Source organism: Schistocerca cancellata, chromosome 9 (assembly GCF_023864275.1).
Source record: "Schistocerca cancellata isolate TAMUIC-IGC-003103 chromosome 9, iqSchCanc2.1, whole genome shotgun sequence".
NCBI classification, from domain to species: domain Eukaryota; kingdom Metazoa; phylum Arthropoda; class Insecta; order Orthoptera; family Acrididae; genus Schistocerca; species Schistocerca cancellata.
Window position 1 is genome coordinate 176,228,854 of NC_064634.1, and position 144,179 is coordinate 176,373,032.

At 40.9% G+C, this 144,179-nt stretch overlaps 1 pseudogene; it reads right to left on the reverse strand.

Moving 5' to 3' along the window:
• Positions 1 to 77,004: 77,004 nt before the first annotated feature.
• Positions 77,005 to 77,122, reverse strand: LOC126102286 (5S ribosomal RNA; annotated as a pseudogene).
• Positions 77,123 to 144,179: the final 67,057 nt, after the last annotated feature.

Genomic DNA, 144,179 nt, shown 5'->3' on the forward strand with positions numbered 1-144,179 from the left:
GTGTTTGTCTACTCTTGTGTATTTGTGTTTTTCCTGTTTTTGTGTGTTTAGCTAATAAGAGTTATGTTGTAGAATTTTTCTAATAATATGTTAATTTCTTTGTAAACATTATTAATTCTGTTCTGTTTCAATGCTCATGTGTGAAATTAATCTTTCGAAAACTATTCTCATTCTTTTATGTATTTACTTATGTCATAATTCCTGTAACTCTGATGTATATGTCTATTTCTAATCTTTGGTAAAGCCTGTGTTACTACAAATGTTATCTGTACTGTTATGTTCTTTAATGATGTATTTTGTACCTTTGTAATTGTATTCTTATATTGTAAATTTATAATTGTATAGACACCAGTTCTTCAAATTAAGTATCATTTCACTGCCCACGTTTCTGTTGGTCATAGTATATCGACAATATGTGAGAAGTAGGGACTGTTAGTGTTTGCACATGTGTTAATAATTCAGCAAGGGACTGGATAACAGCATTGCTGGTTCTGAACACATTTCCAAAAACTTTGTAAGTGCACAAGTGGTGGTTTATGGACTTGCTATATTCTCTGCAAGCCTCTTTGATGGTGATTGTGCACCTGCACAGTCGCAACAGATGACTGCTGGCCGTCTCTACAAGGACTACAGTGGTTCTGCACCTTTGATGACCCGCCAATACCATTATTTCTACAAGGACTGCAGTGGGTCTGCACCTTTGATGACCCACCAATACCATACTCTCTACCAAGGCTGCAGTGGATCTGCTCTGTGATGACCTACCTACCAATATTCTTCAAAACTTCGACTGACTCTGCTGTGGGTATGCTCTGTTGTGGCCCATTACCTGTCTGCATGTCAAGAGTCAGCACTGTCTTTCCGTTGGAAGGACAACACTACTTCTTCAAGACTGCATGGAAATCCACTACTTCAGTGTGCATTTTCTTTTACTGCTCAGACTTTGAGGAAAAAAAAAACACTGCAATTTTACTGTGATGAATGATCAGGACTGTCTTTATGGACTGTGAGAAAATTTTAGCTTTTGACCAACATTGTATCAAGAAGTGTGTGCATTTGATTTCTTTGTTATCGTAATTATGATTATGAAAATTTTTTTCAGATCTGTATAGGCCAGTGCCCAAAACAATTTGTAAAATTTTTTGTGGGGAGCATGGGGGCTATGTAAGTAGGCTATTTAGGTTTTTATATTGGTAACGCCACGTAGCGCTCTGTATGAAAATCACTGGCTGTGCTGTGGCTGGTTTGCATTGTTGTCTGCCATTGTAGTGTTGGGCAGCGGCAGCTGGATGTGAACAGCGCATAGCGTTGCGCAGTTGGGGGTGAGCCGCCAGCAGTGGTGGATGTGGGGAGAGAAATGGCGGAGTTTTGAAATTTGTAAGACTGGATGTCATGAACTGCTATATATATAATGACTTTTGAACACTATTAAGGTAAATATATTGTTTGTTCTCTATCACAATCTTTCATTTGCTAACTATGCCTATCAGTAGTTAGTGCCTTCAGTAGTTTGAATCTTTATTTAGCTGGCAGTAGTGGCACTTGCTGTATTGCAGTAGTTTGAGTAACGAAGATTTTTGTGAGGTAAGTGATTTGTGAAAGGTATAGGTTAATGTTAGTCAGAGCAATTCTTTTGTAGGGATTTTTGAAAGTCAGATTGCGTTGAGCTAAAAATATAGTGTGTCAGTATAAGCACAGTCATGTATAATTTTTTCTAAGGGGACGTTTCACATGGCAGACCATTCGTACTATTGAGGACCGATGCCGAGAACATCAAAGGCACATGAGACTGCAACAGCCCAGTAAGTCGGCAATTGCTGAGCATTGCCTGTCGGAACTCTACAGCATGGATTATGACCAAAGCAAAGTCCTAACACAGACTTCCAAATACTGGGACCGTGTCATCAAAGAAGCCATAGAGATCAGAGTAAGGGAGCCACAACTAAATCGTGACAGCGGTTACAACCTTAGAAAGGCGTGGGAACCCACGATCGTCCGAATTAAGAAGAAAAATGGATATTTCCCAGAGTGTACCGACTTCGGGGGAGGAGGGAAAGCCCGCATCTCGTGGTTGTGCGGAAGCGTTCTCGCTTCCCACGCCCGGGTTCCCGGGTTCGATTCCCGGCGGGGTCAGGGATTTTCTCTGCCTCGTGATGGCTGGGTGTTGTGTGCTGTCCTTAGGTTAGTTAGGTTTAAGTAGTTCTAAGTTCTAGGGGACTGATGACCGTAGCAGTTAAGTCCCATAGTGCTCAGAGCCACTTGAACCATTTTTTTTGGAGGAGGGAAGAATTAACGAGAGCGGTGCCGGCAGACCCCGCTGAACGAGAAGACCTAGGACGCAGCGCCCAGACGGCGGGAGAACGGACGCTGCACCTGGACCGCGCGTGGGCCGCGGACCGCACCGACTCATAGGAAGCGCCTGACGGAGGAGTGGGAGGGGGATTGTCCTATATATACACATGGCGCCGACCCACCGCCGGTCAGTACATCAGCGCACCTGATGATGGCATCATGGTCGACTGCCGAAATTTTGTGTCCTACGCACACACATACCAGGCTGTTCACCCGAGATTTATGTCGTCATAAAATACGGCTGGAGAAATTGCAGAATCACATTACTTAGCAGTTCTTTAATAGTGCTAAATTTTCAAAAATTTTCACCCATTACTTCATCCCCATAGCGTTAAATAATGAAAAGTGCCGAAACACGTGTTTCTTTATTTCTGACAGAAAAAATAAATATCAGTTTTCGTAGGTCTAGCTTCAAAATTGCCTCAGTAGCAACATTTTTCAAAATAAAACCTCGCCCCATATTCCACCCCCTTAAAATTGGAATTTCGAAAAATCCCTTCTTAAACGACGCCTACTGTCAATTTTCTATCCTTAGCAATCTGGACTGGGTGATGATGAGTCAGTCAGTCAGTCACTCCTGACATTGCCTTTACTAGTATATAAACTTTACGGATAGGTTCAGACTTTGCACGAAGGTAGGTAAATCGTAAAATTCAAAAGAACCATTTTTATCAAATAATCTTTATTCGTTGTTGAGATTCGATGGTTTAGATTCGAGCTAAATGAAGCATGTAAAAAAAGTTACATTGTTCTCCGTTGTTTTTGAATCACTGCACTTCTATACTTCAAACTTGTATTAGTCGGTTCAAAGTTTGCACGAAAGTAGATAAGTGGATGAACTTACCCCGAATTATTTTTATGGTTCAAATGGCTCTGAGCACCATGGAACTTAACATCTGGGGTCATCAGTCCCCTAGAACTTAGAACTACTTAAACATAACTGACCTAAGGATATCACACACATCCATGCCCGAGGCAGAATTCGAACCTGCGGCCGTAGCAGTGTCGCGGTTCCGGCCTGAAGTGCCTAGAACCGCATGACCACCGCGGCCGGCAATTATTTTTATCCAGTAATCTTGATCAGCTGTCGAGATACGATGCCTTACAGTCGAGCTAGAGGTTTTTGAAGCGTGCCACTTATATTCTTTAAACTTGTACGATTCGGTTCAAACTTTGCTGAAGGTACATAAAAAATGTTTCATTGTGACTTGATCCATTTGTCTAATTTTCTTTATCCGTTGTCGAGATGGTTTTAAGGCAAGCTAAACGTTGACGTAAAATTCATTCTTATGTGAACTGAATGCGAGGAAATCGTGCAAACTGAATCAAATAAATAAGGAATGCATTCTTAGACTGAAATTGAAAACTTGCTTTCAGAAATGTAGCTTTATGAGGATTTTACCTGCAAAAAACACGTTTTTTGTGAGTTCTGTGAAGCATGCCTTTTCTACGTTTCAGACTTGCGAATCGGTTCAAATTTTATATGGTCTTGCTTTCTTGTGAAAGCTTTACCCGTTACCATGAAATAAGGAACACGGTCCGAAGGCAATACAAATTTCTACACCAGATCAGTCATCGCCCGAGTCAACAAAACTCTACAATCTATTATGGTGTAATATTAAAAGTATGGCAGTGTAAAAGTTGGGGACCAGAATGAAAAATCCTCCTATCATATCACAAGAAGGTTAATGTATCCCAGGCAGCGTTAAGGGTATAAAAGCAGGGAACTAGCTTTTCGACTTACCCGGCAGCTTCAAAGACAATTGAATCAAAATATTTTGACATATGCGTGCGTTTTTACGAGTTAGCTTTACTTCCGAGGGGCAATGAGATCTCTTAGCTGCAAGGTGTTGGCGCACCTGCATGTTGCAATTTATACGCTACAGTCCCTCCTCCTGTGCCCAAAATCCGAAGGAACATACATTTAATAATAAGTAAAAACGTTTTTCTGAGGGGATAAAATTTCTGGAAGTGGATATGTTCCTAGGAATGTTAAAACAATTTCTCCCTCTTTTATCCCCGAAACCACTCTCTGTTACATGTATCGTGAAGAGTGTAAGAACAAGTAGAACCAAATGTAAGTGCTTCTAGAAGGATATTTCCCAGTAGGAAATATCCGAGTGGGAGTGCATCTATAATGGGAAGTATCCCAGAATTGGGATGCATACGTCCTAAGCTTTAATGACACGTTATGTCGTATCGCACAACCTGACAAATACGATGTTTGATGACATGATGGCACGTGCCATGCTATATGATATGACAACATGTATCGTGTTACTTTACTGGACACGATGCTTTGTATTACGTGACATGCGTACTAACAATTAAAAAACCGCGAAAAAGTCATTATGTTTTGAAGCTGCCAGATACGTCGAAAAACCAGTTTGCTTTTTTTACAGCCCTAACTCTGCCCAGGACATATTAGCCTTTTTTTTACTGTGTCAGGAGTCTTTTCATTCTGGTCATTTACTGTTCCAAGACTGTCCTACACAGCCCAGGAGTTTGCGTTCATTGGACTATTATTTATGAATGACGCGATGTTTAAACGTGCTAGTATGCTTAACACACCGCTGCCTCCTTTCTGGGAACCAGGGTGATGCAAAACTTTGTATTTTATTGTGACTCGTAACGGAAATTTTTCTACACCCTATAAAGATTAACTATTTTAAACCGCAGCAAAAAAAAAAAAAAAAAAATAGAGCGTTGTGTGTGTGTGTGTGTGTGTGTGTGTGTGTGTCTGGCCTCGCTTTTGAGGGGTAATCATAAAGCTACCGTTATCATTTCTAAAGAATAACATAGGTATGTGGAGTCCTGGTACACACTGAAATAGCCGCGCCACAGTACCATACCGTTGCACGCCGTCAGTACTGTACTCGTACGTTAAGGGCACCTCCAATGAAAGCACATAATATCCAAAATTAGTATACTGATTCAAACTGTCGGATGATTAAATAATTATACGACTGTTATTGGCAAACACCTTGCCATGTGCTAAAGAAACAGCATACTCGGTGTCCCACCTACTGTTGCTACCAAATATATTTCCGAAATGAAACAAAGTGTGGAGAATGCAACTGGCTAGGGATACACCTATGTCAGGGGCTGATAATGGGCAGGAATGCATAATCCATACAAGTAAATAAACATCGCTTTCAACACAAAGTTCGATTTTTTAATAACGCGGCCTATCACGGGGGTGGAATGACTGGCCGAACCGGGATTGAACACCATTCACGACGCAAATAAATTTTAAATACGATTTATCACAATACGCACGTTCCTTGACAATGTCAAATTACCAGTGCAAATGAGTAACGTCAGCTGAAAATGAAGAGAATAAGTTTAGGCTCCGACACCTCAGGGTGATCGCTTCGCGTCACAGGTTAGGCTGGTCAAGTAATGCAGGCAACATCTCACTCTAAAATATACATATTAAACGCCCTTGAAATGCATACAGTAACAATTGATCAACTGACATGCTACACACCGAAATTCATCTACATCTGTATGGATACTCCATATACCACACGTAAGTGCCTGGCAGAGGGTTCATCGAAACACCTTGACAATAATTCTCTATTATTCCCATCTCGAACAGAGCGCGGAATTCTTTACAAGAATCTATTTCCTGTAAAAACAAATTTCAATGCTATCAACCACAGAGAATTTTAATAACGCGAACAAGATACACACTGTAAATCAATTATCAACAAGTTCAGAAGCCAAAATGGATACGCACAAAAATTAGTATCAGAGATGTCCAAAATTTGGCGGGCGCACGTGCACTCAAACAATAACTGGAACCCTCACTTCAAATTACTTAAAGAGTTTGACAGGCAGTTTATAAACATACTTGAAATTGATTTAAAACGCGAGCAATTTTAATAATTACAGATGCGCTCACACTGAAAATAGAGGGCACAGCCTAAATTAGCCTAAGACTCTAGAGCAATAAGTAAATAAGGAACGAATGAGTGTCCAAGCAACCAATAGAATAAATATCTTGATTCAAATTTAGATCAAGTTATTTAACAAATGGACTAAATCTAAACACGGCTTGCACGCACATGCGCTTGATAATATTAACAACACTTGAGTCCTACAGTACCCCGAGTTGCTGTGCCAAGTGAGGATGATAGCTCCCGTCAACCCTCGCAGAAAGGGCGCGGAATTTATTCACCTAGTTTTTACAAGTCACGTTGATCGGACAGTCCCTTTATGAACCACATAATTTAAAGGGGAACTGTTAAAAAAGAAAGAAGAAAAATTAAAGTAACAATGACGGAATCCAGAAATACATTTCTAGGGAGTCTGAGTTGCATTTCGTATAAATCTAACAATTTAAAACCTACTTGTCCGGTACCGGAAAACCAAACTTATACCAATGAGTAACAGGAGGATCCTAATACACAGAACTATCGGTTAAAGCCACTTAAAGAACTGGTCACACAGCGAACTTTCTTGCCCCAAGAGCACAGCGTGCGACAAAACGAGGTTAATCACAAGCAAAGTTCCAAAATGTATTCAGCTATTATAAGTATCCGACAAGCTGCTAGAGAACGCAAATGGTCATCGGTATGAGGGCCGCTTTCCCCCAGTGGCATGAAATGAAATGATCGTATGGTACTGACGGGCGGGAGTCCCTACCTAGTGACGCAAGTCTTTTCAGTGGACGCAACATTGGACGACTTGAGTGTCGATGACAGGGACAACACAACATCCAGTTCCCGGGCGGAGAAAATCTCCAAGTCCCAGAATCCAACACAGGATTGCAGGATGGCAGCCAGACGTGAGGAGGATTCATCTAAGGGGGCGGACTTCCCCAGTAGCATTAGGGCGAGGAACGCTTTCAATTCTATCACTGGATTTCTCGTGAGTTTTGAGGAGAACAATGTCCGCAACATTAAATTTTACTGACTTTACTCTCTGATCGTGTGTTTTAATTCGTGCCTCAGCACGTTTTATCATTTTCTATCGAGCCACCTTTCTTTGTGTGACATGTCTAAGTCTTGTAGTGGTGGAACATTAGTCAAATCTTCTGTACAGTTTTTGGTTTTTTACCAAACATAATTTCAATTGGAGTGAACCCTTTACTCTCATGTGAAGCGGAGTTCATGATTCCTTCAATTTCATACTTGCCCAACGCCCTATAATTGCCACGGCAGTATTTCCTAAAATACCTACCCAGTTCACGCATGTAGTGTTCTGAAGGTTTATTTTGAGAATGCTGTGGCGATATATGAGTAACTTCTGCACCCTTTTCTTTCATTCCTTCATTCCATACCTCAGATATAAATTGTGATCAAGTGTCAGATAGTATTGTTTTCGGTTTCCCGATTTTCTCAAAATAACCAACCAATTTACTGAATACTAGAAGCTTTTCGTAAAGGCTACAATTTTACAAATTTGGGAAACGTATGTAGCACCACCACAATATAAGTAAGATTTCCAGTAACGTTTGTTAAGGCCCATAAACGCCTGTTGTCAAAATTGTTAGGTTGTCTTTAGGTTGTATGCTTTGCATTGGACAATGGCTAGTCCCATTTGGTACTTTTACCTTCTGACATTCATCACAAGTTCGTACTCTCTCGGTTACTTTTCCTGTCATATTAATAATCGTTACTGACTCTGCTATCTTATCAACACACTTCTTTTGTCCGCAATGACCATATGCCAAATGAAAATAGACAATCACTTCGCGTAGTATTTGGATGGACAACGTACTCGCCAGTTTTCCTTACTTTCATCTTTTCGCAAATACAACACACCATCATACACCTTGTAATATTTCCTTAACTTTTCTCCTTCTTTGTTTCTAGCATCGAGTTTAGTTTCCACTAACTTTAAGCACTCGTCTACCGGTTGATATCGGCGTATGTTCTTAGATATATCTTCCACCTCCCTTTCCCCTTCAACATTTTTGAAATACATTACTTTGAACGTCTTTTGTGTATATCTGCAACACAGTTGTCTACACCTCTTACATAACAAATTTCGTAATCAAGTATCTGTATGTATATCGCCCACATCGTCAGTCTGTCATCAAAAATGTTAAGTCCTTATGATCTGTGTGCACTATCACCTTGCGTCCCCATAAAAAACCTTTAAATCTTTCAAACCCCCAAACAACAGACAACGCCTGTTTTTCTGAAGCAGTATATTATGCACATATCTCGTCAAAGTTCTACTCGCGGATGATATGGAACGACATTCTTTACTTCCTCCTACCTCTATTTCCTGAAAAATATGAACTGCGATGCCATAATCGCATGTATCCGTGCCACTATGAAAGGGTAATGATAAATCATGATGGTGTAAAATTCGGCCCTTTATAAGTTCCTGTTTTAATTTGTCGAAAACTGACTGACACTTATCCGTCCATACAATTGCACTATTTTTCTTCAATCAATTACTTAAAACTGGATCATTGAAAGCTTGTCCTTTTACATATTTGCGAAAGAAATTACATAAGCCAAAAAATCACTTCAGCTGTTTTTTCGTCTTTCGTGGTTGGCAATCTCCAATCATTTCTAATTTCCGCAGGTCTTTCGTTATTCCCGTAGTCGTTACAATATGACGTAAGAAATCTAATTTTTTACAAAATCACATTTCTTGATTTTTAACGTCATTCCACCTCGTCTCAATGCATGAAAAGTTTCTTTCAGCAACTCACAGGGCCCATGATGGTGTAGCTACCAATAAGTTCAAAAATGGTTCAAATGGCTCTGAGCACTATGGGACTTAACATCTGTGGTCATCAGTCCCCTAGAACTTAGAACTACTTAAATTTAACTAACCTAAGGATATCACACACATCCATGCCCGAGGCAGGATTCGAAGCTGCGACCGTAGCGGTCACGCGGTTCAAGACTGAAGCGCCTATAACCGCACGGCCACACCGGCCGGCCTACCAATAAGTCATCAACATAAATTGTTATTCTACTCGCTAACTCTTTTTCTAACACTCCATCCAATGCTCGGACGAACACGGATACAGATGTGTTTAATCCAAAGGCAATGACTTTATATTGATATCACTTTCCCGCAAAAAGAAATGCTGTCAGTTTCCTTGATTTTGGTTCCAACGGAATTTACCAATATCTAGCCGTCAAATCAAGACTTGTATTTCACACCATAAAATTTCTGAAGCACATCATCCAAACATTCTGGCCCAACAGTCTCACGCTTCGCTACCTTATTTAAATCGCGCGCGTCTGTCACAATTCTCACTCACCCATCTTTCATATTGACCAGAACAAGTGTTTTATTGTACTGACTCCTAGATCTTTCAATTATTCCGCGTTCTTTCATTCGATTTATTTCTCTCTGTACTGTTTCCTTCCTAGCTAACAGAATTTGATAGATTGGTCCGAAAAATGGTTCATGCTATATAGTTTCGATTTCATATTCAAAGTCGTGTACAAAACCAGGCTTCTCTGAAAATACTTCTTTATCACTGGCTGAAATATTTAAGAATTCCCTTTTCTGTTCTAATGATGTTCGCAAAACTTTTTCTACTATGGCTTTCATTTCGTCATCAGATTGGTAAAATTGATTCAAGTTTCTAACTTGATTGCGCTCAGCTACGTAACCCAGACCTGCACACATTGGTAACTTCAGTAGTCGTAAATTAACTTCAATCCTTTCACCAATTTCCACTACTTCATCAAAATACAAATTTATCTTCTCATCTCCCACTGAACAAATTATTTCCTTCCTATCATAGTCAATAATTACTTTACACTTAGCCATCCAATCCATACCTACAATTATTTCAGTACTTAGCTGAGGAACCACTAGGAAGTTGTGTTCAAACAACACATTTTTTATAACCATTTGTAACAACACCTGAGATTTTATTGGTTTACTGCAACTATCAGTAGCACCTATTATCTTCACGCCCTCAACTGGCATTTCGACTATTTCACGTTCGTTCCTACTATGCTCATAAAATGACTGGGAACACTCACTAATCTACCACTATCGATTAATATATGAGATTCCACACCATGTATGTTTATCGGAATCATTATTTGTTCAAATCGTCTCGACTCATCACCTCTATCTTCAATAATAAACCCTGCTCCTCTTCCAGATCATTCCACAGAATACCATCTGGCTCAAACATTTTATCCGGTGGTTTCTTCTGCCTCTTACTATTACCTTCTTCCGTTTGAAACAAAACATGTTTTATTTCCGGAGTATATGTTGCATCGTCAAGCTCGCTTACTTCATCTGAACACAATGCTTCTGCCGTAACTTGGTACACATTGGAATCTTCCGTTTCGCTCTCTAATCTCACCCAGTTATCAGAACAAACATACCCTTGTCCCATAACACAGTTTGCGGCTGTCTTTTCTAATCCGCTGACTTCGTCGAGTTCGGGAATGGCATCAACAAACAAACTATTATTACGCACTTCACGTGCCCCATGTTCTTTATTATATTCACATTTCTCATCAACATTATCTACTTTACGTAACATCTCTTTCAAATTACTTGCCCCTATCGTATCACAAACAAAATACTCATCTTCATTACTCATCACTTCATTACTTTCCGTAAAATATACGCTATTTACTTCCTTCCATTCCTCCAAACCATCCTACATATTACTTAACTGCGTCATCAATTATTTATTCCCAATTATTTCAACTTCATATACCGAGACAATTAGCTTACTCGCTACCGGAAGATACGCTAAACTCGGTGCAGCGGTATTGTACTCGCACGAGTAGCCAGCCACACCAACAACATTTGTAATTTCGCTTGCTAATACATCCGATTTTACCAGCGTCCGAATCGTGACATTTCTGCAACATTTTTCATTCTCGCTATTTCCATTGTACACTTGACCTTGTTTAAGATCTTTACTAGTTTCGCTTCTCTTTGCGTCGTCATTGTTGCGGCACCAATACTGCCTCTGAAGCCTGCGGGGTCTCACAAAGCGATCGGCAGCAGTAGGGCCCGCTACTGTTGCGGACTCCCGTTTTCTACTCTATCATTGCCGTGGTGGTTACAATTGTAATCTCCCCTACCACGGCCAAAACCTCTTCCGGCGCGTCTTCTTCTATCTATATCTGCCGATCTCACATTGTAATCAATATTTAAGTTTCCGTTTTGACTTTGATTATTTTGACCTCGTCGATCGTTGTTGTTGTTGTTGTTGTTGTTGTTGTTGTTGTGGTCCTCAGTCCTGAGACTGGTTTGATGCAGCTCTCCATGCTGCTCTATCCTGTGCAAGCTTCTTCATCTCCCAGTACCTACTGCAGCCTACACCCTTGTGAATCTGCTTAGTGTATTCATCTCTTGGTCTCCCTCTACAATTTTTACCCTCCACGCTACCCTCCAATACTAAATTGGTGATCCCTCGATGCCTCAGAACATGTCCTACCAACCGATCCCTTCTTCTGGTCAAGTTGTGCCACAAACTCCTCCCCAATTCTATTCAATACCTCCTCATTAGTTATGTGATCTACCCATCTAATCTTCAGCATTCTACTGTAGCACCACATTTAGAAAGCTTCTATTCTCTTCTTGTCCAAACTATTTACCGTCCATGTTTCACGTCCATACATGGCTACACTCCATACAAATACCTTCTGAAATGACTTCCTCACACTTAAATCTATACTCGATGTTAACAAATTTCTCTTCTTCAGAAACGCTTTCCTTGCCATTGCCAGTCTACATTTTATATCCTCTCTACTTCGACCATCATCAGTTATTTTGCTCCCCAAATAGCAAAACTCCTTTACTACTTGAAGTGTCTCATTTCCTAATCTAATACCCTCAACATCACCCGACTTAATTCGACTACATTCCATTACCCTCGTTTTGCTTTTGTTGATGTTCATCTTATATTCTCCCTTCAAGACATTGTCCATTCCGTTCAACTGCTCTTCCAAGTCCTTTGCTGTCTCCGACAGAATTACAACGTCATCGGCGAACCTCAAAGTTTTTATTTCTTCTCCATGGATTTTAATTCCTACTCCTAATTTTTCTTTTGTTTCCTTTACTGCTTGCTCAATATACAGATTGAATAACATCGTGGAGAGGCTACAACCCTGTCTCATTCCCTTTCCAACCACTGCTTCCCTTTCATGTCCCCCGATTCTTATAACTGCCATCTGCTTTCTGTACAAATCGTAAATAGCCTTTCGCTCCCTGTGTTTTACCCCTGCCACCTTCAGAATTTGAAAGAAAGTATTCCAGTCAATATTGTCAAAAGCTTTCTCTAAGTCTACAAATGCTAGAAGCGGAGGTTTGCCTTTCCTTAATCTTTCTTCTAAGATAAGTCGTGGGGTAAGTATTACTTCACGTGTTCCAACATTTCTACGGAATCCAATCTGATCTTCCCCAGGGTCGGTTTTTACCAGTTTTTCCATTCCTCTGTAAAGAATTCGCGTTAGTATTTTGCAGCTGTGACTTATTAAACCGATAGTTCGGTAATTTTCACATCTGTCAACATCTGCTTTCTTTGGGATTGGAATTATTATATTCTTCTTGAAGTCTGAGTGAAATTCGCCTGTCTCATACATCTTGCTCACCAGACGGTAGAGTTTTGTTAGGACTGGCTCTCCCAAGGCTGTCAGTAGTTCCAATGGAATGTTATCTACTCCCGGGACCTTGTTTCAACTTAGGTCTTTCAGTGCTCTGTCGAACTCTTCACGCAGTATCATCCATTTCATAATCATCTACCTCCTCTTCCATTTCCATAATATTGTCCTCAAGAACATCGCCCCTGTATAGACCCTCTATTTGCTCCTTCCACCTTCCTACTTTCCCTTCTTTGCTTAGAACTGGGTTTCCATCTGAGCTCTTGATATTCATGCTAGTGGTTCTCTTTTCTCCAAAGGTCTCTTTAACTTTCCTGTAGGCAGTATCTATCTTACCCCTAGTGAGATAAGCCTCTACATCCTTACATTTGTCCTCTAGCCATCCCTGCTTAGCCATTTTGCACTTCCTGTTGATCTCATTTTTGAGACATTTTATTCCTTTTTGCCTGCTTCACTTACTGCATTTTTGTATTTTCTCCTTTCATCAATTAAATTCAGTATGTCTTCTGTTACCCAAGGATTTCTACTAGCCCTCGCCTCTTTACCTAGTTGATCCTCTGCTGCCTTCACTATTTCATTCCTCAAAGCTACCCATTCTTCTTCTACTTTATTTCTTTCCCCCATTCCTATCAATTGTTCCCTTATGCTCGCCCTGAAACTCTGTACAATCTCTGGTTCTTTCAGTTTATCCAGGTCCCATCTCCTTAAATTCCAAACTTTTTGCAGTTTCTTCAGTTTTAATCTACAGTTCATAACTAATAGATTGTGGTCTGAGTTCACGTCTGCCCCTGGAAATGTCCTTAAATTTAAAATCTGGTTCCTAAATCTCTGTCTTACCATTGTATAATCTATCTGATACCTTATAGTATCTCCATAGTTCTTTCATGTACACAACCTTCTTTCATGATTATTGAACCAAGTGTTAGCTATGATTAAGTTATGCTCTGTGCAAAATCCTACCAGGCGGCTTCCTCTTGCATTTCTTAGCCCCGATCCATATTCACCTACTATGTTTCCTTCTCTCCCTTTTGCTACTGTCGAATTCCAGTCACCCACGACTATTAAATGTTCGTCTCCCTTCACTACCTGAATAATTTCTTTTATCTCATCATACATTTCATCAATTTCTTCATCATCTACAGAGCTAGTTGGCATATAAACTTGTACTACTGTAGTAGGTGTGGGCTTCGTGTCTATCTTGGCCACAATAATGCGTTCACTATGCTGTTTGTAGTAGCTTACCCGCACTCCTATTTTTTATTCATTATTAAAGCTACTCCTGCATTACCCCTATTTGATTATGTATTTATAACCCTGTATTCATCTGACCAAAAGTCTTGTTCCTCCTGCCACCGAACTTCACTAATTCCCACTATATCTAACTTTAACCTATCCATTTCCCATTTTAAATTTTCTAACCTATCTGCCCGATTAAGGGATCTTACATTCTTCGCTCCGATCCGTAGAACGCCAGTTTTCTTCCTCCTGATAACGACGTCCTCTTGAGTAGTTCCCGCCCGGAGATCCGAATGGGGGACTATTTTACCTCCGAAATATTTTACTCGAGAGGACGCCACCATCATTTAATCATACAGTAAAGCTTCATGCTCTCGGGAAAAATTACGGATGTAGTTTCCCCTTGCTTCGTCGATCGTAATAGTTACTATTTACGTTCTGATTATAGCTGCTGTTTTGGAGATTGTACTGGTGATTTTCGTCGTCACGGTATAATACATCTAGATCAAATACCTTTTTCAAAAACGCTGTTTTGCTACAGTCACCAATTACGTAGCCGCGGACACTATGTGGCAATTTGCCGCGCAGTATGCCCAAAATTCTCTTTTTGGTTGCGTCCTTTTACGTGCTCGATCTTTTTACACGTATCCTCGCAATAACTTTTCATATTTGAGTCTCTGATGGCACGGTACGGAGGCGCATTCGTAAATTCCGTATTTAATTCCTCCTGTTTAGTGGTTGACCAGTATTCGTCGTCAAATTGTTTTAAGAATTCGTCAGGGCGCGAACTGCCCAACTATCTGCGCCACCACTCATTCGTGTCCTTGCAATCCTGACTTGAATTTCTTGTGGCAATTCTTTTGGAATTAATGACTTACATTTCTCCATGAACGTGACAGGATTACTACCACCTTTCGGATCAAATTTTTCAATCTCACTGCTTATTTTGCTCTGACATACCCGTCCTAAAACGTACGTGGCGGTTAGATTTCTTGCGTTCTCTAGATTTGTAATACGCTCATTCCTCTCACCCACACCTTTGTCTTTTATTTCAGAAAAGTTGTCATTAACATGTTTCTAACGCCTGAACTTTGACCTTAATACTCACAATTTGGCCGTTCAATGAGTCCACCGAATTTTTAAAGTCAGGACAGACTGTTGCTATTTCGGGATTTACCTTTTTGTATACATTTTCATTGATCTCGTCCGTTCTCACACCGATATCATGTTTTAGTTGATTACCGATGTGTCCACATTTTTCATCTACTAAGTCGCCCAATTGTTGTTGCATGTTGTCTTTCATTCTTTTCATTTCGTCCGCAAAAATGTTTTGTCACATCTTTCCTGTCATTGCTAAATTTAGTATCTAGGTCACTTATTTCATTTCGCAAGGTTTTGTTTGAAATTTCTATTTCACCTCTCACAGCATTTATTTCCTCTTCTACAGAACTTATCTCACTACGAGGTGCATTCAAGTTCTAAGGCCTCCAATTTTTTTTTCTAATTAACTACTCACCCGAAATCGATGAAACTGGTGTTACTTCTCGACGTAATCGCCCTGCAGACGTACACATTTTTCACAACGCTGACGCCATGATTCCATGGCAGCGGCGAAGGTTTCTTTAGGAGTCTGTTTTGACCACTGGAAAATCGCTGAGGCAATAGCAGTACGGCTGGTGAATGTGCGGCCAGGGAGAGTGTCTTTCATTGTTGGAAAAAGACAAAAGTCACTAGGAGCCAGGTCAGGTGAGTAGGGAGCATGAGGAATCACTTCAAAGTTGGTATCACGAAGAAACTGTTGCGTAATGTTAGCTCGATGTGCGGGTGCGTTGTCTTGGTGAAACAGCACACGTGCAGCCCTTCCCGGTCGTTTTTGTTGCAGTGCAGGAAGGAATTTGTTCTTCAAAACATTTTCGTAGGATGCACCTGTTACCATAGTGCCCTTTGGAACGCAATGGGTAAGGATTACGCCCTCGCTGTCCCAGAAGATGGACACCATCATTTTTTCAGCACTGGCGGTTACCCGAAATTTTTTTGGTGACGGTGAATCTGTGTGCTTCCATTGAGCTGACTGGCGCTTTGTTTCTGGATTGAAAAATGGCATCCACGTCTCATCCATTGTCACAACCGACGAAAAGAAATTCCCATTCATGCTGTCATTGCGCGTCAACATTGCTTGGCAACATGCCACACGGGCAGCCGTGTGGTCCATTGTCAGCATTCGTGGCACCCACCTGGATGACACTTTTCGCATTTTCAGGTCGTCATGCGGGATTGAGTACACAGAACCCACAGAAATGCCAACTCAGGAGGTGATCTGTTCAACAGTCATTCGGCGATCCCCCAAAACAATTCTCTCCACTATCTCGATCATGTCGTCAGACCGGCTTGTGCGAGCCCGAGGTTGTTTTGGTTTGTTGTCACATGATGTTCTGCCTTCATTAAACTGTCGCACCCACGAACGCACTTTCGACACATCCATATCTCCATCACCACATGTCTCCTTTTCACACCACGCAAATTCAGAAAACGAATGACGGCACGCTGTTCAAGTAAGGAAAACGTCGCCATTTTAAGTATTTAAAACAGTTCTCATTCTCGCCGCTGGCGGTAAAATTCCATCTGACGTACGATGCTGCCATCTCTGGGACGTATTGACAATGAACGCGGCCTCATTTTAAAACAATGCGCATGTTTCTATCTCCTTCCAGTCCGGAGAAAAAAAATCGGAGGCCTTAGTACTTGAATGCACCTCGTACTTACGGTCTTCACCACGGAGCTAATCTCACTACTTACTGAATTCATAATTTCGCTTTTACAGAGATAATGTCACCGCTTATGGAATTTCTTATTTCGCTTTTCACAGAGCTAATCTCACTGCTTATTTGCTCACTCATTTTCTAAATCATTTGGATTAAACCATTCATACTAAATACCGGCAAATTACTACCCCGCTCCATTGTCTGTTTCGTTTTTATCTTATATCACTTTTATATCCTGTCATTCATTTCCAAATTATCATTAATATCTGCAAATATACCTTGCTTTACCTTTGTATTATTTAAACATTCAGTTCCTCCAGTATTGTTTAGTTTGTCGTCAATATCTGAAACATTGTCGAACATATGTATGCTCGTATCGATACATTGTAACACTAATGTTGCTTGCATTGTTGTACCTGAAATTTTCTCGCTATTATTCATTGAAAATAACTGCTGCTAATTTTGCAGGGCTTAGGACAGTCATAATTTTGATGCACTGTCCTGCCACTGAGAGCCACGTCTAATGCTCCTACCGCTCCGGCCAATTAGGCTTTTCTATATATACACTGAAAGCCTCTATGAGGGGGAAGATTTGTCTGAAGTGATAGAAGAAGAAACAGGAGTTCATTTAGAAGAGATAGGCGATCCAGTATTAGAATCAGAATTTAAAAGAGCATTGCAGGACGTAAGGTCCAGTAAGGCAGAAGGGATAGATAACATTCCACCAGAATATCTAAAATCAATGGGGAAAGTGGCAACAGAAGGACTGTTCACGACCAGGAACGAAGTGCTCATATTAAAAATGGTGATAGGCAAGGATTTAGCCTTTCGCCACTACTGTTCAATCTTTAGATTGATAGAAATAAAATAAAGGTTCAGCAGCGGAATTAAAATTCAAGGTGGAAGGATATGAATGATACTATTCGCTGATGACATCGCTATCCTGAGTGAAAGTCAAAAAGAATTACATGGTCTGCTTGACAGAATAAACAGTCTAATGAGTACACAGTGTGGACTGAGAGTAAATCGAAGAAAGACGAAGGTAATGAGAAGTAGTAGAAAGGAGAACAGCGAGAATCTTAATATCAAAATTTATGTTCACGAAATAGATGAAGTTATGGAATTCTGCTACCTAGGCAGTAAAGTAATCAATGACGGACGGAGGAAGGAGGAAATCAAAAGCAGACTAGCTATGGCAAGAAAGGCATTCCTGGCCAAGAGAAGGCTACTAATATCAAATATCAGCCTTAATTTGAGGAAGAAATTTCTGAGAATGTACGTCTGGAGTACTGCATTGTATGGTCGTGAAACATGGACTGTGAGAAAATCGGAACAGAAGAGAATCTAATCAATTGAGATGTGATGCTACAGGCAAATGTTGAAAATTAGGTGGACTGAAATGGTAAGGAATGAGGAGGTTCTACGCAGAATCAGAGAGAAAAGGAATTTGTGCAAAACACTGATAACGAGAAGGGACAGAATGATAGGACATCGGTTAAGACATGAGGGAATGACTTCCATGGTACTAGAGGAAGCTGTAGAGAGCAAAAAACTGTAGAGGAAGATAGAGATTGGTATACTTCCAGCAAAAAATTGATGATGTAGGTTGCAAGTGCTACTCTGAGATGAAGAGGTTAGCACAGGGGAGGAATTCGTGGCGGGCCGCATCAAACCAGTCAGACGCTGTTGACAAAAAAAAAAAAAAAAAAAAAAAAAAAATTCCCGTTTCCTAAAGTCCTTAATCAGTGGGGAAGAGGTATCTACTCCGAAGAATAATGCAAAACGGAGAGAAGTTCAAAAAATTCAAATGGCTCTGAACACTATGGGACTTAACATTTATGGTCATCAGTCCCCTAGAACTTAGAACTACTAAAACCTAACAAACCTAAGGACATCACACAACACCCAGTCATCCCGAGACAGAGAAAATCCCTGACCCCGCCGGGAATCGAACCCGGGAACCCGGGCGCGGTAAGCGAGAACGCTACCGCACGACCACGAGCTGCGGTAAAAGTAGATGAAGTTATAACAGGATAGCCATTGCTGAGTACTTCAGCAATGACGATTAGAAACAAATTATGGTAAATTTTATATATTATTATTACGTAAACTAAGTTTTTAAATAACAGTAGTTGGTGGAAAACCTGGAAAAAACTTTTAAACTATTTCATCAATGAAAATAACCAATGGCCGCCAGTTCCTAACAAGAACAAGAATGTTTAAATTGAAACTGTACTTTATACTCGTAAGCAATCTTACGTAAGAATGGTTATTGGCGCCATGATGTAGGAACTGTACCTAACACACACTTTCAAGTACTGCACATCACACATGTCACAGTAGTCACACAATAATCAAACAGCAAACACATGCAATATATTATATTAATTTTCAAACATCAATGAAAGTAAGATTGTTTACTGGCTGTGGACAGAAACTTTTTGTTACGTTACTCACCTTAACACTGATTGTCGTAATCGTAGCAAGCAGAAAGATTATTCGAATTTACTCAATGGTAAGAACTGTCATTTATCTAGCAGTTACTCTGATATTTCTTTGTAATAAAAGTTTTAGATTATGCTGTGGTGGCCGTGCGGTTCTAGGCGCTTCAGTCCGGAACCGCGGGACTGCTACGGTCGCAGGTTCGAATCCTGCCTCGGGCATGGATGTGTGTGATGTCCTTAGGTTGGTTAGGTTTAATTAGTTCTAAGTTCTAGGTGACTGATAACCTAAGATGTTAAGTCCCATAGTGCACAGAGCCATTTTTTATGCCACAAGCTATAAATTAGAAACTGTTCTTTGATAGTGAAATTCAGCGTCCAAGTTATGTAAAGATTTACTACCAATTTTTAAATATGTAAGTTACTCTATTTTTAGCAAATGAATTAATACTGAATTTTACATCATTCAATTTATGACATTACTCATACTACAGCCAAAGATTTCATTGTTACGTGATTGTCCAAGAGTTGGAAAAATTATGTTTTGATAACTTAATAAATTAATGTTCATTTCATTATCAGTTCTTTTTCTGATTATATTGGTTCGTACAAGGGGACAGGAAGATACTACTTGGATAACGACTGACAAAAATTATTTACAGAACAATATGCACGAAAACAATGTTATTTACGCAATAAAATTCCAGCTACGCTGGTGACTGTAGTGCCAGGCATTTCCAGTGCGCTGGTGATCCTGTTTCACTTCTAGTTATAAAAAGTCTAGATCTTACTTCAGTTTATCATGCCGTTGGTTTGTCGAGAGGCTTCATGTTGCGGTAAAATTAGGCACAGGTTGATCTTCTTGCCACACCATAGCCAATAACAAGGGTCCACAATACACTTGATGTTATGTGAATTTCACTGGCTGCATTTGTACTGAGCTCAATAAACGCCTTACATATAGTTTGCCCATATTAAACATTGGCCAAAACAAACATTTCAGTTTTCACTGTTCCGCACTTCGGGAACAAACTTTTTATCTCCGCACTTTTGCATAGCCACACCGGCGAATACACACAACCAACAAAAATAGTCTTCTCCCGACTCCGAATTGCTACTTTTTTGGTGCGCTCGCACGCCCACCGACAAGGCATTTACAATTTATTGCACCATTTGAGAATGGCTTTTCCCTCACTAGGCCGGTGTATCAACTTACAAAGTGTTAACATTCCATGTGTATTCCCTTTCTAAAATAACAAATAGCATTTGTAACTTGACAACATATTTACAAGAATAATATTCAGCACAGCTAATGAAACAGACGTCGTAAAACACGTAGAAAATGTGTGATCACCCACAGAGTTGCTGTGTTATACACTCCTCGCACGCTCAGTTCCTGTCGTATATATACGTTGCTAGCACTGAAAGCTTCATGATTGAGGATGGATATATACGTCCTAGCAGTGTCGGTTAGACAGTCACGGACTACCTCGAGTTCCTGCTGCTAATAAGGCAAGTACACCATTACTTTGTTACATATTTTACGGGCTTCAAACAGGATCGACTTATTCTCAATTATCTGTGTAGTTACTAGTTTATTTTTGTAATTTCTTGCACTTTTCAGTGATTACTAGGCACATCCATTTATTTTAATAACAGTGTAGCTTAAAGTACCGCCGTTGTTATCGACCCTTGTATCCATCTTCATACTGTACAGGATTTTGTTTGTTTTGGTTAGAACAGCTTAGTGGCAGTTAGACCGTCACTGAGAGAGCACCTTGAGTTCCTGCTGCTAATAAGCCGAGAACACAGTTCGTTTGTTACATATTTTCACGATCTTCAAACAGTAGTGGATAGGAACTATGACTGCTGTGTGTAGATGCGAGTTGAGCTGGTGACCCTTTGCTCACAGCTCCAGGTGGTGTTGGCTTCCGTCACACAGCTTGAGGCTGCTGCAAAGGGGCATCACTGTGGTGGATCGGACGTGGGGATGCGAGGGACGTCGAGCACGTCTCACGTGTCCTCCAATTGGTCCACTGATGTGACCTCCTCGGGTACTGCCTGCGCTGAGGTTGACCCCTCACCTGTGGCCGAGTGGGAGATCATCCCAAAGTCTGGCAGGCAGCAGAAGACTTTCTGAGCGGCTGATCATAGGGCCTCCCCAGTACGTTCGACGAACAGGTTTCGGGCGTTATCGGTGGCTGACGAAGTCTCTGAGCTGGATGCAGTCGTCCACCCTGTTCCAGAGGAAGCTTCTCGGCCCGCAAGATCTGTGCATTAACAGACGTAGGGTTTCCTGGTAGTTGGGAGCTCCAACGTTAGGCGCGTAATGCGACCCCTTAGGAACATGGCTGCCAAGGACAATAAGGAAGCCAGTATACAATCAGTGTGCATACTGGGGGTAGTCATTCCGGATGTGGAAAGGGTGCTTCTGGATGCCATGAAGAGCACAGGGTGCATCCAACTGCAGGTGGTGGCTCATGTCGGTACCAACGACATGTGTCGCTTTGGATTGGAGATTCTTTCTGGTTTCGGGCGGCTAGCGGAAATGGTAAAGACTTCCAGTGTTGCTTGCGAGATTAAGGTGAAGCTCACGATCTGCAGCATCTTCGATAGAGCGGACTGTGGTCCATTGAGGCAGAGCTGAGTGGTGGATCTGTATCAGAGACTCAGCCGGTTCTGTGCCAGTGTAGTCAGCAAATACTTGACTAGCGCCATCGGGTGATGGGTTTCCGGCTTCAGTCATAAAACGTCATCCGAAATTGTACTGAATCCTTTCTCAGAAAACTATTATGAACAATTAGTTCATGAGCCCACTCAAAGCGAAATGGTTGAGAAAGCATACCTGACCTTTTAGCAACAAATAATCCTGGACAAATAGGGAGCATCATGACGGTTACAGGGATTAGCAATCACAAGGCAGTTCCTGATAGACTGAATAGCGTAACACCTTCAACTACAACAAGAAACGCAAAATACATCTATTTAAAAAGGCTGATAAAAACGCCCTTAACACCTTTTTAAGAGACAGCCTCCACTCCTTCCATTCTGATCATGTAAGCACAGAAAAAATTTGGAATGATTTCAGAGAGATAGTATTGACGACATTTGAGAGAGATATACCGAATAAATTAATAAGTGATGGTACTGAGCCCCATGGTACGCAAAAGGGGTCAGAGAGCTGTTGCAAAAGTAACGAAAAAAGCATACAGAATTTTAAATAACTCAAAAACCCAAAGGTTGGCCAAGTTTTCCAGAAGTTCGAAAGCTAGCACGTACTTCATCGCGAGATGTTTATAATAATTTCCACAACGAAACTCTGTCTCAAAATCTGGCAGAAAACCCAAAAAGAGTCTGGTCATAGATGAAGCACACCAGCGGCAAGACGCAGTCAATACCTTCACTGCGCGATAACGACGATGAAGTCACTGATGGCAGTGCCACAAAAGTGGAGTTATTAAACACGGTTCTCCGAAACTCCATCGCCAAAGAAGACGAAGTACAAAGTCCACAACTTTGCTTCCGCCGTTTGCCGATAGATGGCTACAACGGTAAGTAGCGGTCGAAAGAAACAGATCGCTGGCGTCAGGCAGTTAGCTTGGACATCGGTCAACATAACCCCATTCAAACATCAGTCGATGTGTGTCTGCATCATAATGTTGTTCTTGATTGAAAATGTCATTTTACGAGCCTAATTCTCGTCATTTGCGGGAGGTGTTACTGTTTTGTTTCAGTATGAAGAAAACAACGGCTGAGTCTCATCGAATGCCCTCAAGTACGAATGGTAAGGGCGCTATTAGTGAAAGAACGTGTCGTCAGTGGTTTCAGCGCTTCAAGAACGGCGATTTTAGCGTCGTAGACCGGCATAGTGGTGGAAGAGAGAATGTTTTCGAAGATGCAAAATTGGAGGCATTGCTGAGTGAAGACTCACATCAAACTCAAGAAGAATTGGCAAGATTAGTGGGAGTGACACAGCAAGCCATTTCAAAGCATCTCAAGGCTATGGGCCTGATTCAGGAAGAAGGAACTTAGGTCCTGTGTGAGCTTAAACCAAGAGACGTCGAACGGCGTTTGTGTGTTTGTGAACAGTTGTTTCAGAGGCAAAAGCGGAAGGAATTTCAGCATCACATTGTTACCGGGGATGAAAAATGGGTTCACTGAGATAACCCTAAACGCAAAAAATCATGGGGATATTCCGGCCATGCTTCCACGTCGACGGCCAAACCGAATATTCACGGCTCCAAGCTGATGCTCTGCATTTGGTGGGACGAGCTCGGCGTCGTGTTCTATAAGGTGTTAAAACCAAGTGAAACAATCACAGGTGCTCGTTATCGAACGCAATTAATGCGTTTTTGCAGAGCATTAAAAGACAAACGGCCGCAATACAGAGAGAGGCACAATAAAGTGATTATGCAGCACGAAAACGCTCGACCCCATGCAAAAGAGGTCAAAACGTACGAAACGTTAAAATGGGGCGTCCTACCCCACCCGCAGTATTCTCCAGACATTGATCCCTCTGACCATCACCTGTTTAGATCAATGGCGCATGGCCTGGCTGACCACCACTTTCGATAATGAAGAAGCCACAAATTGGATCGATTCGTGGATCGCTTCAAAAGATGAAGAATTTTTTCGACGCGAGATTCGTACACTACTCGAAATATTGGAGAAAGTAGTGGCCAGCGATGAAAAATACTTTTAATGACACACCTGTAATCAATTTGTTTCATTAAAGCCTCAAATATTAGCAAGCAAAGTTGTACACCTTGTAGATATTCCTGAATTCCAATCATAAACAACTGCCAAGATGAGAAACGTAGAACTAGATAATCTCGGCATAGCAAAGTAGCTTAAATCGCTTAATAAAGGAAAGGCCTCCGGTCCAGATTGTATACAAGTCAGGTTCGTTTCACAGTATGCTGATACAACAGCACCATATTTAACAATTATATACAACAGCTCGCTCACAGGAAGATCCGCACCTAAGGAATGGAAAACTGCTCAAGTTACACCAATACCCAAAAATGGAAGTAGGAGTAATCCGATGAATTACAGGCCCATATTACTAAAGTCGATCTGTAGTAGGGCTTTGGAACATATACTGTGTTCAACATTATGAATTCCTCGAAGAAAGCGATTTATTGACACATAGTCAGCATGGATTCAGAAAATATCGTTCTTGTGAAACACAATTAGCTCTTTATACTCATGAGGTAGAGTGTGCTGTCGAAAGGGGATGTCAAATTGGTTCCCTATTTTTAGATTTCCAGAAGGCTTTCGACACCGTTCTTGACAAACGTATTCCAACCAAACTGCGTGCCTATGGAATATCGCCTCAGTTATGCGACTGGATTCGTGATTTCCTGTCAGAAAGGTCACGGTTCGTAGTAATATACGGAAAGTCATCGAGTAAAACAGAAGTAATACCTGGCGTTCCCTCTGTTGTTGCTGGTCTATGTTAAAGACATAGGAGACAATCTGAGTAGCCCTCTTGGATTGTTTGCAGATGATGCTGTCATTTACCGTCTTGTAAAGTCATCAGATGACCAAAACGAATTGCAAAATGATTTAGATAAGATATCTGTATGGTACGAAAAGTGACAATTGACCATGAATAAAGAAAAGTGTGAAGTTAACATGAGTACCAAAACAAATCCGCTAACTTTCGATTACGCAATAAGTCACACAAACCTGAAGGCTGCAAATTCAACTAAATACTAAGGGATTACAATTACAAATAACCTAAATTGGAACGATCACATAAATAGTGTTGTGGGTAGAGCAAAAGAAAGACTGCGATTCATTAGTAGAACACTTCAAAGGTGCAACAGGTCTACTAAAGAGATTCCTTACACCACGCTTGTGCGCCTTATTTTGGAGTACTGCTGTGCGGTGTGGGATCCTCATCGGGTGGGACTGACAGATGACATCGCAAAAGTACAGAGAGGAGTAGCTCGTTTTGTATTATCGCGAAATTGGGGAGATAGTCCCAGAGACATGATACGTGAATTGGAGTGACAATCATTAAAACATAGGCGTTTTTTTTGCGACGGGAACTTCTCATGAAATTTCAGTCACCAGTTTTCTCCTCCGATTGTGAAAACATTCTGTTGGCACCCACCTACATAGGGAGAAATGATCATCACGATAAAATAAGAGCAATCAGGGCTCGCACAGAAATATTTAAGTGCTCGCTTTTCCCTAGCGCCGTTCAAGAGTGGAACGGTAGAGAGACAGCTTGAAGGTAGCTCGTTGAACCCACTGCCAGGCACTTTATTGTGACTAGCAGAGTAATCACTTAGATGTAGATGTGAACATAAGTGGTCATCACATTAATGTGACTCGACCGTGTACGTTAAGACACACAATACTAACAGTTATATTCCCCAAAACAGAAGTTGCTGTTTTGTCTTCCGTTCTCAACTAATTCTCCATCGAAGTTCAAAGTGATTAAAAGGGTTTGGGAATTTGGGATTAGATAGATTGATTCCGATTTAATTCCTGTCAGCTGTAGACTGAGAACTTCAGCCGAACAAGGTTACACAAAATAATTACATATACATCATTTACGGTTATACGTGTGGTCACACCAGGGTATTAACTCAAAGACATTGTTTTAAATTTTTGTTGAGCAGGCGCCTAGATAGTCTGCGTGTAAAAACGGCTCTGATTCCACTACTCAAGAAATAAGTATCTGTTATATTTTACCGAAGTTTTTAACATAACATAGAACCTCATTGTCAGGGATTATTGTCAAGGAATGAGTGTTGTAAAGAAGGAAGGAATCCTGCAGCACCGTTCTAGAAAGGTCCTAGTGCAGGTGGTCTGCCATTGACTTCGTCCGACCTATTAGGAAATGATAAATTTGTATGTGCCGTTATTACGACTGTAATGAGTGTTGGTGCAGTGCAGTGCAGTGTCGGGTTTGTGTTATGTATGAATGGAAGATGGCGGGTGAAAGCCGTTGGTGGCACATAGCCTTCTATCGAGTAACAACGTCCGCCTCGAACCGACTTGCTTCAAAGTCGATTGCGTTATCGAAGTTCATAGCTCAGCATTTAAATGTTCACTGCGATTTCCTCGCGTATGTGTTTGTATCCTGACAGTGTGTGGAGTAATGGTGCCATAATCTTCAGAGCTTTTGTGCTGCCGGAGGATAATCTCACTCGTGAGCAAGTCTAAGTGCCCGTCTAGAAGGTTACAACGATGTTGTGACGGCTGTCTGCGCACGCTAATGGCTTGTTAGTAAACACGTAGCCATCCAGTACCCGACCACACTTAAGATGCAAAGCAATGCAAATTCAGCCGTTTAGCAGTCTCCTGGTTTCACACGTTTATCGCTTGTACGCTTGCGCGCTACGACGGATGCAGCTATTACACCATCAAGGACGGCACTCTCAGTGCTGTTCATATCTTATAGGACAACAGCAGACGGCGTTCGTTACTAAAATAACCCTGCATCTGGACGTTGATGGATGAGCCCTGCATAACATACTCCACAAGCATTCCAGTGCTTGACGAATGGTAAATCGTATGAGTGCTATAATTTTCATTCCTATTCCATTCGCTTTAACTTCGAGGGAAAAATTAGTGATCCGAGCAGCAGAATCATAACAATCGACAGTTGGTTGTAATTTTATGTTTCGGCTTTTCACTCATTTTTTGGAGGGAAATGAATAAAAGCAATCGGTCTGTTACATACATTGGTGGAAAAAAAAAAACAAGGAGTTGCGCGACGTAAACGAAGTGGAGGAGGCAGTAGGAGAAAGAGAAGAGTTCAGACCAAAAGCAAAACGTTTCAAAGTCGTCTATGAGAAAACAAAGTAAAAGGAAGACGCTATACGTACTGATGAAGGAACAGACCAACAGAGAAAGAATGAAACACTACTTGAAAGGATAAAAGGAGAAAGGAAAGAAGACATGAGTAATTTCGTGTTGTCCTTAATAGGTCCAACTAATAACAATGATGTAACAGTCGAAAATATGACTATGGGAAATGGAAATTAAGAAACAATAAAGTAGTCTATACTGCCCGACTCGTAACACTTTGCAGCCCTGTCCTGCCTGCACGCCTAACAAGAGAATTGTGCCATCTAAGCCTACTCCGAAAGAATACACAGAAATAATTGCACTGTCAAAATTTTATATGGTAAGGCATGCTGCAAGCATAAGAAATGATAAAGCAACCCATTTTTGCTGTATGAAGAACTGCTTATAACAGTGGTTTGTATAGCCCTTCTTGCCTAGGCGTTTATCGCCGAATAAACAGTCGCACCCATGACAAAAGAACGTAGCTCCCTGTAACATGAACACCAAAGTGAACAAATGCGCATTTTAAGCACTGAAAGCATACAAAAAGTGTTAGTGTTCTTGCATTAGCTAGAAGGTAACAACCTTCATGAGGTATTTTCACAATTAGATATGGCTCTGTATACAACAGTTGCCACTTTTTTAAATTTTGTTTATGCTTGAGGCTTTTAAGTCGAAGCTCGTTAAATACTGTACGCGTTGAAATGTTTGTATCTACTCTTCCACATCTCCAGGTCGGTTTCACGCAGATATGACAATCTTATCGACATCGCGCGCATCATGCACGAAGCGTATGCCACCATCAGATTTTGGGACAGCGACTAACAGACTGCTAACTGCAGATAAGATACTCTATTTTACCCCCCCCCCCCCCATTTAATCATATGCTGTATCTCCTTTGTCACTGCGTCCTTTTTGCTATATGGTAATGAATAGGTACCTCGGCAACAGAGGTCTGACCTGGATATCGTAAATGTGTCCCTTAATTATCCCCGATTTTTCGGAAAATACCATTGCTTAAGGTTTCAATAACTGTGCGAGTTGCCGCAGCTGTTTATCATCGAAATAACTCGATTCGTTGATCTTTGCATCTATGTTTTTTTCTTATGGAGCCGATCTCTCTTTCTCCGTTTTCAGGTATAAACGAGTAGTTTTCCCGAGTATAGTCACTGGCTATGTGCAATAGTTTGGATTCATATAGGTTACCTTCAACCTTCTGCAACACTATCTATGCAAATCAGTTGTTTTTATCATTGCTGGTGAGACTAACATTCCTTCATTCATAAAAAGACCACACAGCTCAAGAGAGATCTATCTTCGTGTCCCTGTTTCTTAAAAATACCCAGCCTAGGGTGTAGGGAACAGCTAAACGTTTCACAATGAGGAACGACATCTTACCACTTCGTTTCCTACTTGAATGACGGTCTGTACCTGACTCTGAATTCGCTACATACGTCCACGTATGGCTCCCACAATTCTAGAATTTTGAACTGGCAGTGTTGGCAACTTATTCACCTGATTGATGAGTTTGAATAGGTCATAGTCCATAACGTGTACACTGGCACCGGTATCAATAAGTACATCCACTGGCATGCCATGTATGTTTCCTTTAATTGCGGCTTCTACCAACTCAGTATTTCGCTTGCCGCACCTTCTTGGATCAGCACACAGTTCTTCTTTCATATCCAACCCTTCGTTGTATCTGAGCATGGATACATTTGGGAATGCCTCCATTCGTACCCCCTCGACCAGATGCGGAAGGCTTGCATTGGTCTTGTGCAGTTGGACGCTTTCGAGATGCTTGGTTGTGGGTCATCCACCATTTCTATTGTTTTGACACTATGAGATCGCTGCATCTGTTGCGGCACATCATTCTATGGCTGTAGACGCTGTGGTTGTCGACTATGAGTTTGCAATGGTATAACATCAATGTTACCCACAGGATAGTTCTTACCTTGCGGTGCTTAGGTTGACTGACAGTTTCCTGGCTCTGTCTTTTGTCTTTGTTCATTCATCTCCGTCGTATTCTCGGGTCGAAACGAGGCGTTATAAACTCTTCATTTCTCCTCTTTATATTAAAACTGTTTTTCCGGTTCTTAAAAAGATTTCTATCGGAATTGTTTTTAGCATTACTTCCATAATTACCTTGACTTCCGTGCTTGTTTTGGTGGTTGCCATTGGTCCAGTCATAGAAATCACTGTCCCTTTGGTGTTAGTTTTTGCTTGGACTGTTTTCATTTTGATTTCTATATTTGTTGAAATTATTATGACCCATGCCACTGTCCCCTGTTACACTTTGCTTTGCCTCCACCTGCATGTGAGTCAGTTGTGGCCATAAACTGTTCCAGGTCCGTATCAGGGACTTGGGAAAGTTTTTCCCTCATGGTATTTGGTAGTCTACCTTTCAGTATTCTCTTGAAGACACGGGCTCATCCCAATACCGAGTCTTCTTTAAGTAATTTTCAATGTTTTTCACGCAGGTTTCCCCGTCTAGGATTACACGGTTGGGGATTGTAAACCTGATACCTCAAGCGTTCTTGAACATTCTTCGACCAGAACCGTGGCAGAAATTACTTTTACAATTCTGAAAAGTTCTGCATCGCCAGTTAGGAAAGAAATTATAAACTTGACCTTATGCGTCTCTGACCAAGAAGTAGGCGGTACATTCCTAAGACTCTTCATGAAAATTATGGAATGTACCTTTTCTTTCTCTTCCGTGAACTTCTGGAATTGTCTGTGTTTTATAAGCGACTCTTCGTGCTTTATATGCGCCAAGGTTGGCATTGCAACGTCAACTGCTCTCGCGCTACCAATGCGCTTGTCACTGCTCGGGTTGTATCTGACAGCATGATTGCGGTTTAAAATTTCCCAATGTGCACTTTTAATGGGGCTGTTACCATACCCTTAACTAATAACGGATTTCATTAGATTCTCCAAATTTCTTCTCGTTGGTCTTGGCCTGTCATAACCGTAAGCTGTTGTGTTTCACGCACGGGCTGTGGCAGTCGTGCAGTAAGGTATCTTACAATTTACTGCAATTTTCAAACGTGTCAGTGTCACAGTAACTTCGGTTCCTATTTGCTAGTCTAGATTATTGGACAAATCGTCCGCAGTCCAGTAATGTATTTTACCTGGCCTTCAAGTGTTTGGTGAGCTTCTTCTAGTCTTTTCAGTTATAAGTCCAATTCAGTCACTTTACTAGGAAAATCCTTATTTTTAGTAACTAGTTCTTCCATCTACGTTAGTATGCTCCTGCTTTATGTGGTCCATGGTAAGCTTATCACGAGCATCGAGGATCTTGTTAAGTTGTTCGGTCAGCCTATTATCTCTTTAGAGTTCGTGTATTCTTTCCCTTTCGTCTATTTCCTTTTTCTTTATACTCTCTCTCAAGTCTAGCTTCTGCAGCAAGAGAGAAAGGAAACCGTTTTCTGTAGCTGCAAGTGAGAGCACCTCATCTGTCGCTACGGCTTGTGCAGTATTCGGTGTAGCGTCAGCCGATGTGGCGCTTATGTGTTGTTCCAGTGTTCCCACACTAGAACCAGACATCTGATTACCTATCTCGGTCTCCTTGGTTTCCAAAGTATGGGATTCCGAGCTGTTATCCTCTGTTTCGGTACAAAACCACTCAGGAATGTTATCAGTTTCCTCTAAATCTGTCGCGTTATCTCCCTCTAACCTTTCTTTCCTCATAGGCCTACCCATGTTGAATACCTAAGCACACTAAGCACACTTATTACATGCTCCGAAAGACATTTATTATTTTTATTCTTGAAGCTTCGCTCTGCATGCTACCTTATCCTTCCCTTGGATGTTATACACTTTATAGTGTTGCTCAGGATCTTGTTAGCAACAAATTGTCTCAGATTATTGTATTGCCGATCAATTTGTACCCGCATTGTTACAGACAATGATGTACATGAAAGAAAATATAACATAAATTACAATAAAACACAAATACTGTGTCTTGTATCATACATGTGCTTCTCGGCACACCGTAAGGGCGTTAATGTAGTGAGTTTTTGTGTATACATGGGTATGTATCCTGTGTGTGTGTGTGTGTGTGTGTGTGTGTGTGTGTGTGTGTGTGTGTGTGTGTGTACACTTGTGTTGTTAATAATACAACATATTCGCTACAACTTCATTCTACTCGCAGGTATTTTTGTTTTTGAAATTTTAAAGTCTTTCTATATTCAAGTCCCCGATAAATAAATCGCTTTGGGATGTCTTTATGGAAGTAAAATACATCAGCAAAAGCTCGGTGCGAAGCACCTTAATCCTTTAATTTTAGAAATATCTCAGGTTCGTAATGGAATGTCTTTTCACGTGAATAACAATTTATACCTTCGTAGAATCGCGTGAGAAACACTTTTGTTGCTACATTTATTATTAATTCATAGCTGAGCAGTTTCTTAACTGTGACAATCTTGTCACTTGAACAAAAGATAACCGTGAAGAGGCAACGCCACGAATCTGTTTTGACATCGATAATACTATTTTCAAAATGACTGAGATTAACTGGACTTTAGTCTGTTTATTCAAGAAATTAAATGTACCCCATCTTCTTTTACCTTTGCGTCACGTAATAATGGAGTAATTTGAAGAAGAATCTACCCTCTCGACAAATGGTGGCCAACAATACTAATTACAACTTTTGCTGTACTTAATGTTATTAACCTCTGAAAAAATGTACAGTTAAATTTTCGTACATGTAGTAGCGCTAATGCTACTAAAATAAGATTGTCAAACTCTACTTCTACTTTGTCCATTGTTCTCAGTAAACGTAGATTATCATGAAATATCGGTACTGCTTTTCATATACATCACAATAAGATAATTCATATTTTTACTTACTGTTACGTACACAGAATAACAGTTCGTTTTATTACGTGAACATTTCATGTCGGTCATAAAAACATGTTCCTCTCGGGTTATCAGCCGAGTGATGGCGTCGTCTTGTCGCAACGTTTCGATGAATTGCGTACTCGTCATCATCGAAACGTTGTGACAAGACGACGCCACCACTCGGCTGATAACCCGAGAAGAATTCATCATTGGAATACGTCGAGAAAGACTGAAATCGCATATACATGTTTCTCGTTCCCAGAGGACCAGTACAGCGGATTACAATATATTTTTCAAGTAAATATTCTTCTTTTGAATTTTTTATCCTAATTTGCCTTGATATTCCTGAATACAGGTATAAAACTACAGGAAAACTGTAATAGACTGATAACTTATTACGAATGCGTCGCAGCATTCATCGAGTGAAAAAGCGACTCTGCCTCTTTTTCGGTCGAAATGATAAAGTGCGCCTTGCGACGCCTTTCTTGCCTGAAACCTGACTGGCTTTATCTGCAGCATTTTAGGAGATAACAAGATGCTTGTTCTTCACGTCAGCTGCGAATTTCACAGTATTATTACCTGTTAATGAAATCTCCTCTACACATTTCATTGGGGTACACTTCGTAATTTGGCGACTTACTTTTCCATATGATTTCCTGAATTATTTTAACCAGGTCGAAGAAGCCTGGAAATCAATAATGTTGATCTGACATACAATTCAGAGCGCCAACTTCCATAGCTACAGTAGTTCCTCGGTTCCACTGCGGTAGCTCTCAAGAGCAGCTCTAAATCTTTCGAATAGTTTTTCTTTCATACTTTTGTTTCATTTTGGCACATATTTCGTATTTCATCTAAATCTTTATTCAATTTCTATGATCTACGTTCAGAAATTATTTTTGTTCTGAACTCTAATTAGTACAACAATCATCGTTGGAACAACAAATTACTGGATCGTCACAGCTATTTCCTGTTTTCTTTAAAGTTTGAATATTGTACACATCAATCAAGGCAATATCCAAGCAATTAATTAAAAACTAACACATGTATAAGTCTTCAGGGGAAGCAGGCGATTTCGATTGCGTACCACGTTCTACATATGTCATCTTTTCAGAGTTGTAAATGTTAACTAGAATCCACTTTGTTGTCAAGCTCTGAAACCAGCAGAGATACAGATGCTATTAGCAACAAATGCTAACTATTTTGGTTATTTAATGACTTGCAACCTCAAACTAATTGTAACTGTGCGTAATTGTGCCTGAAAAACTATCACTGGAAACTGGAAATGGCTTTACAAATTACGATCGCATTGTCTTGTGTTATCTGTTTACTGATGTGCCGCCAACCAGTGCAACGTGGCCATCGTATTGCGCATGAGTTACGTGCTACAGCTAAGGCGGGGGTGTACATTTCTCCAACCACCTAGCCAGCTACGAATTTGACAATTTTCAGCTCGTTTTGAAACTGCTTGCAAAGTGCCTTAGCAGTTAAAATTTTGGCATTGTGTTTCTTTCTGTGTATTCTTTTTGTATAAAAATTGTTTATGGTAGGTTTAACACAGCATTAGTATTGTGCTCTTTCACACAGTCACGTCGATTAAATTTGTAATTGTAACGCTGCAGAACAATACGAAATGGAATGAGCATGTAAGGACCGCAGTAGGAAAGACGAGTGGCTGACTTCGGTTTATTCGAAGAATTTTAGGAGAGTACTGTTCGAGTATTTGGGATCCGCACCAGGTCGGATTAAAGGACGGTATCGAAGCAACTTTGGGGGGGTAGTGAGGCTGATAGATTTGTTTGATTCGAAAAACATGCAATTATTACGGGAACTGGGAATCGCTGGAGGGAGCGCGACGTCCTTTTCGAGGAGCACTATTGAGAAAATTTAGAGAACGGTATTTGAGGCTGACTGCAGAACGATTCTAATGCCGCCAACGTACATTTCGCATAAGGACGATGAAAATAAGATTAGAGACGTTAGGGCTCGTACGGAGGTATATAGACAAACGTTTTTCTCTCTCTCTATCTGCGAGTGAAACAGGAAAATAAATGGCTGGTAGTGGTACGGAGTACCCTCTCCTATGCCCCATGAATGTACATAGATGCACATGGAGGTGTAGGTTTCGACATGTTGGGCTTGAACGTTCGCTTGTAAGATCACTTCACAGTAGCGAATGCCTATCGGTTTGAAGAACGACAACAACGCTGTAACTGCCACGGATTTACAGAGGTAGAAATTCATCGAGCTCCAGTTTTTGAATGCGGAAAGGGTAAGTATTTCCTTTGATGGTTCCCATTGCAAAACAACATGCTGGTGACATAGTCCATTTCTCCTCCAAGCACTACCGATTCACAGACTTCGCTCGGTTCATCGGAACGTTTTTTTGTAATATTTGATATCATAAACAGCTGCCATGTATGGCGATATGAATAACATTTCAAGTAACGATCAATGTGAGCAACTGAATTTACCGCAAAGACGATGGAGGAGAAGCGGATAGGAGATGGAAAGGTTCATCGGAAAGTTGTTTTGTAATATTTGATATCATAAACAGCTGCCATGTATGGCGATATGAATAACACTGCAAGTAACGATCAATGTCAGCGACTGAATTTACCGCAAAGGCGATGGAAGAGAAGCGGATAGGAGGCGAAAGCTCAAGCAATTCTGCAATTTCGTTGTGTCTCAGTTTCCATGTTAGGTATATAGTAGGTTGACAAAGTGTATCAAAACCCTATACATGAACCGTTACATTACTATGATAACCATCCGCGGCAGAAGCGTAGAAATGTAAAAATTTCAGCCACAAATAGTGAAAAATCTGACTGGCACTCGTCAGAAAATTTGAGTCAAAGTATCGCCGAACGTCCTGCAGCCCCCACCCCCCAACGCGCCTAGCGCTTTCACGCGCCAGCCCGCGTCTTTCAGATGTTTTCCGCACGGGGGAACGGAAGATTTCGATTGCTAAAGGCCTGGCCAGACAGAATCCGGCCTGCCGCTGAGACGGACGGCACAGCGGGAGGCCGGGCCAGTCTGCGGCCAGGGACGCCACACAGGCAACGGCCGGCCGCAGCGACTCTTGATGCGTCAGCTGTTAACACTGTGGAAAAGGCCGAACCCCATTAGTAAGCATGTGTGCGTAGCGCAATTGTATTGGCGTTAGACGATTTGGAAGCTTCACGCGGGACACGTTATCTTTGTGCAAGTTTTTTTTTTTTTTTTTTTTTAAGTGCAGAAATGAGTAGCTCGCACTAGCGATACGAAATTGCACCAAGAAGAGGAGATGTTGGGTGCACGACATTAATAGCAAGAGAGAAAGCTTAGGAGAATACCATCATCTGTGTATTGATCTAGAGTCTGACGAAGATAGGTTCTTCAAATATTTTCGTATGTCGCGAGAATGTTTCGAGGAACTGCATCGCCTGATAAAAAAGGTAGCACCGTGAAGTGCACAACGAACTGGAGAAAGCCAGTTGATACAAGGCACAGACTAGCCATTTGTTTGAGGTAAGTTTTACCATTTTTTGCCTCTTTGTGCTTCAAACAGAAGTCATATAATTTATTCCATTTCAGTTTTGCTGTATGACATGAAAGATTCGGCGGAAGAAAGTGCTACCCCACAACGAAGTTACGAGTGGAGTGATAAATTTATCTGCAGTGTTTACGAATACAGCAAGCGATAGTAACATCTAGTTCCGTATGTCCCGCTAGAGAGAACTTTCTACTTAATAGATTGTTTTGTTTCATTGTATTCACAACATTGTTATTGAATTTAAACAAGCATATCCTTGGCCGTTAACTCATCTATTCGTTCTATCGGCATAATTTATTTAAATCCTTTCCAGATACTTGACTACAGGCGACAGTCACCAGACCATAGCATAGCTTTTTCTTTTCGATTAGGACGTTCAACAGTCTCAGAAATTGTGAAACAAGTGTGCCAGGCAATATGGACTGTTCTACAACCCAAGTATTTACCTACTCCTACAACAGAGATGTGGAAGAAATCTGAAGAAGGATTTCTAGAACTTTGGGGGTTTCTGAACTGCCTTGGAAGCATAGACGGAAAGCATATCGGGTTAAAATGCCCGAAGGATAGTGGATCCCAGTTCTTCTGTTACAAACAATTCTTTTCGCTGGTTCTCCTGGCGATCGTTGATCCATACTACGAGTTTACAGTAGTTGATATTGGAAATTATGGACGTCACAGTGACAACACTATTTCTGAGAATTCAGCTTTCTACCAAGAGTATATCGAGGGAAAAAGTATTCTACCTCCAAATCAGGATCGCGTGTATCGTACAAAAAGTTGTATGGTCTCACCTCCTCTGTAAGTCTTTCTGTGTACATGATGCATGCACTACGAGCTGCAAGACAAAAACCGCCTCACGCCGCTGCTTCCAGTGTGACCACAGAGCGGTTGAGGGCGCCAACGGAGGCAAGCAGCCGCTCCGGCTTGCGGCGAAACTGTAATCTGTGACAACCCGGCGGCGGCCGGTGCGGCAGGCCGCGTGCCGGTGCGTCAGAGCCGCACTCTGTGTGACCGCCGCCGTACAGTAACGAGAGATTCAACAGTGCGGCCTGCCCGCTGCGGTTCAAGGCCGCAGGCCGGACGGCCAGGCCGCATTCTGTCTGGCCTGGCCTTAAAACAATGGATTAGGCCATGGCGCAATAGCTAAGAAAATTTTGTTAATTGTGTGTACATTCCGGCATGTAACGGCAACCTGGACGAATTGGACTGTTCCATACAATACATTCCTAACTGATAATATCATCCAAAAAATAGCACAAGGAAATTGCATGTTTGCTAGAGGATTTGTAATCGTTGTCTTGTCTGGCCAGACTACATGATTCGTAGCCGATGGTGATAGGTTGTCAGAGGCATCCTTGGTAAATGTCTTAACAAAATTTGTTTCAACTGCTACATTGGCACGCAGGACTCCTCCGACTCAGCTTACAAGACATTCCGTGAACTGTCATACAGACGGCTTACGACGAACACGAGTCACTTTACGTCTCAGTGCCGCCTAAATCCCTCGTCTGAAAACAGTGCCCTGCGACTTGCATTATTCATCAGAGTGTATCTGGCACTAATCCCCGGCGGAATGCCCTTGGAATTTCAGAGCCCGTCTTGTTACTGGCGCCGGAGAATAGGCCACGTACCGTGCTCTTCCTTCAGATCTAAATCCGGAAAATCTCCACAATCTGATAGCTTGGATTTAACACGACAGAATTTAAATATCTTATATGGATTCCACTCTATACGTGCTGCTACGAGTTCTTCCTTCTGCAGATACAGCAGAAAGGGCAGCTGTAATTTAACGGACAAAAAGAGAAATTAAAAAAATGCAGTATATGAAGGAGGCGAAAGAGAAAACGTATGTCTAAAAATGAGACTGAGAGATAATGTAAAACGCTTATTTAAGACCAGCTAGAGGATAAACACAAGGCTGTTGATACGAGGGAGGGGGACCAATCAGCGAGGCCATCGGTCCCATCGGATGATGGAAGAATAGTTCAAGGAAACTGGTTGTGCCCTTTCGAAGGAACCATCCCGGCATTTGCCTGAAGCGATTTACGGAAATCATGGAAAACCTAAATCAGGGTGGCCGGACGCGGGTTTGAACCATCGTCCTCGCGAATGCGAGTCCATTGTGTTAACTACTGCGCCACCTCACTCTTAGATGCATATATCACAAGAAAAGAATTATATACAGAGCTGGAAAAACGTATGGAGTCACCGCGAGAAATGCATGTTTGAAAATAAATGCAGATGCTAGTCAAGCCTGCAGGTTGCGCTGTTGTACACTACTGGCCATTAAAATTGCTACACCAAGATGAAATGCAGATGATAAACGGGTATTCATTGGACAAATATATTATACTAGAACTGACATGTGATTACATTTTCACACAATTTGGGTGCATAGATCCTGAGAAAACAGTACCCAGAACAACCACCTCTGGCCGTAATAACGGCCTTGATACAGCTGGGCATTGAGTCAAACAGAGCTTGGATGGCGTGTACAGGTACAGCTGCCCATGGAGCTTCAACATGATACCACAGTTCATCAAGAGTAGTGACTGGCGTATTGTGACGAGCCAGTTGCTCGGCCACCATTGACCAGACGTTTTCAATTGGTGAGAGATCTGGAGGATGTGCTGGCCAGGGCAGCAGTCGAACATTTTCTGTATCCAGAAAGGCCCGTACAGGACCTGGAACATACGGTCGTGCATTATCCTGCTGAAATGTAGGGTTTCACAGGGATCGAATGAAGGGTAGAGCCACGGAACGTAACACATCTGAAATGTAACGTCCACTGTTCAAAGTGCCGTCAATGCGAACAAGAGGTGACCGAGACGTGTAACCAATGGCACCCCATAACATCACGCCGGGTGATACGCCAGTGTGGCGATGACGAATACATGCTTCCAATGTGCGTTCACCGCGATGTCGCGGAACACGGATGCGACCGTCATGATGCTGTGTACAGAATCTGGATTCATCCGAAAAAATGGCGTTTTGCCAATCGTGCACCCAGGTTCGTCGTTGAGTACACTATCGCATAAAAATGGTTCAAATGGCTCTGAGCACTATGGGACTTAACATCTGAGGTCATCAGTCCCACAGAACGTAGAACTACTTAAACCTAACTAAGGACATCACACAAACCATGGCCGAGGCAGGATTCGAAGCTGCGTCCGTGACAGCAGTGCGGTTCCAGACTGAAGCGCCTAGAGCCGCTCGGCCACACGACCGGCACACCATCGCAGGCGCTCCTGTCTGTGATGTAGCGTCAAGGGTAACCGCAGCCACGGTCTCCTATATGATAGTCCTTGCTGCTGCAAACGTCGTCGAACTGTTCGTGCAGATGGTTGTTGTCTTACAAACGTCCCCATGTGTTGACTCAGGGATCGAGACGTGCCTGCACAATCCGTTACAGCCATACGGATAAGATGCCTGTCATCTCAACTGCTAGTGATACGAGGCCGTTGGGATCCAGCACTGCGTTCCGTATTACCCTCCTGAAGCCACCGATTCCATACTCTGCTAATAGTCATTGGATCTCGACCAACGCGAGCAGCAATGTCGCGATACGATAAACCGCAATCGCGATAGGCTACAATCCGACCTTTATCCAAGTCGGAAACGTGATTGTACGCATCTATCCTCCTTACACGAGGCATCACAACAACGTTTCACCAGCCAACGCCGTCCAACTGCTGTTTGTGTATGAGTAACCGGTTGGAAACTTTCCTCATGTCAGCACGTCGTAGGTGTCGCCACCGGCGCCAACCTTGTGTGAATGCTCTGAAAAGCTAATTATTTACATATCACAGCATCTTCTTCCTGTCGGTTAAATTTCGCGTCTGTAGCACGTGATCTTCGTGGTGTAGCAATTGTAATGGCCAGTAGTGTATTTGACTACGAACGTCACCTGTGCAATGGTCTCAATACGTTGCAAGTATAAGTCGTGGTCCTAACATTGTTCCGTGTAGGCGGGAGTGCATTATGACGCAGTTAAGTGAATTCCAACATTGGCAAATTGGTAGTGCTCGAAAGGTGGGTGCTTTTGTAACCAAGATAGATAGCTGAAGTGTTTGGTGCATAGAAGATTTACACAGCATACAGGGAAAGCGAAGAAGCATCGTCCACTGAGTCAGAAATGGAGCGAAGTGTGTCTTGAGTGATAGTCACAGGCGGTCACCGAAAAGGATTGTGACGAAAACTATGGGGACAGCCGCTGCTAAAGTCACAGCAGAACTAAGCGTCGCACTCGCGAACCCTTTTAGTACCAAAAGAACACGACGGGAGCTCCACAAGCAATGAATTTCAGGGCGAGCTGGAATTTTGAAATCACTCGTCATTGACGCAAATGTCAGTAACAGGAAAATTTGGAGCCGAAGTAGTAATACCTGGAGTTTGGAGTAATGAAAGAAAGCCATTTGATCGAATGTGTCTGGTTTCACACTGTTTCAAGCTTCTGTACTCTCAAGAGTGAAACATGATGCGTGTTCGGTTACGATTTGGGACTGCCATATCGTGGTATTCCGTGCGTTCCATTATTACTCTGCAAGGTCGTATTGCTGCAAAGGATTTTGTGATTATTTTGACTGAGCCGATACATCGCATAGTACATGCTTTGTTGCCAAATGGTGATGCTGTGTTCCAAGAGGAAAGGGTAGTGATTGCACAGGTCACATAATCTAGGAGTGGTCCTGCAGCGCGAGGATGTATTGTCGCTCCCATCCGACCGCCACGGTCACCAGATCTCTGTGTTATTGAGCCTTTGTGGCATACTTTATACGTCGTTACCTGCACCCGCCGCTCTTTTGCTGGAGGAATGGTATAAGATTCACTGAAAAACAATGCAGAACCTAAATGTATCCATTCCACGACGACTGGAAGGTGTTTTTAATGCCAACAGATTTCGTACTAGGAGGCATAGCAATATGTTGTGATTTTGATGGTTCCTTCTTTTTATCCAAATTCTGCATCTCGCCAAATTCTGCTCTGTTCCGCCGTGAGATCCACAGCGCAGTGCACAGCGGCGCTCAGTTTGATGCCGTGTTCCATGATTTCAGTAAGGCCTTTGACACCGTCCCGCATTGCCGTTTAATGAAAAAAAAAAAAACGAGCTTTCGGAGTAGCGGAGCAGACCTGCGACTGGATTCAAGACGTTCTTGCAGGTAGAACTCAACACGTGGCTCTTAACGGAACTAAATTGACAGATGTAAAGATAATATCCGGAGTACGACAGGGAAGTGTAATAGGACCGTTGCTGTTTACAATCTATAATCTATATAAATGGTGTAGTAGAAAGCGTCGGATGCTCTTTAGAGTTATTCACAGATGATGCAGTTGCCTATACCAAAGCAGCAAAGCCAGAAGACAGTAAGCATTTGCTGAACGACCAGCAGACAACTGATGAATGCTGCAGAATCTGGCAGTTGACCCTGAACGTAAATAAATGTAACATATTGCGCATACATAGGAAAAGATATCCACTGCTGATGATAAACAGCTGGAGACAGCTTATGCCGTAAAATATGTAGGCGTAACTATCCAGAGCGACCTTAATTGGATTGAACATATAAAACAGATAGTGGGAAAAGCAGACACCAGACTCATATTCATTGGGAGAATCTTAAGGAAATGTACACTCCTGGAAATGGAAAAAAGAACACATTGACACCGGTGTGTCCGACCCACCATACTTGCTCCGGACACTGCGAGAGGGCTGCACAAGCAATGATCACACGCACGGCACAGCGGACACACCATAAACCGCGGTGTTGGCCGTCGAATGGCGCTAGCTGCGCAGCATTTGTGCACCGCCTCCGTCAGTGCCAGCCAGTTTGCCGTGGCATACGGAGCTCCATCGCAGTCTTTAACACTGGTAGCATGCCTCGACAGCGTGGACGTGAACCGTATGTGCAGTTGACGGACTTTGAGCGAGGGCGTATAGTGGGCATGCGGGAGGCCGGGTGGACGTACCGCCGAATTGCTCAACACGTGGGGCGTGAGGTCTCCACAGTACATCGATGTTGTCGCCAGTGGTCGGCGGAAGGTGCACGTGCCCGTCGACCTGGGACCGGACCGCAGTGACGCACGGATGCACGCCAAGACCGTAGGATCCTACGCAGTGCTGTAGGAGACCGCACCGCCACTTCCCAGCAAATTAGGGACACTGTTGCTCCTGGGGTATCGGCGAGGACCATTCGCAACCGTCTCCATGAAGCTGGGCTACGGTCCCGCACACCGTTAGGCCGTCTTCCGCTCACGCCCCAACATCGTGCAGCCCGCCTCCAGTGGTGTCGCGACAGGCGTGAATGGAGGGACGAATGGAGACGTGTCGTCTTCAGCGATGAGAGTAGCTTCTGCCTTGGTGCCAATGATGGTCGTATGCGTGTTTGGCGCCGTGCAGGTGAGCGCCACAATCAGGACTGCATACGACCGAGGCACACAGGGCCAACACCCGGCATCATGGTGTGGGGAGCGATCTCCTACACTGGCCGTACACCACTGGTGATCGTCGAGGGGACACGGTACATCCAAACCGTCATCGAAGCCATCGTTCTACCATTCCTAGACCGGCAAGGGAACTTGCTGTTCCAACAGGACAATGCACGTCCGCATGTATCCCGTGCCACCCAACGTACTCTAGAAGGTGTAAGTCAACTACCCTGGCCAGCAAGATCTCCGGATCTGTCCCCCATTGAGCATGTTTGGGACTGGATGAAGCGTCGTCTCACGCGGTATGCACGTCCAGCACGAACGCTGGTCCAACTGAGGCGCCAGGTGGAAATGGCATGGCAAGCCGTTCCACAGGACTACATCCAGCATCTCTACGATCGTCTCCATGGGAGAATAGCAGCCTGCATTGCTGCGAAAGGTGGATATACACTGTACTAGTGCCGACATTGTGCATGCTCTGTTGCCTGTGGTTCTGTCAGTGTGATCATGTGATGTATCTGACCCCAGGAATGTGTCAATAAAGTTTCCCCTTCCTGGGACAATGAATTCACGGTGTTCTTATTTCAATTTCCAGGAGTGTAAGTTATCCACGAAAGAAAGGGCTTATAAGGTGATTGTTCGCCCGATTCTTGAGTATTATTCATCTGTCTGGGATCCCTATCAGATGGGACTGATATAGAGAAGATCCAACGAAGAGCTGCTCGGTTCGTTATGGGATCATTTAGCTGGCGAGAGAGTGTTACGGAGATGCTAAACAAACTCCACTGCAGACGTTACAAGAGAGGCGTTGTACATCACGGCGAGATTTTCTATTGAAATTTCGGGACAGCACTTTTGAGGATGAGTCGGACAACATATTACTTCCTCGCGTATTGACCACGTGCAGAATTCGAGAATTTAGAGCCAATACAGAGGCTTACCGACAATCATTCTTCCCACGTACCATTCGCAAGTGGAACACGGTTGGAGGGATCAGACAGTGGTACCGAAAGTACCCTCCACCACACACCATTAGGTGGTTTGCGGAGTATGATGTAGATGTAGAGGTACAGGAAATATAGAGAGACCTTTGGAAATAAGAGCAGAAGCTATATGAATAAGAAGAGCTCAGACGGGGACATTACAAAACAAAGAAGGGAAACCTGAAGGGTGGAAGGAATATACCTAAAGAAGGATTAGACAAGTGCGATATGTCACTGCGGGAAGAGTTTGACAGAACAGTGAAAGAGGTCAGTGGAAACAAGGCCCCCGGTGTAGCCGACGTTCTCTCAGAATTACTCAGATTCCTGCGAGAACCATGTATACCAGAACTATTCCACCTGGTTTGGAAGATATGTGAACAATGTGAAATACCCTGAGACCAACAAAAAGGTAACAATTCATAATAATTAGATTCTTCTTCTTCTTCTTTGCTTTAATCCCATCTAGTGCTGAGTTCACTAAACTCAAGATCTGGCAATTTTCTATGTATACAACGTAGCGGCCGGATGCCCTTTCTGTGGCCGCAGTAGTCAGTTACCCAAGGGAGGGAAGTGGTGTCCGCCACCAGTCTGTGAACTGTGTAAACTTTGTTCTGTGTGCGGTTGTATTTTAAGTATTTTGTATCGTATTTACTAAGACGGAATCTGATGACCAGCCCAGTATTTACAGTTGGCTTGTACAGTTGGCTCCAGTTATTGTCTACGGCTCTGATCCTTGAAGCTGAAATTCTCACACTTTAGGTGCTCATGGTTCAATTGATCTATACTACTGGCCGTTAAAATTGCTACACCAAGAAGAAATGCAGATGATAAACGGGTCTTCATTGTACAAATATATTATACTAGAACTGGCATGTGATTACATTTTCAAGCAATTTTGGTTTATAGATCCTGAGAAATCAGCACCCAGAAAAACCACATCTGGCCGTAATAACGGCCTTGATACGCCTGGGCATTAAGTCAAACAGAGCTTGGGTGGCGTGTACAGGTACAGCTGCCCATGCAGCTTCAACACGATACCACAGTTCATCAAGAGTAGTGACTGGCGTATGGTGACGAGCCAGTTGCTCGGCCACCAATGACCAGACGTTTTCAGTTGGTGAGAGATCTGGAGAATGTGCTGGCCAGGGTAGCGGTCGAACATTTTCTGTATCCCGTACAGGACCTTCAACATGCGGAGATGCATTATCCTGTTGAAATGTGGGATTTCGCAGGGATCGAATGACGGGTAGAGCCACAGGTCGTAACACATCTGAAATGTAACGTCCACTATTCAAAGTGCCGTCAATGCGAACAAGAGGTGACCGAGACGTGTAACCAATGGCACCCATACTATCACGCCGAGTAATACGCCAGTATGGCGATGACGAATACATGCTTCCAATGTGTATTCACAGCGATGTCGCCAAACACGGATACGACCAACATGATGCTGTAAACAGAATCTGGATTCATCCGAAAAAATGACGTTTTGTCATTCGTGACCCAGGTTCGTAGTTGAGTACACCATCGCTGGCGCTCCTGTCTGTGATGCAGCGTCAAGGGTAACCGCAGTATTGGTCTCCGAGCTGATAGTCCATGCTGCTGCAAACGTAGTCGAACTGTTCGTGCAGATGGTTGTTGTCTTGCAAACGTCCCCATCTGTTGACTCTGGGATCGAGACGTGGCTGCACGATCCGTTACAGCCAAGCGGATAAGATGCCTGTCATCTCTACTGCTAGTGATACGAGGCCGTTGGGATACAGCGCGGCGTTCCGTATTACCCCCCTGAACCCACCGATTCCATATTCTGCTAACAGTCATTGGATCTTGACCAACGCGAGCAGCAATGGCGCGATACGATAAACCGCAATCGCGATAGGCTACAATCCGACCTCCATCAAAGTCGGAAACGCGATGGTATGCATTCCTCCTCCTTACACGAGACATCACAACAACGTTTCACCAGGCAACGCCGTTCAACTGCTGTTTGTCTATGAGAATTCGGTTGGAAACTTTTCTCATGTCAGCACGTTGTAGGTGTTGCCACCGGCGCCAACCTTGTGTGAATGCTCTGAGAAGCTAATCATTTGCAAATCACAGCATCTTCTTCCTGTCTGTTAAATTTCGCGTCTGTAGCACGTGATCTTCGTGGTGTAGCTATTTTAATGGCCAGTAGTGTAAATAAATTTGAAGATGGTTTTTGCAGTATTTTTGGTGTTACGTTAATATATTTTGTCACATTTTAGTGTATCACACAGCTCTTTGATTTTTCATATTAACAAAGCCAAAATTACATTGTTCACACAAAATATAAAAATACGTCCGATCACATCAGAGGCATGCTTACTACTGTCTTACTCAGCGGAAATATATTCCAAAGGATTTACCATTTTTCTTCGCAAATGAATTTCTGTTACTACCGATTATTATTTTTTCATAAATGAATACAGAAATGAACACAGTAATTCGCAGTAGATTGCCCAATCAATAACAAAGTGTGCCTGTAATTCGTAATTTCAAATGTTTCTAAAAACATATTTTAACTGTAAATTCAGAGCTAGTACTTATCGATTATAACATCCAAAATAAAGTAATTCATTTTTTATAAATTTTTGCTTGATATACAACATACTGTGTATAAAATTATATGAAAGTTTTCAGGAAAGCACCTGAGATAATACTGACCTGTCAAAAATTCGAAAAATAATACTGGTATCGACAACTAGTGTTGAGGAAAAATAATGCTAGAGGAGCATGTCCCGTTACACACCCCGAGGCTTAGACGTTGGTGACTCTGCTCACAATACGTTTACCTGCGAACTCTTGACACCACAGTTAGATCAGCAAAATTTCTTCCCAGTTAATGCTTACTTTTGAAGAAGAACTTGTGTTTATCGTTTCAATAACCATTAAACTGACTAAAAAAGCACTTTTAAGTGGCTGGCGCGTAGTCATCTCATGCGTTTTATTTAAATTAGATGAGGTTAGTATTCACCCATCGTTCTCCAGTTGAAAATCAACACTGTGTCGTATGTTAGCATGGTATTGAACTCTAGTGTGTATGAGGGTACTGAGAATTTTGTTGCGGGTTCGTTCGTTCTATTTAAACATTAGAGGTAATGACGTTTAAAGGTCGAAATTGAAAAGGCACAAGCTAGGAATTTAGCGAGAGTGAACAATGTTGAGAGAAATCCTTCAGTTAATTTAGAAACAGTAAACATTAGATCAGACGTCGAGGTACAGCAGGAGAATGTTCAACGTGTAGATTTTGGTGAGCTGTGAGTTGAAGTACCGCAAAGAGAAACAAATGTAGGAAACGAACTGTCAGGTGCAGGTTGACGACAAAATTTCTGAGGCTGAATTTAGGGAAGAAGACGATAAAAAAAATTCACGAGTATCTGAAAGATCTTCAGAAACAGATCACGAAAGTGCAGCACCGGGTGATGTCACATGTGAGCCCATACCTCAACAACCAGGAGCATTTGGCCGGCAGAGTTTTCAAATCGAAAAAAATCAAGAAAAATGAGGAAATGTTGACGTAAAGGGAAAAGAAAAATGGTGCACGGTTCAGGAAACGATTCAGAAAGTGAGGAGACATTTAAGAGCAATGGGAAACGGAATGAAGAATGATTTAAGAAAAGTGAGTATTCTGTATTTAGCGTCTTGTTATCTACTTTCATATCACAATTTATGCCTGATCGTATACCTTCTTCATCAACTTTTTTGGTACATCCCTAAACTGATCATCAACCTTTACAAATAAATAAAATGTTCTCGGGTTTCCAACCGCGTCAATTGGTTAGTTTTAACCAATTGACGCGGTTGGAAACCCGAGAACATTTTATTCAATGTTATCGCCGCGAGACTCTGCATTCATACAACCTTTACATATGTATACACTGAAGAGCCAAAGAAACTGGTACATCTGCCTAATATCGTGTAGGGCCCCCGCGAGCACGCAGAAGTGCCGCAACACGATGTGGCACTGACTCGACTAATATCTGAAGTAGTGTTGGAGGGAACTGACACGATGAATCCTGCAGGGCTCTCCATAAACCCGTGAGAGTACGAGGGTGTGGAGATATCTTCTGACCAGCGCTTTGCAAGGCATCCTAGATATACTAAGTAATGTTCATGTCTGGTGAGTTTGGTGTCAGCGGAAGTGTTTAAACACAGATGAGTGTTCCTGTAGCTATTCTGGAGCAATTCTGGACGTGTGGGGTATCGCATTGTCCTGCTGGAACTGCCCAAAACTGGATAGATGCAGGTGATCAGACAGAACGCCTACTTACGTGTCACCTGTCAGAGTCGAATCTAGAGGTATCAGGGATCCAATATGACAACTGCATACGCCCCACACCATTGCAGAGTCTCCGTCAGCTTGAACAGGATCCATGGATACATAAGGTTGCCTTCATACCTGTACACGTCCATCGGCTCGATACAATTTGAAACGAGACTCGTCCGCTCAGGCAACATGTTTCCAGTCATCAACAGTCTAATGTTGGCTCTGACGGGCCCAGCCGAGGCTTAAAGCTTTGTGTCGTGCACTCCGAAAGCCCATATCGATGATGTTTAGTTGAATGGTTCGCACGCTGACACTTGTTGATGGCCCAGCATTGAAATCTGCAGCAATCTGAGGAAGGGTTGGATTTCTGTCACTTTGTACGATTTTCTTCAGTCGTCTTTGGTCCCGTTCTTGCAGGATATTTTTCCGGCAGCAGCGATGTTGGAGATCTGATCTTTTATCGGATTCCTGACATTCACGATACACTCGTGAAATGGTCGTACGGGAAAATCCCCACTTTATCGCTACCTCGTAGATGCTGTGTCCCATCGCTCGAGCGCCGACAATTAACACCACGTTCAAACCGACTTAAATCTTGACAACCTCTCATTTTAGCAGCAGGAACCGATCTAACAACTACGCCAGACAGTAGTTGTCTTATATAGCCGTTGACGATCACAGCACGGTATTCAGTCTGTTTACGTATCTCTGTATTTGAGCATGCATGCCTATAACAGTTTCTGTAGCGCTGCAGTTTATATATATAGGTGGTCCATTGATAGTGAACCGGCCAAATATCTCACGAAATAAGCATCAACACGATGTCGACTTTTTCCGCAATTGGTAAACGGTCCATTTTAACACGGGTAATGTATCACGAAACAAATACCGTCCGCACTGGCGGAATGTTACGTGATACCACGTACTTATACGTTTGTGACTATTACAGCGCCATCTATCACAAAGCGAAAAAAGTGGCCCAACTAAAACATTCATATTTCTTTACGTACTACACGAATATGTAATAAAATGGGGGTTCCTATTAAAAAAAAATGCAGTTGATATCCGTTTGACTTACGGCAGCGCCATCTAGCGGGCCTACCGCCATCTGGTTTCCCCCTTGAAGCTAGACAAGTTTTGTTCTTTATAGTTTTTTTGTTTGACGCTTATTTCGTGAGATATTTGACCCGGTCACGATCAATGGACCACCCTTATATACACTTACATGTTAGGAACTTCAGTTTATATATACTGACATGTAAGGAACTTAAAAAATCATCAGACAAAAAGGCCGATGACCAGATTACGGATGTAGAAAAAAGCTCATGGAGAAGATATATGATTATGCATAGATTTTGATGTGAAAGATAACATGGTGCAGAATACAAAAGGGACTACAGACGTCTTAAGGAAGGCTACTAACACCAACACGAAGTACACTGATATCAACGCGCAAGTCACTGAATCGATGAATCGTGGAAAGTGGTATGACAACAAACAAAAGAATACCTTAGATAAAGTGAGGGATCAAATCGAAGTACCTGTATTGGCCACCGCCTTCTAGCGATTGTCGACGTGCAGTGGAACCACATCCGTTCGGACTGTAATAATGAGCATACAATAGGTTAAATCAGATCAGGGGAGTACTGAGAGATTCTGTTGTACTGGTAATCATTGCCACCCCCATTGAAAATTTATTGTACGATGTAGACGCAGAAGAGATCAGAAATCTTTTCGTGCAAAAATATTCGTTGTTTCTGGTTCCATGAAACTGCTTACACCCGAAGCTTTGGACTGAGCAGTTCTGAAGGCTTTAAGTAGATCGTGGCCATATGTTTTGGAGATTAAATTTGTACAGACACAGTTCAGAGAAGAGGTGGACAATCAAGAGACTGACTGCAGGAGACTGTAAGACACACGAAGAGTTCATATGTACTTTCCTTCATGAATGTTGGTCAAAACCAAAGCAAACTGGGAATTCTGACGACGGAAAATTACGTACAGTGATGGTGGGCTGACAGTAATTTGGAGCTCGCGCGTCTGAAACGGGTGCGCTTGTGTGAGACTGCCAGGGAGTGCACCCTGATGCCATCTATTGGCGAAACTGGGAATTAGCGCAGCCTGTCAGACAATGCGCTAAGCTCTCAGAGTCAAATGTATTCTTTTTCTTGGTAATTATAAGTTATTACTGTATAATTTAATGTTGTAAAGCGCTAGTAGTAAATTATTATGACTGGTATGGACTCCAGGGTAGTAAATATAAATATTCTTAAATACTAAATGATTTCGGTAAAAAGGTGGTAGGGGAACGCCCCCACTCTTGGTGATACGAGCGTAGCTAGGGGTAGCTGGAGACACAGGGACTGAACAATGGAATGGCCTGGGGAGTGTTGACGTGATCGGACGTGCGTAACTGTGCTCACGCAAAAGTGATTGTGCAACAGCGAAGAGGCGAATATCGTCGCCGTTTGTGGAGTAGAACGTGACAAATGGTTGTCGAAGCTGCCTCTATGCCACTGGGGCTGATTGTAAGAGTTCCTGCGCCCAGAATTTATGGCGGACGTGCAGTAGCTTATACGAGTGCTACAGCTCGTAGTTCCAGCCGCCATTAAGGGCATGAGGCGTGAAGAGCTGCGTTAGCCACGTGCATCTCACCACCAGCACCGACACGTCTACCCAAGCAAGACTGCTTGCAATTGTTAAGTCGAACTTTGTATACATGTAAAAGGAGAATACCAGTTTTCTTTTATGCAAGTGCAGAGGACAGAATACAGTAATGAGTAAAATTACGACACAAGTTGTTCATTGTAAAGTATAGTAACCTCAAACATAGTATAGTGAAATCAGACTGAGGCCACCATCGCCTCTTTCATTTACAATTCTTTTGGTTGTAGAATACTTTAGCGTATAAGAATGTTGAAAAGAGCAATGGTCACACCAGAATGAGTCGCCTATTTACAGTTACTTAAATTTTTCTGAGCAACCTTTCAAGTAAAGTCACTTAACTGATTCTGTATAAAAAAATGGCTCTGAGCACTATGGGACTCAACATCTTAGGTCATAAGTCCCCTAGAACTTATAACTACTTAAACCTAACCAACCTAAGGACATCACACACACCCATGCCCGAGGCAGGATTCGAACCTGCGACCGTAGCAGTCCCGCGGTTCTGGACGGCAGCGCCAGAACCGGATTCTGTATCAATGATCCAAAGAGTAATATCCAAAATCATTAAATAAGTTGAAGGATAGAATTTTGTTAACCGAAGTTGCATAACCTGTCTTGGTAGTAATTACCAAGCCACCTCACAGAAATTGAGAGAGTATTTGCTTTGTAGAATCATCTAGAATGATCTGAAATAGTAATATTCAGAATTAAGTTTAAATTCAACTCAAGCCATTTCACTTTGAAACGAGCCCAAAAATTGATTTATTCTTTTGCTCCTTCAGAGCTGGCGACCGTAGTTATAAGTATTTTCAGGAGGATCCGACGGTAAGTCTGCTGCTCTCGTCGTGCTGATAGGATTATCCACTGCTGCTAGCAGCGGTGATTGGATACATAAGCTCACTACCAAGTTAAGTGGGTCAGGTAGGCAGTGTTACCGTGTGAACTGTAGGGCACTGTAGGCCGTGGATCGAACCCGTTCAATCATCACAGCTCTTAGGGAAATAGTCCGGTTAGGAGTGTACTATTCATTAGGTAAATACTGGCGAGTAACGGTCAAAAATGTATACGCAAGTGAATTTAGCAAGGTCCACGTAGCACCTAGTTAATGTGGTGCAATGGCGAGGGTAGGAGTTGAGTAAAAGTGAGCTGAGCTTGTGGAAGCTGTGCTGGATTCAAATATTAACTACGTGAATTCACTACCGCCTTTTACCGTTGGGACTGAGCTATTTACAGTTAAAATACGTAGCAGTAAGCGCAAAGGCGTGACAGCTACAAGTCCGTATTGGTTTTATACATACGGAATTGGGAAGTGGGTCATTCCGTCAGTGGAGGGGGTTGAAACAACCGAGTCAGTGGAGAACATACCCCATTTACTGATGGAAAGATTCAGCGGTTCGGTCGCATGTGGCGACCGTGACAGGACTAACCAAGTTTGTAGAATAATGGCTGCAATAAAAGTGTTTTATATAAACTTGTAGTTTGAATAAAATTTAAAATTTAAAATTCTGTTGTAGACAAATATACCACAATTGGTAAGTTCAAGACGACAACCTGCAAAGCAGCAAAAGAAAGTCCAATAGTAGGAGTTAAACAAGTAATACTTGGTTTAATAAACATTTCTATTAGGCACGAAATACAGCAGCATAAGATGGAGTCGAATAGTAACAAGCAAGACGAAAACATTACAAGGTCAGACCCAGAATTAGAGACTATAGATACTGTTGTAGGGTTGGAAAATCTTATAGATGAATCCACACCCATAAGACAGGAGGAACGGGAAGTGAAACCAAAGGTAGTGAAAAGTGAACCAAATGTATCTGTGGATGCAAGTCACAAGGGAGAGGATATGGAATTAACAAGTTTGTTAAATAGGATGATGGCGCAAATTCAAGAAGGGAATGCTAGTTTGAAAGCAGAAATGGCTAGTCATATATCCCAATTGGATGAAAACCTATCTGGTAAAATAAAAGCCAATTTAGATATTTTGAATACGCAAAGCCAACGTATCACAGAGGTAAACAAATCAGTAAATAGCATTAGGGCTGAAATAACAAATGTTCAGAGAAAAGTCACAGAAATAGAGAAAAGATTTGATACCGAAATTCAGAGAATAGAGAAATCAGTGGAACCTTTGGTTAGTGAAAAATTAGAACCGATAATTGAAAGTAAATTACAGGTGATAGTACCAGTTCTAAAGAAAGAGATTGTTAAAGAAACGGCAGCTGATATTGAAACACTGCGCAATACCATGTTGAGTTTTGATGCATGTGTGCAGGAGCAGGAAAATACACTGCGTAATGAGATAAAATTATTAAGTCAGCAAGTTCAGACTCAGACGTTTCTTAACTGTAGTGGTATCCCATTGGTAATGCAAAAATCGGAAATACTGAGTAGGGAGGAAAAATACGATCCTCAAAAGAAACAAGGTGGATGGCATCCAATGGATTTTATAAAAAATTGTGAACGTGTCTTACCAACAGACATGTCGGATAAAGAAAAAATTAATTTAGTAATAGACGCTTTAGCAGGTCATGCTAAACGTTGGGGATTGAATTTGGATATCGACAATTTGAAGTTTACAGACTTCAAAGAAAAGTTCCTTGAGGAATTGTGGAGCACACAACAGAGAGATAGGTTGTGGAGAGAATTCGTTGTCGCCAGAATGCCAGAACATGGGCGTGGGCTCATGAAAGAATACTGTGAAGGATGGTTCAAGCGTTTGGAGTATCTTAAAGATCGTAGATCAGAATCGGAGATAGTGTGGGAGTTGTGGAAAAAGCTACCTGACGATTCAAAGCGTTATGTAGGAGGCACTCATCGAACATTCGATGAATTTTTGGAAAAAATCGAGAATGAAGATAGGTGGCGTGAAACTAGAGAGTTTCGAGGTTTCAGAAATCAGAATGGAATAGTAAAAGGTGGTAGGAATGAACCGCAAATTAACATGATGAGAGGAAGAGGTCAAGAAGGTAACTCTCAGCGAGGGAGAGGACACTATCAGGGAAACAGGATGCATTATCAAAATCAGGAAAACTAAATACCGCGCAGGTCAATGGCCTAACGCGTGCGGAAAGAAAGAAATGGCCCAAATATAGGGAACATCGGAGTAGGCAGTACTATAGTAGGATAGTGCGTCGTTCGCCTGAAGAGCAGTTACATAAACGAAACTTTGCGAAGTATAATGCAGGGATACAAACAGAGGAGAGAGAGCAGGGAGGAATTATTAAGGGAAATGAAGTAGGAAAAGAATATCGGTCGGATGTGAAGGCTCACGTGAATGAAATAAGTACAATTCGCGGTCAGAGTGACGAATTGATGAAGGAAGAGTCAGAGAAGGCGTTGTTTGTCGGTAGGGATGGCAACTGTGCAGAGAGGCAGGGGCAAGGGAGGAGTGATGTGACTTACGGTAAAAGGTTCGTACGAATAGTCGACGAATCGCATCGAGAAGTAATTAAAGAGGAAAGGGTGGATAAGAAAAAGGGGCATAGTGCAGAGACGCATGCCGATTCAGAAATTGCCTCGTATGCAGAATATATACATCAGCTCAAAAGCCAGCCAGCACAATTAGAAAGATCTTCCACTCAAGTGATTAATTTGGACCCGAATATGACAGTGTTAGAGAGCCATACCGATTATGATGTGTACCTAGTGACAGCAAGAGTACATGACTGCGATGAAGATTCTTTTAAAGAAATTAGAGAAAGTGTATCTAACCAAGAGAAAGAGTGTTGTGATCGCTGTAGTACTGAAGCAAATGAGTTGAGTGAGACTGGAATTCCATTAGTAGGGGAAAATAATGAAAGTAAGAGTGGCGAATGCACTATCCAACAAAGGGAAAGTATTGAAATGGATTATAATTTGCGAGAATTATTTGAACCCGAAGAAGGTCATATTTCTAAGGAGGAGGAATTATCGTCAGAATCATCAGAAAGCATCCAGGGAGAAAAAGAAATAGAGGAAGTTTCCGATTCCGCAACCGAGAGTTCAGGCATGACAGATTCGAATGAGAACGAGATGGCATTAAAGAGCCTAGACGAAGGACTATTTGAAAAAGTGGTGAAAGAATTTAGGATGAAAAAGAGAAAGAAACCTCCGGATGGAATGGTCAGTATAAAAACCGGAAAAATAATATGGCAAGACTTGGCGGTGGAAAAGGATTTATTATGGGAAGATAAAGAAAGTATGAAAGAGGACAATAGGATGCAAACAATCCTACCTATTAATGTATGTGGGTACGATTTATATGTATTGTTGGATACGGGTGCTCAAATAAGTGCTATTTCGCACGCATTTTTTGAGATGATCAAAGAGCAACGAGGAGTAGTAATGATGCCAGTAACAGGTGTTAAAGTGATAGGGGCGACAGGGAAATGTAGTAAACCTGTTAAACGTCAAGTGATAATGGAATTTAAGATAAAAAACAAGCTATTTTCTAATGCATTTTTAGTAGTTCCAGAGCTCAGTGCCGAGATCATTTTAGGCATTGACTGGTTAATAAAACAAAAAGTAATTATAGATTGTGACAAAGGGATAATAGTTTGTAAAGTTGATAGTGCGGTATTAGAAATACCATTTGAATCATCTAGAGTAATGGAAGAGAACCAGCTGAGATGGGTAGAATTTAGAGATGATCATGATTCAGGAATAGGTCAAAAATTCGATTGGTTTCTGGTGAGGCAGATAGTTGAAGATGGAAATAAGGAGACACTCCTTCGAAATGTAGTGGATAAAACGGAAGGACTATCTGATGCCCAAAGGGAGGATCTATGGCAAATTCTGAAAGAAAATCAGGAGGTATTTTCGGACAAACCGGGACGAGTGATAAATTATGAGTACTGCATGGAGGTAGAGGAGCATGAACCTTTCTTTAAACCACCATATAATGTACCCTTGTCTAAGAAAGAAGCAGTTCAAAAAGAAATAGATAAAATGGTTTCATGTGGAGTCATTGAACGGAGTTCTAGCCCATATAATAACCCATTGGTGATAGTAGGTAAGAAGGATGGAAGTGTACGAATAGTGATAGATGCTCGTACTCTGAATAAAGTAGTGAAGAGGGAGTTGGATCGTCCAGAGAACATAGATAATTTATTGCAGAAGTTTAATGGTGTAAAGTACATGACTAGTTTAGACCTAACGGCAGGATACTGGCAAATCCCATTAAGTGAGGAGTCTAGGAAGTACACGGCATTTTTATTCAATGACAAATGCTACCATTACACAGTGGTACCATTTGGCCTAAATACTTCCGTTTCAGTGTTCATTCGGGCTTTAGACAAAATTTTAGGGAGTGAACTTAGTTCGCTAATCACGGTTTATGTAGATGATCTGTTAATTGCTACAAGGACATGGGAAGAGCACATGGAGTTATGCGACAGGGTGTTCAAAGCTTTAATTAAAGGAGGAATGACCCTGAACCTGAAAAAATGCGAGTTTGTGAAGAAAGAAAGAAAGTTTTTAGGTCACATAGTAACACCAGAGGGAATTGAAAAGGATCCCAACAAAGTCAAAGCAATAAGAAATTGTCCGGCTCCCAAGAATAAAAAACAACTAAAGTCGTTTATAGGACTTTGTTCCTTTTATCGTAAGTATGTGGATGATCAAGTGTTCAATAGCCCACATCTGAACAACCTACTTAAGAAGAACAGTGTGTATATATGGACTGAGGAATGTGAAACAGCATTCAACCGGCTAAAAGACAATTTGGCTAAAAACATAAAGTTATGGCACCCTGACCTGTGTGAACCATTCCACATGGCAACAGATAGTTCAGATTATGGATTGGGAGTATCCATATTTCAGGAGGTAATGATAGATGGGGAAAAAACTCATAGACAAATAGCATTTGCGAGTAGAACCATGTCTAAGTACGAAAGAAACTATACAGTTTCAGAGAAGGAGGCTTTAGCTATAGTATGGGGTTTTAGGAAATTTCAACTTTTCTTATGGGGACATAAGACTGTGGTCCATACAGACCACAAAGCTTTAATATTTTTGAAGGACTGCAGATTGTTACATAACAGGTTGACCAGATTGGCGCTGTTTTTACAACAATTTGATATAGAGATCAAGTATGTTAAAGGGAAAGAACATGCAGTACCGGATGCTTTGTCGAGATTACCGGAAGGAGGTGAGACACTAGAAAGTGTAAAGAATAGGGAAGATGTTTTTGAGGTGAATTACTTCAAAAAAGCGGAAGGAAGAGAAAAAATTAGGGAAATATGTCGGAATATGCGAAGATATCAAAGTGATGATGATGCACTCAAGTCGGTAAAGGTCAAGTTTGACAATCCGGACGCAACTAACATAAGGGCTTCATATAAAATACATGAAGGTGTACTGTATCTTCAAAGATTAAATAATCCAGGGAAGTGGAGAGTATGTTGGCCGGAACAACACACTGAAGTGCTGATAGATTATGTTCACTTGGCATATGGCCATTGTGGTGCACGGAAGTGTACCGATAAGTTAGATGAATGCATTACCTTTAACAACATGGCACGAAGGGTAGCACAGAGGATAAGATCTTTTGATCTATGCCAAAAGGCGAAAGTAACAAATGCAACTAATCAAGGGCCCATGCAATCAATAAAACCTGATGAAGTATTAGAAATAGTAGCAGTAGATATCTTTGGACCATTACCGAAAACGATGGGGGGTTTTGTGTACATATTTGTAGCAGTTGAACTTTTCTCAAAGTATATAAAGCTATATCCCTTGAGAAAAGCTACTGCCAGAGCTGTGTATGATAAAATGGTGTGTGATTATTTTGTGAAAGTAGGGAAGCCAAAGAGATTACTATCAGATAATGGTGTTCAGTTTTGCTCAAAAATGTGGAACGATGGCATAACTGAGAAACAGGTAGAAGTGGTACATATCTCAGCTTATCACCCATCAAGCAATCCAGCAGAAAGATATATGCGTGAGATAGGTCGGTTATTTAGGACGTACTGCCATAGTAACCACAAGAAGTGGGGCATGTATGTGAGTGAATTCGAAGAAATAATGAATTCATTAACAAACGAGAGCACTGGATTTACTCCAGAAGAAATCCCGAAAAAGACAAGAAGTAAAAGTCTAGTAGAAGACCTACTAGAATTTCCGAATAGAGTTGAATTAGATTATGATAGTAAAAAGAACTTAGTAAAAGACAAGATGAGAAAACAAGCAGATGCGAGAATTCGTCGTCACGACGAAAAAGTAAGGAATCCCAAATTCAAAATAGGTGATTTCGTTCTTGTAAAAACACATGAAAAGTCAAGTGAAATTAATAACGAGATCAGCAAATTTAAATATATATATAATGGACCATTTAAAATAGTGTCCATACCCAATGTGAATGCTTATTATTTAGAGTACCCATTAACAGGCAAACGCCTGGGAGTAAGAAACATAGTGGATCTCAAAAGGTATGAACCACGAATTCTACCAGATTGAAAATAAATATATAAATAAATATTAAAGTAAACCAATATGTAAATAGTTGTGTATCTTTTGTTCTATGTGAAAGGTAAATGCTCACTAAAATATATGGCAGTATTCTAATGAAACTTCTAGTTTAAGTAGAGACTAAACGGACTGGGAAAGACTGAGCTTCTAAGAAAGCCTTAATAGATGTGTAAATAAGTGTTGTGGAAGAGGTAGAAAAGTGAGGAGGTAAAGTGAAAAGGACGGGCTACAAAGTAATAGGCGCATAACGTGTGTTTTACTTGCCTGAAATAAAAGAAGTGTATTTAAAACATTGTAAAAAAAAAAAGATGTTTAGAGTGTACTGTGTTTAGAAGTAAGAAAATTGGAAAGAATATATGTAAATCATTTATGTAATGTTTAGCAGGAAAGAGAGAAAGAATTGGTGTTTAATTTTAAATATGTAATATAAGTATCGAGGTGTATCAGTAAGAAAGGGAAAACCCTTGGTAAAAAGCTTATCGAACATTTCAGATTCATTAGAGGAGAGACTTCTTATTGAATTATCACTGTAAGATACTTCAATAATAAGTGGGGCATGTGTAACGGAACTGAAATGATGGTGGGCTGACAGTAATTTGGAGCCCCCGCGTCTGAAACGGGCGCGCTTGTGTGAGACTGCCAGGGAGGGCACCCTGATGCCATCTATTGGCGAAACTGGGAATTAGCGCAGCCTGTCAGACAATGCGCTAAGCTCTCAGAGTCAAATGTATTCTTTTTCTTGGTAATTATAAGTTATTACTGTATAATTTAATGTTGTAAAGCGCTAGTAGTAAATTATTATGACTGGTATGGACTCCAGGGTAGTAAATATAAATATTCTTAAATACTAAATGATTTCGGTAAAAAGGTGGTAGGGGAACGCCCCCACTCTTGGTGATACGAGCGTAGCTAGGGGTAGCTGGAGACACAGGGACTGAACAATGGAATGGCCTGGGGAGTGTTGACGTGATCGGACGTGCGTAACTGTGCTCACGCAAAAGTGATTGTGCAACAGCGAAGAGGCGAATATCGTCGCCGTTTGTGGAGTAGAACGTGACGAATGGTTGTCGAAGCCGCCTCTATGCCACTGGGGCTGATTGTAAGAGTTCCTGCGCCCAGAATTTATGGCGGACGTGCAGTAGCTTATACGAGTGCTACAGCTCGTAGTTCCAGCCGCCATTAAGGGCATGAGGCGTGAAGAGCTGCGTTAGCCACGTGCATCTCACCACCAGCACCGACACGTCTACCCAAGCAAGACTGCTTGCAATTGTTAAGTCGAACTTTGTATACATGTAAAAGGAGAATACCAGTTTTCTTTTATGCAAGTGCAGAGGACAGAATACAGTAATGAGTAAAATTACGGCGCATGTTGTTCATTGTAAAGTGTAGTAACCTCAAACATAGTATAGTGAAATCAGACTGAGGCCACCATCGCCTCTTTCATTTACAATTCTTTTGGTTGTAGAATACTTTAGCGTATAAGAATGTTGAAAAGAGCAATGGTCACACCAGAATGAGTCGCCTATTTACAGTTACTTAAATTTTTCTGAGCAACCTTTCATGTAAAGTCACTTAACTGATTCTGTATCAATGATCCAAAGAGTAATATCCAAAATCATTAAATAAGTTGAAGGATAGAATTTTGTTAACCGAAGTTGCATAACCTGTCTTGGTAGTAATTACCAAGCCACCTCACAGAAATTGAGAGAGTATTTGCTTTGTAGAATCATCTAGAATGATCAGAAATAGTAATATTCAGAATTAAGTTTAAATTCAACTCAAGCCATTTCACTTTGAAACGAGCCCAAAAATTGATTTATTCTTTTGCTCCTTCAGAGCTGGCGACCGTAGTTATAAGTATTTTCAGGAGGATCCGACGGTAAGTCTGCTGCTCTCGTCGTGCTGATAGGATTATCCACTGCTGCTAGCAGCGGTGATTGGATACATAAGCTCACTACCATGTTAAGTGGGTCAGGTAGGCAGTGTTACCGTGTGAACTGTAGGGCACTGTAGGCCGTGGATCGAACCCGTTCAATCATCACAGCTCTTAGGGAAATAGTCCGGTTAGGAGTGTACTATTCATTAGGTAAATACTGGCGAGTAACGGTCAAAAATGTATACGCAAGTGAATTTAGCAAGGTCCACGTAGCACCTAGTTAATGTGGTGCAATGGCGAGGGTAGGAGTGGAGTAAAAGTGAGCTGAGCTTGTGGCAGCTGTGCTGGATTCAAATATTAACTACGTGAATTCACTACCGCCTCTTACCATTGGGACTGAGCTATTTACAGTTAAAATACGTAGCAGTAAGCGCAAAGGCGTGACAGCTACAAGTCCGTATTGGTTTTATATGGCTCTGAGCACTATGGGACTTAACAGCTGTGGTCATCAGTCCCCGAGAACTTAGAACTACTTAAACCTAACTAACCTAAGGACATCACACACATCCATGCCCGAGGCAGGATTCGAACCTGCGACCGTAGCAGTCGCTCGGTTCCGGACTGCGCGCCTAGAACCGCGAGACCACCGCGGCCGGCTATTGGTTTTATACATACGGAATTGGGAAGTGGGTCATTCCGTCAGTGGAGGGGGTTAAAACAACCGAGTCAGTGGAGAACATACCCCATTTACTGATGGAAAGATTCAGCGGTTCGGTCGCAAAGGGGATGGTTGACAGAAATCGATTACTGGACTACATTATGAGCCAACAGAACTAATCCGAATTTGTGTGACGGAAGTAATTTGCAAAGTCAGAGAGAAATTGTGGTAGCTCGTGGAAACATGCAAAATATCTTCAACATTTTGCGGCCCTGTCAGCAACTGTAAAAATATTAATTTTAATTTTAATAATTAACAGCCCCAGTTGCACCGTTTGCGTAGAATGTACCTAGGTTTCAGTTGGGATAACCCAACCTTCTTCAGAATAACAGTAACTATGAAAAGACGGTAGTTACTGTTATTCTGAAGAAGGTTGGGTTATCCCAACTGAAACCTAGGTAAATTCTACGCAAAAGGTGCAACTGAGACTGTTAATAATTAAAATTAAGATTAAACATGCAAAATGTATTTCGACACATACTGCTAGAGCTATGATACAGCTAGAGCTAACATAGAATAAGTGGAACCTGTGCGCTTCATACAAAAGTACTGTGCACCTGAAATTAAGCAACTGAATAACCGAAACTGGACAGTGGGACGACCACTTGCGAAAAATGATAATGGACGGGATACGCGCAAAGATCACAGATGATACGGACCATAGTGTTAGCTAGATGATAGGAGGAACAGTTGGAGAAGTAACAGTCAACGTGAAAGGATAGCAGAAGCAGTGGAAGTTCGTGGACCTGACCCAAGACGTAACTACAGGAATGACGAGCAAAGGAATGATTCCTGGAACTAATTAGTCAGAACTACTTCTGGAAGGACTATTCCGGTAAAAGCAGTGGAAGTTCGTAGACCAGACCCAAGACGTAACTACAGGAATGAGGATTAAAGGTATGATTCCTGGAACTAATTAATGTGACCCACTTCTGGAGGGACTATTCCGGTGTAAGAATAGCGGAAGCATTGTCCATGTATTCTGCAGAGAGGAGAGGACAATGAGCAATGAGAGTGCTAGTTGTGAATATCCCTTCATTGACGTAGATTTAAATTGAACAACAGTTCAGGGTGTGTTAGATATATATATAGCCAGGTGTCATTTTTAGATAGATGTATTGATGTCTGCGACAGCATATGCATGTGGCCAGTGTTTAAAACATCAAAAGTGAAAATAAGAGACTCAGGCAAAAATGCTGACGTTAAAGTACAAATGAGGGTAGACTTCACGTGCCAAACGCAGATTTTTGTGGTTATATAGGGTGTAACAGCTGAAGCAATATTGAGACTCAATGTTTTGAGAATTTAGAGATGATTTTGCACCTGGCACAAAAATTTGTTATCACAACAACTGCAATACACTAGCGAGTATGTGCCTTGACAATTATAATGAGAGAAGTGGAGGGCAAGTTTCGTGGCATTATGGCTTGTAGAGACAAATAAAAGCTAGACAGAAGTGATCCCCGATGAGACAGGGGCAAACCTTTGGCACACTAGCCGGCCGGAGTGGCCGAGCGGTTCTAGGCGCTACAGTCTGGAACTGCGCGACCGCTACGGTTGCAGGTTCGAATCCTGCCTCTTTCATGGATGTGTGTGATGTCCTTGGGTTAGTTAGGTTTAAGTAGTTCTAATTTCTAGGGGACTGATGACCACAGAAGTTAAGTCCCATAGTGCTCAGAGCTATTTTGAACTTTGGCACACTGAATCCACAGGCACAAGAGCATGATTTAAAAGTTGTTAAGGTGACATGTGTGAGTATTTTCACGCGCACCAGCGAACATAGAGACCTTTCTACACAGATTTAAAGTGAAAGAGCATCTTAAATTCTCTGTTATGCCCCACCAACTACTGTGTGTCCAAGGATTAGGTACAATATGTTGCGAGAAGGATTGGTATAAGAGGCAGTCAGTTCACGCAATAACACATTGTGGTGTGTCACCAAAGTAGATGGACATGTCAGGCTGATACTTGACTCATAACGCGTCAAGACCATAATACAGATGGAGACCAACAGGTCAGAGACACTTGAAGAACTGTTACAGCAATTTATGGAGTACGTATTCTCACATCAATCGATTTATGGACTAGCTATGGGCAAGTCGAGGTGCACTTACACTGTCATTAGTATACAACATTTTTGTTTCAGTTTAAGAATTTATCTTCTGCTGTAAATGTTTCATCGTCTGCTTTTATTAGAGGTCTAGGTTGTGAGAGCCCTGAGGGGTTAAAAGACAAAGTTTCACTGTATGTTAATGACATACTGATGACAGAAAATGCGTCGGTAAAGGACAACGAGATCCTACACCAGCTACTAGCAGCTTTCAAGAAACAAGGGGTCACAACTAAAAAAATCAGAGTTTGACCACAAAGAAATAGGTACTTAGGACATGTGATGTCTGCATATGGAATTCGGTCAGACCCAAGAGATTAAAGAGGCCACTGGCAAGTACTCACTACAAAGAAGTAAGTGCCAATTCTTGCATTTTTAGGGTAAACGAATTTCTAAAGGTGGTTTGTAAACGGTTATCACAAGCAATTTGTGTCGTTTGGCAGGTAAAAATGTAACATGGAAATGGAGCGAGACAGAACAACGCGAATCTGAAGTCTTGAAAGAAGCACTACTTAGATGGCCAGTTTTGTTTTACCCAGACCTAAACAAGGAATTCTGCATGTGCACGGATGCACCAGAGGAAGTAACATCTAAAAATTTTGTTGGTACAGTTAATACTAACATTGACAGAGAGCAGGACAGGGAGCCTTTATTGGGAGAAGTTAAGGGGGAGCACCTGTGATCTAGAACTAACGTCTTCGATTAGTAATCACAACATCCTCAAGGTTCGAATCCCACCAATGCTTAAATTATGAAACAATCATCGCCAATGTTGACTGAAAACATTCAGCTTAAAAAGTCACCCTCATTCTGTCAACAGCCTTGTGAAAGGGGGTGGAGGACAGCACCGAGCTTCTGGGCACTCTCTTTCGCTTGGGGTGGGATACTGCCCGTAAAAGGTGGAAAATCAGCAATTATCAACGTCACGAGAATGCAGAATGCCATAGCAACCAGTGCATTAAAGACAAATAATGTGTATTCACAGGACATGTGGCCTGTAATCGGAAAGCGTCATGATTTTCCCTCAGTTGGCGAAAGATTCCAGACTAGTCCCACATTTGTATATCAGGGAAGGGACAACCATAGGTGTAAGCATAAGCGACCAAAGAACTACTAGCTAGAGCATAACCACCTATGGCAAACTAACATACGCCAACAAGCGACAGACGTCGACAAGCCCCTGCATATCAGCAACGTTGACTTGATATACCAGCTGCTGTTAAAGCCGACCAACAGGCTACGGCAGGGAGACCGACAAGCTCGCCCATTGACGCACAAACAAATCGCCAACATCACCCTACACTGTGCATCTGATATATGACGTATTGGGCACAAAACGATGATGAACCTGTTACAGGTTGATGACGCTGATCAAGAGATCAACACCGGCACCCAGCATGGTAACAGCACCGCACAACGTCAAAGGTATCGACATGCATGATACCCACTTCTAACAAAACGTAATCTTGCATGACCTGTCGCAGACAGCCAGACATCTGCTACTGCTCTTACTACCCGACCTAACTATCGCAGAGGTTTTTTCCCCTTGGCTCTTGCCTTGGCACTTTTTTTCCTCTGCCCTTCAAGCCGCTACCCTTCGTTCGACTTTCTTCCAAATCTATCTCCAGATGAGCGCGTATTAATGATTAACCATAAACAGACGTACGCAAACATAGCGGTACCCACATCCTGCGACACCTCACTTTAGTGAAAACTAACCCTTATGCGGAGACGGCAGTAGACCTTTTGAGTTGGGCATCATGCCGATGTGGGCTTGGAGGGAATCCACCTATTGTGGGACTGCCATGAGGGAGGTGGCCATGAGAAAAAAATTGAGGAAGCGACGAAAGGGCAAGATTCCACGAGCTGGGGCGTCAAAGAAATGCTAAGGCTCAATCTAGATAAAGTGTGGTCAGTGAAGTGAAGTGGAAAGAGGACAAAGATTTCTGAGCAGAGGAGTATAGCGTAATTTCAACAGCAGCAGGAATGGTATAACTGGAGTAGGATTTGTTATGAGTAGGAAGATAGGACAGATAGCGATTTATTGTGAACAGTTAAGTGATAGGCTTGTTCTGATCAAAGGAAAACAACACCTTCAATAATATTTCAGGCATACACGCCGACGTCGCAAGCAATGGATGAAGAGATTGAGGAAGTATATGAGGACTGAACAGGTAATTCAGTACGTAAAGGGAGATGGAAATGTAATAGTCATGGGCGATGGAGTTGAAGAATGGGTTACCGGTATTAGGAACGAGAGATGAGAGAAACATGTGAGTTCTGCAATGAGTATCAGTAACAGAGAATACTCTGTTCAAGAATCACAAGAGGAAGAGGTACACATGGAAAGGTCGAGAGATCAGAGAAGATTTCAGTTAGATTACATCGCTGTCAAGCAGAGATTCCGAAATCAGGAATTGGATTGTAAAGCGTATCCAGAAGCAGATATAGACTCAGATCACAATTTAGTTATGATGAAGAGCAGACTGAAGTTTAAGAGCCTAGTCAGGAAGAATCAATGTGCAAAAAAGTGGGAAACGGAAGTACTAAGGAATGAATAGGTATACTCGAAGTCTTCTGACTCCATAGATACTGAGGTAACGAATAGCTCAGTACACATGAAGAGGAATGGGCATCCATATAAAGGGCAGTCACAGAAAGAACAACACAGGTACAAAGAAGGTAACAGCGAAAAAAGCATGGATAACACAAGAAATACTTAAATTCATCGACGAAAGAAGGAAATACAAAAATGTTTGGGGAAAAACAATAATGCATAAATACAGGACACTTAGGAACGAATAAATAGGAAGTGCAGGAAAGCTAAGGTGAAATGGCTGTATGAAAAATGTGATGAAATCGAAAACTAAGTGTCAAAAGGACTGACTCAGCACACAGAAAAGTCAGAACAACCTTCTGTGAAATCAAAAGCAAGGGCGGTAACATTAAGAGTGCATTGGGAATTCCTTTGTTACATGCGGAGTAGGGAACACTTTTCGCATGTCAAGATGTTTGGGGAATTATAAGTTTTGTAGGAATGAGCAGAGGCACGACATCCTGTCTCAAGTCATTTGTAAGGGTATGTATTAATAACACGAAGTAATTCCATGTAAAGGTAAGAGAGTCATCGAGTCTTTAAGAGAATTTTAGGATGGAAGTCCAGTTGTCATCAGGAGAAGCCATGAAGTAGCAGTAAGCTAATTATGGGTCCACAATGAAAGAGAGGGAGATCATGAACCATTATGGATGTAAAAACAAGGTCATCAACGTCAAATTAAAAGGAAAGTTGAGGTAAGGAATCCACGAATGAGTAACATTTACAGTAAGAAAACTTTGTGTTGTAACTTCCTGGTGCAAGTCAAGAACCACATTATGCTTGGACTTGTGTTTCAAACTATCGCCACAATTTACAGAACCCACAGCATAACATATAAAATGAATTAATAAGATAGTGGATGAACGCGTAATCTAACTTAACGGACGAGAGCCAGCAAATGAAGATAAAAGAATATGGGTGATAGATATGTAGGCTGGCTACAGTGGATTTGGGTTACAGGTAATTGTGAGTCGTCTACTAAGTATCGGTAAATCTCTCAGATATAACCAGTAGTGCATGAAAATCAGTAACCAATCACAAGAAGCTCATCTGAGCTCGAAATGAAAACAAATTTGCGAGTGAAGAATTAATGAAACTGTCGTTATGTAAACGAAAATTTTTAGTAAGAGAATCATAATTATGACTTAGCTGTCATGATGTAAATTACGTGTAAACAATGAAGGTCTAATTAAGAGATAAATAAGCTAACGTATACGATCAAGTTGAATGAACCAGTGCAGTTGAAATGTCGTGTACGTTAATGAGTCACAATGAATTTGGAAAACAACAGAGGGTGCTCATTTATAACGCTGCTAAACTGTAAACGAAGTGAATATGGTTATTTGAAATGTCCGTGAAAGGAAGAATGATAGAAGCAGAAATATGTCTGTCTGTTTTATAGAACTGTAGTATGAATGTACACGCTTTTAAACTGTTTGAGGTCACACCGGTCACATGTTGCTGGAAGGCACGAGAGACTGCGAATGGCACGAGATGCAGAAGGAGTAAAAGACACGTTATTGCCTGGTCGTTGTGGTCCGACCCATTCCCGATTGCATGAGGAACCAGTACAGTACTTTCGTGAGCTATGACACGTGTCGTTACACTGGTCGCTGTTTGCTAACCCAGACCAGCTTTCGCCAGGACAACACTGCTGCTAAGTGCTCATTGCTGACTGGGCTGCAAGAAAGGTATTAGGTCGGGCTGTGGTTTGAAAGGAAACCGCCATGGCGCTGACTGTCCGAAGTCACATAATACAGATTGCATCTCCAGCATGTGCGGGAACAACAAAGACAGCTTTTAGCAATCTGTGAGGTCTCGGGACACATGCCGCTTAACGGCGGACTCCTTGGAGGACTAGCATTGTGTAGGGAAACAGCGGACAGTCAGAACACACCGAAAAACACGGTCTGTTATGATAACATCTCTGAAAGTGGAATGGGTGCAGAAAGCTTAGTGCCTCTTTGAAGATTGTGGGGTGCTGACATCTTGCCCAGGTGCCGCAAAACGAGATACTTATAGAAATAGCTTATAAGAACGGCTACCATTGGTTCACATGAATAATTTAGAAGTGGGAGTAAAGAGTGCGACTGTGCTTACAAAGGTCCTTTCATATTGGCCAGCGCACAAGTTTAGGCAAAGAGAGGGATTAATTCCGAGACATTTTGGAGTGCCACGACTAACGAGCCTTGTCACTTGAAAGACGCGTAATGGAGGGAGGCCGGCGTCTTCTAAGATAACCTTTTACTTGTCGGCGCTCGCAAGATTTATTATTCAACCAAGTGGAAGTGCTCTGTAGAATGTTACTTCTGCCCTAGGTGACGTCTTGACGGCGAGACTTTTTTCTAGACGACTTCTCCAGGCTCGTCTAGGACGAGAGGCTTCCATCCAGCTGAACTGCACTTAGATACAAACAGTGAGGTGTTGTTGCTACAAAGCCAATGACTGACCTTGCGATCACGTCAGCCGCCTCGTGCAGATTATAAGTACGGTGAGATCCATTCACGACAGCGAAACAACCTATACGGAAAGAGAAATCGTTGGTAATAATATACAGTAATTTCAGTTGTTATTCTGAAAAATTTTTTCGCTGTTAGAGGATTAACAAGCATTCAACTCTGGCAATAGATGCAAACACATATAGCTCTGTAGTATTTCACGATTCCAGTAGATGTGAAAGTTTTGTCCAGATAAGTGTTCACTTGAATTACGTTGCAGATCCCTTGTCCACACTGCCAAGGCTTTAATCTACTCATTGTGAAGTTCAGTTCACTTGTTTATTGTGAAGTCAAATATGTACATGTTTAATACTCTGAATTCATGGAGATTCTTGTCTAATTTTGTAATCAGATAAATTCGTTTATCATTGTTTGGATGGGTGATGATTTACTTTCGACAGATATACAGGGCGAAGTTAAGATATTTAATTAAAGATTCCGTTCAGTGTATTCCATACATGCTTTCACGATGGGGCGTAAGCTTACACAGTGTCCGGAAACATGGATTACGGATAAATGCAATCGCATTATGTTCGACGATCAATGACGGTTCTACACTACTCGGTGAGTATGGTGGCGATCTAGGGCGAGCGCTCATTCTTCCAATCTTCGGATGGGCACAGCAGGGATAGCCTGCGGTCATGGTGTTGTCAGTCGTCAGGTACGACTTCAGGTTACTACTGGTACTGACCGAGGGAACTCTAATGGCACAACAGCGCCTCATAGACATCCTCTACCATCACACGTGCAACTGTGCCCTAACGTCATTTTCCAACACGACAGTGCTCGTCCACGCATGGCATTTGTCTCTTTAACTGTCTGCGTGAAGCTGTGAGATACCCCTGAGGCGCCGGCCAGTGTGGCCGTGCGGTTCTAGGCGCTTCAGTCAGGAACCGCGAGACCGCTACGGTCGCAGGTTCGAATCCTGCCTCGGGCATGGATGTGTGTGATGTCCTTAGGTTAGTTAGGTTTAAGCAGTTCTAAGTTCTAGGGGACTGATGACCTCAGATGTTAAGTCCCATAGTACTCAGAGCCATTTGAACCAACCAACCGCCGAGGCCAGTTTCTCTCAGGTGAGGATATAATGCTATTATGACACCCTTTCCAACCGAATCAGTGCTTCAATCTAGGTCACAGGGAACGATTCACTGGTAGGTGTGATCAAAGTGCCAAATTTTTTTCTAAACTTGACTCTGTTGTGTAATCACTGAAGTAACATCACACACACTCTCTCAGGCTGTGAAGTTTAATTTTGTTTCCTGTTCCCGTTATGAGCGCTTCACTTTGTTGTCAGATGCTGTACATTTCACCCCAGCTTAGCCCTGGTACACCAAACTTGGTGCAAACGCAGTATGTGATCGAAAGTATCCTAACACCCCTATCTAATGCTGAATTAACCATTAGGTGTCACGAGAAGCCGTCCCACTAGTGCAAAAGAAAGAGTGGAGTGCTTTGTTGTCAGTAGAGAAGCAGTAACAGTAAAAAGAGCCGGTCAGGGGACTCAGTGAGTTGGGAAGTGTACTGACCGACAGGGACCCTCGAGCACTGCGGGGGGCGATTGTAAAAATCGTATATTAGTCAACAGAACCAGACATGAGATCCACAGTACCACGAGCCTAGCCGAGCTAGCACAATGGCTATACGAAGGGGCCGGCCGGGGTGACCGAGCGGTTCTAGGCGCTACAGTCTGGAACTGTGCGACCGATACGGTCGCAGGTTCGAATCCTGCCTCGGGCATGGATGTGTGTGATTTCCTTAGGTTAGTTAGGTTTAAGTAGTTCTAAGTTCTAGGGGACTGATGACCTCAGCAGTTAAGTCCCATTGTGCTCAGAGCCATTTTTTTATACGTAAGGAAAATGACGGGGGTACGATGGTCGAGTATCTCCTCAGCAGCCACACATTTATGTAGTCGGTTCTAAGTGACTGTTGAGGAAATGTAAAGAGCGACGCCACTGGTCAGTAGATGAGTGAAACCAAGTGATTTGTAGTGTTGAATCACGCCAAGCCCTGTTACAGTGCGTTGGAAGTGTTCGACTTCGGCGAATGCCTCGAGAACTTCATCTATCCAAGTGAGCAGTGCCAATAGTGAGGTAAGGAGAAGGTGATGTTACGGTGCGGGGGGGGGGGGGTGTTTTTCGTGGTTAGTGTGTGGTTCCACTTGTTGTGCATAAGGCTCTGAACACATATTACAGCAGTGTGTATTGCATACAGTAGAAGAACAGCTAGGAGCGATGGTTGTATCACCATGATCTGCACTCTGTCATATGGCGTCTTTTGTGGGGCAATTGTTTGTGGACAGTAACATTCCTGTCTAGAATTCCAACCAGAACCCATATTACAGCAGTGTGTATTGCATACAGTAGAAGAACAGCTAGGAGCGATGGTTGTATCACCATGATCTGCACTCTGTCATATGGCGTCTTTTGTGGGGCAATTGTTTGTGGACAGTAACATTCCTGTCTAGAATTCCAACCAGAACCCAAAGGCGGAACGGCTCTGGGATGACCTAGAATTCTGACTTCCCTTTCAGGCCACAGCGTCCACCTTTTCTGTTTTCAGTCCTTGAGGAAGAATGGGCTCCATTCCTCCACAGACGTTCAGACACTTAGTTGAAAGTGTTTCCAATAGAGTTCAAGCCGCCATAAAGACGAAGGTTACACATTAATGTCCACTAATATGTGTAGGGATACTTTTGATCGGATAGTCAGATAGTGTATGGCTTAGTACCGAGAGTCCTTCATGGAGATGGTAAGATTCCTCCACCACTCCTAGTTGTGAAAGTACGCCTGTGGAAGTCGTGATATCTAGGCACAACCCTGGAGAGCTTGAAGAAATTCCACGAAATTAAGTGCACAGACTACGTATAGTGCTACAAGAACACTACAAGACATTATTGGGAACAATAATGTCTTTCTTGCTTTATCAAAGTGAGATCAAAATTTTATGAACCTACATATCTCTGTATTTATGTTACCTTTATGCCAAAATATTCACAGAATTTTCTTTTATTTTCTGTTCATATGGCAGCGATGTTACAGCCAATGGCAGTGACTGTGAGAAGTCAGGATCGTGTTGTCAAAAGTGTCGTTGCACTATACAGGGTGTAACAGTCCAGATATTTCCATTGGTGACTGAGGACAGTGTATTCATCAACATTACCTGAGTATTTACATCTTTTGGAGACTAATCATTATTGCTGTTTCAAGTCTTATGTTTTTAGATTGACTAGCAGCGCCGGCCGGAGTGGCCGTGCGGTTCTAGGCGCTACAGTCTGGAGCCGAGCGACCGCTACGGTCGCAGGTTCGAATGCTGCCTCGGGCATGGATGTGTGTTATGTCCTTAGATTAGTTAGGTTTAATTAGTTCTAAGTTCTAGGCGACTGATGACCTCAGAAGTTAAGTCCCATAGTGCTCAGAGCCATTTGAACCATTTTTGACTAGTAGCTCCACGTACGTATGGCAACAACAAACCCATTGCCGCTTATCTTCCTTCCCCTGGACAATAGGTCAGGTGTCGAATTGTGTACTCATAGATACAAAACTGTTAGTCCATACTGACAGGCGTTGTCTACTTGGTGGTGCGGTACGATAGTGCACAGTACGGCTGTGCAGGAAACATCAGCTTGTAATGCTTGTTACGTGTTTATGAGAGGAGTGTTCGACGCAGAAAAAATACAACCAGTACCCTGCTGTGTGTACGTATTACGGTAACACATAAAAGCATCAGCAGTTATATCCTGTATTGAAATAGTTAAATAAATTGCGTAAAAGAAAATTTGCAATTGAGTTGTAATTAACATATCATAGAACTTCAGTGAGTCCTTAAAGTTGGCTGACGTGGGATGTTGTCCGCTAATAGAAATGTTATTTGTGTTCTTCCCAGTCAGTGAATCTCAGTTCCTAAAAGTACGGTACATGAAAATTTATTAGCAATAAACTATAGCAGGACCGAGTGTTTTTGTTTCAAGCGAGTGTTTAATTTACATCCCTGAGTATGAAGTTACTTAATTCTTTTGGAGAAAAAGAAGTAATAAAACTGTAATTGCGGAATTTAGAGAAATCAACCTAAACCTACATTACACTGATGATTTATAGTTACTTCTAACAACGGACTTTTGTTCTATAAGTGCGGATACTAAATCTAACAATACCATATTTTCTACATCAAATCGTTTCGAGAATCTGTAATTAATAAGAAAAATTACTGAAAATATAAAAGTGACAGTGTTTCTGTGATTTGCTTTGAGTCTCTGTCACAAGACAAAATCTATATGGTGGCACAGGTGTTTGAACTATACTTCTCCAGAATTTTAGTCTTGTGAGGCCAAAGTTGTTTTATCTCGCCGATTAGTTTCGCTGGGGCCATTCTTTTTAAGTGCCACAATTTTCACAATTGTCACTTACAGATCATCTAAAAATACTGATCTGCTTTCAAACAGTTCTTGAGAAAATAAAGAAAAGACCAGATAGTTGGCTTTGGCTTTCCAAGTCCTCTATAAAAGGAAAATAGAAACGAAAATATTTCATTATTATGAAATGCGAACAAAGTAAGCTTATTACCTCATGAGGCAGCGACACACAGCATGTGTAGTTGTTTACTGACATGACTAACAATATATCTGATGCCCATGTAAAGTGCAAAAGGAACAAATTTTCCTGGCAATGGTGCTGTTGAGAAATCTTAAGTTAATAACTACAGCAATTAATGAAATGTAAGAAAGCGTAGTATAAATTGCGGTCATACACTACCACTTTGCATATAACAATAACAGTTATATATAATAAAGGCTTGTGACTACGCTTTCTGCCATTTAATTATTCGACGGAATTTTTGCTTCTTAAAGGGCTCTCACCATTGTTCGACCAGCACTAGTAGGCCCAACAATTGTAGCTTTTTTCCCGTTAGTATCACGTATATTTGTAATTAATCCAGTCAACCACTACCCATCCTTTGCGTTGCTATTTTATAACGTTTGTGCTCCATAAGCTGATATCTTTCAGCGGTTGCACCTAGTAGGTTCACATTCATACATGAAAAATTCTGAGACTTTTATCGTTATTTTCTTTTTGTTTTTAATATCAAACTCTTCTATAAAGTAAATATTCACCACAAGAACTAACCATACTATAGGAATCGGCGAAAAATTGCTGTCTTATTGATAAGAACTTGAAAAGCGTAGGCTAGCTTGTGAAGCGAGTTTCATAATTACAAGTTGAGACGCTCCATATTTCGGGTTGTGTTGTGTGCGGATCCGGAGAGGATCTAATTTTGATGCTGGCTCTCCTCCACCCCTGCTGCGTTATAACTAACTATCACCACCAATTTTAATTTGTCCCAGTGGCGCGTAATTTTCACAACAAAACATAACGGACGTTAAGAAAGTTTCCGTTTGAAGGTCGTACAGTTTGGAAGCGGTATGCCCATCAGGTAAAATTGCCGTGAGTATTGAGGCACTCTCATCCATCCTGTTGAAGATACCTGTTTGGTAAAATACAGTGTCCTGATGTGTGAAGAAGTCTGTAACAGCCTGCTGCACATCTTCGTCCTACAGGAATCATCGACCCTTCAAGGCCTTTTTAAAGAGATCAAAGGCATGATAACCGAATGGGAAGAGATCATGAGTGTCTAACACTTGAGTTCTCCTTAATGGATGAGGAGGCCTACCAGGTCAGTCGGCGTCCTTTGTCGAACTGAGACACTCACTGAACTCGGTCCACCATTCCACAACGGTTGTTGTCGACTGACGTGTTGCCCCAAACACATTCTTCATTGGCTACCGGTTTTTGTCTTTTATCATCCAAGAAGAGATTAACAGCATTTGGTATTAAAGTGGCTTTAGTTCACGTTTCTGCATTTACCGCATGCATGGCGGAAAGATTTGAGTACTGCACTGATCCCTGCCTATATGCCGGTACTTACGTAATCATACTGGAGTCGCGCTACTTTATACAGGGTATATACGCTGCAGCAACGCCCTCAAACGTAAACCTTTCGATCGCCCCTTATATACAAAATAATTTGATATAATAGTAATAGCCGGCCGCGGTGGTCTAGCGGTTCTGGCGCTGCAGTCCGGAACCGCGGGACTGCTACGGTCGCAGGTTCGAATCCTGCCTTGGACATGGGTGTGTGTGATGTCCTTAGGTTAGTTAGGTTTAAGTAGTTCTAAGTTCTAGGGGACTTATGACCTAAGATGTTGAGTCCCATAGTGCTCAGAGCCATTTGAACCATTTATAATAGTAATAATGGTAATAAAACAATGATAATAATACTTTGTTCAGTTCTGAGTGCATTGTCTTAACGTAAGTTGCAAGAAACTGCAGTTCAGAGAAATACATATTGTAACATTTGAAGAAACACTCCAGATATAAGATCACATTTAAATATTTATTTTATTTTATATATAATACCGGTCCCAACAGTACTTCGCTGTCATCTTCGGATCCGCAATACAACACAAGACACACACTGCATTAGGAAACGTCGTATTTTCGGTCGGTAGCCATGTAGCCATGTAAAGAATATAAATAGTTTGGAAGTGCAAGCTCTACCAGCAGGTAGATCTCATTAATAAAATACTATTTACAGTCCTGTTACCACGCAACTTTCGCCGATCACCTGCGACCACCAACATGCTCGTTTGGAGCTGCACTGATTGTGAGTCGGCCGCTGTGAGACGCAAGCTACCTCTTACGTCTGCGTGCTAACGTATATTTATGGTTGCATTCACATTAGATAAATTACACAATTCGCTTATGGAAAATTTGTACAGTAATTAAAGTAGACCTAATATTAAATTAAAGGAAAATTACAAACATTTTATGAAGGTTATACAATTATAACAGTTATCACAAGTTTTCATAAAGAAGTAATATTGTCATTTAAGTAATACACTGCTAATTTTATTTTATTCTGTAATGCACAAATCATATGTATAACATTTAAAAGCAGTCTAACAATTTTTTTAAATATTTTATAATTTTATTGTCACTGCTCCTCGCGAGTTCTGTGCCAAAAATTAAAACAAATAAATAACTACTGCAGTGTAAGGCAGGAAACATTTATTATTGTGAAGTGAGATAGCGTGATAAAAAATGTCGATGTCACAGTAAAAGACCTTACACGTAAAGGGGTAAATTGCGAGAAAAAGTTGCTTTAGAAATTAACAAGCAACTCATAAGAATAAATTTGCAGTGCCAATAAAATTTAAAATTTTAACTGTGTAAAAAACTTTTGTTGGATTGTTTTTAAATATTGTAAATATGGTATGTACGCTGCAAAATGAAAAGTGTTTAGCTATGTATAACTTAAATGACGACATTCATCCTTTAACAAGGCTGGTATATTGACAGTTATTACTACCATATAAGATCTATAAAATGTCTGTAATTTTCTTTAACTTCAGATCTGGACTACTTTAATGACTGTAAAAATTTGCGAGAAGCGAATTGTATAATTTATCAAATACAAATGCAACCAGTAACATCTGTTGCTACGCTGCCATCTAACGACCATTAGAGGTACCTTGTCTGTCACAACGCCCTATTCAATACAGTTCCAGACGAGCATGTGGGTGATTGCATATAGTTGGCGAAAGTAACATGGCAGTATGATTGAAAATAGTATTTTTGACCATGGCAGGCTGGTTGGTTATGATCTACCTACTGGTAGGGCTTGCATTTCGAAACTACAGGGTTATTACAAATGATTAAAGCGATTTCACAGCTCTACAATAACTTTGTTATTTGAGATATTTTCACAGTGCTTTGCGCACACATACAAAAACTCAAAAAGTTTTTTTAGGCATTCACAAATGTTCGATATGTGCCCCTTTAGTGATTCGGCAGACATCAAGCCGATAATCAAGTTCCTCCCACACTCGACGCAGCATGTCTCCATCAATGAGTTCGAAACCATCGTTGATGCGAGCTCGCAGTTCTGGCACGTTTCTTGGTAGAGGAGGTTTAAACACTGAATCTTTCACATAACCCCACAGAAAGAAATCGCATGGGGTTAAGTCGGGAGAGCGTGGAGGCCATGACATGAATTGCTGATCATGATCTCCACCACGACCGATCCAACGGTTTTCCAACCTCCTGTTTAAGAAATGCCGAACATCATGATGGAAGTGCGGTGGAGCACCATCCTGTTGAAAGATGAAGTCGGCGCTGTCGGTCTCCAGTTGTGGCATCAGCCAATTTTCCGCGGGCTACGCGTGACACTTGCCGGCACGCGTTCAACCGTTTCTTCGCTCACTGCAGGCCGACCCGTTGATTTCCCCTTACAGAGGCATCCAGAAGCTTTAAACTGCGCATACCTTCGCCGAATGGAGTTAGTAGTTGGTGGATCTTTGTTGAACTTCGTCCTGAAGTGTCGTTGCACTGTTATGACTAACTGATGCGAGTGCATTTCAAGCGCGACATACGCTTTCACGGCTCCTGTCACCATTTTGTCTCACTGCGCTCTCGAGCGCTCTGGCGGCAGAAACCTGAAGTGCGGCTTCAGCCGAACAAAACTTTATGCGTTTTTCTACGTATCTGTAGTGTGTCGTGACCATATGTCAATGAATGGAGCTTCAGTGAATTTATGAAATCGCTTCAATCATTTGTAATAGCCCTGTATTTAAATTTTTTACAGTGTCAAACTAATGGCGTAATTTTGGAAAAGATGATGTATGTTATGTATACGTAAAATATTATACTTATATGTTTCTTACTAATGGCAAAGAAAATCTGATGTGTCGTACGGCAGATCCGAAGATGACAACGAAGTAATGCAATCTTCGCTCTGAAGTATCTCTTCAAGTATTACAATAGGCAGGTCGCCCCTTGATCAGAGTGTCTGTAATATATAATAAATACATATTTGGAAAAGCAATACTCCTAAATTTAATGTAGACATGTGCCATACAGTTAAGAATACAAAGCAATAATTTCGACAACGTTTTAACTTACAAGATATAAAATCTAAGTGTTCATTCACGGTTATCAGCTCTAATGTAGTGTGTACACAGATCCTTTGTCTACAGTTTAGCGAGCCTGTAAATGAGGTAAGTACTGCTACTTTCAACTGTTTGCGCGTTCATCTGAGAAATTCAGTCCCTGCCCTTTTTAAGAGTAGTGTCTGTCCCCTTCTTTTCCTCCTTACGCAGTTTCCTGTGATGTGGTTGTTCTAGCTGTTTGCTCACGAAGCTTATCGAGTTTGCTGATGGCAACTGAGACGACCAGTCTCTTAGTCTGCACCTTTGGCTGGCTGGAACGTTTGCTACAACCGATCAGGGCAGGGAGTAGAGGCATGACCCCCACGATCTTTATTGGGGACCGCGCCATGGTTACATCTTCCAACCCAAAGCAACCTATCGCAGACATAACACACATAACACGAAACAAGTGCCTGATAAAAGTATCCAGACACTGCTGCGTAATGCGCAATTGACCAGTAGATGTCGCTACCAGTATAAAAGGAGGCAGGGAGTTCGGTGTGGTCAGTCGAGAAGCAGTAACATCGGAATAGGTAGATCAACAGAGCTAACTGATCTCGAAAGTGCACTTGTAATTGGAAATCACCTGAGTAGCAAATCCATCAGAAACATTTCACCTCTTCTACAAGTGCTCAAGAAGACTGTTGGGAATGTGACTGAAGTGGAAATAAAGCACCACTCCGTCTTCAGGCCACAAGTGGCCCATCGGGACCATCCGACCGCCGTGTCATCCTCAGTTGAGGATGCGGATAGAAGGGGCCAGTGGTGAGCACACAGCTCTCCCTGTCGTTATGATGGTTTTCTTTGACCGGAGCCGCTACTATTCAGTCGAGTAGCTCCTCAATTGGCGTCACGAGGCTGAGTGCACCCCGAAAAGTGGCAACAGCGCCTGGCAGCCTAGATGGTGACCCATCCAAGTGCTGGCCAAGCTCGACAGCGCTTAACTTCGGTGATCGCACGGGAACCGGTGTATCCACTGCGGCAAGGCCGTTGCCAGAAGTGGAACTGTGGAGGAACAAACGTACAGAATGGTGTACAATGGTCGAGGAGCTCCTAATGAGTCACACATCTCTGTAGTGAATGCCAAAGGGCTCTTCCAGGTGGTGTAAAGGGCGACCCCACCGAACAGTAGTTGGTTGGAAAAGAGTGATTTGGAGCCATGAACGACGCTGTGGTAGACCGATTGAAGGGAATCGGCTTGGTGAATGCCTGGAGAACTTTAGATCTATCTACCATTAGGTGTAGTTCCAACCGCGGAGTACGGTGGAGGTGGTGTTACGGTATTTGCGTGCTTTTCGTCATTAGTGCGTGATTCCCTGACTGCCCTTAAGAAAACGCTAAATGCGGAAGAATATGAACATATTTTACAACTTCGTGTATGGATAATCATCAGGTGTGTAATGGAGTGACGAAAATGAAAATTTGTGCTGGACTGGGACTCGAATCCGGATTTCTCGCTTATTGCGAGTGGTTGAATTACTCTCAGGCTATCCTAGCACGACCCACGGTCGGAGCCAGACTTCCATATGCATGCATGTGCGAAGGAACAGTCACTAAGACGTTTACACCCGGTATGAAACAGTTGATATGTATCAGCAGTTGCAAATATGGACAACCATCAGCGAATACATTTCATAGTTTTCGTAACAGCTGTAGTCGCATTAAGGATTGTTCCTTCGGACATGCGTACACGTCCGAAGGAACATTACGTCGTACGCCCTACTTCTGAACAGCACATACTCTGCAATATCGTACATTTTAAAGCAATTTATACTGTGTACAGTAGAGAAACAGTTCGAAGACCATATGCGAGGGCCGGCCGCTGTGGCCGGGCGGTACTAGGCGTTACAGTCCGGAACCGCGCTGCTGCTACGATCGCAGATTCGACTCCTGCCTCGGGCATGGATGTGTGTAATGTCCTTAGGTTAGTTAGGTTTAAGTACTTCTAAGACTAGGGTACTGATGACCTTAGATGATAAGTCCAATAGTTCGTAGAGCCATTTGAACCATTTTTTGATATGCGAGGCAATTGTTTGTGGATCATTTGTGGAATAGACCGACCTGCTGAAAATCTCAACCTGAATCCACCGGAACACATTTGGAATGAGTTAGAACGACGGCCGCTCCAGACCCCGGCGTCCAACACCACTACCTTCTGTGGTTTCGGCTCTTGAGTAAGAATCGGCTGCAATTACTCCACAGACATTGAGACACAACGTCGGAAATGTCTTCAGTAGAGTTCAAGTCGTCATTTAGGTGAAAGGTGGACACAGTCCATATTAATGTGCAATATCCTGCGTTTAAAATTAGTCGCGACTTTTGACGTTAGGCTTACCGAAGGGGACATGACGCTGTTGGCCAGGTAACACCAATGACGGGACGACTTACCCTGCCACGCCACCTGTAGTTCGACTGGAAAATGGAAATGAGCGTTTGGCGTCATTGGCAGGTCCGGCCGCCTTGGTGCAGGTTTCATTACATTCGACGCCACATTGGGCGACCTGCGCGCCGGATGTGGATGAAATGATCATGAAGACAACACAACACCAAGTCCCTGAGAGGAGAAAATCCTCGACCCAGCCGGGAATCGAGCCCGGGACCCTGAGGATGGCAGTTCGTCACGCTGATCATTCAGCTGTCGGGGCGGATTATGTTCATTAACTGTCTTTGTAAAGTGGTTTTTTCTGGCGTTGAAGTGTTCTGCAGTCGTCAAACTTTGAGAACAAAATACTTTGTGTTGGAGTTGCTTTAATAATAACAGTGCAGTGTATCTGCACACGAGATTCGCAATAAAAGTGGTCGTCCAAGAACAAGTTCAACTGCTGTGAAGATAGTGTTCTGCTGCAAAATATTGCTCCGAATTCGACAACAGTAATAGACAATGTGCCATATAACTCCGTTATAATGGATAAAACTCCAACAATGCATTGGAAGAAAGCAGACATTTTGCTCTGGCTACAGAGAAATGTTTCATTGGATAAAGTTGGACTTAGCAAGTATAAGTCGGAGCTAAAGGAACTTATAGTGCTGTACGAGCCTACAAACTCCACGCTACCAGGTCGAGGAACCGCCTATCGCTAAAGGGCATAGTTTAATCAGGCTTCCTCCCTATCGCGCTCTTTTAAATACGACTGGAAATATAGTGACGTAGATGAAAAATAATGTGGCTAAAAACAAAAAGAATTTTACGCTGCGTGAGGTTGAACGGCTGACAAAAGAAGCCGCTGCAAATGTTAAACCACAGGATGCCACCAGGCATACCAAGAAGGTAGTCGAGGAGACATGGATCCATGAACAACTGTGACGAGTGTTGAGTAATACATAGCTTCTCTTGTTACCATGTGAAAATCTGCTTCTTTTGCGAATATGCGGCGAGTTTACAAATGTACATGTCACTAACATTATAAGGCAGTGAAATTGTGACAGAATCCTGAAACAGTTTATTGTTAAACTAGCAACTGAGGTTCAAAAACGGCTCTGAGCGCTATGGCACTTACCTGCTGAGTTCATCAGTCCCCTAGAACTTAGAACTACTTAAACCTAACCAACCTAAGTACATCACACACATCCATGCCCGAGGCAGGATTCGAACCTGCGACCGTAGCGGTCGCGCGGTTCCAGACTGTAGCGCCTAGAACCGCTCGGTCACTTCGGCCGGCAGCAACTGAGGTTAAGACAAGTCAATACTTATGAAAAGCCAATTCTCAGTATAAAAATAAACGTGTAATTTCTTCACTTACATTGTTGCGAAACACAAAAACTCTCGTTTCACAAGCTATTGCTGGTCCTTAAAAACTATATTATTTTATTTGAAAACTGTAGTTGCTTGAATATCGCTGTAGATATGGAAGTTTTGCATATACATTATGTGGCGAAATCCTCTCCTCTTTGCGTGCTAATTTTTACGAAAATCTTGTTTCGATATCTCACACCGTTCATGAGATAGGAGGGGTGAATTAATATTTCATTCTGGGATTTTCACTGCCGTATGCGTTCGTGTTCCAGTGCTTTACACACATTCAATTTCTTTGACGCTGGAGAGAGAGAGAGAGAGAGAGGGGGAGAGAGAGAGAGAGAGAGAGAGAGAGAGAGAGAGAGAGAGAGAGAGATATCCTTCTAATTTTAAAGAATAATTAAATATATCTATCTTCCATACGCAGCAACATGAATAACACGCACCGAATGCAAATTCATAGCGACCCCCATTTTTATTTGCAAACTTGGAGTAATTCACCTAATATCGAAGTATCACAGTAACTATGATCGTTAACGAAATGATAGCTCATCACGAAACCAACGAATTAAGTTAAAAGATGTGCGAGAATCAGTATATTACCGAATAGTTTAGTTAAAATCGCTTGAGAAAGATTGCACGCTGAGGCACACACTACCAACTGCACTTCCCACCACTCGCTCCGTACCGAACTGACAGAAGTCGCAACTAATTTTAAACGCGCTCTAGTGTGTGTCCCAATTTTTTTTTTAATGAGATAGTGTAAAGTGGTTACTGACAGTAAAATGAGTGAATGCGTATCTGATTCGGGAGAAAAACACTGCTACCAATATTTTGTAATGCATCATATTATTATTATTCTTTTTCTCCCTCGTTCTTTTCTTTATATATATATATATATATATATATATATATATATATATATATATATATATATATATATATATATAATTTTGCACCATAGATAACATTGGCATAGAAACAAAACAAGCAGAAATACGCTCTTCAATTTTTTAATTCAGTTCGTCTCTATAAGCGGTAGCGGGAAGACGTATGAAGAGTTCCGCTGCATTAATATTGTTCAAAATGTGCGCTCTAAACGGACATTAAAGAAGTGCTATAAACGTTATTTGAGAGACGAAGTTTATTATAAAACCACCTGTTGATCAATCCGCGACGCGCCGAGAATCCTGCTTAAAGAGGATCGAAACAAACAAGAGGAATTTGCGTGAGCAGAGGCGGGGCGATCGCCATAACCAGCTCTATGCGCAATGGCGATAACGAGAAGCACGTAAATTTAAATGGTGAATGTTGATCTTAAATGTATTGAATATTGAAGGTCTGTTGATGTTAGTGCCAGTTAGGGTACACTGAGGATATGTGTACCTTCCAATTTCTTTCAATTATTCTTTCAAAATTTCCCTTTTAATTATTGAAGCAACAATTTTTAACCAGTTCCCATTATATAGTACATTTTATTCCCCCCGCAACTATTCAACGGAGACCGTTCAAAGGACGGCGCCGAGCGAAATATGAACACACCTTTCAATTGGCGAGATAAAATTTTGTTGAGTTAATGATCCCTTTTATCGTTACAAGAAACTAATGAGGCCTTTGTTTCATTTGTTACATGTCTGTGAGATTGGGACTAATAAAAAGTTGAAGGAGCAAACTAAAAACGAGACGCACCGGGGAAGCGGATTTCAGGGGTTGAGGTAGGAAGCTGCTATGCTGTATGCTTATATGGCCGCGCTTGGCGCTGTCTCTATTGCAGTAGATAATCTCTTTTCCTTGCAATTAATGTCCCTTACGGAAAGTGCACTTCTATTGGAAAGACGAAAATTTGTGCAAAGCCAACATTAGAGTGCAAAATAATTAATTCAAATTCTGTGAGACTGTATCAGAAAATAATCAGGTTCATTAATGAATACGGATATAAATCTGCTTTAATACATAAAAAATCATTTTTTTCTTTTCATAATTTTGTTAAACAGTGTTCTCAACGGAGTGAAGGGAAATGGCCATTGTTGAAAACTCATTACAAAATGCAATATGCCAAGATGTCGGAAATCCGAGTTTGGCAACAGTTGAAAGAAACGCGTCAACTCGTAAACTGGCCGATGGCTACCGAAATAACCAGGTTGGTATCCCACTGTTAAAAATTGATTACACTGGTGATATAACAAATCATGATGTAACTTTTATGACACTCGATAAGAAAATTTCTCAGTTCTCACCGGGAAACATTAATCCAAATAGTGGAACTGAAGCGCGCGATAGCGAGACTTCCTCTGGCAATTTGCTCACTACATCACGAACGCAAGAGCAGAAAACAGTTCGAAAAAGCAGTGTAAATACTAGTGACACCCACAATTTGACACAACTCATGCAACTAATAACTCAACAGCTTACGAGACAACAGGAATTTCAAGAAAGTGTAACACAACAGCTGAAGAGTGAAACACAGCAGTTCACATCAGGAAAATACGGGACAACAGTTTACACATCAAAATCAGGCATTTAAGGATTTCAAGAATAGTATTAGTCAACAGCTCAATTAGGTGAGCAAGACTATACGCACTGAGGTATCTGGCGAACTATCCGGGAAACTGACAGAGCTCGGTTGGTTGGTTGGTTGGCTTAAAGATTAAAGGGACCAAACTGCAAAGGTCATCGGTCCCACAGAGCTCGGTAAACAACTAAAACAAAAAAAAAAAAGATTACCGACATTTCCAGCAATATAAATACGTTAACGGAATACGTAAACAGGAACAACTTGAAGGTGAGTTGCAAAACCGCAGTGAAGTATATCCTCAAATTCAGGAGACGCAATCCCAAGGGGATGCGTGGGTAAAAAATGCGACGAACGCAGTCAGCGAACTGCAAGACGTATGCAAAAACCTAACTACAGAATTACACAAGTTGAGTCTAAGGGTAGATCAGTTAAGTTTAGAGTCAGAATTTTCCAAAAAAAAAAAAAAAAAGGAGAGAAAAGTTATGTGCAGGTGTTAAGCAAATAACTGAAAAAGCTGAATCCGGGATGCGGGATAAGGGCAGCACCCTTGCTGAAAAGGTAGTGCCACAATGCAAAATTTCTGTAGATGCTGTAGAAGAAGTTCTAAATGAGAAAGAAAGTCACTTCTAGCTGAAATAGAATCGGATTTAAAGCAAGCAGAGGTTACGAGGCAGTGTTGCTAAAACTATTGACTATCCAAAACAACATATGACAGAACACAAAACTATGCTTTTGGAGAAGTTAGATACCTTCACTGGTTACCCACAATACGGGGTTAGCTCGTCGAAGGAAAATAGCTAAGGCTGCACAATTCAACAACACTTGCCGGCTGTTGCACCTGTCGAGCAAGCGCAGCTGCCATGCGCTACCCCCACAAGCGAACCCCCACAAGCGAACATAAACACTCCTGTCACTGACGGCGCGGCGTGTTTGTCAACATTACTCGCCGATGAGGGATTACTTAGGCATCGACAATTCCCGGTATTTACTTCTGAAGAGAAAATAACACACCCTGTGGGCTTTATCAGAGCATTTTGAAATGTTTTACCTCGTACCTGGACTGAAGCCCAGAAAATTAGATTTGTTCTTGGATACACACAGGCTGACTTCTGCTATGGGCTACCGACATGGCGGAACGTTGCCACTATTATGAACAGTTTCAGAGAGCATTTCGGGATAAGTATTGGTCTAAGGCCGTACAAGAGAGGCTCAGACGTGAAGTAATCAACCCAGCTCCGTTCAGTAGCAAGTATAGAAGCTTAAGGGGCTATTTTGAAAAATAGTTGAATATAAACAGATACTGGACGAACCCGGTATCTAAAGTACAAGTCCTTAGGTTGGTTAGGTTTAAGTAGTTCTAAGTTCTAGGGGACTGATGACCATAGATGTTAAGTCCCATAGTGCTCAGAGCCAAAGTACAAGTGCTGAAAATTTTAAAGAGCCTTCTTCCTGCACACATTAGGCAAAAACTCATTACCATCCCGGAACACGGCACCGAATACTTTCTGTCGGTACTGGACTCAATAGATTTGATGTACGAAGAGAGACCAGTACAATCGAAGCTTGTTAATACGCCGATAGCGACAGAGAGATTTACGGTCCAACAAGCAAACAACGGATTCGTAGTACAACACGGATGGTAACCTTACACCATACATACCTATGATAATGAAATGAAATGTCGTGTGACGAGGACCTCCCGTCGGGTACACCGTTCGCCTGGTGGAAGTCTTTCGATTTGACGCCACTTCGGCCACTTGCGCGTCGATGGGAATGAAATGATGACGATTAGGACAACACAACACCCAGTCCCTGAGCGGAGAAAATCTCCGACCCAGCCGGGAATGGAACCTGGGCCCTTTGGATGGACAGTCTGTCGCGCTGACCACTCAGCTACCGGGGGCGGACACCTATGATAATGGTAACGGTAATCACAACGGCAATGGAGAAAGCCGTAAATACAAAGTTTTATAGAAAAGAAAAGGGCAAAAATGTAGAAAACAAAACAGTTACAATGGGCGAGTAGCGTATGGCCAACCTGTACAGTATGTACAGACACAAACAAATTGCCGGCAATAATCAGCCGATCGCTTGGAAAAAGCAAAACAATAACGGACAACCGAATAACTCACAGATAGTGGAATTCGGCCAGCGGAGTAACACACATATGCCGAATAACACGCAGAGGTAAAGAGAATTTCAGTCGAGACCCTCTCAGACCACTAATTTTCATAACCAAACATCAGTGGTCAACATGGTGGAAGTTACGCCTAACCTAGAGATCGATGCCACCGCGACGCCGGAAAACTTGAACCGGTCACGGTAGGCTACCGTTCTGTGATCTTGGAGGGGAGTGGGGGCACGAGCTCGGCCGAGACTTGCTTTATCAGATACGATCATGGTAATGATGTGATAAATGATCAAGGTAATGAGGGTACGCAGAAAAACTAGGTAGAGAGCACCCATTGTGTTTGTCACGGGTGCTACGACTAAGTTGATGTCACAGGGATTCTTTCAAGAATTGAAGAAACGAGGACGTATATCCAAATTGCCAGTGCAAAATTGCAAGGTACAAACTGCCACTGGTCACAAATCGAAAAGAGTCAAGATACAAGTTTTAATTCTCATACAATTAGCACAGTTTTCTGGACGATGCAATTTTTTGATAGCAGAGAAATTAATAGTTGATTGTTTAATCGGTATGGATACATTTAGGGCATACTAAGTACAAATGGATATAGGAAAAGGCCAATGTCATTTCACTGTAAATAACCATTTATTTGTAACAGACCTAATAAGGGGAATTCCTCATAGATGTAAACCTGAAGTTACTCACGATTTTGAAGTTCAATTGGTATATCCCATAGATACGTTTGTCAACACATACAGTAACGAGTCAGCAGCAGAAGAAGTAAACGTCGACACAATAAGCACAAAGGCAAGCGAATCAATGTGCGTGTCTAAAGAATAGCAATCGGAGCTTAGGGAACTGATACTTGCTTATACACATGTATTTAAAAAAAAGAATACCAGGTATTATTAAGAATTTCGTGTAAAAAATGGAAGTGTATCCTCACAAAACTTTTGTTCTGCCCCATACCCTATACCACGGACAAAGAGAGAAGCAATAAGAAAAGAGATTAACAGAATGCTTGAATGGGACATAATGCAACCACCAGTTTCCCCTAATTGTAGTCCTATCTTGGCTGTGAGTAAGACAGATGGCAAGGTGCGCTTGGTCCTCGACGCACATAACATTAATAAGATTATTGTACCAGCCCGAACACGTCCAGACAATTTAGAGAAACATCTTATGAAATTCCACAATACTAAATTTCTTACTATAATCGACCTCTGGTCTTCATATTGGCAAATAAACCTACATGATGAAAGTCGGAAGTATACCGCCTACGTATGTGAGGGCAGGAGCTTCGATTTTCAAGTATTACCATTTGAACTGAACGTAAGGGCAGGTGTATTTGTCTCTGCACTTGACAGAGTTCTAGGGCCCGAACTTTCGAGTAAGGTAACAGTAAACGTGGACGACCTTTTAGTCGCTACATCCACTTAGGTAGAACATTTAAGATTAATTGAACAAGTACTGAGCCGTTTCTCCGAATATGGAGGAGCAGCAAATCTCAAGAAATCTAATTTCCGACAACGAAAGGGAAAATTTTTAGGACACAATTTCTTCAGAAGACATACTGCCATATTTTAAAAAACGTGATTCCATTAGGAATTGCCCTATTCCTCAAAACAAGAGCCAATTAAAGGCATAGTTAGGCCTACTGTCATTTTTCAGGAAATTCACTCCTAACCAACTTAATGAACAGTGATTCTCTACTCAATACTCTCCGGAAAAACAGACCTAGAGTATGGGAAAACAATGTCAAACCGATTTCGAAAACATCAAGTGAGCCCTGTTAAATGCTAATATTTTATCTCAACCAGACATGAAGAAAGATTTTTGTTTATGCACAGACACGTCTTCTCACGGACTGGGTGCATGCCTTTTTCAAATAGAAGAAGAGGGAAATCTCATCCCTAAAGTAATTAGCTTCGCAAGTCGTACCTTATCCGAAGCTGAATGTTCATATTCAGTCACCGAGTTAGAGGGTTTGGCTGTAATTGGGTCCTTTAAAAGGTTTGAATATTTCCTTTGGGGTTAACACACAAAAATGTGCTGTGACCATCAGTCCCTAATGTTTTTGTTAACTTGTAAATTGCTATACCAACGGATAGCCATGCGGTGTATGTATCTTCAAGAAATCGATTTTAAAATAGTATACCTAAAAGGAAATCAAAACGTAATGGCTGATGCTCTTTCTCGACTACCACAAGGCTTAAAGGAATTCAATGATCTTTTAGAGCAGGAAGTTGAAATAAGAGTTATTTTGATGGAGGGCAAAACACCATACTATGTGCAAACATATAGGGCAATTACATCAGGAAGACACACGCTGGAGTAAGGTAAGAGAAAAACTTGCCATTACGGCACTGCAAAATGCACTGATAAAATACACTACTGGCCATTAAAATTGCTACAACAAGAAGAAATGCAGATGATAAACGGATATTCATTGGAGAAATATATTATACTAGAACTGACATGTGATTACATTTTCACGCAGTTTGGGTGCATAGATCCTGAGAAATCAGTACGCAGAACAACCACCTCTGGCCGTAATAACGGCCTTGATACAGCTGGGCATTGAGTCAAAAAGAGCTTGGATGGCGTGTACAGGTACAGCTGCCCTATCAGCTGCGATACGATACCACAGTTCATCAAGAGTAGTGACTGGTGTATTGTGACGAGCCAGTTACTCGGCCACCATTGACCAGACGTTTTCAATTGGTGAGAGATCTGGAGGATGTGATGGCCAGGGCAGCAGACGAACATTTTCTGTATCCAGAAAGGCCCGTACTGGACATGAAACATGCGGTCGTGCATTATCATGCTGAAATGTAGGGTTTCACAGGGATCGAATCAAGGGTAGAGCCACAGGTCGTAACACATCTGAAATGTAACATTCACTGTTCAAAGTGCCGTCAATGTGAACAAGAGGTGACCGAGACGTGTAAACAATGGCACCCCATACTATCACGCCGGGTGGTACGCCAGTATGGCGATGACGAATACATGCTTCCATTGTGCGTTCACCGCGATAAGACCATCATGATGCTGTAAACAGAACCTGGATTCATCCGAAAAAATGACGATTTGCCAATAGTACACCCAGGTTCGTCGTTGAGTACACCATCGCAGGCGCTCCTGTCTGTAGTGCAGCGTCAAGAGTAACCGCAGCCATGGTCTCCGAGCTGATAGTCCAAGCTGCTGCAAACGTCGTCGAAATGTTCGTGCAGATGGTTTTTGTCTTGCAAACGTCCCCATCTGTTGACTCAGGGATCGAGACGTGGCTGCACGATCCGTTACAGCCATATGGATAAGATGCCTGTCATCTCGACTGCTAGTTATACGTGGCCCTTGGGACCCAGCAGGGCGTTCCGAATTACCCTCCTGAACCTACCGATTCCATATTCTGCTAACAGTCATTGGATCTTGACCAACGCGAGCAGCAATGGCGCGATACGATAACCCGCAATGTCGATAGGCTACAATCCGACCGTTATCAAAGTTGGAATCGTGATGGTACGCATTTCTCCTCCTTTTCACGAGGCATCACAACAACGTTTCACCAGGCAACACCGGTCAACTGCTATTTGTGTATGAGAAATCGGTTGGAAACTTTCCTCATGTCAGCACGTTGTTAGTGCCGCCACCGGCGCCAGCCTTGTGTGAATGCTCTGAAAAGCTAACCATTTGCATGTCACAGCATCTTCTTCCTGTCGGTTAAATTTCGCGTCTGTAGCACGTCATCTTCGTGGTGTAGCAATTTTAATGGCCTGTAGTGTAACCAAATATTTCCCGAATCTTAGACGAACAGTACTACAGGTGACAAGAAAGTGTATTTTTTGCCAGAAAGCAAAACAATCTAACATCTCCAAACACATAGAACTACATCCCATTGTGGCTAATAAACCTCTAGAAAAGGCATCGTTAGATGTGGCTGGTTCCTATCCCAGACGTAAAAGGGGAGTATAATATATAGTAAGCCTGTGTTGTATTTGCACTAAATACATAAACTGTATTCTGTACACAAAGTTACAGCTAGTTCAATTATAAGACGAATTAATAGGATTATTTTGCAAGAGTAGGAAAACCAGAAGTTATGTTAATAGATAATGTCTCATATTTGGCTGGCCTGTGTGGCCGAGCGGTTCTAGGCGCTATAGTCTGGAACCGCGCGACAACTACGGTTGCAGGTTCGAATCCAGCCTCGGGCACGGATGTGTGTGATGTCCTTAGGTTAGTTAGGTTTAAGTAGTTCTAAGTTCTAGGAGACTGATGACCTCAGATGTTAAGTCCCATAGTGCTCAGAGCCATTTGAACCATTTGTCTCATATTTTGTGGGACGTAAATGGAAATAATTTTTAGATTCCAACCGAATCAAACACATTTTAGTATCCAAATTTCATCCCGAAGCTTCCCCATAGAAAGGGTGTCTAAGGAATTCAACAGGTTTGTGAGGACCTATGTACAGTCGTGCTCAAAAGTATTCGAACGACCTGAATTGCATTTAGCCTGATTCGCTTGCAACCCACACAATGCAGCTGTCTAGGAGGTCCTCTAATGGCTCCTTGGTACAGTCGTTTGACTATTGAAAATGATTCCAACAAGTCACCACTAGAAAACACTGCTCTGTATCGCAATAACTCAAGATGTAAAGTAATACTATGATACTACAAATATCAGGGAACACCTTATCACTGGTAAGACTGTCCTTAAGGCTTGTAAGCTCACATTTATTACAATAAATGACATACCTGAAATGTTAAAACTCTCATTATTACGTCAGTTACGAAATGCACGTAGAAAGTTCTTCGTATTCATGATTTCCTCTTCAAAGTAACATACCGAACTTATTATTTAACACAAAATGACATTAACAATTTAAGTTATTCACGAGCATCTACTTGATAATATGTGTGAACTTCAAATGACACGACGAACCGTCTCGTTCTGCATTTGGATTCAAACCCAGGTCATGCAGACTGAGCAAAGATTTCGTGACTGACGGAAACTAACAGCCATTCCTGATTAGGCATACAGAGAGTGATATACCTCGATTTTAGACTGTATCAATTAGCAAATACCAACTTTAAATTACATAACTCAAACATTTTTAACGGACGCGAATTCCTACCCAGCACCTATTGTCTCTGTTAACGAACTACGAGAGATTTTAAATATTGCTTCTTGACAAGTAACTTGAAATGCCGTGAGGTAAAGCTTTGCGTTGGACAGGGATTCGAACCCAGAACCTAATAAGATAGATATCGAAGCACAATCAACAGTGACATATGGGATTTTCTCGGCAGTAGCTACATGTTTTGACTGAAATGACGAGACGAAACATTAATTTTTTCCTTCCCAGGACTCCAACCCGGCCCCTATCGCTGTTATATTCAAGAGAAAACGAACGTTAAGTATGGGTTTGTTGCACCAGCAGTGACATGTGACCATGTTTGAACTAGAAATAATATGACGAAGAGTTCAGTGCTAACTGGGAATAGAGCTTCACACATATCGTTGTTGACTACACACAAAGAGACGTCAGCTACAGAATTTTTCTCCACCAGCAGCTCGGAATAACATCCTTGAACTTACAGTGATCTCGCAAATAGTTTTGTGTCTCACTGGGAGTCAAAAACGTCAAATATCGTCAGTGTTGACAACGAATGAAAATACATTAAAAATCGAAATTATTATCCACCAGCAGATAGGTGTTCTCGTGCTAGAACTTGATAATACATGATGAAATCATTAGTGCGGGGCCAGGATTCAAACCCATTCACGCGCAATAAATGGAGAAGTTGAGGATCCTCCAGTTTTGAACAAACAACAAATTGTAGCCGCGCTGTATTGTCACGAAGGGATCAAATTCCGCGTTAAGGCCGTTCTGAGGTGCATTCCCAGTTCAGAACCAATATTATCGACATACAGAAGCTCCGATAAAAGATGGAATACGTGTCCTGTGAGCCTACATAGCGTTTGTTTCATCACTAGAAATAAATAACTAGTATAAGAAAGGTTATTGGTGATAGAGTTTCTACATGTCGTCACTCCAGACTTTATTGTGGCTCAACCTAACGTCTACTTGGTAGAGAAGGAATATCATTTTTAATGTGAATTTCAGACCACAATGCCATTATATCTTCTTCACTTGGAGTAGCCAGAAGAGAAAGAAATCTGTCTCTCCCTATCTAAAATTATTGACCGAAGTTGGGATCGAACCCAGACCATAGATTTATGAACCCATCATCAGTCCAACAAACCACCTTTTTTCTTATTTACTGTTTTTAATACATTCTTAATGTGGTTTTACTTTATACCACAACAAAAATAAATGTATCTAGCATCGCATCGTGCGCTGAGAAAAAGAAAATATCTCGGCACGTTCCTACACCGAGGTAATGTATATGGGGAAAACGAAAAAAAATGTGCTTCATACAGGATGCAGAAGGGTGTGTTGTTACTCTCCTTCGCTTCATCATCCAGGTACGTCTTCGCGTATATTATGTTATTGCACCGAGAAGCGAACTTAGTCTTGTCAGCTCACTCTATAGGTATCTTCTCCTACCTGTTGATGATCCAGCTGCGTTGAGGGTCGCGTAGGGCACTCCCTAAGTAATTAGAAAAATACTGTCTGTATTTTGGGTTCCGTACGATCTTGCAACGACGTAGGTAGTTCCAAAAGTCGAATACATCTTTAGGTCCATCGTGAAATAAGTAGTGTACCGCATGCGCACGGATCCACGTGACAGTCCTCGGTGGTCTAGCGGTTCTAGGCGCTCAGTCCGGAACCGCGCGACTGCTACGGTCGCAGGTTCGAATCCTGCCGCGGGCATGGATGTGTGTGATGTCCTTAGGTTAGTTAGGTTTAAGTAGTTCTAAGTTCTAGGGGACTGATGACCTAAGATGTTGAGTCCCATAGTGCTCAGAGCCATTTGAACCATTTTTTGGTCTCCACGATGTTTGGTGGGCGCCTGCCTCTGCTGTAGGACATGATATATATCCCGCGCCGACGCCTGTTTCGTCGGTGGTACTGCGATACGGACATAGGTGTGTTCAATGTAAAAGTTCCCGAAGTAATAGAAGGGTGGGGGTATGTCTTGCTTCGTCAGTGGGGGCATAAGGGAGGGCGGAGCTAAGGACTCCAACAGCAAACCTGTCAAACTTTCCGGGTGGTGGCGCCACAGCTTGATGTGTGAGCTGACATACAGGGCCACAGCTCTGTCGTGGACATGGACTAGACCAAGACCTCCCCTTTCTGGGGGAAGCGTCAGTGACGCATAACTGACTTTGAAGAGCATGCCTGTACTGACGTAGGCTCCGCATGCCGCTAATAGACGTCGAGCCATCAGTAACGGTATTGGAAGAACACGCGCTGTGTGTGGAAGGCGCGATGCGAGGTAAACATTGACGAAGTGTGTCCTTTGGATAATGTCGAGGGTCCGCAGACGAAGGTTGAAGATCTGGACCCGAATTTGTTGTAATAAGCGGCGGTAGTTAAGAGCCGCAGTGCGCCGTATGTCGTCGTGAAACTCTATTCCGAGACATTTGATAGTGCCACGAAGCTGTAGGCGTTCGACACTCGCTGGGGTCAACCCGTCTCCTATGGCCATGGCGACCGATTTGGCGACGTTGAGACAGCTGCCGGAAGCCACACCGTACGTGATAATCCATTCTAGTGCTCTGTTGACATCGACGCGATTGCGGAACACGAGAACCAGGTCGTCTGCATATACTGTACAGCGAAATGTGACGTCAAGACCGGTGAGACGTTGACGGAGGCCACAGAGGAGCGGTTCCAGTGCCAGAGCATATAGTAACGTCGACATGGGGCAGCCTTGACGCACGGAGCGGAAAATCGGGAGGGACTGCGAGAGACGCCCGTTAACGAGCACTTTGGAAGTCGCCCCTCGGAGGAGGCGCATCACGACGTCTGTGAATTGCTGTGGGTACTGCATGTGCTGGAGAACGGACGTTAGGTACGCGTGTTCCACTCGATCAAAAGCTTGGCTAACATCTAGTGATGCCAGCGTTCCCGGGATGCGGCGTGCCCTGGCTAGGGCTATTAAGTCACGTTATCGACACAGTGCTGTGTGGATGTTGTTGATACCCCCTAGGGAAGTCTGATCTGGCGAGATGACGTAAGGTAGGGTCGGTCGTAGACGGTTTGCTAATAGTCTGGTGAATATCTTCATGTCGCAATTGACGAGTGTTAGCGGGCGGTAATCTTGTATTCGAGCCCCACCTTTAGGTTTGTGAACCGGTATAATTATTCCTTCTACGTAGGTCGCGGGGAGCGGCACCGCGGGGGACATAAGCTCCCGACAGATGTCTGTTAACTTGGGAGCCAGTATATACTGGAAAGTTCTATAAAACTCCACAGGGAGCCCGTCGGGGCCAGGAGACTTATTCGCCGCTCCTTTACCGATGGCGTCGATAACTTCGTGTTCCGTAATGTCGTTCAATAATTCAGTTTGTAAATCCTGTGGGACAATGCCGTAAACCAGTTGTGAGACTGCTATCATCTTTGTCGGGTCGGAACATTGAGCAGAATAAAGTCGTGCGTAATGGTCGAAGAAGGCTGCAGCGATATCGCATTGTGTGGTGTGATGACGGCCGTCCTCAGTGGTGATGGCATGTATCAGCGCCCGTCTTCGCAGTGTACGTTCTCGGATGACGCGGTACATGGTGGGTCGTTCCGTTGCGAGTCTGTCTTGTGTTCACGCTCGGACGATCGTCCCTTCGAGGTGTCGGCTCATATGGGCTACGATCTGTGCTTTCGCACGCTGAACTGTCAACTGTCGTTCCGGTGTGGGTGGCAAGGAGGCGGATTCGCGAAGGACGGTGAAATAAAAATCAAGGGTCTGCCGCCTCCAAGCAGCAGTCTCACGACCATACGTAATAAAGGTTCGCCGTAGTGCCGGCTTGGCGCAGGTTAACCACCAACTAATCGACGTAGGATACGTTGGGAGGCGGCGGACGCACAAATTCCACGTGTCTTCGATGGCGCGTCGACAATCCGGAGAAGCGAGATGAGCAAGGTTTAATTTCCAGGGATGTCGGCTGCGCCACACCCGTTGGCGACGAAGGATGACGGCACATATATAGGCCTTGTGATCAGAAAAGGCTACTGGCCACACCTCCGCGTCACTCACCGTTGCCGCGAGAGAACGGGAGACGTAAATCCTATCGATGCGACTAGACGAGTGACTCGTGAAATGGGTGTATCCCTGTCTATTTCCTCGGACATGTTCCCATGTATCTACCAGTTGGAGATCACCCATGAGTGTCTCAAGTTCGGGACACGGTGAATGACGTGGCAGCTGATATTTAGGTGCTTGGGTGCAATTGAAATCGCCCCCTAATATCAAGTCATCGTGCCTGTCCTGAAAAAGCGGTGCTATTCCTTCTGCGAAGAAGAGCGATCGGTCACGACGGCGATTCGTTCCGGAAGGGGCGTACACATTGATAAACCGGACGCCTTGCACCGTTACGGCCATTCCTCTAGCGTCGGGGAGATATCGGACTTCGTCCGCCTCGAGGCCCTGTCTGAGGAAAATTGCGACTCCACTGTTAGTTGGCGAGGCGTGGGACACATGAGCCGTATAACCATACATACCCGGGAAATCGGCGACGAAGACTTCTTGGAGAAAGACAATGTCAACGTCTGCTGCATTGAGCATGTCTTGGAGCAGCGACAACTTCGTACGTATCCGAATGGTGTTAATGTTGATGGTCGTTAAGCGGTAGGTCTGTAGATCGTCTCCTGCGGTGGGGGCCGCCGTCAGTGTCGCCGTAAAAGGTGGGGCCTGTGGTCTGCTGGCCGCGTCCGCGCCGTCATCTGTTGCTTCTCGGGAGGGGCCGAGGTGTGGGAGGAGAGACCCCTCTCCTCATCCACCACAGCGGCCGTAGAATCGTCTTCAATGTCATCCGCCCAAGGTCCGTAAGTTAACGGTGGCTGCGGTAGAGCACTTGTGGGCTGAGTGACTAAGGGCGAATCCGCAGTTGTTTCCGGTTGTGTACCAACGGCGGGCGCTGTGCTGGCCATCCGAGAGAGCTGAATCGGGTTTGTCAAAATCAGACAAAGTGACAAGTGAGGGCGATCTCGTGTCATCCATTTTCCTCGACGTTTCGTCGGCCGTCCGGTCGTCAACTGGAGAAGACGTCCGCTGGAGGCAATCGTCTGAGGGTGTGCGACGTCGTTTTTCATGTTTTCTCGGCGACCTTTGTTTGCGGAAGTGGGTTTCCGTGTCCGAAAGAGTTTGTGGTTCCCGTATAGCATCCCCCTCAGGTAGAAAGGCAGAGGTCGGTACAACCCTAGCGTCGAGTTCCATTCTCTCGTCCGAATCTTCATGTGGAGTCGATGGGCGGCGTTCTTCAACCTCTGCAGACACCGTAATGGTGTTGGTCAATCCAGGACCGGCGACAGGTGCGCATTCTAACGCTTCCTGTCTTCCGGGGGGGTTGTCGTCTGTCATGACGGTCGATCGTGTCACCTCTGCGTAATTGAGGGGGAGGGCCGTGAGCGTAGGAGGTGGTGTCGTGTCATGCAATGGAAGTTGTGTAACCCGACTTTGAATACACGCCGAGCGCACATGACCCTCCTGGCCGCAACCAGAACAAGTACGAGGTTGTCCGTCGTACATTACTATTGCTCGACAGCCACCTATGACTAAATAGGACGACACATGTTTCTTTAATTCAATTTTCACTTCCGGACGCCGTTGAGGACCTGGTAAGTCTCGAAGGTGTTCCATTTTTCGGCCACGTGGTTAATTACCGTCCCATAAGGGCGGAAAGCTGAGGTAACGACGTCCGGTGGTACTTCGAAAGGGAGTTCGAAGACTCTTAGTGTGCGTAAACCTAGTCCAGCATGGTCAACAGTAACTTCTCCGATGTGACCATCGGAGTGTTTCAACTTAAGAGTGTTCGCGCATCTGTTCACAACTGCGTGACATAACTCGTCATCGACCATCTTGATGTAAGCGACGCTACTTGTGATGGATAGGTGGATACGGATGATGTGTTGTGTTGGTATTTGAACTTCGTCATGGATGAATCGTTCGACTTCAAAGGCTCGTGGTCGCGCGTAGTCGGGCTCGAAGCTGATCTTGATGGTAGCATTTCTGTACGAATGAGCCATGGCGACTCAGTGTTAACGGACGCGAGTATTAGCTGCGGCGAGGAAGTAAACAAACTAAGCGCGCTCGCAACTCTGCGGACGGGACGTAAACAAGACGTCCTCGCCGCTCACCGGCAGAAAGCAAACTGACCACCAAATCCCCTTTTCAGTGCCTCATTTTTCTATTATAACGCCGTTGTACCACACTGGCTTAGAATTCTGACACACAGGCTCCCTGTATCAATCTGCTGCATGTTCAGTAAATTCATTTACTTGGTTGACCGAATCACCATGGACTAGCTGCCTCAGCTACCCAGTACATGCATTCAACTTTATTTTGTAATCACCAAAACTGCCAACAGTGTAGGATGCAGAAATTTAAATAGGAAGTGTTCCTTTCCACTTGAGTTACTCTATTACGCTATCTGTTTGTTGAAAACGTCGTGCAGTGCAAAAGAAAAGGTATAACTGTTTGTCTCTCATAAGTATTGCCCTGGCGATATGCATTATCCCACAGCGCCGTGGAATGCAGAATTTCCGGAGGAATTATTGCGACTTCTGGAGCTGTTACAGCTACGTGTCAGCTGGTAGTGTAATGGTAAGTATCGCTCACGGTAGATAAGATGTCGCGAGTTCGAGTACATTCACTGCTATATTTTTTAAAACGCAATTCTGCTGTCTTCTAAAATTATCAATCTACTGGAACTTGTAACATATTTTCCTTCATTTCTCAACCCAAAACAGTCGTATGTGGAAAAAGGGCTAACTTCTGCGACATTTTGTTCATTTCAGGTTAAATAGACAGCCAGACAGTAGATGCATCTCGTAACCTTTGTATTATGTATGAGTAGAGCGCACCGTGCCAAAATACGTCGGAAAAGTATTTTCTACATTAGCTGTCGTCTGGTAGTGGGATTTTATTCTTCTTCAAACCCTGTTTGACAGCTTTAACTCAGAACAAGTTTTCTACATGTAATCAATAAACTGCATGTGCATTTTCAGACTGTTATAGATAACATCAGAGAATTCGCATATTCGTTGATGATTAATTTCTCTCTCATGTTTACTATTGTTTTAACAACATTTTAAGGAAACCTTACCAAAATTGTGAACTTTATTATATAAAATTAAATAAAATTACCCACGATAACCTTACGACGAAAGTCTGTTTTAATAAAACTGAGTATCTGTACACAAGCGTGCCTCTATCGTCATGAACTGGTAAAATACTACTCACTTAGATTTTGATTGGGTCTGTGTTTAATTGGTATGCTGTGTAATACTCAAGAGGTATGCAAATGTGCCAAATGTGGCATTTCATAAATAAAGTTATGTATTCCTAGAAACCCAAAATTTGTTTGTCAGCTGTGGAAAGAGGTGTTACCTGTTGTGCAGCATTGTAAGTTTTTCACCATTGCACTATGAGCCGAAAGTATTTTCTTGCGATTTCCTTATCGATGTCTGATGTGACTGCTTGTTGCTCTTTCACAGAAGGGATAAAAACGCTACATTCAGTGAGACTGGATCTGCGAACCATATCAAACGCTTTTTCATAGGTCAGCACGTTACCACAGCGCTGGCGAGGAAGTATGTGCCTTAAATTCCTCTTACGAGATCAATAGTGGCCAGAACTCGTAAACCGCTATTTGAAGGACGAAATTAGTTGCGATTTCCACGTGCAACGACTTTCCTGGGATGAAAACCGTTACACCTCAAGCGATGATAACTCAGATTATTCAATGGAAATGACAAGTAAAATCAAGTGAATTTTGAGGCTTAATTCCGTGCACACCAGGAAGTAACTCGCCGACTACAGAGCTGCCAAACATACATTGCCTTGTTGCCAAATCTTGCCTTGTTGCCAAATCTGTTACAATACCTGCAGGAAGAAGACGAACCGATGTGATCTTACAGCAGGCTGGGAAGTGACCATAGCTGGTGTTTCCAAGTCGCCGCTGCTACGGCCTGGAATACGTAATGCGTCTGATTCGCATTTCTGTAACTAGGTTTAGGGACTCGAGCGTAGTTACTAATAATACTCAGAACTGACTGCGAACTAAGCATCATAAATAAGTAACTCTCATAGTTGTTTTTATATTTCTTTCGTAAGTGTACTCAAAACTAAGAAACTCATTCACAGTAGTTTTCGTGCCTCGCCGATAGTCGAGCACAACAAACAAAAATAAAAAAAATGAATGTGTGTGTGTGTGTGTGTGTGTGTGACAGAGAGAGAGAGAGATAAAAATCATAAAGAATGAGAGAGAGAGAGAGAGAGAGAGAGTAAAAAATTGTAGAGAAATTTAATCATGGTATATAACTAAATCCTCCATTAAAATGACACGTTCCACATCATTACGAAATATCGTATTCATGATCTATGAAACAAGAATTAATCTAATGTAATCTACTCTAATCATATCATATTGACGACTAGCCATGAGGAGTCATGAATTACCGAAGTTTTTGTCAATACCAGTAACCAAATCTAAACTTGAAAACAAAAGACGACTGTTTTTGTAATAAACCGGGACTTCTATCAAGACCCACGAAAGATGTCTGATATACCTCTAATCAGAAGTAATAATGTGTGCATGCATTTATAGATGAAGTGCATGACGTGAAGTTCTGTGACAGAGATACGAACCCAACACGTAATCGGATTGTTAACTAAGTAAAATTAAATGTTACGTATCGGTTTTTTTTACCATCTGCTAGGTGTTTGACTCTAAAATAAGGATACAAACTTTTGTGCCTAAGCGACAATCGAACTGCACACCTACCGTGCATGCACGAATATAGTTTAAGCATCAGTTGCTTACTCACCAATAGTAAGATATGTGCGTGTTTGACCAGAAATAACGACACCTATTGCGATTGTTGGCAACACATGAACAAACATTAAAAATGCACGTTAATTTTCACTAACAGGCCGGTGTGCACTTGATAGGGCTTGAAATGAAATTATGAATATTTTTGTACTGGATCAGGATTCGGACCCATATACTTACCTTTGGAGGAAACCTAGAGAAGACTGCAGTCTTGAGAAAAGGAACGAAATGATTGAACTGTACTGATCCGAGAGATTCAGATCCTCGAAAGAGGAAATACGAATTCGAATCAGAGTCCAGCACCAAAGTTTTCAACGTCTCTAGTTCAATCAAGTACAAGTAAAGTAAGAGCCCTGTTCCTTTAAATGGCTATCGGTTCATCAAATAAAGTAAAATTTTCTAATGTAAGTAAGTTTACTGGCGACTGTATTTCTGTTTACCATGACTTCCGCTATGTCATTTCCCAACATAAACCGGCTCTGCCCAGTTGGTAATGAAGGAACGTGATGTTTTATTCTGATTCTGGATTATAACGTCTGGTAAAGTAAATCTGCTTGTGCCTCTTAAAAGTAGATGCCTGAAACCACGCATTGCACCTGTGATAGTTCTTTCCGCCAGACCATTGTAGCAACATTTCCCAGCCCCAGGAGTGTGCTGTAACAGGTGATGTGCATAGCTTACAAAATTAGTCACGGTGGAAAAAACGCGAGACTATTAAATGATTAAGTAGAAGTAAGGTTCTGAAGCGGAGATTATGCTATTATCATGTCAGCAGGATGTAAAGACTCTTCTGGGCATCATAGGCTCGAGCCGGCCAGTGTGGCCGTGCGGTTCTAAGCGCGTCAGTTTGGAACCGCGTGACCGCTACGGTCGCAGGTTCGAATCCTGCCTCGGGCATGGATGTGTGTGATGTCCTTAGGTTAGTTAGGTTTCAGTAGTTCTAAGTTCTAGGGGACTGATGACCTAAGTAGTTAAGTCCCATAGTGCTCAGAGCCATTTGAACCATCATAGTCTCGATGTGAAGCCATTTTGAAATTTTCACAAATTTAACAAATTTCTTAGTTCGAGAAAATCCTCTGGGAAGTGTGAAGTTACCGGATAATTTGATTATTACCGTCATTATTACTGTCATTTTCTTCATACCGCTGCTGGAACACTGTACTTGAACATCATGTGATGCCTTTTGGTCACTATAGAAGTAGTTTCCCAAGAACAGGTTCTTTCCCTGTCTACGGAATCCTTTTCATGTTAATATCGAACATTAGTAATAACTCGTAGATTACGTTAAACTAAAGTAATTGATGAAGACGTTACTTGATAACAAAAACGCGCTGTCTTTCTTCATTTACTTGGGCCTAGAAATGGCTATCGAGTGCTGCCAAACCAAAAAGCAAGAGATTTTACTGCCTTCCGATATACGTCGCTGTCAGTTCTTTCATATGATTTGGTCGACATGACCTGTTTCAAGTTGTGTATGACAGACAATGTTTTAGGAAATCATTTGTTTTCCTTTGCAATAAACAGAAAGATTTTCATTCTAAGCTATCCAAGTACAAAATTTTCGCAATATTAGTTCATATTTAATCTTCGCTTCTATAATGTAGGAAAGTATTTCACAGTTGCAAAACTCGCATCTGACTCATTGACCTTACACTTAGTCGTTGACCATAAATTGTAGCTCAGAGTGACACCAGATTAAGTAACCTAATGTATCGAAGACTGTTTGCCAGTGCTATTCACTCATTGGGCTCCATAAGTACACTGTAGCAGTAATTTCTGTGTGCATGCAATGCATACGGATTAGAATTTAATGGTCCTCTCTCTTCCAGTTCTGTATACAATATGCCTAACCTAAACGGGCCCTTTATTATTACAGGCCCTGGGCAGTGCAAAATCATACTGATAACAGTAAGGTGCTTATACTGAAAACCTGACTGTTCGTTTTACCTGATTTTGTAATCATTTAAGTATAACAACATGACCTTCCAGTGGGAGACATTTCGTCCCTGTTTTCCTTCTGTGAAATTTGTCAGTAAGCTTTTTGCCTTCCAACCAGTGAAATGCGGCAGAGTACGGCCGGTAAATGATTCACAAAAAAATGGTTCAAATGTCTCTGAGCACTATGCGACTTAACTTCTGAGGTCATTAGTCGCCTAGAACTTAGAACTAATTAAACCTAACTAACCTAAGGACATCACACACATCCATGCCCGAGGCAGGATTCGAACCTGCAACCGTAGCGGTCGCTCGGTTCCAGACTGTAGCGCCTAGAACCGCACGGCCATTCCGGCCGGCAAATGATTCACAAACCACGATTTAGTGCCGTTAAGACGATTTATTTAGACGTCACAAGACTGCACATAGGTGAAATCGATTTCGAGGTGCAAAGTGTTTGTTATCTTACTTTTGTGACAGGTGGCCATAAGTGATTTTCACAGACTTTTTATTGCACTGAAATAATCTTTTGTCACAAAGTAACAAGGTAAGTGTTTTATTCGTATATATTTTGTAGAAAACTGTAATCGTGATGGAAGATTATACACGTGAATGTTTGACACAACTGGTAGGAGAAAACGCTGCATATTAACCAAACCCCGCGCCGTCTCTCCACATCCTCGTATGACACGAGCACGGGATTCTCCTCGCATACCGCTACAGAGCTGTTCCTAGTACAGCTGAGAATTGGTAACGTCGTCACAAACATTTGGCAACACTGTGACAGGGCAATCACTTCCGCGTATGGTACTGAATTGACTAGCTAAATTCACTTGATATTCCCTTTCCATTTGAATGACTCGTGCTATATAATCCTCATGTAAACTAAGACACTGAGACTGAAAATTCAGTTTTTTGACTAAAGAAATGCTATTCATCACGTAAGTAACAACTTTTATTATCTTTCACGATGCGTTATGAGGATGAGCGACAAATACCCTGATGAGAGCGGCGTACAGGCAGCAGTGTGTCTGTAGCCCGGTACTAGCGCCCGTGCCTCGGGTCAGAACGGCACAATCAGTCGTCAGTTCCAACCGTGGTTGGGGCCAGCGTGTGCAAGCTTTTTTTCCTGATACATTTTATGGAGCTGCGAATTTCCTGAAAAAATTCTGTATCGAAATCGGAAGAAAACCTTTACACTTCAAGTCCTCTTGGTAGCTCGACTCGGTAAGTTGTGTTAATGGTCATAGAACTTGGCTTTCTGAGTGCCAAGCTGCTTCGCAACACCAGCGTCTCTGAAGAAATTCGAATCGACCATCAGCGATATGAATTTCAATATTGTTCTTCACTTAAGACTCACATGCCAGGGTGATAAGTATGAAGGAAATGAACCTCTTGATTACTTTAGGGCCTCTATGCTAAATTTCCACACTAGCAATTAGGAACTCCCTGCAGACATTTGCTAACAGCTGCTCTAGCAACTTACTTTTTCTCTGGGTAACTTCAAATATGGGCAATTTTGTCGCCTTAAATCCAATTGAATATTTTAAATATCACTTCTGAACAGCGTTCACTTCTCGATTAATTAAGGTATAGACCTCAAAACAAGCAATTTACCTGAGTAGCTATAGAGCAGTTTCTGCTAGGTATTGACACAATCTTTGCATCTATTTACCATAGAGAATCAAAGAAAGAAACCAAACACATTACATTGCATTTACTCTCTGTGCCTTGACTAATAGATATGAATCCATGACAATAATAAATTATTTGAGGAACCTCCCGTGAAAGGAAAAAGAACAGAATGTGACGCTTTAATTGAAGTGCACTGGATCAGAAACGATGAAATTAATTCTGCGCCTCATTGATGTATTGCATTCCACTGCAATAAAATAATCACCAAATAAAAACGGTTTTGTGCCTCCTTTGCTATCAAGAGTGAAACACAAATCGTGGACAGATTTTATGGGTCACCACTCAACAACATTAAAGAAAATGGTTCAAATGGCTCTGAGCACTATGGGACTTAACATCTGAGGTCATCAGTCCCCTAGAACGTAGAACTACTTAAACCTAACTAACCTAAGGACATCACACACATCCATGCCCGAGGCGGGATTCGAACCTGCGACCGTAGCAGTCGCGCGGTTCCCGACTGTAGCGCCTACAACGGCTCGGCCACCGCGGCCGGCCATTAAAGCATTTTTCATGGTTGAGAGCGAGGAGTGGAGCAGACATTGTCGGCAGAAGGCGAGACAATGCAGTGCCTCAGCCCCCGCCGGTAGGCAGTAAACGGGTCCCAGAGAACTCAGACGCATGCGGTGTTCAGAGGCAGATGGCCGGCAAAGAAATCTTTCGCTAAAACATTGTTGAACAAAACTATTATTACCAGTGTGACAGAAAGCGAAATATATTGTAGAATAGCTTGAATTACACTCATTGCGTCAGCATCGAGAGGAAAGGGGCGATAAAAATTTTGTCGATGTGTGCTTTCGGTCGTCACACGTCATATTAGCTAGTCTCGTGTTTTACGTCAAGATTACGGTCTTAGTCAGGAATAAAGTACTAAGACTGAAGTCAAGTCTTCCTCTGGGAAGTGCCGCAGTCTAGAATGTTACCAGATCGAGCATATTGCCGGACATAGGTTTCTGAGAGGAGCACGACTCTACTGCCCACCTTACATGAACGACTCATCGATCAATTTTTTGCTCTAAGACTGTATATACAACACATATTGAACGCTGAAGACCCAGAGGAATTAAAAAAACAAAAGTAGTTTATGAGAGCAACGTTAACTATAGCATTCGAAGTATTCATAGTATTGTATACGTGTGTGTCAAAGCCTTCCAATGCCCACTCAGGAAAGACAAGGATACAAAGTCTATTTTCAATATTATAAATTCGCCACAGTCTGCGGATGAACTCAGACTTAGGTTGATAATAATTTTGAATATTTAGCAATACTGTACCCATTGGTGTTAAACTCGATTTCAACCAATGATTCCCACAGCTACTGGAACACTACTTGTGATACCTCTTAGACAAAATACTTAAGCAGTGCTATCGGACGGAAAGATCAACACAAACTGTGGGAAGTTTGTTTTACATCCTTTGTACCTGGATAATAAGCTTTTTTTTCTATTTGAGATGTCTGTGAACGTTGCTGCTTGAGACAATTTAAGATGAAACAAATTACTTCAGCTACGACTTTGTTTAAAGAAATCGTCTTAACGGAACTAAATCGTGGTCTGTGAATCGTTTACCGGCCGTACTTTGCAGCATTTTGCTGGCTGGAAGGCAAAAAGCTTACTGACAAATTTCACAGAAGGAAAATAGGGACGAAATGTCTCCCACTGGAAGGTCACGTTGTTTTATTTAAATGATTACAAAGTTAGGTAAAACGAACAGTCAGGTTGTCAGTATAAGAACATTACTGTTGTCAGTATGATTTTGCACAGCCCAGCGCCTGTAATGATAAACGGCCCGTTTAGGTCAGGCATATTGTATACAGAGCTGGAAGAGAGAGCACACTTAATTCTAATCCGTATGCATTGCATGCACACAGAAATTACTGCTACAGTGTACTTATGGAGTCCAATGAGTGAATTGCGTATTTTCCGGTGAGAAAGAGCACTGGCAAACAGTCTTCGATACATTAGGTTACTTAAACTGGTGTCACTCTGAGCTAGAATTTATGGTCAGCAACTAAGTGTAAGGTCAATGAGTCAGTGCGAGTTCTGCAACTGTGAAATACTTTCCTGCATTATAGAAGCGAATATTAAATTTGAACTAATATTGCGAAAATTTTGTACTTGGATTTCTTAGAATGAAAATCTTTCTGTTTATTGCAAAGGAAAACAATTCATTTTCAAAAATATTGTTTGTCATACACCACTTGAAACAGGTCATGTCAACCATATCATACGAAAGAACTGACAGCGACGTATATCGGAAGTCAGTAAGATTTCTTGCCAGAAACATCCCCCAGGCTGTGGCTAAGCCATGTCTCCGCAATATCCTTTCTTTCAGGAGTGCTAGTTCTGCATGCTTCGCAGGAGAGCTTCTGTTAAGTTTGGAAGGTAGGAGACGAGATACTGGCAGAAGTAAAGCTGTGAGGAGCGGGCGTGAGTCGTGCTTCGGTAGCTCAGATGGTAGAGCGCTTGCCCGCGAAAGGCAAAGGTCCCGAGTTCGAGTCTCGGTCGGGCACACAGTTTTAATCTGCCAGGAAGTTTCATATGCTGCAGATTGATACAGGGAGCTTGTGTGTCAGAATTATCAACCAGTGCGGCGCAATGGCGTTACTATAGAAAAATGAACCACAGTCTGTTGGACTGATGATATGTTTGTATATCTATGGTCTGTGTTCGATCCCAACTTCAGTCAATGATTTTAGATAGGGAGAGACAGATTCCATTCTCTTCTGGCTACTCCAAGTGAAGAAGATATAATGGCATTGTGGTCTGAAATTCACATTAAAAATGATATTCCTTCTCTACCAAGTAGACGTTAGTTTGAACCACAATAAAGTCTGGAACGGCGACATGTAGAAACTCTATCACCAGTAAACTTGCTTATTCTAGTTATTTATTTCTAGTGACGGAACAAACGTTATGTAGGGTCACAGGTCACTTATTCCATCTTTTATTTGAGCATCTGTATGTCGATAAAATTGGTTCTGAACTGGGAATGCAACTCAGACCGCCCTTAACGCTGAATTTGATCCCTTCGTGACAATACAGCTCGGCTACAACTTGTTGTTTGTTCAAACTGCAGATTCCTCAACATCTCCACATACTGCGCGTGAATGGGTTCGAATCCTGGCCCGGCACTAATGATTTCATTATGTATTATCAAGCTCTAGCATGAGAATACCTAACATCTGGTGGATAATAATTTCGATTATTTATGTATTTTTATTCGTTGTCAACACTGACGATATTTTACGTTTTAGACTCCCAGTGAGACACAAAACTATTTGCGAGATCACTGTAAGTTCAAGGAATTTATTCCGAGCTGCTGGTGGAGAAAAATTCTGTAGCTGACGTCTCTTTGTGTGTAGTGAACAACGATATGTGTGGAGCTCTATTCGCAGTTAGCACTGAACTCTTCGTCATATTATTTCTAGTTCAAACATGGTCACATGTCGCTGCTGATGCAACAAACCCATATTTAACATTCGTTTTCTCTAGAATATAACAGCGATAGGGGCCGGGTTGGAGTCCTGGGAAGGAAAAAATTAATGTTTCGTCTCGTCATTTCAGTCAAAACATGTAGCTACTGCCGAGAAAATCCCATATGTCACTGTTGATTGTGCTTCGATATCTATCTTATTAGGTTCTGGGTGCGAATCTCGGTCCAACACAAATCTTTACCTCACGGCATTTCAAATAAGTTACTTGTCAAGAAGCAATATTTAAAAACTCTCGTAGTTCGTTAACAGGGACAATAGGTGCTGGGTTGGAATTCGCGTCCGTTATAAATGTTTGAGTTATGTAATTTAAAGTTGGTATTTGCTAATTGATACGGTCTAAAATCGAGGTATATCACTCTCTGTATGCCTAATCAGGAATGGCTGTTAGTCTCCGTCAGTCACGAAATCTTTGCTCAGTCTGCATGACCTGGGTTTGAATCCAAATGCAGAACGAGACGGTTCGTCGTGTCATTTGAAGTTCATACATATTCTCAAGTAGATGCTCGTGAATAACTTAAATTGTTAATGTCATTTTGTGTTAAATAATAAGTTCGGTATGTTACTTTGAAGAGGAAATCATGAATACGAAGAACTTTCTACGTGCATTTCCTAACTGACGTAATAATGAGAGCGTTAACATTTCAGGTATGTCATTTATTGTAATAAATGTGAGGTCACAAGCCTTAAGGGCAGTCGTACCTGTGATAAGGAGTTTCCTGATATTTGTAGTATCGTAGTACTACTTTACATATTGAGTTGTTGCGATACAGAGCAGTGTTTTCTAGTGGTGCCTTGTTGGAACCATTTTCAATAGTCAAAAGACTTTACCAAGGAGCGAGTAGAGGGCCTGCTAGACAGCTGCATTATGTGGGTTGCATGCGAATCAGACGAAATGTAATTCAGGTCGATCGGATACTTTTGAGCATGACTGTACTTTCGGTGTGAAGAATGCTACATGCACAGCATTAGCGGTTTTCTTCTCCCATATGTCGCCGCACCCACACATCCCTTGTGAACTTGCTAACGAATAAAAATGTATACATAAGCGCACTCCAAAGAGTCTAGAATGTGTATTTCTATCTATATTCTTAAAGCATAATATTAAAATATTTAAACATCGAGCTGTTACTTACCAAAAAACGAAATATCCACACAATGAGGTACTGTACGTAGATATATTCGGTGTGAAGAATGCAATGTTCGTAGCACTAGCGGTAATCTTCTAGATCATGTCGCCGCTCCCACACTTCTTTTGTTAACCTGCTAACGGAAGAAGATGCATACAGTAGTGCACTCCGAAGGCTTCAGAATGTGCATTTTTCATCTGATTTCTCAAAACAGAATATATTTCAATATCGTGCCGAAATTTATATACAACGAAATTTCTACTCAGTCATGCAACGTACTTGTATACATCCAGTCTGATGAATGCTATGTGCAGCACACTAGCTATTTTCTACTAGATTATGTCGCCGCTTTCACACGTCTCCTGTCAACTTGCAATCGAAACAAAATTTAGAAATACGCGTACACCAAAGCCACCAGAAGGTGTATTTTTATATGTATTCTTGAAGCATAATATAAAAACATTTAAACATAGAGATTTTACTCACCAAAAAACGAAACATTCACGCAGTCATCAACTGTACGTAGATACATTCGGTGTGGAGAATGCTATGTGCGCGGCACTAGCGATTTTCACCTAGATAATATCGCCGCTCACACGCGTTTCCTGTCAACCTGCTAACGAAAGAAAATTTATACATCAGCGCACACCAAGGTCACCAGAACGTGAATTTTTATATGTATCCTTAAAAGCATAATATAAAAATATTTAAACATTGAGATTTTACTCACCAAAAAACGACATTAACACAGTCATCCATTGTATGTAGATACATTCGGTGTGAAGAATGCTTTTTGCACAACACTAGCGATTTTCCTCTATATTATGTCGCCGCTCTCACAAGTCTCCTGTCAATCTGCTAACGAAAGAAAATGTATACATTTGCGCACACCAAAGCCACCAGAACGTGAATTTTTATTTGTATTCGTGTAGCATAATTTAAAAACATTTAAACATCGAGTTTTACTCACCATAAAACGAAAGGCAAAAGTCCCGAGTTCGTGTCTCCTTCGGGCACACAGATTACCCCCCATGAACCATGGACCTTGCCGTTGGTGGGGAGGCTTGCGTGCCTCAGCGATACAGATGGCCGTACCGTAGGTACAACCACAACGGAGGGGTATCCGTCGAGAGGCCACACAAACGTGTGGTTCCTGAGGAGGGGCAGCAGCCTTTTCAGTAGTTGCAAGGGCAACAGTCTGGATGATTGACTGATCTGGCCTTGTAACAATAACCAAAACGGCATTGCTGTGCTGGTACTGCGAACGGCTGAAAGCAAGGGGAAACTACGGCCGTAATTTTTCCCGAGGGCATGCAGCTTTACTGTATGATTAAATGATGATGGCGTCCTCTTGGGTAAAATATTCCGGAGGTAAAATAGTCCCCCATTCGGATCTCCGGGCGGGGACTACTCAAGAGGAAGTCGTTATCAGAAGAAAGAAAACTGGCGTCCAACGGATCGGAGCGTGGAATGTCAGATCCCTTAATCGGGCAGGTAGGTTAGAGAATTTAAAAAGGAAAATGGATAGGTTAAAGTTAGATATAGTGGGAATTAGTGAAGTTCGGTGGCAGGAGGAACAAGACTTCTGGTCAGGTGACTACAGGGTTATAAACACAAAGTCAAATAGGGGTAATGCAGGAGTAGGTTTAATAATGAATATGAAAATATTGGTAAGCTACTACAAACAGCATAGTGAACGCATTATTGTGGCCAAGATAGACACGAAGCCCACGCCTACTACAGTAGTACAAGTTTATATGCCAACTAGCTCTGCAGATGACGAAGAAATTGAAGAAATGTATGATGATATAAAAGAAATTATTCAGATAGTGAAGGGAGACGAAAATTTAATAGTCATGGGTGACTGGAATTCGAGTGTAGGAAAAGGGAGAGAATGAAACGTAGTAGGTGAATATGGATTGGGGCTGAGAAATGAAAGAGGAAGCCGCCTGGTAGAATTTTGCACAGAGCACAACTTAATTATAGCTAACACTTGGTTTAAGAATCATGATAGAAGGTTGTATACATGGAAGAACCCTGGAGATACTAAAAGGTATCAGGTAGATTATATAATGGTAAGACAGAGATTTAGGAACCAGGTCTTAAATTGTAAGACATTTCCAGGGACAGATGTGGACTCTGACCACAATCTATTGGTTATGACCTGTAGATTAAAACTGAAGAAACTGCAAAAAGGTGGGAATTTAAGGAGATGGGACCTGGATAAACTGAAAGAACCAGAGGTTGTACAGAGTTTTAGGGAGAGCATAAGGGAATAATTGACAGGAATGGGGGAAAGAAATACAGTAGAAGAAGAATGGGTAGCTTTGAGGGATGAAGTAGTGAAGGCAGCAAAGGATCAAGTAGGTAAAAAGACCAGGGCTCTTAGAAATCCTTGGGTAACAGAAGAAATATTGAATTTAATTGATGAATGGAGAAAATATAAAAATGCAGTTAATGAAGCAGGCAAAAAGGAATACAAACGTCTCAAAAATGAGATCGACAGGAAGTGCAAAATGGCTAAGCAGGCATGGCTAGAGGACAAATGTAAGGATGTAGAGGCTTATCTCACTAGGGGTAAGATAGATACTGCCTACAGGAAAATTAAAGAGACCTTTGGAGATAAGAGAACCACTTGTATGAACATCAAGAGCTCAGATGGAAACCCAGTTCTAAGTAAAGAAGGGAAAGGAGAAAGGTGGAAGGAGTATATAGAGGGACTATACAAGGGCGATGTACTTGAGGACAATTTTATGGAAATGGAAGAGGATGTAGATAAGGATGAAATGGGAGATATGGTACTGCGTGAAGAGTTTGACAGAGCACTGAAAGACCTGAGTCGAAACAAGGCCCCCGGAGTAGACAACATACCATTGGAACTACTGACGGCCTTGGGAGAGCCAGTCCTCACAAAACTCTAACATCTGGTGAGCAAGATGTATGAAACAGGCGAAATACCCTCAGTCTTCAAGAAGAATATAATAATTCCAATCCCAAAGAAAGCAGGTGTTAACAGATGTGAAAATTACCGAACAATCAGTTTAATAAGCCACAACTGCAAAATACTAACACGAATTCTTTACAGACGAATGGAAAAACTAGTAGAAGCCGACCTCGGGGAAGATCAGTTTGGATTCCGTAGAAATCTGGAACACGTGAGGCAATACTGACCTTACGACTTATCTTAGAAGAAAGATTAAGGAAAGGCAAACCTACGTTTCTAGCATTTGTAGACTTAGAGAAAGCTTTTGACAATGTTGACTGGAATACTCTCTTTCAAATTCTAAAGGTGGCAGGGGTAAAATACAGGGAGCGAAAGGCTATTTACAATTTGTACAGAAACCAGATGGCAGTTATAAGAGTCGAGGGACATGAAAGGGAAGCAGTGGTTGGGAAGGGAGTGAGACAGGGTTGTAGCTTCTCCCCGATGTTATTCAATCTGTATATTTAGCAAGCAATAAAGGAAACAAAAGAAAAATTCGGAGTAGGTATTAAAATCCATGGAGAAGAAATAAAAACCTTGAGGTTTGCCGATGACATTGTAATTCTGTCAGAGACAGCAAAGGACCTGGAAGAGCAGTTCAACGGAATGGACAGTGTCTTGAAAGGAGGATATAAGATGAACATCAACAAAAGCAAAACGAGGATAATGGAATGTAGTCGAATTAAGTCGGGTGATGCTGAGGGAATTGGATTAGGAAATGAGACACTTAAAGTAGTAAAGGAGTTTTGCTATTTAGGGAGCAAAATAACTGATGATGGTCGAAGTAGAGAGGATATAAAATGTAGACTGGCAATGGCAAGGAAAGCGTTTCTGAAGAGGAGAAATTTGTTAACATCGAGTATAGATTTAAGTGTCAGGAAGTCATTTCTGAAAGTATTTGTTTGGAGTATAGCCATGTATGAAAGTGAAACATGGACGGTAAATAGTTTGGACAAGAAAAAAATAGAAGCTTTCGAAATGTGGTGCTACAGAAGAATGCTGAAGATTAGATGGGTAGATCACATAACTAATGAGGAAGTATTGAAAAGGATTGGGGAGAAGAGAAGTTTGTGGCACAACTTGACCAGAAGAAGGGATCGGTTGGTAGGACATGTTCTGAGGCATTAAGGGATCACCAATTTAATATTGGAAGGCAGCGTGGAGGGTAAAAATCGTAGCGGGAGACCAAGAGATGAATACACTAAGCAGATTCAGAAGGATGTAGGTTGCAGTAGGTACTGGGAGACGAAGAAGCTTACACAGGATAGAGTAGCATGGAGAGCTGCATCAAACCACTCTCGGGACTGAAGACCACAACAACAACACTAAACGAAACATCCACGCAGCAATCCACTGTACATAGATACATTCGGTGTGAAGAATGCTACGTGCAAAGCATTAGCGATTTTCATATAGATTATGTCGCCGCTCTCAGAAGTCTATTGTCAACCTGCTAACGAAAGAAAATGTATGCATTAGCGTACACCAAAACCACCAGAAAGTGTATTTTTATATGTATTCTTGAAGCATAAGATAAAAATATTTAAACATTGAGATTTTACTCACGAAAAAACGACACGTCCACGAAGTCATCCACTGTACTTAGATAAATACCGTGTGAGTATGGCTATGCGCACAGCCCTGGCGGTTTTCTAATAGAATATGTTGCCGCTCCCATAAATCTCTTGTGAACCTGCTAAAGAAAGCAAATATATGCATCAGCGCACACCAAAGCCACCAGAATGGGTATTTTATATGTATTCGTGAAGCATAATATATAAATATTTGAAAAGTGTGATTTTACTCAGCAAAAAACGAAACAACCACGCAGACATCAATTGTATGTAGACATATTCGGTATAATGAATGCTATGTGCACAGCACTAGCGATTCTCTTCTAGATTATGTTGCCGCTCTCACACGTCTCCTGTCAACCTGCTAACGAAAGAAAATGTATACTTCAGCGCACACCAAAGCCCCCAGAATGTGTATTTTTATATGTAATTTTGAAACAAAATATAAAAATATTTAAACTCACCAAAAAACGAAACATCCACTCAGTCATCCACTGTACGTAGATACATTCGGTGTGAAGAATGCAATGTGAACAGCACTAGCGATTTTCTCATAGATTATGTCGCCGCTGTCATACGGCTCCTATCAACCTGCTCACGAAAGAAAATGTATACATTAGCACACACCAAAGCCTCCACAATGTATAATTTTTATGTATTCTTGAGGCATAATATAAAAATATTTAAGCATCGAGAATTTACTCACCAAAAAACGAAACATCCATGCAGTCATCCACTGTACGTAGATACATCCGGAGTGAAGAATCCTCTGTGAACAGCATTAGCGATTTTCTTCTAGAATATGTCGCAACTCTCACACGTCCCCTGTCAACCTGGTAACGAAAGAAATGGTATACATTAGCGCACATCAGAGCCACCATAATGTGTATTTTTACATGTTTTCTTGAAGTACAATATAAAAATATTTAAATATCAAGGTTTTACTCACCAAAAAACGAAACATCCACGCCGTCTTCCACTGTATATAGATACGTTCGGTGTGAAGAATGCTATGTGCACAGCATTAGCGCTTTTCTTCTACATTATGTCGCCGTTTTCACACGTCTCCTGTCAACCTGCTAACGAAAGAAAATGTATAAATCTACGCACACCAAAGCCACATAAATGAGTATATTAATATGTATTCTTGAGCATAATATAAAAATACTTAAACATCGAGATTTTACTCACTAAAAATGAAACATCCACGCAATCTACCACTGTACGTATATACATTCGGTGTGAAGAATGCTATGTGCACAGCATTAACGATTTTCTTCTACGTTATGTCACCGTTTTCACACGTCTCCTGTCAACTTGCTCACGAAAGAAAATGTATACATTAGCGCACACCAAAGCTACCAGAATATGTATTTTTATATTTTTTCTTAAAGCTTAATATAAAAAAATTTAAACATCCAGATTTTACTCATCAAAGAATGAATCATCCACGCATTCATCCGGTGTAAGTAGACACTTCCGGTGTGAAGAATGCTATGTGCACAGCACTAGCGATTTTCTTCTAGATTATGTCGGCGCTTTTACACGTCTCCTGTCAACCTGCTAACGACAGAAAATGTATACATTAGAGCCACCAAAGCCACCAGAACGTGTATTTTTATATGTTTCTTGAAGCATAATATAAAAATATTTAAACAAATAGATTTTACTCACCAAAAAATGAATCAACCACGCTGTCATCAAATGTAAGTAGATACATTCGGTGTGAAGAATGCAAAGTGCACAGCACTAGCGGTTTTCTTGTAGATTATGTCGCCGCCCCCACACGTCTCCTGCCATCATGCTAACGAAAGAGAAGGTATACATTAGCGCACACCAAAGCCACCAGAATGCGTATTTTAACATGTATTCTTGAAGATGAAAATAAAAATATTTAAAATCGAGATTTTACTCATCAAAAAACAAAACATCTACGCAATAACCCACTGTACGTAGAGACATTCGGTGTGAAGAATGCTATGTGCACAGCATTAGCGGTTATCCTGTATACTATGTCGACGCTCCCAAATATCTCCTGTCAACCTGCTAACGAAAGAAAATGTATACATTAGTGCACACCAAACCCATGAGACTAAGTATTTTTATACGTTTTCTTGAAAAAAAAACATAAAAATATTTAAAGATCGAGATTTCACTCACCGGCAAACGAAACATACACGCAGACATCCACTTTAAGCAGATACATTCAGTGTGAAGAATCCTATGTGCACAGCACTAGCGGTTTTCTTCTAGATTATGTCGCCACTCTCGCACATCCCCTGTCAACCTGCTAACGAAGGAAAATGAATACATTAGCGCACACCAAAGCCACCAGAAATAGTATTTTTATATGATTTCTTGAAGCATAATATAAAAATATTTAAACATCGAGATATAACTCATTAAAAAATGAAACATCCACGCAATCATCCACTGTACGTAATACATTCGGTGTTAAGAATGCTATGTGCACAGCACCAGCGGTTTTCTTCTAGATTATGTCGCCGCCCTCACACGTCTCCGGTCAACCTGCTTACGAAAGTAAGTGTATTCATTAGCGCACACCAAAGCCACCAGAATATTTATTTTCATATGTATTCTTGGAGCATAATATAAAAGTATTTAAACGCCAATATTTTACTTAACATCAAACGAAACATCCACGTGGTTATCCACTGTACCTAGACTCATTCGTTGTTAAGAATGCTATGTGCACAGCACTAGCGGTCTTCTAGAATATGTCACTTCTCCCACACATCCCTGTCAACCTGCTAACGATAGAAAATGCACGAGTTAGCGCACACCAATGCCACCCGAATGTGTATTCTTATATGTATTCTTGAAACATATTATAACAATATTTAAACTTCGAAATTTTACTCACCAAAGTACGAAACATCCACGGGGTCATCCAATGTACGTAGATACATTCGGTGTGAAGAATGCTATATGCACAGCACTAGCGTTTTTTTCTAGTTTATGTCGCCGCTCTCACACGTGTCCAGTAAACCTGAAAACGAAAGAAAAAGTATACATTAGCGCACACCAAAGCCAATAATGGATAATAAAAAAATATTTAAGCATAGAGATTTTACTCACCAAAAAACGAAAGATCCACGCAGCCATGCACTGTATGTAGGTACATTCGGTGTAAAGGATGCTATATGCACAGCACTAGCGATTTTCATCTACATTATGTCGCTGATCCCACACGTCTCCTGTCAACCTGGTAACGAAAGAAAATGCATGCATTAGCGCACACCAAAGCCACCAGAATGGGTATTTTTATATGTTTTCCTTAAGCGTAACATGAAAATATTTAAACATTGAGATTTTACTCACCAAAAAACGAAATATCCACGCAGTCATCCACTGTACATAGGTACATTCGGTGTGAAGAATTCCGTGTGCTGACCACTAGCGATTTTCTTCTAGACTATGTCGTGCTCTCACCCGTCTCCTGTCAACGTGCTAACGGAAGAAAATGCATAAATTAGCGCACTCCGAAGGTTCCAGAATGTGTATTCTCCATCTGTATTCTTAAAACATAATATATTTCAACATCGAGTCGGAACTTGCATACAACGAAATGTCCACTCAGTCATCCACTGTATGTAGACACATCCGTTGTGAAGATTGCTATATGCACAGCACTAGCGATTTTCATCTAGCTTATGTTGCCGCTATCACACGTCTCCTGTCAAGCTGCTAACGATAGGATGTATATACATTAGCGCACACCAAAACCACCAGAATGTGTATTTTTATGTGTATTCTTGAAGCATAATACAAATATATTTAAACGTCGAGATTTTACTCTCCAAAAAGCGAAACATCCACGCAGTCATCAACTGTATGTATATCCATTCGGTGTGAATAATGCTATGTGCACAACACTAGCGATTTTCATCTAGATTATGCCGCCTCTCTGACACGTCTCCTGTCAACCTGCTAACGATAGAAAATGTATACATCAGCGCACACCAAAGACATCACAATGGGTAGTATGATACGTATTCTTATAGCATAATATAAAATTATTCAAACATCGCGATTTTACTCACCAAAAACCGAAACATCTACGTAGTCATCCACTGTACATAGATACATTCGATGTGAAGAATGCACATGCAGTAGCGGTATTCATCTTGAATATGTCGCCGCTCCCACACATCTATTCTGAACCAGCTAACGAAATAAAAGGAATACATTAGCTCACACCAAAGCCACCAGAATGTGTATTTTCATATGTATTCTAGAAGCATAATGTTAAAATCTTTAAACATCGAGACTTTACTCACCAAAAAACGAAACAACCACGCAGTCATCCACTGTACGTAGATACAATCGGTGTGTAGAATGCTAAGTGCACAGCACTAGCGATTTTCTTCTAGAATATGTCTCCGCTACCACACATCTCTTGTGAACCTGCTAACGAAAGAAAATGCATATATTAGCGCACTCCAAAGGCTCCAGAAAGAGTATTTATCATCTGTATTCTTAAAACAGAATGTATTTCAACATCCAGCCGAAACTTTCATGCAACGAAATATCCACTCAGTCATCCTATGTACGTAGATACATCCGGTGTGAAGATTGCAATGTGCACAGCACTAGTGATTTTCATCTAGATTATGTCGCCGCACTCACACGTCCCCTGTCAACCTGCTAACGAAAGAAACTGTATACATCAGCGCACACCAAAGCCACCAGAATGTGTATTTTTATATGTATTCTTAAAGCATAATATAAAATTATTTAAAAATCGAGATTTTACTCACAAAAAAGCGAAACATCAACGCAGGCATCCACTGTACATAGATACATTCGGTGTGAAGAATGCTATGTGCACAGCACTAGCGGTTTTTTCTAGCATATGTCGCCGCTCGCACACATCTCTTGTGAATCTGCTAACGAAAGAAAATGCATACATTAGCGCAGTCCGAAGGCTCCAGAATGTGTATTTTTCAATTGTATTCTTAAAACAGAATGTATTTCAATATCGAGCCGAAACATTCATGCAACGAAATATCGACTCAGTCTTCCAATGTACGTAGATACATGCGGAGTGAAGAATGCATTGTGCACAGCGCTAGCGATTTTCATTTACATTATGTCGCCGCTCTCACACGTCTCCTGTCAACCTGCTAATGAAAGAAAATGTATCCATTACTACAAAGTAAATCCACCAGAATGTGTATCTTTATATGTATCTGTAAAAGCATAATATAATTATTTTTAAAGATCGAGTTATTAATCACCAAAAAACGAAACATCCACATAGTTCACCACTGTACGTAGATACATTAGGTGTGAGGAATGCTATGTGCACAGCACTAGTGATTTTCTTCTAGATTCTGTCGCTGCTCTCACACGTCTCATGTCAACAATCTAACAAAAGAAAATGTATACATAAGCGTACACCAAGCCACGAGAATGTGTATTTTTATATGTATTCTTAAAGCATAATATAAAATTATTTAAACATTGAGACTTTACTCACCAAAAAACGAAACATCCACATAGTTCCCCACTGTACGTAGATACATTCGGTGTGAAGAATGCTGTGTGCACGGCAATAGCGGATTTCTTCTAGAATATGTCGCGGAACTAATACGTCACCTGTCAACCTGCTAACGAAAGAAAATGTTTACATTAGCGCATACCAAAGCCACGAGAATGCGTATTTTTAAATGTATACTTGAAGCATAACATAAAAATATATAAGCATTGAGATTTTACTCACCAAAAAGCGAAACATACATGAAGTCATCCACTGTACGTAGATACATTCGGTGTGAAGAATGCTATGTGCACAGCACTAGCGGTTTTTTCTAGCATATATCGTCGCTCGCACACATTTCTTGTGAACCTGCTAACGAAAGAAAATATTAGCACAAACCAAATCCAAAAGAATATGTATTTTTATACGTATCCTTAAAAGCATAATACAAATATATTTAAAAATCGAGATTTTACTCACCAAAAAGCGAAACAAACACTCAGTCATCCACTGTATGTAGATACATTCGCTGTGAAGAATGCTATGTGCACAGCACTAGCGGTTTTCTTCTAGAATATGTCGCTACTCTCACACGTCTCCTGTCAACCTGCTAACGAAAGAAAATGCATACATTAGCGCAGTCCGAAGGCTCCAGAATGTGTATTTTTCAATTGTATTCTTAAAACAGAATGTATTTCAATATCGAGCCGAAACATTCATGCAACGAAATAATCGTCTCAGTCTTCCAATGTACGTAGATACATGCGGAGTGAAGAATGCTTTGTACACAGCGCTAGCGATTTTCATTTACATTATGTCGCCGCTCTCACATGTCTCCTGTCAACTTGCTAATGAAAGAAAATGTATCCATTACCACAAAGTAAATCCACCAGAATGTGTATTTTTATATGTATCTGTAAAAGCAAAATATTATTATTTTTAAAGATCGAGTTATTACTCACCAAAAAACGAAACATCCACGTAGTCATCCACTGTACGTAGATACATTCGGTGTGAAGGATGCTATGTGCACAACACTAGCGATTTTCTTCTAGATTATGTCGCCGCTCACACACTTATCTTGAGAACCTGCTAACGAAAGAAAATCTATACATCAGCAGACGCCGAAGGCTCTTGAATGTGTATCGTTCATCTGTATTCCTAAAACAGAATATATTTCAAAATCGAGTCGAAACTTCCATACAACGAAATATCGACTCAGTCATCCACTGTAAGTAGATACATCCAGAGTGAAGAATGCTAGGTGCACAGCACTAGCGATTTTCATCAAGATTATGTCGCTGCTCTCATACGTCCCCTGTCAACCTGCTAACGAAAGAAACTGTATACATCAGCGCTCACCTAAGCCACCAGAATGTGTATTTTAATATGTATTCTTGAAGCATGATATAAAATCATTTAAACTTCAAGATTTTACTCACCAAAAAACGAAACATACGTGAAGTCATCCACTGTACGTAGATACATTCGGTGTGAAGAATGCTATGTGCACAGAATTAGCGGTTTTTTCTAGCTTATGTCGCCGCTCGCACACATCTCTTGTGAAGCTGCTAACGAATGAAAATGCATAGATTAGCGCACTCCGAAGGCTTCAGAATATGTATTTTTCAACTGTATTCATAAAACAGGATATTTTTCAACATCGAGCCGAAACTGTCATACAACGAAATGTCCACTCATTCCTCCAATGCACGTAGATACATTCGGCGTCAAGAATGCTATGTGCACAGCACTTGCGATCTACATCTGCATTATGTTGCCGCTCTCACATGTCTCCTGTCAACCTGCTAATGAAAGAAAATGTATACATTACCACAAACCAAATCCACCAGATTGTGTATTTTTATATGTATGCTTATAAGCACAATATAAAAATATATGAACATCGACATTTTACTCACCAAAAACCGAAACATACACGCAGTCATCCAATGTACGTAGGTACATTCGGGGTGAAGCATGCTATGTGCACAGCAGTAGCGGTTTTCTTCTAGAATATGTCGCCGCTTGCACATATTTCTTGTGAACCTGCTAACGAAAGAAAATATTAGCACAAACCAAATCCAAAAGAATATGTATTTTTATACGTATCCTTAAACGCATAATATAAATATATTTAAAAATCGAGATTTTACTCACCGAAAAGCGAAACATACACTCAGTCATCCACTGTATGTAGATACATTCGCTGTGAAGAATGCTATGTGCACAGCACTAGCGGTTTCCTTCTAGAATATGTCGCCACTGTCACACGTCTCCTGTCAACCTGCTAATTAAAGAAAATGGATACATTAGCACAAACCAAATACAAAAGAACGTGTATTTATATATGTATCCTTAAAAACATAATATAAAAATTTAAAAAATCGAGATTTTACACACAAAAAAGCGAAACATCCACGCAGTCATCCACTGTACGTAGATACATTTGGTGTGAAGAATGCTATGTGCACAGCGCTAGCGGTTTTCTTCTAGAATACGTCGCTACTCTCACACGTCTCCTGTCAACCTGCTAACGAAAGAAAATGCATACATTAGTTTACTCCGAAGGCTCCAGAACGGGTATTTTTAATCTGTATTCTTAAAACAGAATGTATTTCAACATCGGGCCGAAACTTTCATACAACGAAATATATACTGAGTCATCCAATGTAGGTATTTAAATCTGGTGAGAAGAATGCTATGTGCACAGCACTAGCGGTTTTCTTCTAGAATATGTCGCCACTCTCACACGTCTCCTGTGCACCTGCTAATGAAAGAAAATGTATACATTAGCACAAACCAAATACAAAAGAATGTGTATTTTATATGTATCTTTAAAATAATTTTATAAAATTATTTAAAAATCGAGATTTTACACACCAAAAAGCGAAACATCCACGCACTCATCCACTGTACGTAGATACATTCGGTGTGAAGAGTGCTATGTGCACGGCACTAGCGGTTTTCTTCTAGAATATGTCGCCATTCGCACACGTCTCCTGTCAACCTGCTAAAAAAAAAGAAAATGGATATATTAGCACAAACCAAATCAAAAAGAATGTGAATTTTTATATGTATCCTTAAAAGCATAATATAAAAATATTTAAAAATGGAGATTTTACTCACCAAAAAGCGGAACATTCATGCAGTCATCCACTGTACGTAGATACATTCGGTGTGAAAAATGCTACGTGCACAGCTCTAGCAGTTTTCTTCTAGAATATGTCGCCACTCTCACACGTCTCCTGTGCACCTGCTAATGAAGGAAAATGGATACATTAGCACAAACCAAATCCAAAAGAATGTGTGTTTTTATATGTATCCTTAAAAGCATAACATAAAAATATTCAAAAATCGAGATTTTACTCACCAAAAAGCAAAACATCCCCGCAGTCATCCACTGTACGTAGACATATTCGGTGTGATGAATGCTATGTGCACAGAACTAGCGGTTTTCTCCTAGAATATGTCACCACTCTCACTCGTCTCCTGTCAACCTGCTAATAAGGGAAAATGGATACATTAGCACAAACTAAATCCAAAAGAATGAGTATTTTTATATGTATCCTTAAGAACATAATATAAAAATATTTATAATCGAGATTTTACTCAGCAAAAAGCGAAACATTCACGCAGCCATCCACTGTACGTAGATACATTTGGTGTGAAGAATGCTATGTGCACAGCACTAGCGGTTTTCTTCTAGAATATGTCGCCACTCACACACGTCTCCGGTCAACCTGCTAATGAAAGAAAATGGATACATTAACACAAACCAAATCCAAAAGAATGTGTACCTTCATATGTATCCTTAAAAGCATAATATAAAAATATTTAAGATTCGAAATTTTTTCTCACCAAAAAGCCACACATCCACGCACTCTTCCACTGTACGAATATACATGTGGCATTCAGAATGCTATGTGCACAGAACTAGCGATTTTCTTCTGCAATATGTCGCCACTCTCACACGTCTCCTGTCAACCTGCTAATAAAAGAAAATGGATACATTAGCACAAACCAAATCCAAAAGAATGTGTGTTTTTATATGTATCCTTAAAAGCATAACATAAAAATATTCAAAAATCGAGATTTTAATCACCAAAAAGCAAAACATCCCCGCAGTCATCCACGGTACGTAGACATATTCGGTGTGAAGAATGCTATGTGCACAGAACTAGCGGTTTTCTTCTAGAATATGTCACCACTCTCACTCGTCTCCTGTCAACCTGCTAATGAGGGAAAATGGATATAGTAGCACATTACTAAATCCAAAAGAATGAGTATTTTTATATGTATCCTTAAAAACATAATATAAAAATATTTAAAATCGAGATTTTACTCAGCAAAAAGCGAAACATTCACGTAGCCATCCACTGTACGTAGATACATTCGGCGTGAAGAATACTAAGTGCACAGCACTAAAGGTTTTCTTCTAGAATATGTCGCCACTCTGACAAGTCTCCTGTGCACCTGCTAATGCAAGAAAATGGATACATTAGCAAAAACCAAATCCAAAAGAATGTGTACCTTTATATGTATCCTTAAAAGCATAATATAAAAATATTTAAGATTCGAGATTTTACTCGCCAAAAAGCCACACATCCACGCACTCTTCCACTGTACGTATATACACGTGGCATGAATGATGGTATGTGCACCGCACTAACGATTTTCTTCTAGTATAAGTCGTCACTCTCAACCGTCTCCTGTCAACCTGCTAATAAAAGAAAATGGATACATTAGCACAAACCAAATCCAAAAGAATGGGTATTTTTATATGTATCCTTAAGAGCATAATATAAAAATATTTAAAAATAGAGATTTTACTCACCAAAAAGCGAAACATCCTCGCAGTCATCCACTGTACGTAGAAACATTCGGTTGCAAAGAATGCTATGTGCACAGCACTAGCGGTTTTCTTCTAGAATATGACGCCACTCTCACACGTCTCCTGTCAACCTGCTAATAAAAGAAAATGGATACTTTAGCACAAACCAAATCCAAAAGAATGTGTACCTTTATATGTATCCTTAAAATATAAAAATATTTAAGATTCGAGATTTTACTCACCAAAAAGGCACACATCCACGCACTCTTCCACTGTACGTGTATTCATGTGGCATGAAGAAAGCTATGTGCACAGCACTAGCGATTTTCTTCTGGAATATGTCGTCACTCTCACACGTCTCCTGTCAACCTGCTAATAAAAGAAAATGGATACATTAGCACAAACCAAATCCAAAAGAATGTGTGTTTTTATATGTAAACTTAAGAGCATAAAATAAAAATATTTAAAAATAGAGATTTTACTCAAAAAAAGTTAAACATACACGCAGTCATCCACTGTACGTAGAAACATTCGGTGCGAAGAATGCTATGTGCACAGCACTAGCGGATTTCTTCTAGAACATGTCGTCACTCTCAAACGTCTCCTGTCAACCTGCTAATAAAAGAAAATGGATACATTAGCACAAACCAAATCCAAAAGAATGTGTGTTTTTATATGTATCCATAAGAGCATAATATAAAAATATTTAAAAATAAAGATTTTACTCACCAAAAAGCGAAACATCCTCGCAGTCATCCACTGTACGTAGAAATATTCGGTTGCAAAGAATGCTATGTGCACAGCACTAGCGGTTTTCTTCTAGAATATGACGCCACTCTCACACGTCTCCTGTCAACCTGCTAATAAAAGAAAATGGATACTTTAGCACAAACCAAATCCAAAAGAATGTGTACCTTTATATGTATCCTTAAAATATAAAAATATTTAAGATTCGAGATTTTACTCACCAAAAAGGCACACATCCACGCACTCTTCCACTGTACGTGTATACATGTGGCATGAAGAATGCTATGTGCACAGCACTAGCGATTTTCATCTGGAATATGTCGTCACTCTCACACGTCTCCTGTCAACCTGCTAATAAAAGAAAATGGATACATTAGTACAAACCAAATCCAAAAGAATGTGTGTTTTTATATGTAAACTTAAGAGCATAAAATAAAAATATTTAAAAATAGAGATTATACTCAAAAAAAGTTAAACATACACACAGTCATCCACTGTACGTAGAAACATTCGGTGCGAAGAATGCTATGTGCACAGCACTAGCGGATTTCTTCTAGAACATGTCGTCACTCTCACACGTCTCCTGTCAACCTGCTAATAAAAGAAAATGGATACATTAGCACAAACCAAATCCAAAAGAATGTGTGTTTTTATATGTATCCTTAAGAGCATAATATAAAAATATTTAAAATTAGAGATTTTACTCACCAAATAGTTAAACATCCACGCAGTCATCCACTGTACGTTGAAACATTCGGTGCGAAGAATGCTATGTGCACAGCACTAGCGGTTTTCTTCTAGAAATGTCGCCACTCACACACGTCTCCTGTCAACCTGCTAATGAAAGAAAATGGAAACATTAGCAGAAACCAATTCCAAATCAATGTGTAATTTTATATGTATCATTAAAAGCATAATATAAAAATATTTAAAAAACGAGATTTTACTCACCAAAAAGCGAAACATCCACGCACTCATCCACTGTACGTAGAAACATTCGGTGCGAAGAATGCTATGTGCACAGCACTAGCGGATTTCATCTAGAATATGACGCCACTCTCACACGTCTCCTGTCAACCTGCTAAAGAAAGAAAATGGATACATTAGCAGAAACCAATTCCAAATCAATGTGTAATTTTATATGTATCCTTAAAAGCATAATATAAAAATATTTAAAAATCTAGATTTTACTCACCAAAAAGCGAAACATCCACGCACTCATCCACTGTACGTAGAAACATTCGGTGCGAAGAATGCTATGTGCACAGCACTAGCGGTTTTCTTCTAGAATATGACGCCACTCTCACACGTCTCCTGTCAACCTGCTAAAGAAAGAAAATGGATACATTAGCAGAAACCAAAACCAAAAGAATGTGTGATTTTATATGTATCCTTAAGAGCATAATAAAAAATATTTAAATATCGAGATTTTACTCACCAAAAAGCGAAACATCCACGCACTCATCCACTGTACGTAGAAACATTCGGTGCGAAGAATGCTATGTGCACAGCACTAGCGGTTTTCTTCTAGAATATGACACCACTCTCACACGTCTCCTGTCAACCTGCTAAAGAAAGAAAATGGATACATTAGCAGAAACCAATTCCAAATCAATGTGTAATTTTATATGTATCCTTAATAGCATAATATAAAAATATTTAAAAATCGAGATTTTACTCACCAAAAAGCGAAACATCCACGCACTCAACCACTGTACGTAGAAACATTCGGTGCAAAGAATGCTATGTGCACAGCACTAGCGGTTTTTTTCTAGAATATGACGCCACTCTCACACGTCACCTGTCAACCTGCTTAAGGAAGAAAATGGATACATTAGCAGAAACCAATTCCAAATCAATGTGTAATTTTATATGTATCCTTAAAAGCATAATATAAAAATATTTAAAAATCAAGATTTTACTCACCAAAAAGCGAAACATCCACGCACTCATCCACTGTACGTAGAAACATTCGGTGCGAAGAATGCTATGTGCACAGCACTAGCGGTTTTCTTCTAGAAATGTCGCCACTCACACACGTCTCCTGTCAACCTGCTAATGAAAGAAAATGGATACATTAGCAGAAACAAAAAAAAAGAATGTGTGTTTTTATATGTATCCTTAAGAGCATAATATAAAAATATTTAAAAATCGAGATTTTACTCACCAAAAAGCGAAACATCCACGCACTCATCCACTGTACGTAGAAACATTCGGTGCGAAGAATGCTAAGTGCACAGCTCTAGCGGTTTTTTTTTCTAGAATATGACGCCACTCTCACACGTCTCCTGTAAATCTGCTTAAGAAAGAAAATGGATACATTAGCAGAAACCAATTCCAAATAAATGTGTAATTTTATATGTATCCTTAAAAGCATAATATAAAAATATTTAGAAATCAAGATTTTACTCACCGAAAAGCGAAACATCCACGCACTCATCCACTGTACGTAGATACATTCGGTGCGAAGAATGCAATGTGCACAGCACTAGCGGTTTTCTTCTACAATATGACGCCACTCTCACACGTCTCCTGTCAACCTGCTAAAGAAAGAAAATGGATACATTAGCAGAAACCAATTCCAAATCAATGTGTAATTTTATATGTATCCTTAAAAGCATATTATAAAAATATTTAAAAATCGAGATTTAACTCACCAAAAAGCGAAACATCCACGCACTCATCCACTGTACGTAGAAACATTCGGTGCGAAGATTGCTATGTGCACAGCACTAGCGGTTTTCTTCTAGAAATGTCGCCACTCACACACGTCTCCTGTCAACCTGCTAATGAAAGAAAATGGATACATTAGCAGAAACAAAAAAAAAGTGTGTGTTTTTATATGTATCCTTAAGAGCATAATATAAAAATATTTAGAAATCAAGATTTTACTCACCAAAAAGCGAAACATCCACGCACTCATCCACTGTACGTAGAAACATTCGGTGCGAAGAATGCTATGTGCACAGCACTAGCGGTTTTCTTCTAGAAATGTCGCCACTCACACACGTCTCCTGTCAACCTGCTAATGAAAGAAAATGGATACATTAGCAGAAACAAAAAAAAAAAATGTGTGTTTTTATATGTATCCTTAATAGCATAATATAAAAATATTTAAAAATTCGTATTTTACTCACCAAAAAGCGAAGCATCCACGCACTCATCCACTGTACGTAGAAACATTCGGTGCGAAGAATGCTATGTGCACAGCACTAGCGGTTTTTTTCTAGAATATGACGCCACTCTCACACGTCTCCTTTCAACCCGCTTAAGAAAGAAAATGGATACATTAGCAGAAACCAAATCCAAATCAATGTGTAATTTTATATGTATCCTTAAAAGCATAATATAAAAATATTTAAAAATCAAGATTTTACTCACCAAAAAGCGAAACATCCACGCACTCATCCACTGTACGTAGATACATTCGGTGCGAAGAATGCTATGTGCACAGCACTAGCGGTTTTCTTCTAGAAATTGACGCCACTCTCACACGTCTCCTGTCAACCTGCTAAAGAAAGAAAATGGATACATTAGCAGAAACCAAAACCAAAAGAATATGTATCCTTAAAAGCATAATATAAAAATATTTAAAAATCGAGATTTAACTCACCAAAAAGCGAAATATCCACGCAGTCGTCCACTGTACGTAGATACATTCGGTGTGAAGAATGCTATGTGCACATTACTAGCGGTTTTCTTCTAGAATAATACGTCACTTTCACACATCTCCTGTCAACCTGCTAATGAAAGAAAATGGATACATGGACACAAATCAAATCCAAAACAATGTGTACCTTTATATGTATCCTTAAAAGCATAATATAAAAATATTTAAAAATCGAGATTTTACTCACCAAAAAGCGAAACATCCACGCAGTCATCCACTGTACGTAGAAACATTTGGTGCGAAGAATGCTGTGTGCACATCACTAGCGGTTTTCTTCTTGAATCTGCAACACTCTCACACGTACCCTGTCAACCTGCTAGTAAAAGAAAATGTGTACATTAGCACAAACCAAATCCAAAAGAATGTGTATTTTTATATGTATACCTAAAAGCATAATAAGAAAATATTTAAAAATCAAGATTTTACTCACCAAAAAGCGAATCATCCACGCAGTCATCCACTGTACGTAGATATATTCGGTGTGAGGAATGCTATGTGCACAGCACTAGCGGTTTTCTTCTAGAATATGTCGCCACTCTCACACGTCTCCTGTGAACCTGCTAACGAAGGAAAATGCATACATTAGTGGACTCCGAAGGCTCCAAAATGTGTATTTCAACATCGAGCCGAAACTTTCATACAATGAAATATCCACTCAGTCATCCAATGTACGAAGATAAATCGGGTGTGAAGAATGCTAAATGCACAGCACTAGCGGTTTTTTCTAGATTATGTCGCCCCTCTCGCACGTCTCCTGTCATCGTGCTAATGAAAGAACATGTATACATTAGCACAAACCAAACCCAAAAGAATGTGTATTTTTATATGTATCTTTAAAAGCATATTATAAAAATATTTAAAAATCGAGATTTTACTCACCAAAAATCGAAATATGAACGCACTCATCCACTGTACGTAGATACATTCCGTGTGAAGAATGCTATGTGCACATCACTAACGGTTTTCTTCTAGAATATGACGCCACTCTCACACGTCTCCTGTCAACCTGCTAATGAAAGAAAATGGATACATTAGCACAAACCAAATCCAAAAGTATGTACCTTTATATGTATCCTTAAAAGCATAATATAGAAATATTTAAGAATCGTGATTTTAGTCATGAAAAAGCTAAACATCCACGAACTCTTCCACTGTACGTACATACATTTAGCATGAAGAATGCTATGTGCACAGCATTAGCGATTTTCTTCTAGAATATGTCTTCACTCTCACACGTCTCCTGTCTACCTGCTAATGAAAAAAATGGATAAATTAGCACAAACCAAATCCAAAATAATGTGTGTTTTTATATGTATTCTTAAGAGCATAATTTAAAAATATTTAAAAATCGAGATTTTACTCACCAGAAAGCGAAACATCCACGCAGTCATCCACTGTACGTAGATACATTCGGTGTGAAGAATGCTATGTGCACAGCACTAGCGGTTTTCTTCTACAATATGTCGCTACTCTCACAGGTCTCCTGTGCACCTTCTAAGGAAAGAAAGTGGATACATCAGCACAAACCAAATCCAAAAGAATGTGTACCTTTATATGTATCCTTAAAAGAATATTATAAAAATATTTAAAAATCGAGACTTAACTGACCAAAAAGCGAAACATCTACGCAATCACCAACTGTACATAGATACATTCGGTGTGAAAAATGCTATGTGCACAGCACTAGCAGTTTTCTTCTAGATCATGACGCCACTCTCACAGGTCTCGTTTCAACCTGCTAATAAAAGCAAATGGATACATTAGCACAAACAATCCAAAAGAATATGTATTTCTATATGTATCCTTAAAAGCATAATATAAAAATATTTAAAAATCAAGATGTTACTCACCAAAAAGCGTAACATCCTCGCAGTCATCCACTGTACGTATATGCATTTGGTGTGAAGAATGCTAAGTGCGCAGCACTAGAGGTTTTTTTCTGGAATATGTCGCTACACGCACACGTCTCCTGTCAACCTGCTAACGCAGGAAAATGCATACATTAGTGGATTCCGAAGGCGCCAAAATTTGTATTTTTCATCTCTATTCTTAAAACAGAATGTATTTCAACATCAAGCCGAAAATTTCATACAACGAAATATCCCCTCAGTCATCCAATGTACGTAGATAAATCCGGTGTGAAGAATGCTAATTGCACAGCACTAGCGGTTTTTTTCTAGATTATGTCCCCACACTCACCCGTCTCCTGTGAACCTGCTAATGAAAGAAAATGTTACTTTAGCACAAACCATATCCTAAACAATGTGTATTTCTATATGTATCCTTAAAAACATAATATAAAAATATTTAAAAATTGAATTTTACTCACCACAAAGCGAAACATCAACGCAGACATCCACTGGACGTAGAAACATTCGGTGAGAAGAATGCTATGTGCACAGCACTAGCGGTTTTCATGTTGAATATGCCGCCACACTCACCCGTCTCCTGTGCACCTGCTAAGGAACGAAAATGGATACATTAGCACAAACCAAATCCAAATCAATGTGTAATTTTATATGTATCCTTAAAAGCATATTATAAAAATATTTAAAAATCAAGATTTTACTCACCAGAAAGCGAAACATCCACGCAGTCATCCACTGTACGTAGATACATTCGGTGTGAAGAATGCTATGTGCACAGCACTAGCAGTTTTCTTCTAGAATATGTCGCCACTCTGACAAGTCTCCTGTGCACCTGCTTAGGAAAGAAAATGGATACATTAGCACAAACCAAATCCAAAAGAATGTGTACCTTTATATGAATCCTTAAAAGCATATTATAAAAATATTTAAAATTCAAGATTTTACTCACCAGAAAGCGAAACATCCACGCAGTCATCCACTGTACGTAGATACATTCGGTGTGAAGAATGCTATGTGCACAGCACTAGCGGTTTTCTTCTAGAATATGTCGCCACTCTGACAAGTCTCCTGTGCACCTGCTAAGGAAAGAAAATGGATACAATAACACAAACCAAATCCAAAAGAATGTGTAACTTTATATGTATCCTTAAAAGCATATTATAAAAATATTTAAAAATCAAGATTTTACTCACCAGAAAGCGAAACATCCACGCAGTCTACCACTGTACGTAGATACAATCGGTGTGAAGAATGCTATGTGCACAGCACTAGCGGTTTTCTTCTAGAATATGTCGCCACTCTGACATGTCTACTGTGCACCTGCTAAGGAAAGAAAATGAATACATTAGCACAAACCAAATCCAAAAGAATGTGTACCTTTATATGTATCCTTAAAAGCATATTATAATAATATTTAAAAATCAAGATTTTACTCACCAGAAAGCGAAACATCCACGCAGTCATCCACTGTACGTAGATACATTCGGTGTGAAGAATGCTATGTGCACAGCACTAGCGGTTTTCTTCTAGAATATGTCGCCACTCTGACAAGTCTCCTGTGCACCTGCTAAGGAAAGAAAATGGATACATTAGCACAAACCAAATCCAAGAGAACGTGTACCTTTATATGTATCCTTAAAAGCATATTATAAAAATATTTCAAAATTGAGACTTAACTGACCAAAAAGCGAAACATCTACGCAATCATCCACTGTACATACATACATTCGGTGTGAAGAATGCTATGTGCACAGCACTAGCGGTTTTCTTCTAGAATATGTCGCCACTCTGACAAGCCTCCTGTGCACCTGCTAAGGAAAGAAAATGGATACAATAACACAAACCAAATCCAAAAGAATGTGTACCTTTATCTGCATCCTTAAAAGCATATTATAAAAATATTTAAAAATCAAGATTTTACTCACCAGAAATCGAAACATCCACGCAGTCATCCACTGTACGTAGATACATTCGGTGTGAAGAATGCTATGTGCACAGCACTAGCGGTTTTCTTCTAGAATATGTCGCCACTCTGACAAGTCTCCTGTGCACCTGCTAAGGAAAGAAAATGGATACAATAACACAAACCAAATCCAAAAGAATGTGTACCTTTATATGTATCCTTAAAAGCATATTATAAAAATATTTAAAAATCAAGATTTTACTCACCAGAAAGCGAAACATCCACGCAGTCATCCACTGTACGTAGATACATTCGGTGTGAAGAATGCTATGTGCACAGCACTAGCGGTTTTCTTCTAGAATATGTCGCCACTCTGACAAGTCTCCTGTGCACCTGCTAAGGAAAGAAAATGGATACATTAGCACAAACCAAATCCAAAAGAATGTGTACCTTTATATGAATCCTTAAAAGCATATTATAAAAATTTTTAAAAATCGAGACTTAATTGAACAAAAAGCGAAACATCTACTCAATCATCCACTGTACATAGATACATTCGGTGTGAGGAATGCTATGTGCACAGCACTAGCGGTTTTCTTCTAGAATATGTCGCCACTCTGACAAGTCTCCTGTGCACCTGCTAAGAAAAGAAAATGGATACATTAGCACAAACCAAATACAAAAGAATGTGTACCTTTATATGTATCCTTAAAAGCATATTATAAAAATATTTAAAAATCGAGACTTAACTGACCAAAAAGCGAAACATCTACGCAATCATCCACTGTACATAGATACATTCGGTGTGAAGAATGCTATGTGCACAGCACTAGCGGTTTTCTTCTAGAATATGTCGCCACGCTGACAAGTCTCCTGTGCACCTGCTAAGGAAAGAAAATGGATACAATAACACAAACCAAATCCAAAAGAATGTGTACCTTAATATGTATCCTTAAAAGCATATTATAAAAATATTTAAAAATCAAGATTTTACTCACCAGAAAGCGAAACATCCACGCAGTCATCCACAGTACGTAGATACATTCGTTGTGAAGAATTCTATGTGCACAGCACTAGCGGTTTCCTTCTAGAATATGTCGCCACTCTGACAAGTCTCCTGTGCACCTGCTAAGGAAAGAAAATGGATACATTAGCACAAACCAAATCCAAGAGAATGTGTACCTTTATATGTATCCTTAAAAGCATATTATAAAAATATTTTAAAATTGAGACTTAACTGACCAAAAAGCGAAACATCTACGCAATCATCCACTGTACATAGATACATTCGGTGTGAAGAATGCTATGTGCACAGCACTAGCGGTTTTCTTCTAGAATATGTAGCCACTCTGACAAGTCTCCTGTGCACCTGCTAAGGAAAGAAAATGGATACATTAGCACAAACCAAATCCAAAAGAATGTGTTCCTTCATATGTATCCTTAAAAGCATATTATAAAAACATTTAAAACTCGAGACTTAACTCAACAAAAAGCGAAACATCTACGCAATCATCCACTGTACATAGATACATTCGGTGTGAAGAATGCTATGTGCACAGCACTAGCGGTTTTCTTCTAGAATATGTCGCCACTCTGACAAGTCTCCTGTGCACCTGCTAAGGAAAGAAAATGGATACATTAGCACAAACCAAATACAAAAGAATGTGTACCTTTATATGTATCCTTAAAAGCATATTATAAAAATATTTAAAAATCGAGACTTAACTGACCAAAAAGCGAAACATCTACGCAATCATCCACTGTACATAGATACATTCGGTGTGAAAAATGCTATGTGCACAGCACTAGCGGTTTTCTTCTAGAATATGTCGCCACTCTGACAAGTCTCCTGTGCACCTGCTAAGGAAAGAAAATGGATACTTTAGCACAAACCAAATCCAAAAGAATGTGTACCTTTATATGTATCCTTAAAAGCATATTACAAAAATATTTAAAAATCAAGATTTTACTCACCAGAAAGCGAAACATCCACGCAGTCATCCACTGTACGTAGATACATTCGGTGTGAAGAATGCTATGTGCACAGCACTAGCGGTTTTCTTCTAGAATATGTCGCCACTCTGACAAGTCTCCTGTGCACCTGCTAAGGAAAGAAAATGAATACATTAGCACAAACCAAATCCAAGAGAATGTGTACCTTTATATGTATCCTTAAAAGCATATTATAAAAATATTTAAAAATCAAGATTTTAATCACCAGAAAGCGAAACATCCACGCAGTCATCCACTGTACGTAGATACATTCGGTGTGAAGAATGCTATGTGCACAGCACTAGCGGTTTTCTTCTAGAATATGTCGCCACTCTGACAAGACTCCTGTGCACCTGCTAAGGAAAGAAAATGGATACAATAACACAAACCAAATCCAAAAGAATGTGTACCTTTATATGTATCCTTAAAAGCATATTATAAAAATATTTAAAAATCAAGATTTTACTCACCAGAAAGCGAAACATCCACGCAGTCATCCACTGTACGTAGATACATTCGGTGTGAAGAATGCTATGTGCACAGCACTAACGGTTTTCTTCTAGAATATGTCGCCACTCTGACAAGTCTCCTGTGCACCTGCTAAGGAAAGAAAATGGATACAATAACACAAACCAAATCCAAAAGAATGTGTAACTTTATATGTATCCTTAAAAGCATATTATAAAAATATTTAAAAATCAAGATTTTACTCACCAGAAAGCGAAACATCCACGCAGTCTACCACTGTACGTAGATACAATCGGTGTGAAGAATGCTATGTGCACAGCACTAGCGGTTTTCTTCTAGAATATGTCGCCACTCTGACATGTCTACTGTGCACCTGCTAAGGAAAGAAAATGAATACATTAGCACAAACCAAATCCAAAAGAATGTGTACCTTTATATGTATCCTTAAAAGCATATTATAATAATATTTAAAAATCAAGATTTTACTCACCAGAAAGCGAAACATCCACGCAGTCATCCACTGTGCGTAGATACATTCGGTGTGAAGAATGCTATGTGCACAGCACTAGCGGTTTTCTTCTAGAATATGTCGCCACTCTGACAAGTCTCCTGTGCACCTGCTAAGGAAAGAAAATGGATACATTAGCACAAACCAAATCCAAGAGAACGTGTACCTTTATATGTATCCTTAAAAGCATATTATAAAAATATTACAAAATTGAGACTTAACTGACCAAAAAGCGAAACATCTACGCAATCATCCACTGTACATACATACATTCGGTGTGAAGAATGCTATGTGCACAGCACTAGCGGTTTTCTTCTAGAATATGTCGCCACTCTGACAAGCCTCCTGTGCACCTGCTAAGGAAAGAAAATGGATACAATAACACAAACCAAATCCAAAAGAATGTGTACCTTTATCTGCATCCTTAAACGCATATTATAAAAATATTTAAAAATCAAGATTTTACTCACCAGAAATCGAAACATCCACGCAGTCATCCACTGTACGTAGATACATTCGGTGTGAAGAATGCTATGTGCACAGCACTAGCGGTTTTCTTCTAGAATATGTCGCCACTCTGACAAGTCTCCTGTGCACCTGCTAAGGAAAGAAAATGGATACAATAACACAAACCAAATCCAAAAGAATGTGTACCTTTATATGTATCCTTAAAAGCATATTATAAAAATATTTAAAAATCAAGATTTTACCCACCAGAAAGCGAAACATCCACGCAGTCATCCACTGTACGTAGATACATTCGGTGTGAAGAATGCTATGTGCACAGCACTAGCGGATTTCTTCTAGAATATGTCGCCACTCTGACAAGTCTCCTGTGCACCTGCTAAGGAAAGAAAATGGATACATTAGCTCAAACCTAATCCAAAAGAATGTGTACCTTTATATGTATCCTTAAAAGCATATTATAAAAATATTTAAAAATCAAGATTTCACTCACCAGAAAGCGAAACATCCACGCAGTCATCCACTGTACGTGGATACATTCGGTGTGAAGAATGCTATGTGCACAGCACTAGCGGTTTTCTTCTAGAATATGTCGCCACTCTGACAAGTCTCCTGTGCACCTGCTAAGGAAAGAAAATGGATACATTAGCACAAACCAAATCCAAAAGAATGTGTACCTTTATATGTATCCTTAAAAGCATATTATAAAAATATTTAAAAATCGAGACTTAACTGCACAAAAAGCGAAACATCTACGCAGTCATCCACTGTACATAGATACATTCGGTGTGAAGAATGCTATGTGCACAGCACTAGCGGTTTTCTTCTAGAATATGTCGCCACTCTGACAAGTCTCCTGTGCACCTGCTAAGGAAAGAAATTGGATACATTAGCACAAACCAAATACAAAAGAATGTGTACCTTTATATGTATCCTTAAAAGCATATTATGAAAATAATTAAAAATCGAGACATAACTGACCAAAAAGCGAATCATCTACGCAATCAACCACTGTACATAGATACATTCGGTGTGAAGAATGCTATGTGCACAGCACTAGCGGTTTTCTTCTAGAATATGTCGCCACTCTGACAAGTCTCCTGTGCACCTGCTAAGGAAAGAATATGGATACATTAGCACAAACCAAATCAAAAGAATGTGTACCTTTATATGTATCCTTAAAAGCATATTATAAAAATATTTAAAAATCAAGATTTTTCTCACCAGAAAGCGAAACATCCACGCAGTCATCCACTGTACGTAGATACATTCGGTGTGAAGAATGCTATGTGCACAGCACTAGCGGTTTTCTTCTAGAATATGTCGCCACTCTGACAAGTCTCCTGTGCACCTGCTAAGGAAAGAAAATGGATACATTAGCACAAACCAAATCCAAAAGAATGTGTACCTTTATATGTATCCTTAAAAGCATATTATAAAAATATTTAAAAATCGAAACTTAACTGACCAAAAAGCGAAACATCTACGCAATCATCCACTGTACATAGATACATTCGGTGTGAAAAATGCTATGTGCACAGCACTAGCGGTTTCCTTCTAGAATATGTCGCCACTCTGACAAGACTCCTGTGCACCTGCTAAGGAAAGAAAATGGATACATTAGCACAAACCAAATCCAAGAGAATGTGTACCTTTATATGTATCCTTAAAAGCATATTATAAAAATATTTTAAAATTGAGACTTAACTGACCAAAAAGCGAAACATCTACGCAATCATCCACTGTACATAGATACATTCGGTGTGAAGAATGCTATGTGCACAGCACTAGCGGTTTTCTTCTAGAATATGTAGCCACTCTGACAAGTCTCCTGTGCACCTGCTAAGGAAAGAAAATGGATACATTAGCACAAACCAAATCCAAAAGAATGTGTACCTTCATATGTATCCTTAAAAGCATATTATAAAAACATTTAAAACTCGAGACTTAACTCAACAAAAAGCGAAACATCTACGCAATCATCCACTGTACATAGATACATTCGGTGTGGAGAATGCTATGTGCACAGCACTAGCGGTTTTCTTCTAGAATATGTCGCCACTCTGACAAGTCTCCTGTGCACCTGCTAAGGAAAGAAAATGGATACATTAGCACAAACCAAATACAAAAGAATGTGTACCTTTATATGTATCCTTAAAAGCATATTATAAAAATATTTAAAAATCGAGACTTAACTGACCAAAAAGCGAAACATCTACGCAATCATCCACTGTACATAGATACATTCGGTGTGAAAAATGCTATGTGCACAGCACTAGCGGTTTTCTTCTAGAATATGTCGCCACTCTGACAAGTCTCCTGTGCACCTGCTAAGGAAAGAAAATGGATACATTAGCACAAACCAAATCCAAAAGAATGTGTACCTTTATATGTATCCTTAAAAGCATATTACAAAAATATATAAAAATCAAGATTTTACTCACCAGAAAGCGAAACATCCACGCAGTCATCCACTGTACGTAGATACATTCGGTGTGAAGAATGCTATGTGCACAGCACTAGCGGTTTTCTTCTAGAATATGTCGCCACTCTGACAAGTCTCCTGTGCACCTGCTAAGGAAAGAAAATGAATACATTAGCACTAACCAAATCCAAGAGAATGTGTACCTTTATATGTATCCTTAAAAGCATATTATAAAAATATTTAAAAATCAAGATTTTAATCACCAGAAAGCGAAACATCCACGCAGTCATCCACTGTACGTAGATACATTCGGTGTGAAGAATGCTATGTGCACAGCACTAGCGGTTTTCTTCTAGAATATGTCGCCACTCTGACAAGACTCCTGTGCACCTGCTAAGGAAAGAAAATGGATACAATAACACAAACCAAATCCAAAAGAATGTGTACCTTTATATGTATCCTTAAAAGCATATTATAAAAATATTTAAAAATCAAGATTTTACTCACCAGAAAGCGAAACATCCACGCAGTCATCCACTGTACGTAGATACATTCGGTGTGAAGAATGCTATGTGCACAGCACTAACGGTTTTCTTCTAGAATATGTCGCCACTCTGACAAGTCTCCTGTGCACCTGCAAAGGAAAGAAAAAGGATACATTAGCACAAACCAAATCCAAGAGAATGTGTACCTTTATATGTATCCTTAAAAGCATATTATAAAAATATTTAAAAATTGAGACTTAACTGACCAAAAAGCGAAACATCTCCGCAATCATCCACTGTACATAGATACATTCGGTGTGAAGAATGCTATGTGCACAGCACTAGCGGTTTTCTTCTAGAATATGTCGCCACTCTGACAAGTCTCCTGTGCACCTGCTAAGGAAAGAATATGGATACATTAGCGCAAACCAAATCCAAAAGAATGTGTACCTTTATATGTATCCTTAAAAGCATATTATAAAAATATTTAAAAATCAAGATTTTAATCACCAGAAAGCGAAACATCCACGCAGTCATCCACTGTACGTAGATCAATTCGGTGTGAAGCATGCTATGTGCACAGCACTAGCGGTTTTCTTCTAGAATATGTCGCCACTCTGACAAGTCTCCTGTGCACCTGCAAAGGAAAGAAAATGGATACATTAGCACAAACCAAATCCAAGAGAATGTGTACCTTTATATGTATCCTTAAAAGCATATTATAAAAATATTTAAAAATTGAGACTTAACTGACCAAAAAGCGAAACATCTACGCAATCATCCACTGTACATATATACATTCGGTGTGAAGAATGCTATGTGCACAGCACTAGCGGTTTTCTTCTAGAATATGTCGCCACTCTGACAAGTCTCCTGTGCACCTGCTAAGGAAAGAAAATGGATACATTAGCACAAACCAAATCCAAAAGAATGTGTACCTTTATATGTATCCTTAAAAGCATATTATAAAAATATTTAAAAATCGAGACTTAACTGAACAAAAAGCGAAACATTTCCGCAATCATCCACTGTACATAGATACATTCGGTGTGAAGCGTGCTATGTGCACAGCACTAGCGGTTTTCTTCTAGAATATGTTGCCACTCTGACAAGTCTCCTGTGCACCTGCTAAGGAAAGAAAATGGATACATTAGCACAAACCAAATCCAAAAGAATTTGTACCTTTATATGTATCCTTAAAAGCATATTATAAAAATATTTAAAAATCAAGATTTTACTCACCAGACAGCGAAACATCCACGCAGTCATCCACTGTACGTAGATACATTCGGTGTGAAGAATGCTATGTGCACAGCACTAGCGGTTTTCTTCTAGAATATGTCGCCACTCTGACAAGTCTCCTGTGCACCTGCTAAGGAAAGAAAATGGATACATTAGCACAAACCAAATCCAAAAGAATGTGTACCTTTATATGTATCCTTAAAAGCATATTATAAAAATATTTAAAAATCGAGACTTAACTGAACAAAAAGCGAAACATTTCCGCAATCATCCACTGTACATAGATACATTCGGTGTGAAGCGTGCTATGTGCACAGCACTAGCGGTTTTCTTCTAGAATATGTTGCCACTCTGACAAGTCTCCTGTGCACCTGCTAAGGAAAGAAAATGGATACATTAGCACAAACCAAATCCAAAAGAATTTGTACCTTTATATGTATCCTTAAAAGCATATTATAAAAATATTTAAAAATCAAGATTTTACTCACCAGACAGCGAAACATCCACGCAGTCATCCACTGTACGTAGATACATTCGGTGTGAAGAATGCTATGTGCACAGCACTAGCGGTTTTCTTCTAGAATATGTCGCCACTCTGACAAGTCTCCTGTGCACCTGCTAAGGAAAGAAAATGGATACATTAGCACAAACCAAATCCAAAAGAATGTGTACCTTTATATGTATCCTTAAAAGCATATTATAAAAATATTTAAAAATTGAGACTTAACTGACCAAAAAGCGAAACATCTACGCAATCATCCACTGTACATAGATACATTCGGTGTGAAGAATGCTATGTGCACAGCACTAGCGGTTTTCTTCTAGAATATGTCGCCACTCTGACAAGTCTCCTGTGCACCTGTTAAGGAAAGAAAATGGATACATTAGCACAAACCAAACCCAAAAGAATGTGTACCTTTATATGTATCCTTAAAAGCATATTATAAAAATATTTAAAAATCGAGACTTAACTGAACAAAAAGCGAAACATCCACGCAATCATCCACTGTACATAGATACATTCGGTGTGAAGAATGCTATGTGCACAGCACTAGCGGTTTTCTTCTAGAATATGTCGCCACTCTGACAAGTCTCCTGTGCACCTGCTAAGGAAAGAAAATGGATACATTAGCACAAACCAAATACAAAAGAATGTGTACCTTTATATGTATCCTTAAAAGCATATTATAAAAATATTTAAAAATCGAGACATAACTGACCAGAAAGCGAATCATCTACGCAATCATCCACTGTACATTGATACATTCGGTGTGAAAAATGCTATGTGCACAGCACTAGCGGTTTTCTTCTAGAATATGTAGCCACTCTGACAAGTCTCCTGTGCATCTGCTAAGGAAAGAAAATGGATACATTAGCACAAACCAAATCAAAAGAATGTGTACCTTTATATGTATCCTTAAAAGCATATTATAAAAATATTTAAAAATCAAGATTTTACTCACCAGAAAGCGAAACATCCACGCAGTCATCCACTGTACGTAGATACATTCGGTGTGAAGAATGCTATGTGCACAGCACTAGCGGTTTTCTTCTAGAATATGTCGCCACTCTGACAAGTCTACTGTGCACCTGCTAAGGAAAGAAAATGGATACATTAGCACAAACCAAATCCAAAAGAATGTGTACCTTTATATGTATCCTTAAAAGCATATTATAAAAATATTTAAAAATCAAGATTTTACTCACCAGAAAGCGAAACATCCACGCAGTCATCCGCTGTACGTTGATACATTCGGTGTGAAGAATGCTATGTGCACTGCACTAGCGGTTTTGTTCTAGAATATGTCGCCACTCTGACAAGTCTCCTGTGCACCTGCTAAGGAAAGAAAATGGATACAATAACACAAACCAAATCCAAAAGAATGTGTACCTTTATATGTATCCTTAAAAGCATATTATAAAAATATTTAAAAATCAAGATTGTACTCACCAGAAAGCGAAACATCCACGCAGTCATCCACTGTACGTAGATACATTCGGTGTGAAGAATGCTATGTGCACAGCACTAGCGGTTTTCTTCTAGAATATGTCGCCACTCTGACAAGTCTCCTGTGCACCTGCTAAGGAAAGAAAATGGATACATTAGCACAAACCAAATCCAAAAGAATGTGTACCTTTATATGTATCCTTAAAAGCATATTATAAAAATATTTAAAAATTGAGACTTAACTGACCAAAAAGCGAAACATCTCCGCAATCATCCACTGTACATAGATACATTCGGTGTGAAGAATGCTATATGCACATTACTAGCGGTTTTCTTCTAGAATATGTCGCCACTCTGACAAGTCTCCTGTGCACCTGCTAAGGAAAGAAAATGGATACATTAGCATAAACCAAATCCAAAAGAATGTGTACCTTTATATGTATCCTTAAAAGCATATTATAAAAATATTTACAAATCGAGACTTAACTGAACAAAAAGCGAAACATCTACGCAATCATCCACTGTACATAGATACATTCGGTGTGAAGAATGCTATGTGCACAGCACTAGCGGTTTTCTTCTAGAATATGTCGCCACTCTGACAAGTCTCCTGTGCACCTGCTAAGGAAAGAAAATGGATACATTAGCACAAACCAAATACAAAAGAATGTGTACCTTTATATGTATTCTTAATCGCATATTATAAAAATATTTAAAAATCAAGATTTTACTCACCAGAAAGCGAAACATCCACGCAGTCATCCACTGTACGTAGATACATTCGGTGTGAAGAATGCTATGTGCACAGCACTAGCGGTTTTCTTCTAGAATATGTCGCCACTCTGACAAGTCTCCTGTGCACCTGCTAAGGAAAGAAAATGGATACATTAGCACAAACCAAATCCAAAAGAATGTGTACCTTTATATGTATCCTTAAAAGCATATTATAAAAATATTTAATAATCAAGATTTTAATCACCAGAAAGCGAGACATCCACGCAGTCATCCACTGTACGTAGATACATTCGGTGTGAAGAATGCTATGTGCACAGCACTAGCGGTTTTCTTCTAGAATATGTCGCCACTCTGACAAGTCTCCTGTGCACCTGCTAAGGAAAGAAAATGGATACATTAGCACAAACCAAATCCAAAAGAATGTGTACCTTTATATGTATCCTTAAAAGCATATTATAAAAATATTTAAAAATCTAGATTTTAATCACCAGAAAGCGAAACATCCACGCAGTCATCCACTGTACATAGATACATTCGGTGTGAAGAATGCTATGTGCACAGCACTAGCGGTTTTCTTCTAGAATATGTCGCCACTCTGACAAGTCTCCTGTGCACCTGCTAAGGAAAGAAAATGGATACAATAACACAAACCAAATCCAAAAGAATGTGTACCTTTATATGTATCCTTAAAAGCATATTATAAAAATATTTAAAAATCAAGATTTTACTCACCAGAAAGCGAAACATCCACGCAGTCATCCACTATACGTAGATACATTCGGTGTGAAGATTGCTATGTGCACAGCACTAGCGGTTTTCTTGTAGAATATGTCGCCACTCTGACAAGTCTCCTGTGCACCTGCTAAGGAAAGAAAATGGATACATTAGCACAAACCAAATCCAAAAGAATGTGTACCTTTATATGTATCCTTAAAAGCATATTATAAAAATATTTAAAAATCAAGATTTCACTCACCAGAAAGCGAAACATCCACGCAGTCATCCACTGTACGTAGATACATTCGGGGTGAAGCATGCTATGTGCACAGCACTAGCGGTTTTCTTCTAGAAAATGTCGCCACTCTGACAAGTCTCCTGTGCACCTGCTAAGGAAAGAAAATGGATACATTAGCACAAACCAAATCCAAGAGAATGTGTACCTTTATATGTATCCTTAAAAGCATATTATAAAAATATTTAAAAATTGACACTTAACTGACCAAAAAGCGAAACATCTACGCAATCATCCACTGTACATAGATACATTCGGTGTGAAGAATAATATGTGCATAGCACTAGCGGTTTTCTTCTAGAATATGTCGCCACTCTGACAAGTCTCCTGTGCACCTGCTAAGGAAAGAAAATGGATACATTAGCACAAACCAAATCCAAAAGAATGTGTACCTTTGTATGTATCCTTAAAAGCATATTATAAAAATATTTAAAAATCGAGACTTAACTGAACAAAAAGCGAAACATCTACTCAATCATCCACTGTACATAGATACATTCGGTGTGAAGAATGCTATGTGCACAGCACTAGCTGTTTTCTTCTAGAATATGTCGCCACTCTGACAAGTCTCCTGTGCACCTGCTAAGAAAAGAAAATGGATACATTAGCACAAACCAAATACAAAAGAATGTGCACCTTTATATGTATCCTTAAAAGCATATTATAAAAATATTTAAAAATCGAGACTAAACTGACCAAAAAGAGAAACATCTACGCAATCATCCACTGTACATAGATACATTCGGTGTGAAAAATGCTATGTGCACAGCACTAGCGGTTTTCTTCTAGAATATGTCGCCACTCTGACAAGTCTCCTGTGCACCTGCTAAGGAAAGAAAATGGATACATTAGCACAAACCAAATCCAAAAGAATGTGTACCTTTATATGTATCCTTAAAAGCATATTATAAAAATATTTAAAAATCAAGATTTTACTCACCAGAAAGCGAAACATCCACGCAGTCATCCACTGTACGTAGATACATTCGGTGTGAAGAATGCTATGTGCACAGCACTAGCGGTTTTCTTCTAGAATATGTCGCCACTCTGACAAGTCTCCTGTGCACCTGCTAAGGAAAGAAAATGGATACATTAGCACAAACCAAATCCAAAAGAATGTGTACCTTTATATGTATCCTTAAAAGCATATTATAAAAATATTTAAAAATTGAGACTTAACTGACCAAAAAGCGAAACATCTCCGCAATCATCCACTGTACATAGATACATTCGGTGTGAAGAATGCTATATGCACATTACTAGCGGTTTTCTTCTAGAATATGTCGCCACTCTGACAAGTCTCCTGTGCACCTGCTAAGGAAAGAAAATGGATACATTAGCACAACCCAAATTCAAAAGGATGTGTACCTTTATATGTATCCTTAAAAGCATATTATAAAAATATTTAAAAATCGAGACTTAACTGAACAAAAAGCGAAACATCTACGCAATCATCCACTGTACATAGATACATTCGGTGTGAAGAATAATATGTGCACAGCACTAGCGGTTTTCTTCTAGAATATGTCGCCACTCTGACAAGTCTCCTGTGCACCTGCTAAGGAAAGAAAATGGATACAATAACACCAACCAAATCCAAAAGAATGTGTACCTTTATATGTATCCTTAAAAGCATATTATAAAAATATTTAAAAGTCAAGATTTTACTCACCAGAAAGCGAAACATCCACGCAGTCATCCACTGTACGTTGATACATTCGGTGTGAAGAATGCTATGTGCACAGCACTAGCGGTTTTCTTCTAGAATATGTCGCCACTCTGACAAGTCTCCTGTGCACCTGCTAATAAAAGAAAATGGATACATTAGCACAAACCAAATCCAAGAGAATGTGTACCTTTATATGTATCCTTAAAAGCATATTATAAAAATATTTAAAAATTGACACTTAACTGACCAAAAAGCGAAACATCTCCGCAATCATCCACTGTACATAGATACATTCGGTGTGAAGAATGCTATGTGCACAGCACTAGCGGTTTTCTTCTAGAATATGTCGCCACTCTGATAAGTCTCCTGTGCACCTGCTAAGGAAAGAAAATGGATACATTAGCACAAACCAAATCCAAAAGAATGTGTACCTTTATATGTATCCTTAAAAGCATATTATAAAAATATTTAAAAATCGAGGCTTAACTGAACAAAAAGCGAAACATCTACGCAATCATCCACTGTACATAGATACATTCGGTGTGAAGAATGCTATGTGCACAGCACTAGCGGTTTTCTTCTAGAATATGTCGCCACTCTGACAAGTCTCCTGTGCACCTGCTAAGGAAAGAAAATGGATACATTAGCACAAACCAAATACAAAAGAATGTGTACCTTTATATGTATCCTTAAAAGCATATTATAAAAATAATTAAAAATCGAGACATAACTGACCAAAAAGCGAATCATCTACGCAATCAACCACTGTACATAGATACATTCGGAGTGAAGAATGCTATGTGCACAGCACTAGCGGTTTTCTTCTAGAATATGTCGCCACTCTGACAAGTCTCCTGTGCACCTGCTAAGGAAAGAATATGGATACATTAGCACAAACCAAATCAAAAGAATGTGTACCTTTATATGTATCCTTAAAAGCATATTATAAAAATATTTAAAAATCAAGATTTTTCTCACCAGAAAGCGAAACATCCACGCAGTCATCCACTGTACGTAGATACATTCGGTGTGAAGAATGCTATGTGCACAGCACTAGCGGTTTTCTTCTAGAATATGTCGCCACTCTGACAAGTCTCCTGTGCACCTGCTAAGGAAAGAAAATGGATACATTAGCACAAACCAAATCCAAAAGAATGTGTACCTTTATATGTATCCTTAATAGCATATTATAAAAATTTTTAAAAATCAAGATTTTACTCACCAGAAAGCGAAACATCCACGCAGTCATCCACTGTACGTTGATACATTCGGTGTGAAGAATGCTATGTGCACAGCACTAGCGGTTTTCTTCTAGAATATGTCGCCACTCTGACAAGTCTCCTGTGCACCTGCTAATAAAAGAAAATGGATACATTAGCACAAACCAAATCCAAGAGAATGTGTACCTTTATATGTATCCTTAAAAGCATATTATA